Source organism: Populus alba, chromosome 10 (assembly GCF_005239225.2).
Source record: "Populus alba chromosome 10, ASM523922v2, whole genome shotgun sequence".
In the NCBI taxonomy this organism is placed as follows: domain Eukaryota; kingdom Viridiplantae; phylum Streptophyta; class Magnoliopsida; order Malpighiales; family Salicaceae; genus Populus; species Populus alba.
In genome coordinates this window covers 9183269-9320739 of record NC_133293.1, presented here as the reverse complement: position 1 = coordinate 9320739, position 137471 = coordinate 9183269, and the positions used below count along the sequence as shown (strand labels likewise).

General features: G+C 33.0%; 13 protein-coding genes across 16 annotated transcripts; 7 read left to right on the top strand and 6 right to left on the bottom strand.

Moving 5' to 3' along the window:
- The first annotated feature begins 1889 nt into the window (after window positions 1-1889).
- Window positions 1890-3127, top strand: LOC118061558 (uncharacterized). The gene has a single exon (XM_035075030.2). It carries the CDS (start codon window positions 2047-2049, stop codon window positions 2623-2625), a length of 579 nt encoding a protein of 192 aa, XP_034930921.1. The 5' UTR covers window positions 1890-2046; the 3' UTR covers window positions 2626-3127.
- A 26690-nt stretch (window positions 3128-29817) lies between these two features.
- LOC118061559 (ethylene receptor 2) lies at window positions 29818-34151 on the top strand. Of its 3 annotated transcripts, XM_073411955.1 has the most exons (4): window positions 29818-30320; window positions 30811-31101; window positions 31381-32700; window positions 33441-34151. In XM_073411955.1, the coding sequence occupies exons 2-4, from the start codon at window positions 30958-30960 to the stop codon at window positions 33981-33983; spliced, it is 2007 nt and encodes a 668-aa protein (XP_073268056.1). In that variant the 5' UTR covers window positions 29818-30320; window positions 30811-30957; the 3' UTR covers window positions 33984-34151. The 3 variants fall into 3 exon arrangements, with proteins under 3 accessions (XP_073268056.1, XP_034930922.1, XP_073268057.1); XM_035075031.2 differs by having other exon boundaries at window positions 30811-32700; XM_073411956.1 differs by lacking the exon at window positions 29818-30320 and having other exon boundaries at window positions 30961-31101; window positions 31376-32700.
- A 25612-nt stretch (window positions 34152-59763) lies between these two features.
- On the bottom strand, window positions 59764-62356 carry LOC118061561 (AT-hook motif nuclear-localized protein 20-like). The gene is made up of 2 exons (XM_035075034.2): window positions 62353-62356; window positions 59764-60846 (listed from the first exon to the last, which is right to left on the bottom strand). The coding sequence occupies exons 1-2, from the start codon at window positions 62354-62356 to the stop codon at window positions 59981-59983; spliced, it is 870 nt and encodes a 289-aa protein (XP_034930925.2). The 3' UTR covers window positions 59764-59980.
- Window positions 62357-63384: 1028 nt separating this feature from the next.
- LOC118061563 (bet1-like SNARE 1-2) lies at window positions 63385-66304 on the bottom strand. Of its 2 annotated transcripts, XM_035075035.2 has the most exons (6): window positions 66115-66301; window positions 65770-65920; window positions 64471-64527; window positions 64320-64379; window positions 64148-64233; window positions 63385-63859 (listed from the first exon to the last, which is right to left on the bottom strand). In XM_035075035.2, exons 1-6 carry the CDS (start codon window positions 66126-66128, stop codon window positions 63832-63834), a joined length of 396 nt encoding a protein of 131 aa, XP_034930926.1. In that variant the 5' UTR covers window positions 66129-66301; the 3' UTR covers window positions 63385-63831. The 2 variants fall into 2 exon arrangements, with proteins under 2 accessions (XP_034930926.1, XP_034930927.1); XM_035075036.2 differs by lacking the exon at window positions 63385-63859 and having other exon boundaries at window positions 63872-64233; window positions 66115-66304.
- Window positions 66305-69304: 3000 nt separating this feature from the next.
- On the bottom strand, window positions 69305-71654 carry LOC118061560 (uncharacterized). Its single transcript, XM_035075033.2, has one exon. The coding sequence runs from the start codon at window positions 71274-71276 to the stop codon at window positions 69420-69422; it is 1857 nt and encodes a 618-aa protein (XP_034930924.1). The 5' UTR covers window positions 71277-71654; the 3' UTR covers window positions 69305-69419.
- An 8812-nt stretch (window positions 71655-80466) lies between these two features.
- Window positions 80467-80790, bottom strand: LOC118061564 (uncharacterized protein At4g14450, chloroplastic). The gene has a single exon (XM_035075038.2). It carries the CDS (start codon window positions 80788-80790, stop codon window positions 80467-80469), a length of 324 nt encoding a protein of 107 aa, XP_034930929.1.
- Window positions 80791-90633: 9843 nt separating this feature from the next.
- On the top strand, window positions 90634-91725 carry LOC118061565 (enoyl-CoA delta isomerase 2, peroxisomal). Its single transcript, XM_035075040.2, has one exon. The coding sequence runs from the start codon at window positions 90731-90733 to the stop codon at window positions 91445-91447; it is 717 nt and encodes a 238-aa protein (XP_034930931.1). The 5' UTR covers window positions 90634-90730; the 3' UTR covers window positions 91448-91725.
- An 807-nt stretch (window positions 91726-92532) lies between these two features.
- Window positions 92533-105756, bottom strand: LOC118061566 (actin-related protein 9). The gene is made up of 20 exons (XM_035075041.2): window positions 105577-105756; window positions 105428-105500; window positions 105219-105328; window positions 105083-105142; window positions 104921-104986; window positions 104313-104412; window positions 103162-103370; window positions 102790-102910; window positions 101246-101310; window positions 100101-100190; window positions 99256-99306; window positions 97983-98114; window positions 97005-97094; window positions 96838-96908; window positions 96526-96725; window positions 96401-96444; window positions 96255-96304; window positions 95467-95512; window positions 93006-93056; window positions 92533-92852 (listed from the first exon to the last, which is right to left on the bottom strand). Exons 1-20 carry the CDS (start codon window positions 105577-105579, stop codon window positions 92709-92711), a joined length of 1776 nt encoding a protein of 591 aa, XP_034930932.1. The 5' UTR covers window positions 105580-105756; the 3' UTR covers window positions 92533-92708.
- Window positions 105757-107786: 2030 nt separating this feature from the next.
- On the bottom strand, window positions 107787-109751 carry LOC118061626 (uncharacterized). Its single transcript, XM_035075126.2, has 5 exons — window positions 109533-109751; window positions 108643-108757; window positions 108443-108532; window positions 108199-108297; window positions 107787-108084 (listed from the first exon to the last, which is right to left on the bottom strand). The coding sequence occupies exons 1-5, from the start codon at window positions 109598-109600 to the stop codon at window positions 107983-107985; spliced, it is 474 nt and encodes a 157-aa protein (XP_034931017.1). The 5' UTR covers window positions 109601-109751; the 3' UTR covers window positions 107787-107982.
- A 5176-nt stretch (window positions 109752-114927) lies between these two features.
- Window positions 114928-116942, top strand: LOC118061624 (uncharacterized). The gene is made up of 5 exons (XM_035075124.2): window positions 114928-115092; window positions 115993-116107; window positions 116196-116285; window positions 116371-116469; window positions 116633-116942. The coding sequence occupies exons 1-5, from the start codon at window positions 115025-115027 to the stop codon at window positions 116732-116734; spliced, it is 474 nt and encodes a 157-aa protein (XP_034931015.1). The 5' UTR covers window positions 114928-115024; the 3' UTR covers window positions 116735-116942.
- Window positions 116943-117866: 924 nt separating this feature from the next.
- On the top strand, window positions 117867-120805 carry LOC118061615 (1-aminocyclopropane-1-carboxylate oxidase homolog 1-like). The gene is made up of 3 exons (XM_035075114.2): window positions 117867-118529; window positions 118713-119034; window positions 119428-120805. Exons 1-3 carry the CDS (start codon window positions 117985-117987, stop codon window positions 119677-119679), a joined length of 1119 nt encoding a protein of 372 aa, XP_034931005.1. The 5' UTR covers window positions 117867-117984; the 3' UTR covers window positions 119680-120805.
- Window positions 120806-120825: 20 nt separating this feature from the next.
- On the top strand, window positions 120826-122857 carry LOC140956043 (1-aminocyclopropane-1-carboxylate oxidase homolog 1-like). The gene is made up of 3 exons (XM_073412004.1): window positions 120826-121350; window positions 121535-121856; window positions 122422-122857. The coding sequence occupies exons 1-3, from the start codon at window positions 120830-120832 to the stop codon at window positions 122671-122673; spliced, it is 1095 nt and encodes a 364-aa protein (XP_073268105.1). The 5' UTR covers window positions 120826-120829; the 3' UTR covers window positions 122674-122857.
- A 1735-nt stretch (window positions 122858-124592) lies between these two features.
- On the top strand, window positions 124593-126758 carry LOC118061567 (1-aminocyclopropane-1-carboxylate oxidase homolog 1-like). Its single transcript, XM_035075042.2, has 3 exons — window positions 124593-125303; window positions 125559-125880; window positions 126164-126758. Exons 1-3 carry the CDS (start codon window positions 124765-124767, stop codon window positions 126413-126415), a joined length of 1113 nt encoding a protein of 370 aa, XP_034930933.2. The 5' UTR covers window positions 124593-124764; the 3' UTR covers window positions 126416-126758.
- The last annotated feature ends 10713 nt before the right edge of the window (window positions 126759-137471 follow it).

The following is a 137471-nucleotide window of genomic DNA, read 5'->3' as shown; positions in this document are numbered from 1 at the left end:
TTTCAAAATTTATCCTAAGATTATGGTGAAATCCGGCTCAATAATTCACTGGAAAGTCTTTTGATTAATTCTCTTCAGCTTAAAGATATCGTCCAATTTGATTTTCTTTGTCAAATCTAACTTATTACAAGCATCACATTTATAAATTAAACTTTAAAACAATATCGGAAATATAAATTATAGAAAGTAAAGAACTTATTGTGATAACGGTTATTTTACAGGGTGTTTTTTTGCACTAAATATATATGATAACGACATGTTTGAGTTCAAATCAGTCAACTAATAAAGTTGTATGTTTAACCCACTCAGGGCCATTACTTTTTCGAAAAATCTGTGATTAAGCTCTGGAAAATAAGATTTTTCATCCGGCACTAACAATAATATCGGGTTGTACTGGTCCAGAAAGCTTTCAGAACCTTACAGCACTCGTGTTGTTGTCGTTGATGACCTTCTTCCATTTGTCATTTTAATGACTAGTTATTACAGGTATATATAATCAATACAAGCACATAAACATGAAAATTAAATTGTCAGTCATTTCTAGGACATGGTCAAGTTTTCCTAGAAACACAGAAGGACATGGTCAAAGCTTGATTAAGTGCTGTCACCGCGTTGTTCTTGCCGTCTCTCTATCCAAAAAGAACAAAACCAGCTACTTAAAAAGATGAAAAAATAGCTATGGCGTCGATAAGAATTTCGAGTACTGCCATGGATGAAATAACCAGTTAAGTCACCTTGATGTTATTGTACCCGCCCGCTATTGCTATTTACATGCCTTCTCTTTCCCCCCTTCCTTGCAGTCTTCAAGTTATCTACGCATGCATACATTGGGGAGTACTGAAGGGATAAGGGATTATATATATAATTGATTTAATGAAAAGGAGAGAGTCACAAAAAACTAAATTGATTCACGTAGGTAGAATAACAAGACAGTGATTTGTAAGGTATAGACTTGTATTTAGGATTATATCATATATTTAAATAGAAAAACCATAACCACTCTGAGAAACTCACGATTGCAGCCCATAGAACACCTAAGAGGATTTCTTTTCCAAGATTTGCAAGCGGTTTCATAACATTTGTTTTTGATGGCTAGATTTAACTGCAGGTATAAAAAAATTAATTTAATCTAAAAATTTAACTTATTAGATAAGATTCTAGAACTTATATTATTTTATGCTTAATTTTTATCAAATAAATAATAATAATAAAAAAATTTAAACTCGTAATCACTTAATTATTAAAATTTCCATACCTTATTAAATAATCAATTTAATCTCTAAACTTAATTTTTTAAATAATATATATTATTTTTTAACATTTCCTTAATCTTTTTGCATTACCATCTCCTCTTGGTTTCGCGATTAATATTGGCATTCATGTGATGTCAACCTGTGAGTCGACCATGGAAACAATTACCTCAAATATACCGATGATGTCATAAGCTGGAAGGTTCATCTCATACCTTCAAATGCAAAGGGCACACAGTGGGAAACTACGTTGAAGGGTGGGGACAAAAGCACCCAGATTTCAAAATTTACATTCTAGTCCTAAACGTTTGAATTTTCTTAATTATACCCTTAAAGTTTATTTCACATGTTTTGCATCCTTAAAAATCAAGTATTAAGGATGTTGATATAAGAGTAGTAGATAAAAACCGCGTTACTAAAAGAAATTCCCATAGCAGCAGATCAAAGGAGATGCGAAGGTAGTAAAATTTACTAGATATATATAAATGGATCCATCACAAAAGCCGACCAACAAGAAAAGTCCTAAAGCAAACGCCAAAATTGAATCTCCGTTCAATACAAAATACTCAAAAGCCGCAATGGAAATGCCAATGACTTGTGTTGTCACTGTTTCACAACCACTTGCCTTTCCTTCTCTAGCCTTCTCTCTCTTCCTCTCTAACCTAAATCAACTCCACTAAAAGCCCGTTTTCTTCGTTTCTCTAACCTTTATCTCGTATACTGATTCCAAACAAAAAATCTGTGGGCAAATATTTACTATCGCAACAAGATTTTCAATTTCTTGGTGTGTGTGTGTATGGAGTCGGCAAAACAACAAAGCTCGGAGACTTCAAGTACTGAAGAAAATTATGATCGTCAAGAACAAGTCAAAGAGGACTTATCAAGCCGTACACCAATCTCTGCTAAACGCTCATATGAATGTTCTTTTTGCAAGAGAGGCTTCACCAACGCGCAGGCCTTAGGGGGGCACATGAACATACACCGCAAAGATCGAGCTAATCGAACCAAAGACAAGCAACTTGCAAGTTCTTCGTCAGTATCAAGCAAAGCCCGCGAGGAAATCAAGAATCCTAGATATATGGTACCAAATTCAAGTGAACCCACGAAGTACTATCCGGTTTCGGAGGCTCAGAGGAATTATGGAACGTATTTTCAGCAACCAGGATCTAACCCTAGAGAGCCATATAGTTACAAACATGACAGTAATGATTTTCTTGTGCCGAGATCTCAATCCTTGAGCATGAATGACGAGCTTTGGAGTACAAGTATAGGCTTGCAAATTGGGTCTTCCAAAATACAAGATAACGGAGGGAACAGGAGGGTTTCTGACGATGATGAAGTCGATTTGGAGCTTAGACTTGGCCATGACCGCTAATGAGTCACACGGGTAAATCTCTCTTTAAAGAATGAAGAAAATGTATTGTACAAAGGTTACGTACTTATTTGCTGGTACTGTTTGACAGGGGAGGGTATTTGTGGATTCCATGAAGATAGAAACATACATATATTTGCATATTACTGTTCCATTGGTGTAATATATAGATTATGCTGAGAGATCGAAAACGAATGATATTTGGTTCAGAATCGTACATCCTCGATAGATAAACCTATGGATCAAGTTCTTCTCTGCAGGAGGTAAGTGCATTGTATTACTGGTTCGGTGAGGCTACGTTCATACAAAATTACAAGGCTAGCTTTATCATGTTCTACAGTTTCTATATCTCATTCAAACTCAAATAATCGATGTTTGGAGATTATTGAGAATTGACCTTGTTCATAGTGAAAAACTCTCCTGTTTCCTTCGGGTGTTTCAAGCCTAAGTAGCACTCCATCCTCAAAACATGCATGCCTAACAACTCTTGTGTATATAACCCTGTTGCTTAATTTTATGTTTCTTCTTGTACCTGCAATATTAAACTCACACATATAATGTAACCATTTGTAAGAAAATATGAATGCATTTTTTTGTTTTTAATTTTTTTCTAGCTTGATGACAGATTATTTCCATTGTGAACCACTAATAATTAATAAACAAGGGCGAGCCACACACATTTTAGATTGGATATGTCTCTTCCGGTTTGCCATTTTCATGTAGCTTCAAAGTTTCATTCTTGATTTTTCTTATACAAGATTAATCAACATTTTATTTGTTACTGCATTTTCTCCTTCCATTATATGGACAACAGGTTAGACCTCGATCAATCCTCTCTGTCAAATATATACATAATTGCCCAAAATTGTCTGATTGGATGGCACTGAGGCTTATGAGGATTCTTCACAAACATGTGTGTGTGTGTGTGTGTGTGTGTGGAGTACTAGGGAAATATGAGTTCGTGAGTATCTCTGGTTTTTCTTTCTGGAATGTTCTTGACGATCTCATATTTAATCCAATACTGCACTTAATTCATGTACAAATTATTCCATACTATGACACCAAAGCATGCATAATTGTTAATCAGAGAAACTGTAACACCCTAGGAATTATGGTAGATCATTAACATCCATGAAATTAAGTTATAATTGACAGAAGTTGGGCATTAATTTGCTTTCATAATTAGGAAGCATTGATCGATGAAGCCAAACAATAACCTTTGTAAATTATTAATCCCTGGGATTTTCCCATTGATTATTAGCTTGTTTGCCAAAGGTTACATTTATCACATTATTTGGTGTTATAAGACGTAATGTATCTAGCAGTAGAAGGTAATTAATATACATGCGGTGCTGGTGATTTTCCAAAATGTTTAATATTTAAATGAGATATATTTCCTACCTTGAAAGCTATAGTGTTCTGAACTAGGTCAGAAAACCGATTTCTTGTGTGCTTCTTCTCCCCCTGTCTATCACATGGATATTTTGCATCATGATCATTGATAATAACTTCGCAGAAATTGTCCAAATATTATATTAATTTATCAAGCAATAAATCCAAAATCTTTAGCTTCTTCTGGCTGTTTCGTGAATGTAAGAACTATATGCATGTGAATCCTTGCCATTAATGACTATCAGGAAGCATTACTATTACTAAAGAGAAAGGACAAAAGTTGTTGCAAGTTTATAAGTTTCATTTTAATATCTAGTTAATGTAAAACCATTTAAATCCTTTTTTTTTCTTCTCTTCTTCTTCGGTTTCTGCAGACTAAGCTTCGTCTTTGCTCTCTCCAAGTCGGTTGTTCTCCCCTCTTAGTATAATAAATACCTAATGCTATTCATTCTAAGAAAGTTAGACTGCTAATTGCACCTTCTTAACGATGATTTCGAAGATAAGAAAAACTGGCCTCCAAAGTCCAATGGATGATTTTATTATATGTAAGCATGGATTACTGCACTTTATATATATGATTCATGTATATGCAATTCTTGCTTGATCGTTTCACTACAAGATTCAACAGTTTTACCGACGGAATTTTTCCGTCGGCGTAAGACACATATTCCATCGGTAATTAATTTACCGACGAAATCACCTACGGATAATTTCCGTCGGTGAATCTTTTGTCGGTAATTTTTTGCCCATCGGTAATTCCATCGGTAAATTAATTACCGACGGATTTACTGGCGGAACAGACACGTCGGTAAATTTTTTTTATTACCGACGGATTTACCAACGGAAATTTCCGTCGGTAAATCCGTCAGTAATTATTTAAAAACATTTAAATAAAAAATTCATTTTATAAAATTATAAAATAATTAAATTAACATAAATCAACATTGTATAATATATACTCAAAATGCTTGGAAAAAAGAATAAGAAAATCAACTCAAACAAATTTACAACAAATAAATAAAACAAAAAAATTAATTCAACTAAAAAAATTCATATGAAAAAAATGAAGTTGCAATTGCTAAAAATTTAAAAATCCTATAAATAAATCAACTAAAAATTGATCTCATATGAAGAAAAAAAAATCTCACAACAACATTTATATAATTATTAAGAACAAAATCAATTAAAATTAAATAAAAAACAAATATAGTGAAAAATCATGAAAAAATAAGAAAAAAGAAAGATCTTACCTTAATATACTTGCAAGTAAAGCTAAGGAAAAAAAAATTCGTGAAGAATATTAATTAAAAAAAACTAAGAGGATAAAAAAAGAAAGAAGAAGAAGACATACCTGAGCATGGAGGAAAAGAGAAGGAGATGAGGAGAGAAAAGAAGAGAAAGAAATAGATATTGATGTTTTTTACATATAGTGAAGAAGAAGAAGAAGAAGAAGAAGAAGAAGTAGAAGTAGAAGAAGAAGAAGAAGAAGAAGAAGAAGAAGTAGAAGTAGTAGTAGAAGAAAAAGAAATAATGAGTCTGTCTCTTGTGAAATAAGCGGATTGAGGTTTTTTATTGGGGCGCTTTACCGACGGATAATTGAATATTAATATTTTTTAATTATTCCGTCGGTAATTCCGTCAGTAATATTTAATTTAAATTTTCAATTTCGTAAAAACTTTTCAGAAACCGCCAAAAATTACCAATGATTTTTCAATCCGTTGGTGATTCCATCTGTAATATTTAAATGAAATTTTTAAATCAATTGAATTTTTTCAGAAAACCACCAAAAAACGCCGATGTATTTTCAATCCGTCGGTGATTTTGTCCATAAAGTAAAACAATTAACAGTGCAATTAGAAGATGAACAGTTCTGGAGCTCTCTGCAAAATACCGACGGAATTTTTTCGTCGGTAATTCCCTTTGTAATTGACATGATGAACAGTATTCACAGTTTACCAATGGATTTACCGACGGAATTACCGACGGAATTTTTCCGTCGGTAAATCCGTTGGTAAAAAACTGACACGTCATCTTCTTTTTTTTTTAATTTTTTTTCCCACGGTAATTCCCTCGGTATATACCGAGGGAATCTTTCCGTCGGTAAAATCCCTCGGAAATATTTCCGTTGGTAAAATCCCTCGGAAATTTACCGACAGAAATATTCCTTCGGTATTTCCGTTTGTATTTATTGATTTTCTGGTAGTGTTTGGATGTGAATGTGACAACCAACGAAGGAAGCGCATGGTGCATTGCCCCATTTATAGGATGCTTAACCATGCAAGTAATTTTGTAAATAGAAGCCCAAGGATATTAATTTTTCTCCATGAGCTAGCTCTCTCTCTCCCTGTAGTTTCCAATCTTATTGTAGGCATGGGATTCATTGTTTACCTAGCTAGCCACATATAAGGCAATGAAAAGAAACTGTACAATTAAGAGACTTTCCTTTTATAAATAAAATCCCGAAATCTTTTTAGATAAATCCATAGTTATTTTCATTGTATCGATATGATCTCTTGATAGAAACCCGAAATTCAAAACTGTGACAGTAAGATTTCCAGCAATTTGCAGTCCTCTATTCGCATCCTGTTCTGGGCTGTATGTAGGCCTGGGCTAGACCCAAGTGTTTAAGAAATCATCCGAGCACACTCTAACCCTGATCTAGAGAGAAAGAATTCATTTTTTATATACCCTCTTTGACCTTTTCAGGGCATTGAGCCTGGGCTAGTTCAAAACGCCACAAGATTCTCTAAACACAGGCGGCCACAGAGCGTCACAATATAAACACGGCCCACGCGCAGGTGCGGAATTAGGACAAATAATTATTATTTTTTTAGCTCTCTTCTTCGATAAATTATAAATTTTATCTTTCAATAAAAAGATTTTCTAATTTTACCCCCCTAAACTAAAATGATGTGAGGCCATGATTACCGGTCGCTATTAATCCAGTGGCTGAGGATTGACCATCATGAACTGTTCGTACACCACGTGAGCCATGTGCCATGGCGTGTAGACTGTAGCCTTTCCTTTATTTTTTACTCTGTAGTAAATTCGCTCGCAATATTCCATAGCAAGCAAGAAAGCATCTAGGCTACCCCTTAAATGTCCGAGAAAGCCAAGGATATGACTCTTGTGCTTTTGACACGTGGGGTGTATTGCCATGCATGTGACACATTTGGAAAAGGGCATGTGCATTTGTGCAGAGGACCCCTCCACCACCTTCGCCGAGCATGTAACATCTCTGTCCGTGTAGCAGAGCACATGGACCAAGTGTAGTTTTTCTGCCGTTACTTGATTTAGGTTATGTTTGTTGTAGTTTTTATAGATCAATTTAACTTTTTTAATATTTTATTTGAGTACAAATTATGAGTATGATCTGTTAAAAATAATTCTTAACTTTAACATTACATTCTGTAAAATTGAGTTAAGATTTCACTTTTTGGAATTTTGAACTTTTAAATTATAAATTCTAACTTATATAACAATCTCTTTTAAAAAAAAATATTTTTATTTTAAATTATCTATGAAAAAATAATTTTTTAAATTATATTTAAAAATCATAATTCAAAAATTGTGTCAAACATGCTCTTACACAACCTCAATTATGTTTCTTGCTTCGTGTCCCTAGAGTAAGTTATATTATTCACATTCAAAACGAGTATTTGAATAAGAAAGTCTAAAATGTCAAAAATATAATATGTTTTGAATTTTTAAAAGTATTTTAATTTGAAAATAAATTATTATTTTTTTACTTTAAATTATTTTTTTATTAATTTTAGATTGTTTTGACATGTCGATATTAAAATAAATTTTAAAAAATAAAAAAAAAATTTATTTCAATACATTTCCAAACTAAAAGTACTTTGAAAAACAATAGCTACTACGATAACAAAAAAAAAAAAAAAAACTCTATAAAAGCTTTCAACATGACTTTGCTTTTCTTTTACGTTATTTTTTTAAAGTAAAATTTTCAGATGTATTTGAACAAGTTTTATTTTTATTGTGATATTATAAAACCATAAAGAAATAAGTTATAGAATAATATAAATCAAATTTTAGGACCTCACCTAATAGCTTAAACTATTGGGTTGAGATGATTCTTTGACTGGTATCAGAGCCTTGATGACCAAGTGGTCACGAGTTCGAATTTCACCATCCATATTTATTTGATAAAAAATAAACACAATATAATGTGAGCATGTACAAGTTTTAAGCCCAAAAGGCTTTCACTTGAGGAAGTGTGTTAGAGAATAATATAAATTATATCCTGGACCTCACCTAACAGCTTAACCTATTGGATTAAGATGATTCTTTGACAAAATAAAGATATATTTCCTTATTTAATTTTAGAATTTTTGTTATTTTTTTTATATTAAGTTATGTACTACAACAATAATAATAGTGATAATAGATTGACTTGAGGAGATTTTTGTCATAATATTGTAAATAATGAAGATACATTAATCATAATATTAATCAAATTTCAATTTCATAACACTTGAAAAAGGTGACATTTTTGGGATTAAACATGAGAATTATTTTGGAGAAGAATGAAAGATTCATAAAAAAATTTAGATTCTCTAAACAAACCGGACACGTAAATACTTCAAGCTTGATTTGCTTTCCTACCTTAATTATATATGCTACGTTTTTTCGGGTTCTTGCAGCCTATAACCTATTTTTTATCAAAATTAAAAAAAAAAATTACATGGATGCTTCTTTGAACCTCATTCTTCGTCACAAACGAGTGAGTGGCAGAAGAAACCTTGTCAGATATTGTGAAACATTTATATAAAACTAATAATTGAAGCAGGTGTTCTAATCGGAGGAGAGGAAATCAACCAAAGGTATTACGTGTACTTACAAAATAACTCGGTGCTTTAGAAGTGCATATCATTCAGTATTTCTTCTATTTAAATTAAATCACGTATCATAATTGACAATGTTTTAAAATTGATATAATTAAAGTAAATTAATATTGTACAAACAAACATTTCACAAAAATACATGTTACTGTTACTTTCTAGATCATATATTAGTCACTACACTATCAAATTGACACATATACCATTAACAATTTGACACCTAAGCTTGAGTAGAAATTTAATATGAAAAGTTTGTTCGTAATTTTTTTTAAAAGAAACGATGTATCTGAGTGTGTGTATAACTTATTAATCTAAACTTGGTAGAATGTAAAGCCAAAATTATATGGGCATGACTTGCTTTTATATTCAACACCTTTGGGATGAGCTACACGTTAAATCCAAATATATATGAATCTGATGATATGTTAAACCTAACATCTTTAAGTTTAGCTACGTGTTGAGCCCACATACATGTGGGCTTGGTAAGGTGTCAAACCAAGCACCCTTGAATTCAGCTACACGTTAAGTCTTAGTGCATATGGGTATAAAGAGATATTAAACATAACATCATTGGGTTCAGCTACGCGTAGAACTCAAATATATATGGGTCTAGTAAGTTGTCAGACCTATATCATCCTTGGGTTTCCCCGTATTGGTTCACGAAGATTTATTTATTTATTCTTATATCTTTTAACATGAAATGTTAAATATCAATAATAATCATCTTTTTATATCCCTATGTGCCTAAAAGCCTTCTAATGGTCTACCTTATTTCCATTAATATTAATATTATATAAGAGATATTTATTCTATATTGATATTATGTAAGGGATATATATATCCCTTATTAATATTATATACGGGGTATTTATCTCTTGTTAATACTATCAAGAGGAGATGACGTTCCAACCTCTCTATTCAAGAACATGATAGAGTTCAGAAGCTATATTTACCATCTAAACCACTCAAGTAAAGAGTTCATATTTTTTCTACTCTCTAAGTATCCATACTCTTATTCTTAGAGCATTTATCATACACAGTTAAGAACAAACACTCTTGTTCTTAGAATTTAAAATTTATTCTATCTTAATTTGTGTTTTTTTAAAAAAACATTGGTCATTGGTTTCTAATTTGTTCAATTCAACCCCTATCAACCATCAAATTTTCTTTCTTTTTTTCAAATTCATTAGCATGTTCTTGCTAATCAAGCCACTTGTCTTCCTAGATTTGTTTTTATTTTGCAACCTTTTCTTTAATTTTTGTATTAAAAGAAAAGGATAGTTCTAGGGAATTCAAAATTGGGTTATGACAAAAATCACTGACTTTGTCAACAGAGAATCCCTAAATACCACTAAAATGAACTATTTTGTGGTTGTTAGGTCTTTTATCACCTAACATCAACTTTATAAACTTTGAATAAGAGAATATTGACGTGAATGTGATAACCTTGTCCTTTTAAGATTCCTTCATTATCAAGACAATGGTAGGCAGCATCCTTATAAGATATATTGAATAAATAAATTGGAAATATGTAGCCTATTTAGATTCAAATAACACTTTATTTGATCACAGATTTTATGGATTGTAGCGAGGATCGAGCACGGGTACAGGCTGTGTAGATGTTGCTTCTCCGAATCTAGATCTCAAGGCCTATTCAAGTAGACTAAAAGACCTTGTGACATCTTCTTTAAGACTTTCTAACCTACTTTTATAATGTTGGGCTTCCAACTAGGCTCTCTCTTTGTTCTCCATTTGTATTCTTCTTAAGCGAGTGCTAGAGGTGCAACTTAATGGGGGACCTATATGTCAACTTGTTAAATGAAAATCATGCAATTATATAAGGTAAATATAAGATGTAAAAGTGGTGATGTTATCAATAAGAAAAATACATATTAAATATGGACTTGCCCTTCATGGGGTGACAATAGTCGTTATCTATGAATTTTAGGAACCTAATATCATTACCATACCAACTAGAGGGTATTTGTCTAGTCTTGTCTAAGTTCAAGCTTTTAATAGCCCTTTGGCTTGCAATTCAAGACAATTCCTTTTTGTCAACTGTAATAACTTAGATTCTTGTAAAATTCCTATGCGGAGGCCATTTATCACCTGATAGTCTTGGAATTCAAGATGTCATATGTTGGGCTTACCACAGGGTACAACTTAATAGGTAAGTTCTAGTCATTTAGTACATCAAGGGGTAGGTTATTATCTAGTTTAAAAAGGTTTCTCACATGCTCAATGATCGTATTTGAAAGGTTGATATAAGGCATATAAGAAGTGTGAAGATAGAGGCCCCGAATAATATCAAATCAGCAAACCAACCACTTCCAAACAAACAATCAAACGAGAGTTGGATGGTTTCACAAGTCTTGCATATGCTAAAGTCATTGAGGTATCGTTACTTCCTTAATTATCCTAAAGTTTAGAGTGTGTGCTCAAAAGTGATGCATGGTGATAGAAGTATGAATGCATCTAAAATAGTAAAAGCAAGAAAAAAAAAATAGCAAAATGTCTTATTTAAGGAGTCCCCACCTAGTATTATGATGACTAGAAACCCTAACTGATCTTCAGAGATATTATGTCAATGGACTGATTATGCTAAATGAAAGATATTATCACCCCTAAAGTGTCTTACCTTAGGCAAACTACATTGTTAGTTTTGTCTTCAATTGTTATGAGTTGTTGTGTTATGTTATCAATGATTTGTCTATAATATTTCTGATTCTATCATCGGTAATTATTGGAATTAATATTTTTTACTCTGGCATTAATAAAAACCAAAGTTGATATTTCTAACACTAGTGTTAGTAAATATTATGATTGATACTCCTCGTGAATCTACATACCTTAAACACTTTTAGATTGAGTTTTAAAATGGTCCCTAGACTCGCAAGAACGACAAAAGTAGGCTTTGGATCCTTTTAAAGTAATGAGTTTTTGGTATTTTGTATGTAAGCCTATTGAACTATTTTATTTAGGCCAAGTTGTAATGAGTTTTATAAACTTGTTATAAAGTCTATATGCAAACAAATTTTTTTTTTTTATCAAAAAGTAATAAAACAAAAAAATTATAAAAATACTAAAACCTGTAAAAATATTTTTAAGCTATTTTTATGCTAAGAAATCACAAGTTAATGCAAATGCATTTCTCATATATTTTTTAGGACTTAACAATGATGCAAATTGTATTGTAAGTGTGTGAGTAGAAATTTTACTAATATACTCACACACCTACTTTTACAATCCTAAAAAATACTCAACTATAAATCAACCGTCAATGGTGTTGCTAAATAGGATGAGACTGTCAAAATGAAATCAGAAGATGTAGTAATAGTGGGTTTCCCATGGTGTGTGTTTGTCACATGCCACCACATATGACGGTGCGTGGAATGATGCTCTAGAGTCCTAGATCGAAGGTAGTGCAATAGATTAGGTAGCTCCCTTTCCTTTTCGTGTTTGTGCCTACGGTGAGAATCAATATTACTTGAAAAAATCAGAAAAATTCACATAGCAAAATCAATCTAACCCCCTCCTATCTTCACAAATTTGTTGTCGTTCTGAGAGGAAAAGATAGTGGCATACGAGCTAGAGTAAAAAGAGTTATTGGTCGCGTGACTCACGGTGCTTGTTAAGGGTTAGTGTGACTCACGATGCTAGTGTAGGTTGACTATTTTAAAGGCTAGTTTGGCTGAAACAATTAAGTGAAGAAAGGTGTTGATGTGAGAGAAAGGTTACGGGTATAACATGATGATGGGTCCGTCATAAGCGGTGGTGTTTAAGGACTGTTGATGGTTTTATTGGGTTTGTGACGGAGAGAGGAGAGAGAGGGAGAGAGAGAGAGACAGAGAGAGCAATGTGAGTTTATTGTCAATGGAAGCTTCAGTTTTGGAGAAGGAGATGTAAACAATTGTTGTGAGTCTTGCCAATAATTGAAAGGAAGAGTTGGATCTACCATATGTGTGTTGGTGTTGGTGTACTGGAATTAATGGAGCTGTTAGTATGGTGGGTGGTTGGCAGTTGGTGATGATTTTTTCTTTTTTTGTTTTTAAAGAGATAATGATAAAAGAAAGAAAATGAAAGAGAAAAGGGGCGTGTTTTTTGTTGTATCATCTATGGAAGATTTTTCGGTTCTACGTGGGAGTTCTAGCTTTATGCTTTGGGGTTTTTTTTTTTTTTGGTCTTTTAAGTCTATTCTCACAGTAATTTTTTTTTTTTTTTTTATCTCCTCTCAATATAAAGATTTTGATATGCTCCCCTTGTTCATTTTCTATACACTAATATTTATTTATAATATAAAGTTTTAGAGCCTATGAAATTTAAAGTCCAAAACAACTCATCATCTTTTTTGAAATATAAACTTGATTAGAGTTTAAAATCAAATTTAAAAATAAATAATTAAGATATTATAATTATTTTTTCAAATTGGAGATTAGAAGGTAATAACAAAAATATATTATAATTTCTAATTTTTTCACAAGTTGACAAATCACTTTCAATTAAAATTAGTCATTGATCTTTTAATTCCTAATTTAACCCTTTTTAAAAATTAAAATAAAAGCATATGGGTTCAAATTTAGATTACAACATCCCAAAACAAAATTCGTCCAAAAAGTCAAAAGCAACAAACCCGACTGGGCAATCAGTTGACGAAATTGTGGGGGTTAGGAGAGAAGAATGTGTCTCAAAGTCCTTTCAACTGTACGATTCTGTCTTAAGTCTGCCTGTTTATTATTGTTCTCTTTACCGTGGATTAGATTGGATTGGAAAGAAAGCAATGCTCTACCATTAACTGTGACGAGAATATTTTAAGTGTGTGTTTGTCACGTATCTGGACAGAAAAGACACCAATTAAAAGTTTTGTTGGATATTTTGATAGTTTTGACACTTTTATATTGGAGGTATTCAAGAACATTTTAAGAATCATTATATCTTCATGAAATTAATGAAAAAGGACTAAATTATAAATCAATCCCTGTGTTTTTAGTAAAATAATTAGCTATCCATTTGGTTTCAAAATACAATATCGAATCCTTGTATTCTCATAATTGTTTGTAATTTAATTTATTCCTAAGAGTTATTCTTCGTTTATAGTTAGATTCTTTAATCTATAGAAAAAGAGTGAAAAATAAGTTAATTTAGGAGCTTCAAAGGGCATCAACAATCAATTTTGGTAAAAGGATGAATTTATGATTTTCAAAACTATAAGGATTAACTTACAGAATCATTAAAGATGTAAGGACCACATTCAATTTACTCTAATGAAAGAAGGTTCATGGAAGGCCACCAATTTGGAGGCCATGTACAATGGACGTGGAAAATGTTGATCCGCGTTCGTTTTCAAGCATCATTCTCGATCATTGTCCGCTCAAAATTATTCAAGCTAGATTACCTCTAAAAGAAATAATTGTTTTGGTTACTTAATCTTTCTTTTCAAAAGTAAGATGAGGATATGCTCATTTTTATGTTTTAGAAGTATTTAAAAAAAATTATTTTTTTTTATTTTTTATTTTAAATTAATTTTTTAATAATTTTATATTGTTTTGATATGTATTATCAGAATTTTTTTAAAAAAAATTAAAAATAATATATTTTTTAATATATTTATTTTTTAAAAAACAATTCTCAATAAAGTATATAAGCATACTTTACTTTTTCTCGTACATAGTTTTGAAATAAAGAAAGAAGTGGGTACTGACTTTTTTTTAGTGGGGGATCATGAACAACAAATACGTGTCACAATTCATTCCCTGTCAATGAGCTTAATCTACAGTTTGCCCTTGTTGTCTACCACGCAGAATCTTCTACAGTGTTCTTTTTAAATTTTGGATTAAGAAGATTTGTTCATTTACTTGACTTTCTGGGTTTTAATTTTGGAGCTAGTATTAAAGAGAATTTATTAAGAAGTCTGCCACTACATGGAAGAGAGAGTTAGCTCGTGAAATTATAAAAATACTTAAAATATGAATTTAACATTTTTTAAAACAAATATATTTGAAAATAAAAGTTACTGCTGCAGTGCTTTTGAAGGGTGATTTAGAGGGTGTTTGAGAGTGTAGTAGCGGTTGCTTTTTAAATAGCTTTTCGTACCGAAAAGCATGCCAATAATATTTTTTTATTTTTTAAAAATTATTTTTAATATCAGTATATCAAAACAATCTAAAAAATACAAACCACACTTAATTTTAATAAAAACAAAAAAAAATTTAAAATTTTTTAAAAAATAAATTTAAACACAACACCAAACAAGCACTTAAAAATCCTATCCAGGATCCAAAGTCAAAAACAATGGGTGGGAATTCCCGTCCCCAGTTTTGAGAGAGACAGGGAGGGTTTCCTTTGAAGATGATGAAGTTTCAAAAGGTTTCATGAAATCATTTCCCACTAAAATATCTACCTCCATATCCAATCAAATCAGGCAAAGTAATAATTCAGTTTTAAGTGTGGGTCCATCAGTGGTTAGTTCTTCCATTTTCTGCCTACATGGCAATGCGGATGCAGGTTTTTTTTCAAATTAAAATTATATTAAAAATATTATTTTGACATTCATATTTAGCGATGTTGTCTGCCTTATATTGCCTGGTTAAGTAGAGCTGAAACAACTAGCTCTTGAGCAAAAGCTGTGCATTCCTGTGGAAAAGATTACTGAATCTTAGGAGTGATCGTTTGCTATTGTTTTCGTTTTAAATCAGAACCAGAAACTGTTTTAATTTTTTGTTTTTTTATGCGAAAAAATAACATTTAACTGTTGGATTTTTTCTAAAATAATAAAAAATAATATTAATCATATCTTGAGGGGTGTGTTAAAAAAATAATATTAATTATATCTTGAAATTTCATCTAAACACTTAAATTTTTAAATTAAATTGGATAAAATAATTCTAAAAATTATATAAAAGAAACTCAAAACAAACAAGTTTTTCTTATTTTTATTTCCAAATGCTTTAAAAAAAAAAAAAACTAGAGTTGACAACAATCAATCCCTATACCTTATCTTTGTTAAAGAATAATATAAATTATATCCTAAAATCTTATCTAACAGCTTAAATTTTTGGATTGAAATGGTTCTTTGATATGATATCATAGCCTTGATGACCAAGCAGTTATGAGTTTAAATTTCATCACCCTCATTTATTTGATAACAATCAAGCACAAGATAATGTGAGTCTATATAAGTTTTAAATCCAAAAATCTTTAACTTGAGGAGATGTGATAGAGAATAATATAAATTATATTCTAAAATTTCATCTAACAATTTGAATTTTTAGATTGAGATGGTTCTTTCACATAATTAGCTCTATAATATATAGTATATGAACACGACTAATTAGCAGCCGTGTCCCTTCACTCACCCATCCAAGGGAGAAAAAATCATGTGTGATATCAAGAACACTATTTGTATTATTTTCAGTAGGCAAAATGGTTACGCCAACCATAGAGATTTATCGTGATAACCAACCGAAGTTTTACTTTTCTCCCCTTAATTGTTTGTCTCCCTTTTCAATATTTCTTTCTTATGATTCTTGTTTTTGGGTTTCTACCGTTTTGGTATATATATGGTGGCCGATGAGGAGCGTTTCAGGCTTCCTTTTGGAAATAAAAATAATTGTTATGACAGAATAGTAAAATGAGTGGTTATCAAAGGATACTTCATGCATTCAACTTCATCATTTGCTTTTGTTTGGAGGAATCTTCTTTCTACAGTGTGTGTGTGTGTGTGTGTGTGTGTGTGTGTATAGGAACATTACAGTAAATTAGAGCCAACACATGGATAATCCTGATTAACTACATAATTAATTTTAATAGAGGGACTCAGCCATCAAATAATTAAGCAGAGGATCGAGAGACTCGACGAGTAAAACTATATATCATGCGTGTAATTAACCCGTTTACTCATCAATATATCCCAAACTGAAGATTCTCCATGTAAAGTGGCATTTTCAAAACAAGTAAAATGCTTTTCTTAAGTTCTTAGCCGGCTACCACTTTACAGAGAAGTCTGAGTTGAGTGCTAGCTAGCTAGGGTATATACCATTACTAAAATCAGGTGCTAGCATGCAGCTTGCGACGCATCAATGGTGACCTTTTTTTACAGAGAATGTGAAGCACTATTAACACAAAAGGAAAATGAGCAGAATATTATAGAGCAACAATTAATGGTCGTGGGGTTCTTGAGTTTCATCCTTGGCATGCTTTTTTTTTTCCTTCCATGTGATTCGGAGTTGCGAAAATTCTCTGCATATCTGCTCAAAGTTGCTCTAAAACACCTAACATTTTCATCATTGCTTACGTCTTCAACCTGAAAAGGCGTAGCAACAACGGGATCGCCTGCCGGCTATTTTTCCCGGCTGCTGTAATTGTCATCTTTAGAAAGCTTTCAAATCTTGGGATGTGATTGGGACTGCTCACGGTGCACTGCAATCTCAAAGGGGACGACTATATTTGATCGAGAGCTTCATGTTTTTGGTATTTCTATATTTTTTTAAGAAATGCAGGGAGGAATCTTGATCTCAAGCGAGCAGAAAATGAATGGTAATCGAAAATAAATTAGTGTTGCATGTAATTGTATCACTTTCAAAAGATTATTTACCAAGACGACATTTCTTTTCCCGTTTGCGGCAATATCAAGTTCTTTTAATTGCGTAATGTGGTAGTTGTCTGCCCAAAAAATGGTTCGAAGCTTGAAAACTCGAGCTCTTTCTGACGCAAGTAACAGGAGACTTTCGGTCCTCTTTGCTTTCGACCTTTCAGCGTGATCCTCACATTCTTCATAATAAAAGGTGCAGATAATTTCTTTTTTTTTTTAAGTATTCTAGAATATAGTAAAAATACTTGATTGATAAATAAAAATAAGACATTTTTATCTTTAGATATACTTGATTCATCGGTTTTCTTGGTTTGATTATCTGGTATTCTTTGATTTTCAAGAAGATTTTTATGATTTTTTTTAGAATAACACGTTTTATCTCGACTTTTTTTTTATCTTTATTAGATTTATCTATTTTAAAACAATATTTTCTGAAAAGATAATAACTTCAATAAAAAAAAATAGAAGTATAATTACTCAATTACCAAAAACAAAACACTAGTAGAAGCATTAATTTTATAAAGAACTCACCTTCTTCTCAAAGCTATCTTCAAACTTTTGTAATTAATCTCTTGTATTCAGGCTCCTGTTCTTCAATCTGCAGGTGTGCATGTAGATCACCCGTCCAATTATTCATTTTTTTTTAAAAAAAAAACTTTATTCTATAATTAAGATTAAATTAGCATCGGTTTGGTTGATGAGTAGTCTTAATTACGTTGGAGACTTTCTTTCTTTTCACCTTTCCCACCGTTACATCTAAACACATTTCAATTACTTTCCACACGAACACACGTGTACTTTATCTTCCATCCAATCACATGGTAGATGATTATTCAATGAATTTTTTTATTACTCTGCCTATTTGTTATTGTCATACTTTCAAATCAAATTCACATATCAGTTTTGGGAGGTTGTTTGTTAGAATAGTAATTATTATTTTTTAAAGTGTGTTTTTTAAAAAATATATTAAAAATAATATTATTTTTTTAATTTTTATACCAACATTTTAATTCAAAAATATAAAAACTTAATTTAAAAAAAAGAGAGTAAATTTTAACTCATCTTTATTTAGACCGTAATCCTAAATAAACCCTTAATCAATATTTATTTTGTTTTTAAATTAAATTAAATATGGCTTTTAAAATAAAATTATTTTGGTTTTGAAACAAAATAGGGTATTCCAAGCTTTGAAACAAGAGTGTAACTCCTCGTTGTCATATTGTTTTTTTAATTAAAATAATATTTAAAAAAAAATATTACATTTACCAAATATGCTAGTATTCTACGCAATTTTGCTTTGAAAAAATATATATATATATCATTGAATGTAGCGAAATGATGTGTTTATATATATTATCATGACATTTAACATCTCTTTAGTTTGTTGAACTTAAAAAATATGAAGATACGTAATGTACGTCTAAAAGGTTATAAATCATTTAATATAAACATACCATATTTATTACAATATTTTTAGAATGCTGCAATATTTATTGATAATTTTGATATTTCAAATACTTTTTTATTGTTATAAATAGTTCTAAGCACAGTACACTAGCCCGTCACAAAGTGTTATTTTTCTCGTATGACATAATGTAATACAATCAAACACAAACTCAATCCTAGTAGTTTATCAAAACTAATTAAATAATACTTATAATATAAAAAAATAATTAAATAGTTTCATGACCAACTTTTGCCTATCTTCTATTTAGTAGTTTTTTATATTAAAAATGCCATCTTCTCATCAAATACCCTCCTCTTATTTACTTTATTTTTTATTTTTTATTTTTCTAAATTAAAATAAATTTAAAAGGAACATAAAATTAACAAAAATAATTAAAAATAAATTCATAAGCATAGAGATCGAATATTTTTTAAAACAAATCTACAAGGACTAATTAATTAGTTTCGTTAAACTATAAGGAGTAAAATATAATAAACTGTTGCTCGCTAGAGCGCGTGCAGGACTTCACTGTTTAGTAGATTATGCAATTAGACCACACTTGTGTGGCCAATCACTAATTATTTTTCCAATGATAACTTCTCCTCCGTTAGATTTATTTTTACTAAATTCAACCAATCATCAACGACAACAAATAGTCTAACCCGCGCAAATCTTATTCCATATACCGAGTACCTGCACGGAAACATCATAACCAATGTTTGCTGCCATGCAGTGATTGATTTTATATTTGGATTTAAAAAAAATAATTTATTTTAGTTTTAAATTATTTTTTTTATAATGTTTGATCATCTTTATGTGTTGATGTGAAAATAAATTTTAAAAAATAAAAAAAATATTATTTTTATATATTTTTAAAAATAATATTTTAAAAAAATAATTTTTATTATAATCTCAAACACACTCCAATTAAAAATAAAAACATGAAATGGTGCACCCTATAATTTTAGAGCGTGTTTGACAATGTGACAGCGGTTGCTTTTCAAATAACTTTTCGTGTTGAAATGCATGTTAATGATTTTTTTTATTTTTTAAAAATTATTTTTGACATTAGCACATCAAAACGATCCAAAAAAATACAAACCGCACTCAATTTTAGTAAAAAAAAATAAATTAAAATTTTTGAAAACACAGGTTGAACCATGTTCCCAAACATAGTCCTAGTGGGATTTGAAGAGGGTGGATCACTTCGGAGCTCCTGCAACAAAATATTACTTGGCTCCATTCCATGTAAAATTTTAAAATAAAATACAAGATTTATTGAGGGAGATGGACATAGAAATGATTTATCTTTGATTTAAAAAATTAGTAGAACCATAGGTTTTGCAATAATGAAAGAAAAAGGTCCATTCATAGACTTTGTTGACAGAAGAGGACATGGATATAGACTTTCCGTAGAGATAATGTGTTGAGGCAGAAAAGATTGCTTAAAATTTAATTGGTTATATATATATATATATATATATATATTCCTTTTCTTTTTTATTCATTTAAATATAGAATAATGCAACTCATAATTATTTACAAAACTTTTTTTTTCTAATCATAAATAAGTCTTATGATCCTGATGAGGTTCGAGTTTATTTCATGGCTGTATGGGCTTATGGGCTAAGCTAATATCTAGGATATTTGATTAATCTTTTAATTTTGACAATCTAATTTATTTTTTCTTAGCAAGGTGGTTGGTGGATCATGCTTAATACTTTTAAAAGGTATCTTCTTATGTATTTGAGGACTATCTAATAATGAAATGGCTATATTTTAAAAGAAAAGGTGGTCATAATTTAGGAAAAAAAACCCATAAAATAGATATGTCATTTTTTATGGAGAAAAATTGAACCCTTTTTGAAGGATACCTCCTTTCTTTTATAGCCCCCCTCCCCGCACACTTTATTAAAGAGAAATGATTAAAATATCAGTAAAATATTTATAACTTTTAGGGTAAAATATCTCTAACTAATTAGGATAAAATATATATGACATTAAAAAAACATGGGCTCAGTCCGCATATATCAGGGCTTAGCGCTTTGCTAAGTCTAAATATAATGGGTTTATCAGCTTGCTAGGCTCACATATGTCTAGACTAAGTGCTTAGCTAAGCCCATAAATAATGGGATTGACAATCTGTCAGAACCATATAAACCTGGGCTTAGTACTTGGTTGAACTCATAGATGGTAGGTCTGGTAGCTCGTCAAAACCATATATGTAAATGGTGGGTCTGACAACTTACCAAATCCATATATGCTTAGGCTCAGTACTTGGTTGAGCCCAAAGATGATGAATTTTTATCCTTTCTTTAATCATTTTTAAAATGGCAAATCTAATAAAAAAACAATAAATGTTGTTGTAACTCAATTTTGGCCCATTGGTTTTCAATTTAATTTTTACAAGGTTTAAAATGTAAAATTAAAATATCAGAGATTTATTTCGATGAAAAGTGTGATTTATGAACTTGTGTGAAAATTAAAGACTACAATGTGCTTTTGTCATTCTATCTTTATCTTCAAAATAATGATAGTTATCCGCTTTCAAATTTGATTTTTAATCAAATTCAAACTTCAAAAAAGAGAATGAGTTTGATTGAAATTTAGTTTCTCACACGCGAAGGGACTCTGGCACTATCAATACAGATCTCAGGGTATGAAAAAAAGAGAGAGAGAAAACCATAAAAGAAGAGACCCTAGAGGAGGCCATTACCAGAAACCCTAAAACAGAGAAACATAAAAAAGAAGGGGGCGGCGAACCCTATACTAACCGTCTCCCCCTCAACCCTTTTTTTTTTTAGCCCAGTCTCACTCGACTTCGCCTCCAGCAGCCGCATGCCTAGATAAGTTTCCTTCCTTCCTTGCTACAATAATTAACTGGTTACTGTTGCATCCATGTGTGAACCTTTCACGTATGGCTGGGCTAGATCTAACCAAAAAAAAAAAAAAAAGTGGACCGGGTCTCGGCTTTAGGCCTAACCGACTCAAATTGTGTTTGATAAGGTGTGCTTGGTAAAACACACCCTTATGCCTTGGCCATAATTTTTATGCCCATTCTAATTTGATGTTTGACCAAACGAACCCCTTTTCGATAACAGAAAATTCCAAAAATATTTGGGGCCTTCGTTGATTTATTTGTGAGCCTCTCACACTTTGTTTTATTTTTTTTCTTTGTGTTTGTTTTTTTTGTAGATGTGCTCAATCTGTGGACTATTACTGTTAAATGCAAATATGTCATGCAATGTTTTTTTTTTTTTACTTCCATCTAAAAAGGGCAAATAATAATAAAGGATAAACAAAAAAAAAATAACATAGAAAATTTCTTCTTCAAATTCATTTTTTGTGAAAATATTCACTAACGCCAAAGTCAGAAGTATCGTATTTTTTGGATTTGTGCGATATTTACCAACGCCAGAGTTGGAAATATTTGTAGGAATTATTCACTGACGCCAGATTCAAGAACATGAAAAAAAGAATAAAAAAAGGGAAAAAGAAGAACAAATTCTTAGCAATTTTAGACAAAACCAGCAATGCAACTTGTCTTAGGTAAGACGCTTAAGGGGCGATAGCATCTTCCCTTTTGCGTAACCAATCCCATATCATAGAATCTTTGTTGACCAGTTAGGGTTCCTAGTAACCATAATACTAGGTGGCGACTCCTTGAATAAGATCTTTTCCCCTAAAAGAACAAAATGCCAGATATATGTTCCTTTCCAATTGAGTGATAATTTTTTAATTGATCGATGCGATGTCCAGGTGTGACAAATGTTGATCCATTAATATCCCCTCAAATCTTTGGGTTTTATTAGCAAAGATTTTCAAAAGTCTCTGTTAGCAAAAGATGAGACTTTTTTTTACCGTCCCTATAAGATCTTACATGCCTCACACAAGACTATAGGGATTTTCAAGTCCAGGTGGTTTGTCCTTACCAGTAATTGAGTGGATTTTTTAGATTTATGATGATATGAAGGGTTACTCATCCGACGGTAGGAACAAAAAGTTTGTTTCTATATAACACTTGTTATTCTTACTTGTGGATTTTCTTTTACTTTAACTTTTTCTGAATTCTTGTAAATTTGCTCCTATAACAAGATCATCTTTTCTTTAATTTAAGAAAAGACCCCTTCAGACATTTCCTTCTCTATAAACTTTTTACTTATCATTCTTTCAAACAAAACAAATAAACCTCAGGAATGTCAAATCCGTCTTTAAAAAGAGAAGCACTCATAACCCTAACAAGGAGTTCAGGTTCCAACAAGAGCCTAAAAAAAGCAGCAATGGACAAGGGTCTATTAGACTAGGCCCTAAGACAAGAAGATGTGTTATATTGGCATCCTTTTCTAATAGGAAAAGGAGAAAACTTTTCTATATGAGTCATTTTCCTTCCCCTACCAAATATACCCAGTTTAGAAGGTCTCGAATGAGTTCCTTTCCTGACCCTATAAGAGACATCTAAGAAAGATGGAGGTTGCCCCACACTTTTATTGACAACATATTTAGTAGTGTAAGTGTTATGGATGTAGAATTTGTGGCTCGCCACTAATCTTGAGAGTACATGGTTCATATGTTTGACCTTGCTGAGCGTATTAGTGAGCAGACTCTAAGCTCTACCCTAGCCTTTTTTTTGAAATTACCGCCCATAACTGTATGTATATAATGTTGTAATCCTTCATTTTTAAAAGGGTTTGCAAGGGATGTGTTTAGGTAACAGCTGGGTCTAGGCAAGTTACACCTCAATGGATGGATAATCATGTTTTTTTGTGAATAATTTTGTAGGATCATTAAGCTTGAGCCTATTATAAATGTTTTTAGAAACTATTATTAATTGGTTGCTAGCATTGATAGCAGAAATGACATGTAGTGGTTCTTTACCTTTCCAAATAGAAACAATGATGCCATAAAGAACTTGTTGGTTGAGAAGCCAACACATGTCAAGAAGTGGAGGGGGGAGATGGTTAGTTGTAAGATTCATTGGGACAATCAATCATAAAGAAGGACTATAACTCATCTAGGGTTATTCCCACTACTGAAGGGGTCCCTATGAAGTAAACAACAAGCCTCATCTAAGCTTGATGAGGAGAAGAACTATATTGTATTAGAGTTGACTTCAACTAAGAGTGAAGTCAATAAAATGGCCCAAAGATACTACTAAGTTGTTCTGCAAGGGAGGTTGCTACCTTTTTTCAGTTTGGTTTGGTGATTACCACTTTTAACAATTACTCTTGGTAGACTTTCATGATGTGTGCCCACTTTCAGAGGCCTTGAGTGACTAAAAGGGGTCACGTGAGAGAGGTTGTGGTTGCAAACAGGACAAATCAAGCTATATTCGAATGAATATAGAAGGAGAAATATGTTGTGAAAACAGAACTGTTGAGCATTAAAGTGGCTTATTCCATATTGAAGCACGCTAAAGGGCCGAACACAAGGCCTTGCCCTTGAGCTAGGCTTTTGTAAAAAATCACTTAAGGCCACCCATAACTAGGTGGTTCCCCTAAGACAGAAGCTCTTTGAAGCAAGGGTTTTTCAAGCTAGTCTTCAGATTGAGCTTACTATTACGCAGGCTAGTTGTTGTTTCCAGGGAAGAGGCTTAGCCTTCCTAGGCGAAGTTGGAGGCTTTAAGAACTTTTTTTAGGTAGTTCCAAGGATTTTTCACGGGGTCGGTAGCTTTGATCGAGAAGGTGAAAGACAAGATATTCCTTGCAATGTCTAACATGTATTTCTTTAATCTCTTAAAGGGGATACATGTGGATTTTAGTACAACTTTCCATTCAGTCCTAGTCCCTGATTTTACAGACATGTTCCCGGTTAGGGCCGTTGCATCCTAGCAGGAGGAGTACCTAATTGAAAAGCCTGAGCTAGATCTTTAAACCCCTTTGTACACATGTATATACATTTTTTCTTTTTTCTTTTTATAAAATTAATTTATCTCATTGTTGATTTTCATGAGTCTAAAGTCCTCGTGTAGAAATCTTATTTGGGTCTAACATGCATATTTGGTAAAATATTTTTGGGTTCAACACCTACACTTATTAAACTATTTATGGGTATGATACCCATACCTAGTAAAATATTTTTAGGTCTCACGCCCATACTTAATTAAGCATTTCTTGTGTTAGGCAACGAATTATCTAACCTTAATAGGATTTAGACGGGTCCTAACTTCTTGGAATAAAAAAGAAGTGTCATTTCTAGGCATCCTTTTATCAGTTCAGATGTATTGTGTGATCGCATGAAGAAAACTATAGTAATCTCTTCCTAGGTAAAATGTGTCATAATACTAGAAAGACGTTCAATCCTTTCAAAATAAATATGTTATCATACTAGAGAGAGTGAATTCATCCCATCAATGGAAGGGTGAGGGGCTCTTACGTTGGAGAGAACATGGAGAGTAGAAAGCATCATTATTTTGAATAATTTAATTAATATACAAGAGACTTACATTTTTAGTCATTGACTATAATACATTTTTATCTCCCATTAAGGTATAATCAACCAAAATAACATTATATTTTCCACCCTAAAAAGAAAAGGGGATGGAGTTTTCTCCGGTAGAGGTTTTCTAAGTGGTTGTTAAAAGGACTCCTCCTAGATCAACATAATTCATTGGATTGTTGTGAAAGTATAACTAGCAAACGAGAAGACAATTTCTATACTTAGATATAGTCTACCCTGCTAGATTTAGGAACTTGGATGAAGTCGTTGGCCTGCAATAACTCTTGAAGTTGTACAGTTTGAACCAATATTTTGCTAGTACCCCTAAAAGCATTCCAAAACCTCAAGACTCCAACTCTGATGGAAATTGGGGATGATGATAGATTGCCTTTTGAAAGAGTAATCAATGGATTTTTTATCATTTTCTTACAGATAACGCTATTGATGAGGATCGAGTTTATCCCACAGGCTTGTGGGGCAAGTTGGTATCTAGAACATTTGGTTAATCTCTTGATTTTGATAACCTGATCCATCCTTGATAAAATGACTGGTGGATCATATTTAATAGTCGCAAAAGGTCCATTTTTATGTATTTGGGGCTCTTTGATAATTAGATGAGTATAGTTTGAGAGAAAAAGCAGTAATAATTTAAAAGAAAGCCCTAAAATAAATATGCCAATTTTTTATGGAGAAAAATAGAACCCCTTTCTTTTATACCCCCCATTGCATTATTTATTGAAGAGAAAATATTAAAATACCAGAAAAAATATCTTTGACTTCTCGAGATAAAACATATTTGACTCGTCATGATAAAATATCTCTAGCGTTAAAAGAGCATGGGCTCAACGTTTGACTGAGCCCAAAGATAATGGGTATGGTAGTTTGCTAGACCTATATATACATGTGTTTAATGTTTGGATGAGCTCAAAGATGATGGGTCTGGAAGCTCGCCTGCTATTACTCCTATATCTACGCTTCACAACCATGCTCATGGCTATGTGCAAACATATATGTTTGGAAGACTTGACCTAATAAGAGTTGGGGAGAAACTACTTACATTAGATAATGTTAACTTTTGTTTATCACCAGAGCCATTGAGTCCTGATGATACCTTTTATATGTTCAAGCCTAGGCTCTAGTGATACATGAAAAAACTACATAAATTGTTTATACACTATATACACCTTCATAAATATCTCTACAAATATCCTAGATATTTATATTAAATATACTAGATGTTTCTTAAATATTTATCTTAATAAAATCAATACAAGCATAACTTTATCTCTATAGACTAAAGGGTAGCCAATGCTAATAGGCTAGAGCTCATCTCTCTAAGGCTTTAGGTCTGACAACACAAATATAATATAAGATTTAAACAAGGTTTAAAGAATATTTTAGCCAGAATAATACTTATTCTTCTTGTCACATGTACAAATATTATATTGACTTTAGCTTTGTGGTGTTTTTCTTGCAGGTGTCGATGAACCCACCAAATTCTTTAGATTTAGTTTTATTAGCTCATAGAAAAGTGCCACCGATACTTCCAAGGATATTTTTTAGCCTCATCAGTAGGTAAATGCAATCAACTTGGACCTCGATTGTTTTAATGGGATGTTCTTGAACATAAACTTAAAGGTTTATGCCATTTATAGTCTACATATTGAAAAGCAATCCAAGAATCTTGTAATTAAGAAGTTTTACCACCCAACTCTTCTTGATGTTTTATATATATGTTAACTAACAAATATGTGACGAAGCAAGCACAATCCCTGTTTTTTTTTAAGGAGCCTTTGAAAATTATATTTTTCTATGTCTAGCCTCTATAGATTGTTTAGAAATAGAATAACACTTTAATTTTCTGAAAAATTAGATTTGAAAAAAATAAAATAAAACTTGGTGTTCAAATACAATATTTTTCACTTTATATATATATATTTTTTTAGTTTTTCAAATTTATATCGAGTTTGAAAAATATATTTTAGAGGTTCTCCACAGTTTTTCAATACAAGTTTTTCGAATAAAAAAAATGAACAAAATAATTTTTTTTCTTTTATATACAAATACCTTTTAGCCAAGCAATTATTAAATTTATTTTTTACATGCATGTTTTTCATGTTTAGTTAGAGTCATGAATTTAATTTTTTCTGTAAATCTGATATATATATATTTTTAGTTAGCATTATATATTTTTCATGGTAATTTTTAATTTGAATAAAATAAAAATAAAAATAAAAATAATATTCTATAATTATAATATAACAAATACAAAATATTAGGATGACTATTATAGATTATGTTTTTTTTTTTAATAGTTGTGATATTTGATGTATTTCTTATTGTTTTGGTGAAAAAATTCGTTTTTATTTTCAATAAATGAACACACTTTCTAATTTTTTTGTTGGAAAGGGACAAGAAAACTATATATATTATGTTACTGAACACACCCTTGAAACCTCTCACCTATAGCCTGTTTTTTTCTCTTTAGAGGTGGCTCTCACTCCCTAATCCTTATGTCTGGGTTTTTTTTAGATCTACCATTTGGGAGATTTGATTTTAGAGGGCTTTTATTTGTTGTATTTCCTTTGAATGATCTCCTTATTTCGAAACCATGGGTTTGATGGATTTAAAAAGGAGTATTTCTAAAGCTTTCGACAGATAAATTGAAAATAAAATATTAAAATTAATGAAATACAAAAAAATTATTTAAGTCAACCAGAGTTAATTTTCTAGACCCATAACTCGAGTCATAAAATTAAGATAACCCTATAGAAATAAAATATTAAAACTGATTTTCAACCAACCCAATGTTAAAGGATGAAATTTTAAAAAATCAATTAAAAAAAAAAGAGAAAAAAATCCTAGGTCAACTCAGGCTAACCTATTAAACCCGCGATCTAGGCCATGAGAATATGATAATTTTATAAAAAACAAATAAAAATATTTACAAAACTCCATTTCTAACATATTCAATGTTGAAAGTTGAAAAAAAAACCAAAAAACTAAATCCATAAGACTAGAATAACTTCACATAAAACAAATTGAAAAAATTTACGAAACTCGATTCTTAAACAATTGAAGGATAAATATACAAAAAAATTAAATAAAAAAAAGAAGATTGTGGAGGGTAAAATTGAGAAAAAATATCATTCAATTATAAAATAATCTAAGAAAATGAATTGAGTTAACTTGGGCTAACCTGTTAAACCTACATCTTAGGTCATGAGAACAACTCCATAGATAGAAAATTAAAAAAAAAAAAGACTATTAAGCTCAATTAAAATTAAAAAATGACCAGAAAAATATGAGTAGAGGCAACTCGAATCAACTTCTCAAACTTGTAACCCAGGTCATGGTATCGAGATAGCCACATAGAAAGCAAATACAAAAACATTCACAAAGCTAAGTTTTCAAACAACAAAAATTGAAGGATGAAATCTAAAAAAATCAATTAAAATAAGATAAAAAATGATTTGAGTCAACCCGAGTGAACATGTTAAAACCATGACTGAGATCATGAGACCATAATAATTTCATAAAAAGAAAATAAAAAAGATTACAAAGCTCTATTCCTAACATATCTAGTGCGGAAAGTTGAAAAAAAATAAATTCATAAGACCGGGAGATAACTTCACATAAAAAAAATTAAGAAAAATTACAAAACTTAATTACTAAATAGCTTGATACCAAAGACAACATTAAAAAAATTTAAAAAGATAAAATTATTTTTTATTCTTTTTAATTTTTTTTAATATGTTGATATTAAAAATAAATTATAAAAATTAAATAAATTTATTTTAATGAATTTTTAAGTAAAAAATTACTGCTATCACAAAACAAAACCAGCTCTTAATAAATATTTTTGTATTATGAATTGTTTTTAAAATTTTTTATTTAAAAAATATTAAATTAATATATTTTTAAAGGTTCGTGAAAAATTTGATATTATAATATCGAAACTAAAATAAATAAAATATATTATTTTAATATATTTGTAATCATATAAATATAAATATGTTCAAAAAATCATATTATTACACCGCAGTAATAAACACAGCTGTATCGGAGATTTTCTTTGAGCCGCGTGTCATCCGACCGACTCGTTTCGATGATTTGTATCTGCAAATAAAACAACCAGGAAGGAGGGTCCGATGGTGGTTTTGTTTTGGAAGGTAAGATTTCATCAAGGCAAGAAGAAAAATAAAAATAAAAAGGCAAATTAATTAAAGATGAGAGTGAAAGAAGCGTTTTTTTTGGCAGAAACAAAGAAACGTTTTCGACAGATAGAAAGAAAGAAAAATAAAACAAAACTTTTGAGGGATGACTCGGACTTGTTGATTCAAAAGGGCGTCCAAGTTCTCTTCATGTATGTATTCGTCCCCCCCACCGGGTCCCACCTCATATCTAATGTCCCTTTTCAGTTTTCCCTCCCTCCCTCCCTCTCTCTCCTACAAAACAACGGCGGGGACGGTTCATTTTTTACTCTCTCTCTAGAAAGCGTTTTCTTTTCTTTTTTATTTTTTTTCTTCGTTTCAAATTTGCTTAACATCTAGCTACAGAGTTCTGTTTTTTCTCCCTCTCTCTATCTCCCTCTGCACGAAAGAGAAGGGATTTTTATTCTATTTTCTAAGGTCTCCATATACACATAACCTATTACAGTTAGTGCAAAACCAGTTGGTGGTTTTGGGTCTATTGAGTGTCTATCTCTCCCTCTCTCTCTATTTTTTTTTCTTTCATTTTTTCCAAGAGAGAGAAAAAAACACTGTTGGAGTTTGGTAGTACAAGGTTTTGCTTCTACTATAAAAAGAAGTTGTATTGCTTGGATTGGTTTCCCATACATAAAATGTGTAACTGCAGATTTCAGCTCTTCCTGTCTCTTTAAGTAGAAGTGTATGACCATATAACTTTCTGTGTATGCTTCTATGGCACTGCATGTTAGAGATCAGTAAAGAAAGATCTATCTGGGTTTCTTAAGGTACGGGTGCTCTCTCTTGTTAGGCTGCAATGTCTTTTCTTGTTTTTTTATTAGTGGGTTTTTGTTCATTTTTTGTGAGAGAGGAAAAGTTGGTGGGTTTTATCTTTTTTTTTTTTATTGCTGATTTCTTTTATCCAGGTTAAACTGTTTTTCTTTTATAAGTGGGGTTGATCTTTTGGCCTGTTCCTTTGATATCTTTCCTTTTCTTCTCTAGAAAAAAAAGTTTTATTTAATTTTGTATCGGTGAAAATGTCATGTTCTATGTTACTGTTTCATCTTCTATTTAATAGTAATTAATTATATATCTAAAAATCAGAGAGAAGAGAGAAGAGGGAAGAGAGAGGAGAGAAGGGTATGCTTAAGTATAGGATATGAGAGATTAACTAATTTATGTGCATTTGTTGTAGATCCCCAAATTACGCCTAATTAATTCCTTCAAAATCTTAATGGGATTTTAATCTTGTTAGAGTTTTGTTTTTGTTTCTTACAGGAAATGAGAATTAAAGCTGGAGATGTTTGATTTCTATAGTTAAAGGCAGCTCCTTTGCAATATTTTTTTTTGTAAAAAAGAGAAAGATTCAAACTTGTTGAGCTCATAGATGGATTGAGATAGAGGGAGCAGCCCATTTTGGCCGCAATGTTAAAAGCATTAGCTCCTGGGCTGCTGTTGATTTTTTTATTCCTGATATCAGCATCTGCGAACGACAACGAATTTTCTCGATGTAATTGTGAAGATGAGGGCAGTTTATGGAGCATAGACGCTATTCTTGAGAGCCAAAGAGTGAGTGATTTCTTGATTGCTGTGGCCTATTTTTCAATCCCTATTGAGCTGCTGTACTTCGTTAGCTGCTCAAATATCCCATTTAAATGGGTTCTCTTTGAGTTCATTGCTTTCATTGTTCTATGTGGATTGACCCATTTGATCAATGGCATGACCTATGGCCCCCACACATTTCAGCTTATGCTTGCCCTAACTGTCTTCAAGATATTAACTGCTCTGGTTTCTTGTGCCACTGCTATTACTCTCTTCACTCTCATTCCTTTGCTTCTCAAAGTGAAGGTGAGAGAATTCATGTTGAAGAAGAAGGCATGGGATCTTGGTCGTGAAGTTGGGATTATAATGAAACAGAAAGAAGCTGGGTTGCATGTTCGTATGCTTACTCAAGAGATTCGAAAATCGCTTGATAGACATACGATTCTGTATACTACCCTTGTTGAGTTATCAAAGACATTGGGGTTGCAAAATTGTGCTGTTTGGATGCCTAATGAAATTAGAACCCAGATGGACTTGACTCATAAGTTAAATTTGAGTTCAGATAATCTTTCAATTCCAATCACTGATCCCGATGTTGTTAGGATTAAACAAAGTGAAGCAGTAAACATTCTTAGGTCTGACTCTGCACTTGCTGCTGCAAGCCATGGGGAGTCTTGTGAGCCAGGGCCTGTAGCTGCAATTCGAATGCCGACACTTCTTGTCTGCAATTTCAAAGGAGGGACTCCTGAGATAATTGAGACCTGTTATGCAATATTGGTGCTGGTTCTCCCAGGTGGAGAACCCAGATCTTGGACCAACCAGGAAGTAGAGATAATTAAGGTGGTAGCTGATCAGGTGGCTGTGGCTCTCTCCCATGCTGCAGTTCTTGAAGAGTCCCAGCTTATGAGGGAGAAGTTGGAGGAGCAAAACCGAGCTCTACAACAGGCCAGAAAGAATGCAATGATGGCAAGCAAAGCTAGGGGTGCATTTCAGAAGGTAATGAGTGATGGGATGAAGAGGCCAATGCATTCGATCTTGGGTTTGATTTCAATGATACAGGATGGGAATTTGAGTGGTGAGCAACGAATGATTGTTGATGCAATGATGAGGACTAGCAATGTCCTATCAACATTGATAAATGATGTGATTGAAATTTCAACAAAGGATAGTGGAAGATTTCCTTTGGAGATTAGATCTTTTGGGTTACATGCCATGATCAAAGAAGCAGCTTGCCTTGCCAAATGCTTGTGTGTTTATAGGGGCTTCTGTTTTTCAATTGAGGTTGACAAGTCCCTGCCGGATCATGTTATGGGCGATGAAAGGAGGGTTTTTCAGGTGATTTTGCATATGGTTGGGAACCTACTTGATCGCAATAATGGAGGAGGGTCTGCAGTTCTTCGGGTTTTCTCTGAGAATGGAAGTCAGGAGAGGAATGATCAGAAATGGACAGCCTGGAGGCAAAGCATTTCTGATGGAGATGTATATATCAGATTTGAATTTGCAATAAACAGTAGTGTTTCTGAGTCAGAGGGCTCAACTTCAATGTCACAACTTAGTGGTAAGAGGTATGCTAGTGACGGTGTTGAGGAGGGCTTGAGCTTCAGCATTTGCAAAAAGCTGGTTCATGTAAGAATCATAACCTTTGTATGTATAAATGCACTCATACAGCTATCCTTTTTCCAATGCTATGACCTGAAACACTAGAAACTACTGATAATAAACTTGGGCTTGAAAACAATTGCAATCACAATCTCTATGTCTCATGATTAGGATTTTGATTTCTGTGTCCAAGATGCATTGTTAGTGAAGATGATTTAGATATATATCTGCGTGGTTACAGTTATTGCACAGAATCAGTCTCGATATACTAATAGGGTAGTTACTCATACTGAGCAAAATCTTTGTCTGATGAAACACATCATCCTTGTTTAGCAACCTCTGTCGATGGCTTTGGTTGTGACAAGATGATTAACCTAGAGAGTCTTTTGAGTGTGTTAATGTATCATTTGAAGATGCACTACAGGTTCTTTTTTTATTGGAAGGTTTTTATTTTCAATATTTATTATTTTGCCTTAATAAATTTTCTCTTAGATGGTGTCATATATTAAATATATAGTAAAGAACTTAGTTCTTTATGTTATATAGTGAAAAGTATTGGTGCTTTGAGGTTTGGATGAAATGCAAATTGTGAAAAAATTCAGCAGCTTGTCATGCCTGTGGAAACAACTAGTTAGGTGTAATAATCTTTTCCTTTCATGTTGCTATGTTGAGTTTCTCAGTTGAAGCAAGTATGCATCTAAATAGCCGTCACATTTTTTACCGTCAAGTGTTTTCTTTTCTTTTTCTAACCTCCTTGTATTTGGTAGTTGATGCAAGGTAAGATCTGGATGGTGCCCAATTCTCAAGGCCTTGCTGAAAGCATGGGGTTTGTTCTTCGGTTTCAGCTTCGATCATCCATATCAATAGCCATCCCTGAATCTGGAGAATCCTCAGAGCACCCACATTCCAACTCTCTTTTCAGAGGTTTGCAGGTTCTATTAGCTGATGCTGATGATTTGAACAGAGCTGTGACTCGGAAGCTGCTTGAGAAGCTAGGTTGCTGTGTTGCTACTGTTTCATCTGGGTTTGACTGCCTTAGTGCTATTGGTCCACCTGCATCTTCTTTCCAAATAGTTCTTTTGGATCTTCAGATGCCTGAGCTAGATGGATTTGAAATTGCAGTGAGAATCCGGAAGTTTAGAAGTCGAAGTTGGCCTTTGATCATTGCCTTGACAGCAAGTTCTGATGACGATGTGTGGGACAAATGCAAGCAGATTGGGATCAATGGAGTCATTCGGAAACCAGTTGTTCTACAAGGAATTGCAAATGAGCTACGAAGAGTCGTGCTTCTGGCAAACAAGGCTGTTTGATGACACTTGCGCAAGTCACAAAACTGCTGTAGCTTTGATTCTTTCAGAGCAGTTTGGGGTTCGCAATTGAATAGCCAGCCAATCTTCTAGTATAGAGATGGTTACATATACAAACATTTACAGTTACAACGATATACAAATTTAGCTCGCCATTTTCTTGATTGATAAGAGGTTTATCTTCCTCACAGTTGCGTCTTGCATAACCTATCTAATTTGTTCTTTAATAATAATACTCTTATTAAGATAATAGAATGCACGCAGTGGAAGCCATTTTCTTGGCAATAAGAAAGTTGTTTTTTCGTTGAAAATACAGACGCTCAGAGATTTAAAGTATTTTCTCAACGGAAGGTCTCATTTTTTAAAAAACTATCCTTCCTTTGGTCGAAGGTCCCTAGAGGTCCTGGTAAGGATAAGAATGGGTTCCAAGATTAGTCTATGTAAAGACCGTTTCATAGAGCTGAAAGCAACTGCATGCCATGGTCAAATTTATTTGGTAGAATGCCAGCCATGCCATGACCCTCGAGAACTCAAGATTTCGCATGGAGAGAGATGATATCTGGTGGCGACTTCTCTCTTGCTGGCAAAGAAAATCTCGGGGGCCGGCTAAGTATCCCATCCAACATGAATATAATTATAGCCATCCACGTGTTGTTTGTAGGATCACGTGCCTTGCACGTTCTTACGCCCCCAGGAAGTTTCTCTCTGTTCCAGCCTGCTGCCATGGGACTGGGGAGACGGGGAAAGTGGGAAAGAGGGTGGGGGTCAATCAGCCTTGTCCTTAAAACCATGCATGAATCTGATAACGTACATAGACCCTTTCTTTTTTCGTGTCTGAAATATCACAGCATGTGGGCCCCTGTCTTATTCCCACAAAAATCATGCCCGAACCATACATAATTGGGCATCATAGGATATCAAACTCGGGAGAGAAGCTCGATGCAATATTCCATGAATTTGGACAAAGGATTATTTTAATCGATAGGTGTCATTATTTTATTACAAGGACTTGACGTTAGATCCTCTTGCAACAATGACCAGTTTTCCATGTACTTCACTACTCAAACTCCTTTTTACTCGCCGGTTCACGGATTTTGTCCTATCCATCAATTTTCTTGGATAGTGGCATTAGGTGATGGCTCATTCAGAATCGATTATTAGGTATGCGAAGGTTTGGTGAGTTCCTTGTCAACATTGTTTTACGGATATCTTATCACTATGTATTATTCTCACGCACATCACTGGTCCCTACCGATCATGCCCTCGTCTTATCCCTTCCGTCGAGCAGGCGTTTCTTGCTCTTCCTCGGCCACTTTTTATCCCTACTGTGTCTCTTTTCAATATCGGGTTCACTGCATGGTTCAGGGCATGGCGTGAGAATAAGACCCTACTCTACGTAGCAGTGATAGGGTTTTCCTCCACAGAGGAATGCCATTCCTGCGTAGCTTATCTCACAATTTCAACTCTGTGACTTGATGACCCAACGGGCCTGGTTAGTGCAACCACTTTCTAACACGTTAACGCTTTATTCCTCTTACACGTTCCTTGAATTGTTCAAGCCACTGTGAAGGTGAATATATGGTAAATATGTAACATCATCATCTAGATAAATGAATTACTGCCCTATCTCCGTATTGCTGAAACTTCCTTTTTATATATATATATATATTTTTTATTTTTTAAAAAATATCATTTTATTTTTCTAAGTTGAAATATTTAAACCAATTTTTTATTCCATATTAAAAAAATATAGAGTATATATACTAAAGGAATTCAAATCTCACATTGAAAAAATAAAAACATTCTTATAGTATTTATATAGTGAACTTTAAAATGAGTTAGTAACCAGCAGAAAAATATATATAAAAAAGTTTTTGGGTAGAAGAAAAAACACATTTGAAAAAAAAGGATCTTTACCAAGTTTTTGCCTGGTCACCCGAGTTCTGGGTTGACCAGTTTACTCCTGATCAATTGCAGGCCTGAATTTTAAATGACACAAACCCGACCAATGTTATTGGGTCCTGCTGGCAACAGGACCCAACTCTATTTTTCTACTTTGCAGCATGGCTTACCTTTATTGGTTCCATAACAAAAAATGTCCCATCAATCTAAGAGAAAATAAATTCAACCAATCCAATCTTAAATGAAAAAAATATTATCATCACCCAACTTTTGTACAATATAAAAAAAAATTTCATCAATTCATTTCCTTTTTACCGTATGAAAAAAATTAAATAAAAGAAGAAAAAATAAATCTAAAGAGATAAAAAGAATAAAATTGGACATATCTAGGTTTAGCTGAAAGCAGGATCCAATAGTGATGGATCTGGCTGCCAAGGTAAACCCAACTTTTAATGGAAGCGATTTGGACAGGCAGACTCAACAGTTTTTGGCAAAGAAAACAAAAAAAAAAAAAACAACGCTCCCCAACAACACTTTTTGACTAACAAAAAATAAAGATAACGCCCCTCATACGATATAGTGTTGTCCACAATACAAACACTCTATATATAAAAAATAAAATTGGACATATTTGGGTTTAGCTGAAAGTAGAATCCAATAGCAATGGATATGGCTGCCAAGGTAGACCCAACTTTTAATGGAAGCGATTTGGACAGTCAGACTCAACAGTTTTTGGCAAAGAAAACAAAAAAAAAACAACGCTCCCCAACAACACTTTTTGACTAATAAACAACAAAGATAACGCCCCTCATGCGCTATAGTGTTGTCCACGGTACAAACACTCTATATAAAAAATAAAATTGTACATATTTGGGTCTAGCTGAAAGCAGGATCCAATAGCGATGGATCTGGCTGCAAAGGTAGACCCAACTTAATTTTATTGGAAGCGATTTGGACAGTCAAACTCAACAGCTTTTGACAAAGAAAATAAAAAAGACAACGCTCCTCAACAACACTTTTTGACTAACAAACAACAAAGATAACACCCTCATGTGCTATAGTATCATCCACAATGCAAACACTCTATATAAAAAATATAAAATTAGATATATCTAAGTCTTGCTGAAAGTAAGATCCAATAACGGTGGATCTGGCTGCCAAGCTAGACCTAACATCTATTGGAAGTGATTTGAACAGCCAGACACAACAACTTTTGGCAAAGAAAACATAAAAGGCAACACTCCCCAACAATATTTTTTTACTAACAAACAACAAAGTTAACGACCCCATGCGCTATAGTATCGTCCACAGTGCAAACACTTTATGTCTCCAATGTGGTCCACAGTGCAATAAGTTTATATCCACAGTAAATACACAGTGTTTTTCCCATACCTTTTAAAGTATAATATAATATGATTTGTATGTTTAATTTTTATGTATGTCTCTATTCTTACACTTCATATATGTCTAGATTTTTCTTTTGTTTGGTAATAACATTCTTTTAAAAGCAATAATAATAACAAAAAATACTAAGAACTTATAGTATGAAAATGACATATGTACTTTATATAGTATTTTTTAAGCTTATGGTATAATGATTTGAGCTTGGTCAACGTGATCTCATCAAGATCCATTGAGTTGGAAAGACATTCATCGGGTATATTTTACAAAACCAATCAAAATAAATGGGTCAAAGCCCAATTTTATTTTTATCATCCTTATGAATACAATGTCTATTTTAGAAACAACTTAAATGACAAGTTTCTTTTCACGAACCAATGACAGTTTTGTAAGTAACCAAAACAATAAGTCTTCTTTTAAAAAGGAGTAATGTCAAGATTTTCTTAGCGAATAACCAAATAAACGAGTCTTTTATTTTCAGGGATCAAAAAGCCAGCATAATAAATAGTTTACTTGTGATCACATGGATCTAAATCTAATATCTATAACTATGAAAAAATCTAAAGTAATTAATAAGAAAATAGAAGGTTGTTACTGGTATGACTTTGCCTGAGGTCTAACCCGATAAAGGTAACTGGTCACTAGTCAGTAGTTCAATCTTTTTTTTGTTTTCTTGTTTGAGGTTTTGATCTGACTGGGTTTTGCTAAGTCAATCAGGTCACGAATCAACCTGCTAGGTCATTTGAGTTTAGCCAAGTTAATGTCAAAACTATTTCAAATTAGAACTTAATCTTTTTTAAAGTAGTTGTTGAGCTATTATTGATGACTTATATCATGGTTATTAAACCCGGCCTGATCCCGACCCAATTTGAGCCTCCATAAATTAATAGGAAAATGGGTCACACTACATTGTCTCATAGATGGAAGATCCAAAACCACCGATAGATATTAATTTTCTCCATTCAACTAAAAACAACCACCATACATTTATATAAAATGAGAAGACCTCAACCAACGAGGATAACAAATAGTTGATATGCGATCATATATATATCTATAAACAAAAAATTAAATTAAATAATGAATAAAAAAAGAGGTTGTTGCTGGTATTAAATATAGTTTTCAGATATGAATCAAGATTTAGGCTGGTATAATGCTCATGTTATTAGGTTGTTGGGTCAACTTGCGGGTCATTAAAGCAACCAGGGTCAATCCATTTTTTTTTTATATTGAAACATTGTTGTCTTGATTTTTTGTTAAAGAAATTTCTTGGTTTTTATTTTGTTAAATTTTGATCAAGTTTATTCAAATCAATTAGATCATGAATTAACTTGTTATATTACCTAAGTTTAGCTAGATTAGTGTTAAAATTAGTTCAAATTAAAATTTTGAATTACATATGTGTTCAGTTAACTTATCAAACCATTCTGAATTTAATAATTATGGGAAGAACAATCAATGGTAGCTAGAAAACTACGTAAACAAGACCAAGTTAGGGGTTTTAAGAGTGAGAAAAAAAAGGGCAGGGAGGAGTGGATGGGAAAATAATTTTTGCAAATTAAATTGTTGAAGCTAAAACTTGGACTGTGGTATTATATATATAATACCTTTATATAAACATAAATCATACCAAACCAACTTCGAAGTTGTAAATGTCGTTTTCTTTTATTCACGCCAATGCCTTTCTTTAAAGGGGAAAAAAAAAAAAACTAAACCATGTATGGCAAGCAAGGGTGAACGTACGTATATATTTTACATTATGGGGAAAGGATAGTCTTACCCCCAAATTATTATACTAGTCCTGATTGAATCCCTCATCCGTTTGCCTCTATCAAGTACCCCTCGTATTCAGATTTTGATCCATCCATCAATCAATCTTTCATCATGATCTACAATTAAATATTCATTAAATAGGCAGAGGATAGCCATGTAATTCACTAATCCAGCCAAGATTTGGTGAGAGTTTTGGGTGCGTACATTTTTTTTTTTCATTTTTAAGCCATGTGATTTGATGTAAATTCGCAAATGTATCAATTTGTCACCAAAACTTTTTCGAAAAAAAACTAGAGTTTCAGTCGAAATCTGGCTGAAAGAGTAACCTTATGGCCTATGCCTATCACGTGTTTGTTTGACGAATCGTTAACTATAGATCATAGTAAGAGGTTGATTGATCAAAATCAGAATAGATGAGGGACTCAATTAGAACAATTGATAAGTGGGAAACCCAGTTGGGATATGCATGGATAGCTTGGAGGCAAATTTGTTCTATCCCTTCTTTTCTTAAACCTGGAGAGGGTTTTTGCTAAATGTTCAAACTTCAAGTAGTGATGATTCTAATGCTATGACTTGGGCTTCCAAGTTGTTGAGATGAAAAAAAAAAGGTTAGCAATTTCAAGCTAATGTCTCTCTCCAAACAAATACAAAGTCAATTACACTTTTCATTCATATCAAGTTCCGAAAGAAAATAATTTTTCAATCTTTTGGTAACAAGAACTAAATTAGATTCTTGCAACTTGGCAATATATATACTTTGTCAGTGTTGTTTGTGTCTCACGAAGAGCGGCAGACAAGCCCTCAATATATTGCTTCTTGAATACTAAAACACTAGGATTTTAGGATCAAAGAAGCTGGAGTCAGAAAGGATCATGGGCCTCGAATCTTCTTATAAACGCAACTTGGCTTAAAATTTTGGATGCCAGAACATGTTCTTCACTAGCTACTTGGAATGTGTTTTGTTCTGGTAAAAGCGCCTGTGGAAGGGGCTCTGTATCCCAAATAAAATATCAATACAAAGGATTGTCTTTCATGCTTTTAGATTACTTGAAGTTAATCTAATAAGTAGGGGTGAGCATTTTCGGTTCGGTTCGGTTTTGAACTGAAAAAAACAACCAAACCGGTTCTTTTCTTTTTTTTTGAAAAAAAACCGAAACCGAACCGAAACCGAGTCAAACCGACCGGTTTCGGTCCGGTCCGGTTCGGTTTTTTATTTCAAAAAACCGAGAAAACCTATATGCAAACGAATTTCAAGTACTTTATCAAAATTATTTCAATTGCCCTTAGTTTCAACGCTTTGAAGCCATAAAAACAGGTTGTTCAACAGTTATAATTTTTCTCATGCCTTGATCATAACAATGGATATTGAAATGGAAGGATCCAAGGGCTCCCACGCATCTTTCAAAAGAAGAACATCTAGCATATGATGTCCTCTCACTCTCTCAAGGGGTCTTCGTTTAACAAACTAAACCCCTCAAAAATTCTTGCAACTTGTATAATTAGTAAACAAGAAGATAGCCAGGAAATGAAAAGTAGCAGAGAAGAAAAGCAGGAAGCAACGATGACATGGCCATGTATATCAATGGAAAAACAAATTAAAGAGGTGAGAGGGGCTGCTGGGAGGTAGAGGCCCTAGAGGGAGAGAAAGAGGGGGAGGGGGAGGGGGCTGCTGGGAGGGAGATGGAGAGAATAAGTGAGGGGACTGCGGCTAGGGTTGGAGAGAAAAAGTGAGGGGGGATAATTTTTCTATTTATAGTGCTTTTTTTGAACCGGTTTGGTTCGGTCCGGTTTAACCGGTTCCTGCATTGTAAAACCGAAAACCGAACCGAACCGGGATTTTTCCTAACTATTCTAATCGGTTTAATCGGTTTTTTTTTTCGGTTCGGTTTTTTCGGTTAATTTTTTCTCGGTTTTCTCGGTTTTTTCGGTTTTCCGGTTTTTTTGCACACCCCTACTAATAAGAGTCATTGGCAACTTGAAGATAAATAAATATTTCGCTAGAGAAATACAGATGAGTTTATTATACTCAAAGCCAACATGGGGGTATATTTTATTTTCTCCAGAGGGAGAGAAAATGCTGTTCGTCACAGATCTAGCTCTGTACGCAAGACTAAATACACCTAAATTATAAACTAGAAAGTCACAAACCAGCATTATAATAATGTACTCGAGGAAATCATAAATAGAGAGGCAGCTCTAGCCCCAATGCATTGATCCTCTAAACTTTTGGCTATGAAATATTTATAAGAAAGTAAAGTTGCCCAAATGAGTAATTAATTTGGACTTTGCTGTCTATATAGATTCTGGCATAATAAATTAATTACTACCTACTTCAACCAACACGATGATCGCTACTTGACTAGTGGAAATAGGTCATGGCTGCTGGGAAATGGGTTGCAGATGAGGATTGCAACCATGGTGACCATTTGCTTCTAGCTACATCGCTCCTCCCTAAGTGGGTATTGACTGTTTGGTTCTATGGGTAAATGTACATAACAAAAAATTAACGATAGATAATGACTTGCTTTCCAAGAGCTTCGTTAGTAGCCCACATGCAAGCTGCCCAAACCCTACAAATGCATAATTCTATTTATTTATTTATTTATTAATACCTGTATGCACGCATACCCCCCCCCCCACACACACACACACCTATATAAAACTAATGTATGTTTATCTATATTTCTATGTTCGTTATGTATTTCCTCAGCTTTTACTGGCATCAGAGAGCTATAATGAACTCAGTAATACATTTCCAAATGTTTCCTAGATTGATTGGATCTTGAAATCAGACTCGGCCAGTGTTATTCTTTAGGTATTGAATTATGTATGCATGCATGCATGGATGTGTGTGTATACTGCAATGTTTCTTTATTATCAGGAGGAAGAAAGCAAAAATAATTAAAGTGTAGTGAAATATATATAGCGCAACGAGGAAAAAGAAAAAGAAAAAAGAACGCATGGTGGCTGTGTTTTCAATTACCCTACTGTATAACTGTCTCAAGAAAAGTCTTTCTTTCCTTGCTTAAATTCTCGGCCTCTGATTGAGTGCTCATGCTTCAGTTTTAAGATCGTTCACGCTTTCTTATAAGATTTTTTTGGAATTAATTTGATTTCTTACCAAATCCCATATGCAGTTTTCATGAGAATGGTGGCTGTATTTTCAATAAATTTGAGGGAGTGTGCTTCCTTGTGTACCAGTTTTGAAACATAAAACTCATGAATTTTCTATTTTCAACTCAAATAACTTGTATTTGACCACGATATATTTCCATTCCTTACACATGGTTTCGGCCTTTTTGCAAACAGATGAGGAGACGTCCATTAGAGTCTTTCAAAGCTATAGGTCTTACTGTTACAATGGGCGAAGAAAGTATGCTTTGAATGGGTCTGGGGACATCAATTTCTCCGGTTGCCGTTGAAACTTGAGCCTTGGAAGTTAGATTGCTAAGAGAGCCCAGTCAACAAGTTCATAACTCATAAACAGAGCTGGTGGTGTATCTAAGCCCTTAAGGTCCAAGAGTAGCAAGGTCAACCAGGCCTAGCTTCTCATAGCTAAATCATACTAGGCTTGCAACAGTACTGGGCTTCTATAGTTTTCGAGGAATAAAATTTAATGATTCAGTCATTCTTTCTAGACACATGCTTCTTCCATGTAAGAGAGTAATAATAATTTTGTGTTTGATATTACGGTATAGAATATTTTTAAAAAATATTTTTTTAAAATGCATACAACCACAATTGCAAGCGTAAAAACAGTCTCTAAGGCATAAACATGCATTGTAGGATGGAGGGTTATCTTTCTATGTAGGCAGATGATTCTGGTTCAAGAATTTTGGATGATTAGAATCTCGCAAAATCTGTACTTATGCCTCCACATACAAGATTTGACTAAAGAAAAATTGCTCGCAGGCTGCAGCATAAATCCTTGAGCTTTGTGAGAGTTGTAGTCTACCTAATTGTTAAAATACTGTATTTTGATAGGTAGGTTTTGGACTATGCAGTGGAGATAACACTCTTCTTTTTCTAGAAATTGTGTATAAAAATTTTTTATATGTAGAGAATCTTGGGCTAGTTTGTGTATAAAACTTGCAAAAATAAAGATAATGTTCCTCCATCCCTAAGTCCCTATATATATTTCACCTCACCCTTCGTCTTCTAGAAATTGAACATAGTCCTAGTAGTATAATTTTCAAGTCTCAATGGACAAAACACTATACAAACACTTCAATTAAATAAAAATTACAGCCACATCTTGAATTTCTGTATGAAAATTAAAGCGAATGATTTCAAGTTGAGTTGGATCAATCTTGTACACTGCAAGCAACTTCCCCGGAGATTGCAAGCATGGGAGGGTCAGTCCAGAGAAAAAAAATGTTGGTCAAAATGTAGACTTTTTATCCTCTTATTGAAAGCAGTCGGTACGTGTAATTACAAGCAAGTCACCGACAGATTTTAACCAATAAAGTTGTCATCTAGGGATGGTAATACTTGCATTAAATAATTTAGGAAGCACAATCAGATTTCTCCAAGTTCCCAATACGGTGATTATCATAATATAAAACATGGAAATCAATCACATTAATATATTTATAATTGACGGTTCTCTTAGCCAAAGTCCCCAGCCACGCATATATTTTATTGTAAAGCCGGCATTATCAGTCTTAGGTCGACCATTTACACCTTGACCGCGTTTGCTTTGATTTATTGTAATCCTTTCACGATTATTAGTGTTAAAAATGAGATTGAAACGCAGAAATGACAAAAATGTGTTGTATCGTGACAAGACACGCGTAGTTATTAATTATTAATCTTCTTTGTTTATTACAATGTACATTAGAATTATAGCTATGTAATGATAATAACATTTCCTATTTTATAAATTCTCATCCAGACTCATTTCAAATGTGCGATGATCGATGAAGTGTCAATGGAGATTTTCAGAAGATTTCCTTGTTTCTCACGATTAACAATGAGCTGGGTTGTTCTCACGTGTAAACTATTTTTTTTATATATGTGTTTTAAAATACCCTTTTATATTTAAATCAGTTTTAGCAGAGGAATTTAATGATACATGAACTAGAAATTAACTATATGCAAAATTGTATTTATGATTAGTGTAGAGTTGGGTAATTATACTTGTATAATTGAGCAATAAGGGTATTTAACTAATCTTCGAAGATGAAGCGTAGCTCACAAAATAAATTGAATTTAGTAATAAAATAAAATATAAATTTAAAATAGAAGTGGCACCGCTAGTGTAGCTCACATGTAAGGCGAGCTAATAAAATGTCTGCAAGCATGATGAGAGCCTAAAGCTTGTAAAGTTGCGTAACTTGTGAAACTACTTATTGAAAAGAAATTTTAATCCTGATTGGCTATAGAAAACAACGGTCTGGTTAGCCGTGTTATTATCGAATAAAAAAAAGATAGCGTGTTCATACTTGTATTGAAATTAATTTGTATATGTGTGCAGTTAGTTCTTTGATGCAAATTATTGAAGTTCGTGGAAAAATAAAGAAGAGAGAAGAGAAAAAAATAGAGAGAGGAAGAGGTTCTAGTCGGGGTTAAGCCTGGTCATTTAGACAAGGTCCCACACACACACATATAAATTATTAAATTTGATTTTTTTTTTTTGACAAAGTTTGCTCAGGATATCATTGGATTTATCTTCAAATCTCTCTGCATTTTTATCATATATGATTTGTTGTTACTTATTTTTTGGTTTTTGTATAAAAACAAAAGAAAAAAAAAAGAAAATTATCAAAAGAAAAAAAAATAGCAGTAAGAAGAAGACATTGGGGCGCCCAAAAAATGACAAAAGATTGATTGAGAAAAATTAAAATACAAAGATTGAAATTTGACAATATATTTTTTATTGATGAAAGCCTTATTGACAAAGAAAATTCAATTTGATAAAGAAAAATTTAAAATCAGATGTTTAAAGACTCAATTAGATTTTGTTGAAAGATTAATTAAGTTTCTAAAGGGTTTGATTGTAAGAAAAATTGATTTTTGAGTCAATTTAGGTTTTAATTGAAATAAATTAAAGTTTAAGGGTCGAATTACAATTTTTAATAGTTAATATGGTCAAATCATGAGTTTAATTGCATAAATATTGAAGTTAGATAGGCAATTAGAGAGTTAATTGAATAAATCCAAAATCAAGAACCAAATTGAAAAGGGCGTGCGAATATAAGGGTTGAAATTGACAAAATCACGAGCTAAATTAAAGAAATTAGAAGTTTGTTGACAAATTAAAAGTCAAAATGCACAAATTCAAATCTAAGAATCAAAGAGAAAAAGGACAGCCAACATCATGGATGCCATTTGAATTTGACAAGGATGCAATTGAATTGATTCTTAAAATCAATATTTCAATTAAAGACTAGATTGAACAAATAAAAAATTAAAGATTGATTTAGAAATAGACTTTTTGGTGCCATTTTTCTTTTAAATGAAATGGTTCATTTTGTACAAAATAACATTGTTTCATCCACTGTTCATTATATATATATATAAAGAGTTACAAACGATGCTATTTTGATGGTACTATTTGCCATTTTCTTTTCTTGGATGCGTAAAGGCAAGGGAAGAAAAACCTTCTTCCCCTCCTTTACAGCGTCTACCACTCCCTCTCTCCCCCTCATGTCACCACCCACATCCCCTCATAGCCTCCCACCACGATAAAAGAGGCAGGGGGGACAAGCCCTGCGAGCAGCTTTGGGGTAGATGCACAGAGGCTGCCTCATCCACCCTACTACTACGCCATGACTTGACAAGGGTAGGGTAGCTCCCTCTCCGCCTGCCCCTTATAAATACTAGAGGAGAATGGGGGACAAATAGAGAGGACAAAGGAAAACAAAGAGAACAAAAAGGAAGAAAAAAGAAAGGAAAAAAAAACAGAGAGAAGGAACGAAAGAAAAGGGAAGAAAACAAAGAGGAAGAAACATAAAAACAGAAACGATAGAGAGAACAGAAGGAGGAGGAACAAAAATAAAAGAGAAGAAAAAACATAAACAAAAACACAGAAAAAAGAAAAAGAAGAAATATGTGCATCTACACAAAAAAGGAAAAAAACAACAATGCCTAGAACCACCACCGCTAAGTCAACTTCCCCCTCCTTTCTTCTTCTTCTCCTTCTTTGTGTGCCACCTTCATTGTTCTGTAAGTGAATAGTGGAGAGTTCTCCAAGTTCATTGGGTTAGACTAGTGTCGACCCAGACCAAAATGATTGGGTTGGGTTCGATCTAGTCCCATAAAAAAGAAAGAAAGAATATCTATTGGGCCAACATCAACTCAATCCTTGTCTTGGGTCGATGGTGGCCTAATTCATTTAGGCCAATCTCGACCCAATTTATTTAGGGCCGACTTTGGCCCAACTATGATGTGCTCGACCCAAATTTAAAACATTTTTCTTTAAGGTTATAGGCCATGAATTTAACGGATTAACTCGAGTCATTTTTTTTAATTTTATCCTTTAATGTTGGGTTGACTGAGAATTGAAATTTATAATTTGTTTCAATTTACTTTCTGTGGGGTTATCTTGGTTTTATAATTTGAGTTGTAGGTTTGACAGGTTAACTCGAGTTGTTTTTTAAGTAATTTTTTAATTGATTTTTTTTATTCAATTTCATCATTCAACATTAGGTTGGTTGAGAATTAAAATTCATAATTTAATTTGATTTACTTTCTATGAGGTTATCATAATTTCATAGCTCGGATTGTAAACTTGACGTGTTAATCCAGGTTGACTAAAGTAAATTCAACATGTTGTTATCTTAATATTTTTTTAAAAAAAAAAATCTCACCTTGAATTTTTTTAGCAAAACTATATTTTTACGGGTTGTATGAGTTGCTTTTGGACCCGTAAATTCAACCAGATTACATTAAATCAATTCTCACATGATTAAAAAAAAAAAACATTTTCCACAAGAAAAAAACACCAGCAATATCTGAATATTATTTTATATTCAAGAAAAATTTGTAACATATGTTAATGATATAGTAATATTTATATTTTTAGTTGAGAGCAATCCAAAAAATAAAGCAGGAGGTAAATTTGAGAATATTAAAAAAAAAAAAAAAACATAATGAAAGTCTGCTCTCTCTCTATACATGTATTAATGTATGTATTTTCAGCCAACTTTCTACATTATGACTAAAGCTTTATATGATATTGGACTCTTTTAGATTGGTGTGCTTACATATAAAAAAAATATTTTATTTTTTCTTTATATAAAATTCAAATTCTAATTATGTATGATATGCATGGATTGCAACCTCCTTGCAAATTAATCATGTTAAACCTTAAGAAATGTTATAATATTAAAGGATCATTAACTTTGAGACTAGAGAATCATCAGTGCATCTTATTGCAAGTAACGTCACCCATAATCAATTTAGTAATTAGATAATTTCACTAAAGATCCAAATAGCTGTGTAGATAGGCATAAAAACAAGGCTTTTTTAAGAATCTTAACACGTAATTTCTCTTGTTTTCTTCCCCTCCAGCAATGAAGAGGCTCCCTTATCATCATGCGTCTGCTTATAAACATCTAAGGCTTCTTGTCGTCAAACCCCTCCAAGTGAGGCCAAACAAGCTACACGTAGGTCCCACTTCACGATAAAATCTCATTTTCAAATGCAAATAAAACGAAAATTGCAATCACAATAAGGCATTCGATTTTAAAATAGTCAGTGAACGTAATAATTGTCTTACCACCATGTCTATCTGTAAGACATAAGAGGCAAAAATAATAAAATATAAGAGATATTTTTTTTTCATGTTTTAAAATATAAAAATTTATTCTTAAATTATTACAAAAATAAATTTAAATTTTTTTATATAATTTTTACATATATTAATATAAAAAATTAAAAAAAAATTATTTTAGTATATTTTTAATTAAAAAATATTTTTGCAAATTAAAAACACATCGAGTTTAGGCTGCTTTTGTTGTCTGCTAGCTTTTGCGTTTGCAGTGAAATAAATGTAGTAAGATGCAGGATACAATAAAAAAATAAGTTTGAAAAACTGTTTTTATGCAGCATTTTTTACATGTTTATTTAATTGAGTTTCGTGAAAATTCAGAATCATGTTTGTTTTTGTATTTCAAGATCGCTTTTGAAAAAAATTAAAAATTTTATTTTTTTATTTGCATCAAATTAATATTTTTTTAATGTTTTTAGATCATTTTGATACGCTGATATCAAAAATAGTATTTAAAAAATAAAAAAAAATATTATTTTAATGCATTTTTAAGTAAAAAAAACACTTTGAAAAGCAACCGCAACCAAACTCCAAACACAAATCAAATATTTTAGCATATTTTTTACTACACATAAACTTTAACCATAATTTTTTTCAAACATATATTTAAATCCAACTCACTATATTTTTTTAAACTTTGTTTTTTTTAAATCATAATCATAAATACCTAAAAACAATTAAATTTTTAAAGGACAAAATATATGTCTCCCGCGTATGCCGGGCTGGAAGGAAAACCGCTAATTTGTAGGGACTGTCAGAGAGGGATAAAGCTTGCATATGCTACGTGGAGGAATCTGAGGAAGGGTAAGACTGGTCAACAGATCCGTTTTTGGAAAGGTAAAGGTTTGATTTGGGACCCACTACTTTCCAGAAAAGCTAATTCATACACTACCCATCGTCGTTCTTAAGGATCGGCATATTATTTTTGGCAATTTCTTTTTCTTTTCTTTTTTTCCCTTTCTTGTTAAAGCCAAAGGCATAAGAAGTTGCGAGTGTAATGCTATTTATCGGTTGCTCACCGTAGAAAAGCTTACATATTGGCAAGGGATGGCATCTACATAATGTATTTTATCCAACTTAATTTTCTTTTCTTATGTTGAAATCATAACAAAATCTGGTACTTGTTATTTAATAAACAAATTGACAAGTACATTTTATTTTAAATTTGACCTCAAATATATTAATTAACCATGCAGAATTTATAAAATTAATCCCAGCACATCAATCAGGGTGTGAATAATTTATTTAAAGTTAACTTGACTAGAAAAGAACTTAATCTTCGTACACAAAAACTGATTAAAAATATATTTATCATTGAGACAAGAAAAAAAAAAAAAAACTATATATAATTTGAACGGCGGCTCCAAACTAACTAGCTTAAATTATATATTTCTTTTTACAAGAAGATGTTGCATGAAAAAGGATGAACCAAGATTCATCAGGATGGTGAGCACCATTACTTAAATGGATTCTAACTTATTAAAGAAAGGCATTCCTATGGCGTTAATTTGTCATCATTTGCCTAAAAAACATCACTACAACTTGACAAACTATGGTTAAAAAAATAGCGTTTAATTACATTGGAAAACGGGAAATATTGTGATTAGCTTTAATTTTCCTACTCCTTGGTGAATTTGTTAAGATCAAGCATGCATTCTCGTAGATGATCTTGCCAGCTGGATATATGATCAATTCTTGGACTAGCTGGTTCATAGGTAGAGAGCAGCATAACTGGATTTGGAGAATTAGGACTACTTTTTAAGGTTGCACGAGTCACTTTTAATATTCCTCCACCCTTAATCTCAAGTAAATTGCACAATTTTGATGGTTATTACTTTAGAGAATCTTTGTTCATGGCATTACTGTGCATTCTAATGGCAGTGGTGAGGTTGTGTTTCAATCCATGCTTGTTCTTCAACAATTTCAAGGAGAAAATTAAGTAATATGCGTGCAGTTACTAATTAAACATATCAATGAATATAGCTACTTTTTTTTTTTCATTTGTCTTGATATTAACTATTGCCTCTTTCAATCCAGGCTTGTTAGTTCTTCAACAGTTTTAGTGATTTTTTTCTTTATTCATCTTCGTTTTTCAAAAAAAAAAAAAAAAAATAGAGTCATCATCACAACATAATCAAATATTACAACAATTTGATCATGCAATTGAATTACGTACAATCAAAAGCATCGACCAAGCAATTATTTTCAGACTTTCCAAAAAAAAAGATATCATTAAGTATTTATTTATTTTAATAAGATGAGAATCAATAAATAAAAAACGAAATATGGCACTAGGCATGTACAGAGTGAAATAAATAATAGGGATTACTTACTAACTTGAGATAATAATTATGATGTTGATCATACCTTGATCTTCTTTTCGTTTGTCCGTTATTTTGGATTGCGGAAAGCATGCATACCCACTATCCAAACATTGAAAAAAGCAACGAAAAAGCTGACAAAAAATATTTTATCATTGCTTTACCGATGAGAAATGAGATGGACATATTTTACTAGTAATTTATGGTGGAAACAATAATAAAATTAAAAATATATTATTGATATTTTCATTAATGTTCCTAACATTTCAAATTGCAGATAAAAATCCCATCAATAATTTAAAAAAAATAAAAATTGACAATAGTCTCTTCTTCCCCATTTCTTCTTCTTAATTCTTTGATTTGAATTCAAACTCTAAACCTGATCTCTCTCCCATGCACTTCAAATTTCTGACACCCCTAAAAAATCTAGCCACATAACCCTAATTCGGCAGATGCAACCTCCGTCCGTTAGTTCATTTTCATTTTTTATATTGGAATAATCTCAGGATGTAGTTTTTATTTTTTTTTATGGTTTTTTTTTTTTGTAATTTATGTAGGCTTTGTCGAATCTATAAATTGGGTTTGGTTCCTTTTGTGTAAAGAGAAAGTTGAGAAAAAGTAAAAGCCTGAACCTATTAATTAATCAATTTTTTTTTATTTATGTGGGATAATATACAATATTAAAAATAAAGATTATAACACTAGAGTAGTCTTATAGTATTTTCTATTTATATACAATATATAATATGCCTCCTCAAGCAGAGGATGAAGGATCGAATTGAAAAGCAGTAAAAAAAACAATAGAAAGCGGCTTAATAAAGATATCTGCAAGTTGATCTTGAGAAAAGAAAACGAATGTGAATCTACTTCTTCACAACCCTGTCTCGTACAAAATGACAATCTTGTATTATAAAATACATGTGTGTAGAAAATACTATAGGACTACTTTAGTGTTGTAATCTCTATATTTACTATTGTATATTGTTCTACACATATAAATAGAAAATGTTGGCATATGACAACAGTTCTGCCTTGATCGTGAGACTAGTTACCAGATCTTTGAATTCATCACATGGAGGTTAAAGTCTTCAACGAAGATAGGCCGGCCAATTCATTAAAATTTACATTTTTGCAATTTTGGTGAAAGTGATTCTATAATTTAGTTATTGTTGGTTCAATTGAGATTTAAGATTCCTATTCTAATGTTGAAAAGGCGTTTGCTTGCAAAATGGAGTGATGTAGACTCATGATGAAGAGACTTTGGAAGTTTTTCAAGCATTCTCTGGTGAATTGTGTTTTGCAATTTTTGTTTATCATTCTTTTGGACGTTTACCATTAAACAATTTAAAATCTTGTACAAAATATAAAATCTACCCAAATATTAACTTTATTGCAAGTTTTATTTGTCTGATTATTATTTGTTTACGCTGAATCTTAGATGTTAATTTATGAAAAAGACAGAATTTTTTTTTTTTGTGTTAATTGTCATGAGATGCCAACAAAATAATTGAAAATATCGATAGAAAAATTGATAGAATATTCTTTAAGTGGTTGTTTGGTATTGTGGCTGCGGGTGAGGTTCACCCGCAGCCACAAATTTTTCTATTTGGTAACATTTCCACCACCATTAACTGTGGTGCAACCACAGGTATCAAGAAGCAGCTCTCGGCTGCTTCTTGAAATGAAAAAATGGATGAACAGTGGAGCATGACTCCACTGTTCATCCATTTTCTTCTAACAGTGAAGTCATGCTCTACTATTCACCCATTTTTTCTATCAATAGTAAAATTGATTCTGTCAAACCAGTTCGGTTCAAAGTTAAAAATACATTGAATCAGGTTCGATCCAAGAAAATAATTTTTTTATATTTTTAATTGTGTTTTATTAAAAAAACTAGTGTTAAACATTATTTAATAACTATATAAATTAGACAGAGATCGCTTGATGACACTGCATTTATAGAATTTGACTGCAATCTCAATTTCATACATGATGGAATTGTAGATAATTTAATGGAGTAATAAAAAATATTTTATATAAAGTGTGATTTATTTTATGATATAATAACAATAGTTAAATCCATAATATTTAAATTAAAAACCATCAATATTAATATATATTTTTAAAAATTATTTTATAACCTAAATTTCAAAAACATTCTTAACCAAACACATTAAAACTATTTTTTTTTTCAACCTCAATTTTAACCACAGTTTTAACCAAACACCTATTTTTTCAAACCATCCTCAACTAAAAGTACTTTTTATAAAACAATTTTTTTCAAACCACAACCACAACAGCTATCATAATACCAAACACACTTAGAAATTGATTATTCTATCAACGTTTACTATGTCGATACTTTTCATTGTTAATTGATTGTCTGGTGGAAAATAAGTGGTAAAAACTGACTCTAAAAATGAAATATTTTATCATTCATATTAGAAATTGTTGATAGAATAAAATTGTTGAGATCGACTTTCCAATGACAACGATATTTTTTTTATTTTAAATATCAACATAGTTTTTTCTAAACACGTACCAGCGGAATTATCAATCGGCATTCTTCAATTTTCTTATTGTGACCCATCGCTTAAAGAAATTGAGCTATTTACTAGACATATAATAAAAGGTTGCAGAACGTGCTGCATTCTGTTTTAATATGGTTTTATATAGTCTTTGCAACTAGAAAAATATCAATCATAACACACAGCACAATAACATGACATGCTAATCATTCAAGGGAAAAGAAGGGGTGAAAATAAAAGTTTAAGTTTAATAGTTGAATTGTGCAATGAGCTTTTCTAGACAAGAACAAATTGAGCAGTTCTAAAATAGGATATATGTGTGGGTGGGTGCGTTAAGATCGATGAATGACAGGCTAATTAAAGAGAATATATACCAGAGTTCAATAATATTATTTAAAAATTTGTCATCCAATTTTGAAATCTTTTGGTCTCGGAAACTCACCTTTTTAACTTGTATTAAACTTGCTCGCTCGCTCGCTCCTGTGGGATCTTGTGAAAAATGTGGCAGAAACATAAAACAAAGGTTTTTTAGTCATAAGAGGAATATTTCATCGATCTTGAAATTCGATAGAAAAATCATGACATTCAGTTCTTTTAATTTTATAATGAATGATTTTAATATTGCTCAATTAATAAGTTAATTAAAGGCTAAGATAAACAAAAGAAGAGTTACAACCAATTAATTAAGCTATAAATCCATCAGGTCTACTTAAACTTTAATTTGTTTAGCTAAATGGTCAGCTACTTCATTCCTTTCCCTTAACACATGGATGAATCTATTAATTTTGAATTAGTGGTTCACCTTGCAAGATTAAGTCACCACATGATCAGCTAGGCATATCTTGTTAATTAAATGTTTGAAATAGCTTGGTTATTACCGTATCCATGAATTGAGTCTCATATTATAGTTATCAAATTTGATCAAGGCTGCGGGTGACCTGAATCTTTGATCGAGTTTGTTTCATTCAAAAGTCAAACTTGTAATTGGCCGAAAAAAAACTATTTGACCCACTAGGTTAACCTAGAACTCGAGTAACTTGTTTTTTTTTTTTTCAAAAGTGTTTTTATCCTAGTTAGAGACCTTCTTTTTTTTCAAATGTATTTTTCCCCAAACTAGAAATTTTTTTTTTCATCTTTTTCAGTTGATTATTAGCTTATGTCAAATTTTACTATATAAATACTAGAGGAATATTTTATTTTTAAAAAATTTAAAACCAAATACTCTATATTCACAAGAAAAAAAAATTTTAATTTAAATACTTCAACTTAAAAAGATAAGATAATATCTTTTTAATATGGGATAAAAAATCTTTTGAAATAATCTTTTAATTTATATCCACATAAATTATTTTTTAATTTTTTATAAAATATTATAATTTTAAATATTTTTTAATTTTTTAAATTAATTCAAATTAACCGGTATAACCCGGCATATAATCCCTTGATCGAATAATCCTAAACCGGGCTTGATAAGTATGTCACAGATAGCTAAGGCAACAAATTTCAAACTTCGGGCACTATAATAAATCATTAAACAATTTATAGTAAGAATTGTTACAAAAGGAATAATAAAAAAATACAGATATTCTTATTTCCTTAATTACTTTGACTTAGGATTTAAGAATATAGTGGTGGAGGTTATATCTTAAAATACTTTTCTTTTTAAAATATATGAAAATAATATTTTTTTTATTTTTAGAATTTATTTTTAATATCACACATCAAAATAATATAAAAATATTTAAAAATAATAATTTTAAGCTATAAATAAAAATTTATATTTAAAACAAATAACATTTTGGTCGCACTATTAAATGCTCCCTTAATATTATTAGGCCATTTACTAATACAATCTGAATTTATCTTTAAATCATAACTTGTATAAGCGAAACGCTTTTCATTAGCCTGTAATTGAAAAGAAAACTGAAATAAAATTATATAAAATTATTTTTTTATATTGAGTTAAATCGTATTTAACCTAAATTACTTTTAACCAGCCAAGTAAAGTAATACCAAAAGATAAGATTTGTTATGCCTTCTTTTAAAACTTTCAAAAAATCATGTGAGGCTATTCAAATAGTATATTACCTAGTGATTTAGAAACGCACCAAGAGATGTCCACTGTGTCATAAAATTAATGTTTGACACTATGATTAGAAAGTGTTTTTAAAAAAATTAAATTTTTTTTATTTTAAATTAATATACTTTTTATATTTTCAGATTATTTGATAGGACAATATCAAAAATAATTTTAAAAAAACAAACAAATATCATTTAAATATATTTTAAAATAAAAAATACTTTAAAAACAACTATCTCCATATTTTCAATCAACTGATTAGTTCAAAGCTGCCATGCCTATCAAAGACCCTTATTTCAAGCCACTCATCTCTTTGCAGCAAAGTTGGCTTTTCTCTCTCAAGAAAGGAAGCCTAATGAGACTGATTGGTTTTTGAAAGATTAGGTTAAAGTCTGCTTCGTTGGATACAAGATGATGATGTGTACTCCACGACAGGGGAACGGCGCGATTGGATTTCAGCATCAACATGGACATGAAAGGAAAGCCAACATGTTCCTGGATTTCTCTTGGTTGATGTCCGCTGCTACCCCACTGTATAGTTTATTCATAATAATCTCTCGCTCTCTTTAATATATAATTTGGCTTCAATTAATGGGTGGTTTACATTTCATTAATGGGTGGATTCCCTTTCAACTAATGTTAGATTAATGGCTTCTCACTGTCTCGATGATAGCTCAGTCTCGCTAGTTGCAAATGCAAGTTGTGTGGAGTCCCAACACTTGGAAAGGCAATTGAAACAACAAAAGGAGAGCATAATTGTTTTCATTGGTGTAATAAGATGAAGGGTTAGTTTAATTAGTGCGATAGTAATTATTGAACAGATGAGGGTCCATCATCAACATTGCTTCGACTTTAGCTTTGGAATGTTGTATTGATACAATTTGCTAACGATTTTTAAATCAATATTTATCAAGGAGGACACGTGAATCCATGTGAAGAGGGTCCTCCATGTTTCTAAAACTCAACAAGATCCATTGAGTGTGAGGAGAAGAAGATGATCTTAAAGGGGTTGATTAATCTGATGGAATGTTAAAGTTCTCTTCTGCTGAACTTTATGCAGAACTTGAAATATTCTCTGGTGTAGCCCTAGATACAAGGCATTTAATCATAGAAGCACGGATCATTTCAGTTAAAAAAAACCTTCTGGTATGTATGTTTTCACAAGGAAATAGAGATGATTATTTTCTCTGAGAATCATCACAATATGGAAAATAACTCTTTTGAATTTGATCTCATGCATGATTTTATTTATTCTATAATACTAAAGCTAACACATCTGCGCAACGAATATAAGAAACATCAAGGGGAAGAAAACTATAAAATTAACCACATCAATGTCATGATACTTTGCTTTTGGAACCCTGCCATGTCATTCTGGCCATTAATAGTGTTTTCTTATACCAATATTCAGTAGATCAGCACTGAAGTATTCGCGATTATTCTTTAATTACGAGGAATATATATATAGAAATACTCTATTTCAAGCCAGGCACATGTAACCAATACGGCAGTACTTTTGTTGCATTTAAGAAAATGTTGTAAGGTCAATTTTATTGCAAACAATAAGAGGAAATTATCTTTTTTGGTAGGCCAGAATGATTGGAAGGTAGCTCAGGGAAGCACCATAAAGCAACAAAATTATACATGTAGGATCTGGACTACAAAATTATATTGAGACAAAATATAGTTTTCATACTTCTCATATCCCTTTTAAAATGACATTAAGTGGCGAGAAGAAAGTTGAGATCCTTCTTGAATTGCATCTCTTGGGCATGATGAAAGGAAAAAGTAGTGGACGGGGTTAAGTGATTAAAATAGTTAAATGGATTTCTCCCCCTTTCTTTTTTCCTGCCTTTAAAGTTTCTGGCCTGTTTTGATAGTGAAAGAAATATTCTGTTGTTCATTTATTCATCTTGTTTGACCCATGCATGCTACTAATTTCCAAATAATTATTGTTCTTGGTTCTAATTAACCAACCCTACAGGATCTCTGAAAAATAATAATACTGCAACTTTTCATATATCAATAATCATAATTCAAATCCAGAAAATGATTTTTCAACTATATTTTTTTATATACTAACTAATCGATTTATGGTTATTTTTGCAAACTTGCATGAACAGTTTTATTATAATTATTTTTAAAAAATAAATTGTTTATAAGCAAATAATAATACACTACAAGATTTTATAGTTTTATCGACAGACAGATTATGTTTATCTGTGATTTAGAGCTTTTACCGATGAAAAAAAAAACAAAAGATAAATATTCTCATATTCTTGAATAAAAACAGAAGATATATTATTTTCATATTCATGGCATACCTCTTTCAAATTGTTATTTGATATTCTTGTTCTCGATTAAAATATTACCTGTGCATCATTCAAATTGCTAATAAATATTCTATATATGTTCTACCATAAGCCCACGTTGGACTGGGTAATTAAAGTGACGGATCAAAATAATTATAATTTCAAGATGGAATAAGTCAACTTGTTTGAATCAGATAGCAGTTGAGGAATCCAAAATGGGGCCTTGACTCCATGTTTTTCCAGACTGGCCGGACATTACTAAGTTAACAGAGCTTCTGAAAAAATTATTCGCCGTGATTAAAATGGTTTCGGAAGAACATAAATGTCTTCCTTTTTTTTCTTTAATAATTATTTATTCTATCTAGTAAGTCAAAGCCTCCATTACAAGCATGTTGCTGCTATATATCACAGAAATTATATCAGAAGCACCAGATTAATTATCGCAGTTACCATGTCAGTTTGCACTGGATGTTCATACGAGAATTATTGATATAAATGATATTCATAACCAGGAATAATGTTTTGGTTTTTTACTTTATCTTTTTCATCGGCTGGGGTTGCCTAAAGCCTAAAGCCTAAAGCCAAAAGCCAATATATACTTTCAAGTGAGTTTTTCTTGAAGTAATCCCCTTCAATCAAGTGAATTTTAAATTTAGTATCTCTCTCATAAAGATATTCTCAACTTCACCTTTGACATAAATAAATAATTTAGTGAGATTATCTTTTAAAATTTGGTTGATTTTAATTTATCTGATCATATATATCTAAACTAATAAAAAACGCTTTTCCAATCTCTAGACTTTTAAAATTTAATCAATAATTTGATGAGATATTTAAATTATATCATACAGATCATTTATATTAAAGAATATAAACAACAAAATCAAGATATATCTTTCTTTCAATATGGTTTCCATTAAAAAAAAAACTAAAAACATATTAAGAATTAAAAAAATATATTAAATTAAAAAGATCAAGATTAAAAAGCCTAATCCCCAAAGAAAAATAACTTTTAAACTTTGGGTTACAAGGATATAACCATCAACTAACAAAGAAATAATATATTTAATAAAATCAATTAATGTTGACACTTAGACATGATTCATCACTGATTAGACTCATAAAAAAAATATTTTATTTATTTACTTTTTAATGAGCTGATCCATAGTTTAAACTTTATCTTTACATTTATTTTTTAGTTCGATAAATATGATACAATTCTTGTGATTTCTTATTTATATTTTTTAAATATATAAATGATATATGCTATATTATTTGAACCTTTTAAAACTTTTCTTATGAAATTATTTATAAAAAAGTCTTATTAAGTTTAAGAACTAAATATTATTTTCAGTGGCTTTGAAATTGAAACCTCGAAGGAATATTGAAACAATTAAAACCTGTAAAGATACTTCACCATCGACATAGATGATCTGATACAAGTTTAATTAAAAGATACACAAGTAGCACTCTGATACCAACCTTTCCATTCATGCGTTTTTAAATCGGAAAAAAGAAAAACGTTTAATGCCAAGACAACGAAATAATTAAGATTATTCTTCTTGATTATGCAAGAAAATCCCCCATTCTGCCACCAGATTTGTCATCCAGGGAAAACTTCCAGGAAGTGTTCATGGGACAGATCTTGCTCACGGAGATAGAGTATCACCATTACACGTGAGTGGGCAAACATGTGGGGCTATAGAATGCCCTCATAGAGTTACATTCATTGTATTGCGCACCATTAATTAGGGGAAATTGACAAAGAGAAAGTCCTCTAAACTTTAATAATTCATCCATTCATGGTTTTTCTCTCTTTGAATTTGCCCCAATTCAACATCTCTTTGCCATGTTTTTGATTTCCATATCTTTGGATTTGAGCTTCACCAGGGATAAGATCTCCTCCCAAACTTGAAAACTAATTCCTGCTATGCATTTTCACTCTATAATGCAAGAATAAAGAAACGAAATGCGGAGCCGCATACTTTACTAAACCAACAAAAAGCAAAATATATGTAAAATATTGTTACATGGAGCCCTGATATGATCATCATAGAATCCTCTTTTTTCTATTATTTTTAATCCTTTCTGCTCTCTCCGTTTTCCTTCTTTCTTCGGTTATAGTTGTAATACGATATTTATGTTGAAAGGATAAAGGTATTTTTCAAATATTATATATGAATTTTTCATATGCACCAATGTTTCTCTGCACACTAGCCAATGAGGATATCCTTCTGTGTATCAGTTTATTCTGTGAAACAACGCTTTAAAAATGCCAACCTGCGCGCAATTCCAAGTTAGTCACTCCACTAAACCTTGTTCAAGATATTATAACTCAAACGGTCTTTTAACCATAAATCTAAGTGAGGTTATATGATGAAATCCACCATTTCTGTAGTTTTATTTGTATGGTAAAGTGAGATTGCAAGAGCCTGAAACAAAAGGCGAGGATTATACTGCAAAAACCCAAGACTTGGTGATTTTGTCTGTCTACCAACCATATCCAATACTTTTCTACATCTCCAAAGTCCAATCCATCATATCAGATATACTATAATTCAGAAGAGCATCAATCAAAATATATATTTTATAAACTGGGATAAAAGAAGCAGACAATATCCAACCCAAGGTAAATCTCAATAGGGAACAATAATGGATGTAGAAAAAATTATTAAAAACTTGAAGATGGGAAAGAATTAAAAAGCCAGAAATCATCCTTTTATTGCATAACAGAAAGCAAAGCAAAGCAAAGCGAAGTTTAATTAATATACGTTGATAAGCTAGCATGATTTCTTCTCTTCACAACTCTATTCTAGTATTCTTCTTTTCCTCCCAATTTAAACGCCTACCTCTTAGTACAACACAGTATCACACTGATCATGAAAATCTCCTCTCTAGCTAGCTCCTCTATCAGTAAGGCGGTCTAGCAGCATGTGCCCAAGCATAGGCGTCGTGCCCTAATTGTTGAGCTCCACTTTGCATTAGATTTGGCGGCAGATAGACAGGCATAGATGAGGGATCAGGCAATCCAGCTTGTTGTCCACTGCTTCCGATCGCTGGCGGGGAATTATTAGCTCCGCTTTGGATGTGTCCCTGACCACCACTTCCAGCATCTTCATCATCCTCTAATGGTAACCTCTCATAAGTGGCATTAGCAAAAGTTGCAGCAATGACCATGACCGGCCCTGCTGCAATTAGTGATCCAACCACACTTCCTCCAACAACCTGCCCTTGTCCGCCGGCAAGGTACACAGTCAGTCCAGTAGAGCCAGGAGGAGCCGGGCCCGGCAAAAACGCCCCAGTTAGGGACAAAATCTCAAACCTACCGTGGAGCGCGACTACAGCACCCGGTGCTGCCGGTTGTCTTAGGGTTACGTTGGCCACGGAGCCACTGCCACTAAGCACACAAACACCCCGTTGACGCCTCCGAGCAAACTGTGCCACACTCTCAGCTACATCAGCACCACCAGCAATTTCCATGACATGGCTACGGAGGGCATTAGGGCTGTCTCGAGTCACAAAAATTGGTGGTTTGGGTTTGTTTTTCGATCCAGGAGGCCGGCCTCTAGGTCGTCGGTTACCAACCTCAACAGCACCCTCTTTAGCCTCATCTCCGGTATCTCTATCATCATCATCTTCGTCCCTTCCACCGCTTCTGTTGCTGGTTTCATTAATGGAAAGTTCACGATTGATTTTTCCTAACGAAGGTGAATTGGATGAAGAGTCGAGGCCAGGCAGGCCAACCTGACCCGTCCACCAAGGATTAGCCAGGATTGCTAATTAAGGGAACAAGAAAGGAATTAAGAGAACGGAAGGAGAAGACTTAATTGAATTTCAGTTGGTTTTATTTAGGAAAGGTTCGAGACCAGAAAGTCAAAGCAAGGTTTGGCAAGAAACATTTTTTTTTAAGAAAAAAGGTTGAATACCACAATCAATAGGGTTCTTTTACAGACTAGCTAGCTCCTATGCTGGTAATCTTCTTCCTCAGATTTTGATGAGGATGCATGTGAGAGAGGAAGAAAGAAATTAAGATTAGAAAAGGAGGTAGCTAGGGAGAGCTTGTGAAAAGAGAGAATTAGATGCAATTGGTCATCGAATCAAGTAAAGCGTGGCACGATCGATTCAAGATCAGTGATTTTAAGAGAAAGAACAAAGAACTGATGCAAAACCCGTCATAGAATCAATCAACACACAAATCAAGAGAGAAGAAAGAGAAAGAATTATAAACTAAAGCTCACTAGTTAGAGATTGGAAGTTCATCAAAGAAAATGAACTGATCTCTCAAGAGACAAAACAATGGAGCTTGTATAATTTCTTTCTTTGAATGTTGGCTCTGTGTTTTTTCTGTGCCTTTGCGTTGTGTTGTGATTCGGCAAGGTAGCTAGGCAAGGGTTCTTTCTCCTCGTCCATGTACTATATTAATACTACGAGCTAGTACTAGCTAATAGTAACGTGATCAACAATATATTATAAGCTCTTCTTTTAGAGGTCATTGAAATTAGGGTTTCGTGGGGTCTTGTGCGCGTGGGCAGGTGGGAAGCACGTCGTTTTCTCGTGCCCCAACATTTCAATATTCTTAATATGTTATAATTTTTTAATTTTTAAAGTAATATTATTTTTAGAAATATATTGAAATAATATTTTTATTTTATTTTTTAAATTTTATTTTTTATATTATAAAAAAATAAATTTTAAAAAATAAAAAAATATTAGTTTAATATATTTTGATAGAAAAGCATTATGATAATAAAGATGCACGTATTACAGCTATTAGCTAGTTGCTCGCAACCTTTCCATATCCTTTGCTTTGCACTCTCTTCATAATCTTTGAGTCTAATAATCTCTATGTTGAGGGGTCGGCCACAAGTCGTTCTCTAGCTACATAAACAATGTCCCGTCAACTTAATTAATTACAATTAATTCCAAGTGATTTACTAATTATTAAATTTGATAATAATTATACGAGGTAGATGGAGAGCTTTTGGCTTCCTGATAATTAATTAATGTATGGTTATAAAAAGCTCTATAGATTGGGATGCACACTTTCGCTTCTCCCTAACTTCATACATAGCATAAAAAAGAGAGTCGTAGGATGCTGCTAATTAATTATGGAATATCTATTTGCATGGTAATAAGATCTGTGCTGCATGCCAAAGGTCGAGTGCTCAAATTTCTAATCTTAATTAATTTCCAGACAAGAATATAAAAGAAAACAAATTTGAAGATGTTGATGTTTAATCGAACCCCGCCCATAAAACAAAAGAAAAGGACATGATGTTTACGCATCGCGTACGTGTATGTACTGGCCAAATTATACTGGGGCTATTTTTATTTATTTTTCCCTTTTCCCCTATCCTGATCAACGCTGCATTTAATTACTTGTACCAAAAACAAAATTAATGCTGAAATGTCTTTTCACATTACTTTATACGTACCTCGCTAGTCATTAGGGTCTTTTCTTTGAATTTTTACTCCTACGTATGAACGAACACATCCATGTCTGGTGTGTGACATCCGTAGGAGGGCCGGCTATGGAGGTGCGAGCTGCTTATTTATATCATTCTGCCGCTACTGTTACTTTAACGACTAGATTTGCAACCCTTGATCACCAAGGAATATGGATGGCCACCAGTACTGAGCTATTGATCCTCTGACTCTTCCATTGTTGTTCTCGCATCTCGCTTCATTTGTAATTTAGACTCACGGACGTATGGTTCTTGCCATTACATACCGAGAAAAAAAGGTGCATGTAAATCTAGGTTTACAATTACTGTCAGGCAGTAAAATTTTCAGAGTGCAGGTTGCAATAATTTTGTTATTATGCAGAAAACGTAACCACAGAAGCTAATTTTTGTGGTGGTGCTGTAGATGTGTAGAGTTCATGCAAATACTGTGAGATTAGGGCAGAGGCAACGAGACAGAAGTGATGGCTGCATGTGCCTTATTTAATTTATTTCAATGATGCCGGATCAACAACTGGACATCTAGAAGCCTACGACTAGGATAGGTTGAAAGAGTGTTCGTCCAAATTTGGAAGAAATCGTAAAGCAAATAATGTTTGTCCAGCTATGGAACCTGTTCAGCGAGGAGCTTTTGCACGTAGGAATTCTATTGCTGAGTTTTGTACGTTAAATGAATGGACGTAGAAGCCTACTCTGTTTTTTCTTTTGTTTTTTAGAACCAGAGTATCGTTTTGACTTTTATTAGGCTCTATTGAGCGAGAAACTACAACTTTTGACTGGTCGGTGAGTTCCGGAACAACTTGAACTATTTCACCATTTCGGGATTAGACAGAACAGAAACGAAAAGATGTAGGGAGGAATAGTTTGATCGGCAATTTTTATGAACATTAATTACATGTGCTGTAGTTTCAGCGGAGAGAAACGCTCTCGGTAAAAATCCGAGGATCAACGTATTGCATCATGACGAAAAAAATAATGATTTCGACATTTGGTATCGTGCAGTGGAAATCCCCACCGCTTCGTCTGGAGATTTCCTTGTACAAAACTAAAAAACACTGCATGCTAACATGCCTTGACATTTTCTGTAAGTTCTAACCCACTCCATGTTTACTTGAAAACACCAGAATACGGTAAAGCACGTAGTATACGTTCAATCACAGGCCATCTCATACGGATACGGTAAACCATGAGTTATCTTCCAACTTAAGAAAGGACATGGTCATTCCACTTGTAGCAGCACCCTTGCAAAATCCCATTGTCAATCAAGGACTTCAAAGGTGACGTACTCATAATTCTGCTTCAACCTTGCTTCAAGTATACAAGGACCCTGCAAACAAAATGTTAATCAGCATCAATGGAACATATTTGTTCAGGCCATGCATCCCTTGAGTAGAATTTACCGTCCTCTTCAATTTCGGTTTCCTATGCTAAAATGTAGAAAACTTTTAGCTCAATGGAAGCTGACCAAGATTTTGAAACTTTATAAATTTGGCAGGGAGACAACTTAAATTCACTTTGTATGAACAGTTTAACAGTAGTAAAAAAACTGATGGTGAAAAGCCCTTTCAGATATGAAACAGTTATTTTGCAAATGATCCAACATTAATTCATTTACCTAATGAGATAGTACAGAATTAAAAAGGAAAGGATGAAAAACCCTGCAAGGGCACATGTTCTCCGACTTGATTTCTTTTCAAATACCTGCATAGCAAGAACTTTATTATGCTCAGCTACTTCCACGCAGCCAAGTAAATAAAAAATAACTCAAAGTAGTTCTAGCTTGTTACCATCTTGAATCGATCCATGGTTCCTGACATTATACCCCTTGATGTGTCCATGTTGTTGCCCTGATTTTACAACAGATTTCACTCAGAATAAAGAAGTTGAAATTGTTTTCCCTAAATCTGGGACTGTCAATCAAAAATACAAACCACATACCATTCGATCAAGCAAATGGTTTTGACTCTCCACTTCCTCGTGTATATCACCCGTTAACTGTAAACAAGAAGGTGTATACATATCATGAGTTGCTTCAAAAAGAAAATTTGGATTTATTTACCAGAAAATGCATTTAAACATTTATATGCATCATCAGCCAAAAAAAAACTACTTAATTTGCAGGAAAACATCAATCCTGTATAACTTTCATTTCTCTTCCCTGATCAAAATTGTGTCTTATCAAAAAAGAATTCCAATAGGCTGCAGCAACAGAACTTCTAGTATTACACAGATGCCTGTGAGAATGCACGCAAAAGAGTGCATGACATCCATAACATACAAAACTTTTTTTACGGAAAAAAAATGGATTTTATTAGATAAAAAATGGAGAGGATATACAAATAGGAGGATCAGGAAACTCCAAAGACAAACAAAAATCAAAATAGAAGGGCTCTTCAACCCCTCTGACTATCTGCACACACATACAATTACACAGGTATAACTCATCATAAAAGTGTGAAGAGTGTGTGTGTGTGTGTGTGTGACATCAATTGAGTACATACATTACAGGAAGCTATAAGAAAAAGGGTGGCATATTAGGTGATGTAACATTTTGAATCTGCTTTCTTCAGTTAATGTTAAGCAACACTCGCACTATCCTTCCATTCCCTGCTCCATCATATGCCTAGGAGAATTTGATCTGGTATTTGCAATTTGTATGCATGAGCATAGCAAAACTTCACAGGGTGCTATACAATATTAGCACATAAAACAATCACAAATTTCAATACATTTTTTTTATATATAAAAAAAAAAAAACTGGTAAACATGAACTTTCCATAAAAAAAACGAACAGAAAAACCACCTGAACTTAAAAGGCAAGGACAACTAGATAAGTACAGACCAGAAGCCCCTGAATGGTTTCAACTTCGTGCAAGTTTGTTTAACATGCATCTCACCAGTAAGCACCTTATTACTGCCCATCATTGACAAACAACAAACGATGCTGGTGCTGTGTAAAAATAAAAAAGATGACTGTATTGTATTGTAATTGTACCATGTCAACTCAGTTCAGAATACTACTCAACTATACATCAGCTACACCATTCAAAACAAGTCTGAAATGACAGAGCATTGTGCATGTCATCCCAAATTAATCATGACACGGTACAGATTTCATGAACCAAGAAAGTAAAAACAAAGGCAGGTTCAGGCAGCAGTTTATTTAATATGAAAGGAAGTAAATTACATAAGGAGTGATGCAAAGGATTAGTTTTAAAGTTTGGGAGAGAGGCATACTCTCTTGAGGAAAAGAACTCTGTCTTGCAGAGTGTGAACAGCCTTATCATTGTCATGGTCGTCGGTTTCGTGGGAAAAGGAAGAGGATGGCCTAAGACCTCCTTCTTCAAGCCCATCATCAAAGAGAGCTGTTCTCGAATTTCGATGCTCCCTGCCATCATTTTGAAAATACATTCAAGCAAATCAAAATCGAAATGCATTCACAGTCCGTTATAATTTTAATTAGAAAACGAAAATGAAACCCTAGAGCTAGGATAGATAGAAATAACCAAGCTAGATGTGATTTAGATTAACAAAAGTCATATTGGATTGAGATTGAAAGGAGCATCTGGTTCGTAAACTAACCTTCTGTAACTCATTGGCTGCGGCTGCTGCTGCTGCTGAATCAATGATTAAAATGTTGGTTTCTGCTTCTCTATGCGAGTGTTTGGTTGCTGAGAAAATCTTTTTTGAAAAAACAGAGCACAAGCCGGGATCCGGCCTCGAATTTTGTTGGTTTTTTTTTTAATTGAAAAAACTAATTACTGGGCCACAATAAAAATCCGGCGAGAATATTGACTTGCTGAAAGTTTATCCACCGAGAGCGTCTTGAGCCTTCCAAGAAGGCCCATTATTAATGAAGGTTGCCCTATCATTTAATGAAGATGGTGAGGCCTAACGATCTCAAATTCAACTCTGTGTTTTGAGAGAAATTATTGGGAGCATCGGAAATTGTATTTCATCCTTTCACCATTCCTTTTTTTTCAAGTATAGGATTCATTATAAAAATAAGTTATAGTTTTACATTTTTATGAAACAAAACGAATACAGTTATTGGTATACTAAATAATTTTTCTTTATTGTATCAATTTCGTCCCCATTACATCAAAAAAACTAAAACACCCAAGGTGTTAATTGTTAAACTAGCATTATTCACACACTCACTGACATGGATGACACTAAGTATTTTTTTAATAATTCAATTTGATTTTTTTAATTTTATTTGTGTAATTTGATCCTAGTTGAAGGCCAATTGCATCTGAATTCTTAGTCAATGGTAAAATTAAGAGGATGGAACTAAAAACACATTAAAATAGGTGGTATGTCAAAGATTGCATAAGAAATACACTTACATCCTATATCTTTAAAAATAACACAATGTATACAATTTAGGTTTTGTTAAATTTTAAAAAATTAATTTTGATATATTATTTTATTTTTGTTATTTTTTAGTTTTTGGTTAAAAAGAAGAGAGAGAGATAAATTGATGAATTCCAATGACATTAAAAAAAGTCATCATTCACTCCATCTTTGACCACCAAAATAGGTTTTCTTGGTATTCACAGATTTCATTAGATGAGAAGGGCTTTATGGCGGTTGTTTAGAGCCTCGATGTTGTATGAAAAAAATAGACATGAGCCAAAAAAGGTAAAACTAAACTAGTTTGATTTCATGTTTTTAGATTATTTTTTGAGTATTTAGAATTTGATGAAATGATTTTTGGATGTTATGAAGGTGCTGGTGAAGTGTTTTTAGATTGAAATAGCTTGAATATTTTATTATTATTTTTTTTTTGCCAAAAGACTACCTGCCTGGTTTTTTAGCCATAATTGTGGTGATCAAAATCTGTACTTGGAAACGACACATTATCTGTCTTGGCGAGTGGCATGCTTCTTACTTTTAAAATAAAATAAAATAAATAAATGATAGGTCGTTCTCTCCCTTTAAAAAATAAAAATAAATAGTAAATAGTAAAAATAAATAAAAACAAGCCTTAGCCCTCTGGTTTGGGTTTGATAGCCCGCCAACACCCATGGTCTCTTTATTTCAGTTGCCCAAGCCTGCTAGGCTATAGACCAGTGGGTCTAAACGCCTTTTTTCTATCTCAAAAGAAAAGAGAAGGGGAGAAAGGGCTTCAAATGTTCCTTTCTCCCCTGCAAATACTGCTCTGCAAAGAAATCATTCACAGAATAAGAAACTACGGGGACTCTCTAAAGCTGAGCTCCGTCATCTTACCTTCATTACAAGAGTTTTATAATATTTTCAAGTGAAATAATAATTGTTTTTTAAAATATTTTTTATTTAAAAAATATATTAAAATAATAATTTTTATTTTTTTAAAAAAAAAAATTTAACATTAACACATCAAAATAATATGAAATTATTAAAAAAAATTAATTTTTTTTTAAAATATTTTCAAAATATAAAAACAAACAATCTTTTATTTAAATAGAGCATGAGATTAATATAATTTTGTCTCGACTTCGTGCTCTGAACCACACATGGTGCATGTACCCGCGCATGCAAATACGCACCACTCAAGTGCATGTTTAATTATTGGGTGAATAGTAATAGTAATAATAAGTCAACGTTTATTTTTATTTTTAATTTTTGATAAATTCTTGTATTTGTAAGCATCAGACCAGTGACCACACAGGGTTCCTAAATCAAGGGGTCTTTTATTATCACATCAATGCTCTCTTCTACCGACTGTAACGTGTTTAATGCCACGTGATACCACCCGCTTCCAGCCTTGGATTTATCTGGTACGTCCGTTCCTTTGATTGCTTCAAGTCTGGCATCACCCTCGGCAATAAATATTTGTAATTTCTCAGGATCATTAGTAAGCAAAAAATCATGAAACTTGAGAAAACGTTGTTCTGTTTAAAGATGATAACTTGCATTGCAAACTAACTCATTTGCTCACGAAGCATGCAATAGAAGACCAAAGCCACTGGTCTTGTCAGACCAAAGGTTCATAACCATGTGTGCCTGGTCTGCAAATAGTTACAAGCTGGCCCTAAACCTGAAGAACTCACAATGCATAATAATGCTTCGTTTCAGAAGTAAGATTGCACCAGAATCACATAAATAGATCTTGACGGCACCGGAATAAAACAGTTAACTTAGATCGGAGTGTTCACGCATGTACCATTACGGGTTGACCTTATCCTACGCTCTTGCACATGAACGCCACTTCTACACCAGATGCTTGTGGATGCAAGAATACTAAAAAAGAAAGCACAAACCCATGCATTTTAAACAGGCTATGGGTATTCACAAAGAAGAAATGAACTTATGGAGTGCTCAAACTCAATGATCTTGATCCGTAGCTTACTTTCAAGAGAAAGCAATAAATTATCAGACACTTGACATACAGTTGCAGCAAACAGTTACATGCTCTTAAGAAGCGTTACTTGAAATGGATAATTTGAAGCAGAACTAATCATAAATATCAATCATCAATCAGGAGAAGTAAACATTAATCAGAAAATAAAGAAATAGAAACTTGACATCAGCTATTAGGTAGTGTTTGGTATGTTGGATAGTATTAATTGGACTGTACTAGACTCAACAAATCATTGTTTTGTCTTGTGTTTAGTGCATGGGATAGTATTATGACATATTTAGTATGTTGGATACATACACATTCTACAGAACAGAGAGATTTTCTCATAATTAATTGAATTCATGTAATTCAAAAGTGAAAACTTCCCATAGCTGGCAGTGAAAGACATTAATCAATTCAGATCTTCAGTAATGCAAGTCATCAGTGTGAAAAGCTTGAAAATTAACTTTGTTTGAGCTGTGATTTGTGTCTTCATTCAAGTATCAGGAGTCAACAACTACAATTTACAACCTCCTTCAAGTATTCATATTAATTATGATAATTAATCAACAAAGGAAGCTCGGCACTGCAACTGCCATTGCATGCAGTCTTCAAAATCAAAACTACTTGCACAATCCAACAAAGCATTCTGCTGATGTTCATAGCGACATATGTAATTCATCCCAACAAGAAGCTCACAAATAGCTGCCTCTGTCTTTCCCCTGTCAGCAAAATACAATGTCTGAAGCAGAAGAACATTTGTCCGCTTGACAATCTGGTGCTCCTCGAAATTACGCTCACTTTGCCACCTGATCATGTTGTGCGCAAGAGGAGCAAGCCACCTGAGTATTCCATCAAGAGTCTCCTTCCAATCATGGGCAAGCGGAGCATCATATATAGCAAGATGCTTCACGTAGGACTTGAGGTTAGTCCTCAGAGACATTCTTAGGCTTGTTGGTAACATCTGGTACAAGTCATCCCTTGCTTCCTCGCCCACTAAATGGGGGTAGCGAAGCAGTTTCTCTATAACAATTATGACATTTGCATAATGCAAGGCCAAGGCAGATCCTCCAACTGTGGAAGGAGGAGCATAAACCATTAGCCTACTTTTGGGACCAAACCGTGCATTATTCATCCCACCACGCCTGGCTTGTCTTTGATCTCCACTGAAAGAAACTCCCCGATTGGAAAAGCCTGAGGGGATTGGGAGCTCTATCTTCACACTACCATTCCCTACACTATAACAACGAGAAGTCTGGCTCCTCTGGTCCTCATCGACAACAACACAACTGTCATCATCATCAAACTTTGAAGCCGAACTGCTCAAACTAAGGCAATCCAGGAAAAGCCTTCCAGGACTAGTCCCACATGGAAACACAATATCTTCAGTTCGAAATAATAGATCAACTCCACCTTTCCCTGAAGCAATCCGAGGTTTAAGGTCCCTCTTCTCCACCACGGCTCTCTCAATTGGTCCCGATTGACACAAACTGCTGCTTCTCTTGCTAACAGCCCGTCTCAGTGGCCCTGAAACCCTTTGTGAACCATGACAATCACCAATATGTCCTGGGACCTCCCAGCATTCGTCCTTCATGGGAGGGGACGAACAGACCCCTTCAACAGCCCCAAGGCCCTTCATTTGCAACACCGATTCCCCGAAAACAGCAGAAATCCTAGCGTAAATAGTACAAACAGTCCTAGCCAACAATTCAACAACCTTATCACAAGTCTGGTTCCAAAGAGAAATCTCCTTAAGATGCCTCACATCCTGTCTCTGCCAAATAAGTTTCTGCTCAAACGCCCTTTGACTCTCTTCGTGTTGATTCTGCTGAAATTTCTTGGTAGCCTGCTCCAATTCATTCAAAACCTCCAGTTCACAATACAAATTAGAGGTTGCATTCACATACCTCTCCATCTTCTTAACCATACCCTCCATATCCTTAACCAAAAACCCCAACTCCTTCACATCAATAACCCCACCAACAATATCCCCATAAACATGCTCAAAACCCTGCAAAGCAGGCTCGACACACTTCTTTCCTAGCCTAGAAACAACATTAGCTACCCTGTTCAAGTCATCGAGTTTCTCAGCTAATGCAAGCTGAAGAAGGTAACTTTCATCAGTAGACACCAAGTTCTTAACTCCCTCGGATTTCAAGATCTCACTTTTTAGCTTTGAGATCTCAGAATCAGTGAGGGACCTGTGGAGGTGTACAGTTTTAGACAAGACATTAGCAACCTCAAAAGACAAGATGCCGATGATTTGTTTGTCTTTAGAATCTTGTTTATTTCTTGGGTGGTTGTGGTTGTGGTTGTGGCTGTGGTTGCTCTTTTTCTTGGAAGATTCAAGAAGAAGTGCGTGCTTAAGATTGCTACTTACCTGGTTTCCCATCTTCACAATCCAAGCTTCTGCCACCATATCTCTAACCCCAATCACCAAGAAATGAATGCTCCTTCAAAAGAAAATGTGAATCTTTTACCTTGTTAGAAGAGTGCGAGTGTCTTTGTGGAGGGAAACAAGAAATGGCTGGTAGCGGCGTTTAAGAGAAACAGAAGCTCCTCGGGGGATTTTTCATCTTTTTTGTGTTTTTTGGGCGTGTGATGTTAGGACTGGTTTTATTTCAAAAGTAAAAGGGGTTGAGCTGTGTTTTGATTCTTGAAGGTGGTCCAAAGGCAAAGGGCATGCCAAATATTGCTATGCTACGCTGCTCCTTTTTGTTTGTACAGTGACTTAAGACTGGGACTGTTACATATATTTAAGTTTTCTGGGTTCGACTTGCAATTTATCAGGACCTTCATCTCATTTATTGCATTTGGTGTACTGTACAGAGAGTAAAATATCCATCTAATCTTTTGTCAAACAACTGATTTGTTATTTTCAATAAATTAGGTGCCGGTTTAGATGGGCTAAAGTATCCATTTCAAGATTTTTTTGCACTGGATTTGACTTCGGAGAAAGAAAGAAATAAAAAAATATTTTTTATATTAATATATTAAAATGATTTAAAAACATTAAAAAATTAAATTTAAATAAAAAAATTAAATTTTGAACCAATAGTGTTCTGGCGGCAACGAGAAGCACTATTAGTGTTAAAAGAGACCATTTCCCACACTTCGCATAAAGGAAAAGAGAATAAATTCGAAGAGGCACAGTTCCAATCTCAGGAGCAGGTGAGATTTCAATTTTGAAACCTTGTCTTGTTTGGTTTTTTATTTTCTTATTTTTGACCCACAACCAGTGGAGTAGGAACTCGACTTCGGGAGGGCAGCTCACGGGCACCCAGTACTCGACATAAGTGGGTTTGACCTCACAACGTGCTTTAGGTCAACCTAACCAACAGTAGCTGAAAGGTGTTTGACTTCGACCTCACTTATTCCGATTGCTCTCTCAAGGGAAAGAAAAACAAAAAAAAAACGTCTTTACATGTTTCATGTAGGACACAGTTCATGCTGACACAGTAAGACCCATCTGAATCGAAGTACAGGACTCGAAAATCAAAATCCTTTTAACCACAAGAGCCGAAAAGGCAGCAATGTGAAGCCAAAATGTTCATATTTTGCATATATAGATAGGTCAAATTGATTGATACGGTAGTTTGCTAAATTTTGCTTAATCACGTGGTGTGAGGAATTTATTGGGTTTAAAATAGAGGAATGTTGTTACTGCGGTATTTTTTTCATAAATAGTTTGAAGGTGAAATAATAATTATTTTTTTAAGTAATTTTAAGTTAAAAAATATATTAAAATAATATATTTTTATTTTTTTAAAATGATTTTAACTGTATTTTTAAACGCTATATTAATAGTTTACTTGCAAGGCTATCTTAACGTGTAGGAAATTTTTGTAATTATTGGAGGATTTAGGCATTACCTGCTACTCTCTCTCGAGCAAACACTTGAATACTTCATCTTAGGATATAAGAATATATAGCAAAAGATAACCATATCATCAAATGTCTCTTTCTCTTTGATATGGGACTTCGGTATATTTCGTTATGTTGCATAGAAATACCGCTCAAAGGAAGGGAAAGTTTGTCAAAAGCTAACCATAGTGGGAGTTGTTAGCTTGTGTTTATATATATATATAAAGGTGAATGTCCGGATTAATTTATGCACATCTCGACTAATTTTACGAGGTTTTGAAATTAATAATCATCTAAATCTTTAATAATCATTATATAAATAATCATAAATCTCAAACTTAAAATTACATATAAAAAACAATTTTTTTTAGTGCCAAACTCTTACTGTTTAACAGCTCCTGGATGGTTTGTTTTTATATTTCTATTATGAGGACAGTTTGCATGCTTGGTCACGACCATGCGCGTGGATGGATTTGGCGAGGAATTAAGAAACAATCACATAATGACAAGAAGAGAGGATAAAACCATTGTCTAGCTCACTCGTAACGTCATGGGTTTTGGCATCTCTCCTGCAGTCAAGATATGTCCAGTTTATATACCTAAGCAGATGCCCCAATCTGTCATGTTAGCATAATAAATAATAATCATGATAGATATTATGAGTTAATTATTACAACTTTGCTTGGATGAATTTTTCTTTATAAAGAGTCTTCGTTGAGGATCTTTGCCTTTGCTTAATTAAGCCACTTTATTAGTTTTTGGGATATCATTAAATCATCATCATCATTCTTTTTATTTTTATTTTATAATGATGTCCTCTGGTGTTATGTCCTTGGTCCTGATTTTTCATAGATTCACTTATGTATTTTAGCATTTCACTCCTTTTCTTGCAAGATTTTCTTTTTGTTTCTAGCACGGGGGTGTGATTCCAATTAGGTTTATTTAAGCATATAATCAGGCACAAAATAAAACTGTAAGGGATAATTTTTTCATCGTGATAGACAAATGTTATATTTTCTCATTTAATCCATGATTTAACTCGATAATAAATACATTTTCAATAATCAATAATTTATTGTGATTTGTAAAATCATTTTATAATGGTTTGTTGAAATTTTTTTTTTAAAAAAACATAGTCATGTTTGCATTAGGTTCTTCATCTACTATTAAACATTGATTGACATAACTTTGATTCATTCTCATCAGATATATAATTGTATTCATATAAGGTTTATTGTTATTATTTACAACTTTGTACATATTGTCATAACTAAAAGTTGACCCAATCATCCTTTTTATTATGATTTCATAAGGAACATATGGTTCTCCGTATGCAAACCAATACAAGTATCTCTTCATAATATTTTTTGATTTTTTGATTAAATAATTTTTAATTTTTTTTAAACTCGTCTTAGAACTTATTGTTTTTTTTTTAATGATTAAAATAATATTATTTTTACATATTTATAAAGTAAAAAAATTTAGGTGTCCGGATAAACCCGATCAACCTACTTAACTTGTGACTTGCAGGAGTCGGCCTCCATGCTGGATCCAAAACCATGATTCTAAACTTGTTTTCATCAATTCTTACGAACAGCTAACTATATCATATTGATATACAAATGTGAGTCACACCTCAAGTACATGGGGACCCATCCTTCATTCAAGGCTTCCGATTAATTAGTTCAGTCCAAGCGGGGAACCAATTTGTAAGGGGACATGATCATAATAAGGCTTCAACTAGAGAGACCAAGAATCAGCAGCTATGTTCCCTTGAGGTCTTGGTTTAGTGGTGGAAGGGGCTTGTTTCCTTTCTGTGCATCAGGGTTCAAATCTCACTGTGCACGCCTGTCACCCCCATGGTGCCTTACATGCTCGCTGGGTTTGCAGGATGTTCAGTGGGTCGTGGGATTAGCCGTGGTGCACGCAAGCTGGCCCGGACACCCACGTAAATCAAAAAAAAAAAAATAGCAGCTATGTAATCATCTAGGTGGTGACCCAGTGATAAGAATTTGAGATCAAAAGGTTTGCTCTTTCTGTGGTCTCAGGTTCAAGCCTTATGGTTGCTCATATGATGACCACTGGAGGCTTACATGGTTGTTAACTTCAGGGTCCGTGGGATTAGTCGAGGTGCGATAAAACTGACCCGGACACCCACGTTAAACTAAAAAAAAAAAAAAAAGAATCAGCAGCTATGTGTGACAGAGAGCCAGCATTGCCGCATACATCAACACAGATTCGGAGAATCGGAGTTTGATTAGAAAATTTGTGAAAGAAATGAACGTTGGTGTTCATTCCTCTTTGGCAGTGTCTCATGTTTTCTCCAAGTCTCCAGAATGCCTCAGCCCCCGGCCGGATGTCTGTTGCTGGCAACATTCAGCTTCGGCCGACTGAAATGTGAAACACTTTATTGGAAAATGGTGCAGCTTCTAGAGACCTCAAGAGGACCACCTTCACTTTGCCTTTCATTTTGTGTTGTCTTTGCCTCTGCCTAATCATTTGATGCATCAGTTTTCCTTTGGCCCATGAGCCTTTTATTTTCCTCTTTCTGCCATGAAAATGATATTATACTGACATCCTTTTGCCATACTAAACTAATTACAATTAAAAATAAAAAACTGAATTGATGATCTAAATCTCATATTTTCTTTACTTTTTTTTAATTTGCTAATGTCGCCTCAACATTTCTTTTATACTAAGAAAAACTTGGTTTGACTGACAGCTCACTAATCTAGTTATGAATAATTAGTAACCTTTTAACATATCTATATATGTTAAAAAAGACAATCCGTGCCTAAACGTTGATCTGGAAAAAAAAAAAAAAAAAAAAAGATGAATTATGTACAAACTTTTAACAGCATTGTTGTTTAAACAACTCATGTCTGCAAATCACGACAGAACTGTTAATGGTGCATACATTAGAGAGTGTTGGAAGTCAAGCTTTTTACTATAATTTTTTTTTTTTTTAAGTGACGTGATTATCCAGGTTAATTCTTATATATTTTAATTAATTTTGTAGGTCTTAAAATTAATAATTATATAAATTTTTAATAATAAAAAAAACCTCAAACTCAAAATCATTAAAATAAACAAATACAAAATTTATCCAATTAAATTATCCCCTCACTATTGCTTTCTAAGAATAGGTGACAAAGGGTTTCGGGCTCGCTACTAGTTGTTCAACCAAAAAAACAATCCTATAAATGGGCAAGTAGAATGGTATTTTTGGAATATAAATAGTGCTCAAGGCAACCACATGGCCCCCACAACCTATCTAAAAACAAAGAAAACATATATTTTTGAGTGGAGGCCGGAATAAGAAGCCGAGAAGAGATATTGATAAAAAAAAATATATATATAATAAATAAAAAGGAGTGGTTAATGGGCTGCTGCTAACAAATTCCCGCCACATTGCATGGAGGTTTGTGTTTGGGCTAACTTTTGTCCAGAGAATATAGCAAGGCTGTTGAAAGGATTTGCCCCCACAATTCACTTTTGTGATAAACAATACAGCAAAGAGAAGTCATCTTCATGGATTCTTGACTGGTTCACGCAATTCGTGGATTGGTAAATGACGATGAAAGTCATCAATTATTTGTTAGCAGCTTCTGCTAGCAATCAATCAAGATTAGTTTTGTTGTTTATAAGGTCACTTTCTTGATGGGTGTTTTTTTTTTTATCCTCTGCCTCTGTCGAATCAATTATCGACGAGGTCAAACCATTGATGCCCCGAATGCCTCAGCTTGCTTACCGAGTCAGACTCTGGCCCAAGGAAGATCTCTTGGGCCAGTGACCCAGAACTATATAGCCTCTTTCATGTTTTCAAATACTTTCTGAGCATTTTCCAGGAAGAGTTCGGCGGCCGATCTATTTGCCTGGACTTTCGAAACACCAGAAACTTCGGCAATTTACCAGCCTGTGCCAGCTGTTTTCGTGGTTGAGACAAAGAGGGGAAAACAGGTTCATCTGGTTCTCGAGGTAAAATTTGTCGGTGGTCTAGACTTGCCAAACAGTCAGATTGAATTAATTTGGTGTTAGATTTGACATTAGTTCCAGAAATTCAATCTGTTTGATGCAAATATTAAATATTCATAGTTCGAATTTGTTTGGTGTTGCATTAGGTTAGAATTTCTCCTGGTTCTAGAAACGGGAAATTGTCAGAAATTGTGAAACCAGGAAAAAATTGAAAAGAAAATATGTAGGTCCAAAATCCAGATTCCAAATTAGATATGAAGTTAAGAACTTTTGCCTTATAATCTCTTGATTGAATAATATTAAAAAATATAGGGTTTGAATTGTAATAGCAATTATTTTTTAAAATATTTTTTTTTATTTAAAAACACATTAAAATAATATATATATTTTTTTATTTTTAAAATTTATTTTGAATATCTACCTATCAAAACAATCTAAAAATATATATAATAAATACAAAATCAGTCACAGTCCTCGAACCCCCTTCCGCTGTCGCTGTTTCTGGTTAGGTATTAAATTTGACCGGGAAGAGAAGGGATGCATGGTCAAATGTTACGTCACCGAACTGAATAATTGAGAATTCTTCGGCTAGACAAGGCTCCTCAGAATCCAAATCATTTTCCTTTGTTGTTTCATGTCAAGGGTAAAACAAAGATCAGATTTGGATCTCGACGCTGAAAATGTGATTTCCTTGTTTGACATATAGAGAGAAAAGAAGGCTTCTGCTTTTCTTTATTTGCTTAATTTTCAAACATTTATCCTACCGTCCACTGATGGTATGTATATTTAAAGCATCTTTAAAGTTTACAGCAGTAAAGGCAAGAAAATCTGCGCGCACACAGCCATTCAAACGCAGGTCGAATGTCCTTTTCTTTTTTTCTTGCTTCCGAATTTTTATATCCATCGAAGAATAATGACACGAGTAGCATACTCTTCAATATTCGGAACTACTTTATATTATATTTGGATCTCTCATCTCGGACGTTAGAGTATAGCCATTCAAAACAGGATCAGATCAAGCTGTAGATTGAAGCTGTCGGTGAGTCCACTGCTTTTCATTGGCCAACCAATCAATGGACCACGTATTTACCACACCAAAAAAAAAGGACCACGTGTTATAACTGTCATGGTTGTTTTTCTTTAACAATTAATGTTTTTATCATTTAAATAGTGTTTACTTATTATTTCAAGATAAAAATGGTTAGAGACATACATATAAATTTATTATAAAAAAAAATCTTAAAGATAATTTTTTATATGTCTATGTTTATGTCTTTTGTCTACTTGTGTCTTCTATCTTGAGATGCTGACCAAGTATTATTATGCTTTTCTAATTAAAATTACTGTAAAGTTATTTGATATTTTAAAAAAAATAGTTATTTAACTTTCGAGAATAAAATCTTTTTTTTATAAAAACATTTTAAATATATATTAGCTTTCATTTCGAAAGACATTGATGCTTTTTTTTAAAAGGATAAAAGGGTACATGTTTATTTAAAAAAAAAATAAAAAATTCTAAAAACTATCTACTTTGTAATTTACACTAATATATATACGCTATTATTATGTTTCTAAATTAAATTATTTAGTAGTCTATCGTGAGATTCTTGTAATGTATTGATTCTTGTCTCTCTTTTTTTTTTTACTTGTGTTGTTAATGATATTTTTATGTTTTTTTTTTAAGATTTAAATCTTAAAAAATTTAATTTAATTCATTAAGAAATATTTAATTTAAGTTATATTATTGATAATAATCTTTATTAAAACAACAAAATAATAAATTATCAATTTAAGTGATTTTATTTACAACACAACACACAACAATTGATTATCAATAATGATTCAACTTGCCTTATTGTCATTACAGTAGTCATGAACTCATCAAGTAAGCTGCAGATTATGTTTAAAACAAAAGGATTCGAGCTTATTAGGGTTTTGGCATGAAGATATCATTATGATCTAGACAGTGGGTAAAACCGAAATTTAGGTGACAAGTACAAGAAAAAGATATTTAATATCATAGTAATTAAACTCGTTAGAATATTGACCTGCTCAAAAGTTAATTTAGAAAAATTAAAAATAATATTTTGAGGCTGTAATAATTTTCATGAAAAAGTTAAAAAAACAATTCAAGTGTATAATTTAAATAATAAAGTTTAAAATATTTTTTTATAAAAGATATTAGTCTTTTATTTTAAATTAAAATATTTAAACTAAAAAAATTTCTTATCCCTCGTTATAAAAATAAAATTTTTTTAAAACATAAAATATATGTATTAATAAGCTTTCAATTTCATATTGAAAAAATAAAATTTTTTTTCTAATATTTATATAGTTAATTTTCATACAGGCTAGTAACTACCAAAAAAAAATTGTTACGCTCATGCGTTTAATATTGGGCTGAGTAAGGAAAAAAACCTCTGATTGATCCCTGCATGCGAGGCAACACCTATGCTTTTTGTATCTTTGTCTTTGGTATTAATTTGTTTTTGTTTCTTAAACAAAAATTAGATATTATTTTGAAGAGCTAAATTGATAAAATAATATTTTAAATAGTATAAATATGACTTTTTCTTACCATGTATGATTCAATGGGAAATTGTTTTTTGAAAAGCTAATTGTATTGAATTAGAAGAAATAAGTGTTTTATTTTTTCTTAATGAGTTTGATATCATTTGTTTTTTTAAATAATTATATTTAACTGGTTTATTTTTTTATTAGTTCTACTTTATTGATTTTGACTTTTTAAAAAGATATATAGAAATAATATTTGTAAAAGAAAAATACATTTTAATATTTTATTTAGCAAAGCATAAAAATACTAATATAATATATATTTTTTAATTTTTAGCTTTTCATTTAACACAACCCTACACCTCGCTTGAAGTTGCTCTAATAGTCGTCTAATCTTTGTTTTTGAGAACACACAACCCATAAATACTTGTTCTTCTAAGCCAAATCACCAGATTTCTAGGTTCACCAGGCAAGTCATAAGGGGTTTCACCGGTAACTTGCAGACCCAGGTTTTATCTACTTCAAACCCCGCCAAGACCCAAAACCCCTGGTCAACCGGTTCTGTTGAGCCGGATTTGATAAGAATGCTTCGTATCCCTGATTGGTAGCTAGAATTTGTGAGAAATTGTTTTTTTAATTAAACTAGATTCTTCTCGCAGCTTCTTCGATGAATTAATTGACTGTTATGACCATTCTAAAAGTAAACAAAAACAGCTCCTTTTCTCTCGATAACCATTCTGAAATGGAATTGCCCTTCTTCTAGGCTTCAGAATCCATTGAAATACAATCCACTAAGTGTGTGTGTGTGTGTGTTGTGTGTATATATATATAAAGCAATGAAAGCTATTTATAATTATCGTTGCCGGTGATCTGGCCGGGATATCATCTCGATATTCAGGCGACCTTGCAAAATCTCTCCTCTGTCTCTCTCTCTCTCTCTCTCTGTAGATTTGCTAAAAGAAATATAGCTTTTAGCAAATCAATCAAAACGACGTAGCTCTATATAAAAAAAAAAAACGCTGTGACATTTGTTTATTAAATCTTGCAGTTTTTATTTATTTTGTCAAATACAATAGATTTTCAATTTTGAATCTGGACAGAAAAAAAAAAATAGGTAATAAAATTATGCAAAAAGGAGTATATGAAAAATATTAACAAAAAGGTTTGTATAATTAGATTTTTTAAAAATAAAAAAAGGCCTAAGCTAAAACCACTATTCTCTGATAATTAATCAACATCCATTCTCATTTCTAAATCTATACTGGCACAGAAAATGAGGGCTTAAACTTAGCCGGCTCGTAACATAAAGGAGCCGCCGGGTGCTGCCACTTCGTGAACACCACTGGCTTCTCCCCCTCGGATCCCTGACTCCTCGGCGGTGGTTGCGGATCCTCCCGAGACTTCATATCCATCGCGGTAGGCGAAGTAATAAGCGGAGACAAGAGAGGAATCGCAACTTTCCAACAGGAAGAAGAAGGAGGAGCTGGACTGATCTGCAAGGACGCTGGTCTCCGTCGCTGGAGCCGGCTGGGCTGCGACCGAGCTGCGGCGGAGTTGTTATTTCGAAGTGTATTTGCCATGATTAGATTTGTGAACACCACTACAGATTAAGAGGGGAGAAGGGCGGGTGCTTATATAGGATGCTATGCGAGGTGTGGCCCTGGCTGGGGGTTATGGGCACGTGGTGTACACGTTAGGGAATCCCTTCTGCACAAGTAAAAGGTCAAAAGGCCTAACAGCATTGTAATCCTTCTATGGCTCGGCTTTTATTTAGCCTTTGCTTTTTGCTTTTTCGGTTCTTTTGATTTGACCGCAAGGATTTTGATTTTTTTAAAAATTCCTATTTTAGTTTAGGGAATTTTTGCGACTTTTCCCTTTTTCTTTTTCCATTTTATATGGGGTATCCTGTTGACCGAATATGTTTAGGAAAATGCAAGAAAGGTCTCAAAAGGAAAGGATTTTTCTTTTTTTTCTTTAAGAAGACCAAAACGGGTACGTATTACTTGCCATATATTATTTTAAATCAAATTCTTGATAAGAAAACAAGATCAAATCAACTGCTTGGTTTGTTTCTTTTATATATATATATATATATATTATGTGAAGGTCAAATCATAGTACATTAAAAAACAAATTAAAATATATCTTTAAAGTAATTGGAGCCATAGAAAGACCTCATTGTTCTAAGAATGAAATTATATTTTTATCCTTGATAAAAAAATAAAAATTGATGAAGCTTGCAATTAGGGTTGGAACTGATTTTTCCAGGATATATAGTGATCATTGCAAAATTGATTAGGAACAAATTGAAAGGGACACTCTTTTTTTTTTTATTATTATAGTAAAATAACTTTTAAAAGCCAAAAAAAAGAGAGTCAAGTTTTTGATGAGGGGTTTTTTAGCCAATTTTAAATTTTATTTCTGAACATTTTATTATATATTTTTTATTTAACTTAGTCCCTCTTATTTTGATTGTTCTATTTATGTGTTTTATATTTTTCTTGATTATTATATTTTTTGAATTTCCTTCCTTGCCATTTTATTGCATCTATGTTTTAATTTAATTTTAGTTTTTATTTTTTTGCTTGCTATATTCTTATCATTTTTTTATTTATCTTTTATATATATATATATATATATATATATATATATATATATATATATATATATATATATTGCCCCTCAACATTTAATTTCATTTGATTTTTTTAATCCAATTCTAATCCTTATTTTTTCATTTAAAAAAAAAACAATTTCTTAGTTTAATTTGTTTTTCAATTTACACCATAATTATTTTCTTTCATTTTGTTTTATATCATATTTGGTCTTTATTTTTTGGATTTAAAATTGTTTTATGATTGGATATTTTATTTTGTTATTTTTTCGTGATTACCTTTCAATAAAGCAATCCTAATCTCATGACCGGACCCAATTTAAGTTTGTTCTTTTTTTAGGGTCTTTTATTAATTATTTTTATTTTACATTTGGTTATTAGACTCTTAACTTCGTTGTTTGTTTCACTTTTCTTTTTATTAAGTTGTATTAATCTCATATCTTGGATAGCATGTTAGTCAAGTTAATCATGGTTGATTCAAATTATTTTCCTCAATGTTTTTTTTATAAGATTCATTTTTTTTACAATTTTATCTTTTGGTGTTAAATTATTGGCCCTTAAGCTATGTGATTTTTGCTTTTCTTTCTATTGAGTTATCTTAAGTACGAGTTAGTCAAGTTAATTCAAGTTAGCTTGTATTTTTTTTTCTCAATATCTTTTTTTATTGAACCTTGGTCTTTTTTACTAGGTTCTTTTAAAATTTTTAATTTTTATCTCAATCTCATATCGTATGCAGTTGGTTCATTAAATTAGCCCTAGTTGACTCAATTTTTCTTCTTCGATATTATATTTTTTTTCATATTTAATATTAGATTATTAAGTTTTGAGCTTTACAGTTTTTTTTTGCTTTATGTAGGTTGTTTCAGTCTCATATTCCGGATCACGTTTTAAGTCAATTTAACTCATGTTGTCTCAAATGATATCGCTTGGATATTTTTTTTTAGTGTTGAAAAAAAATTAATCCGGTCCGCGCCTATATAGTAGATTCTAAAAAGTTTGTTCTCTTGACTACTTTATAGAATCTTTGAAAATATATTTTTATTCTTTAAATGCACAAGAATAATATGATAATGCGTTTTTTAAATGATTCAAAAGGAGAAATTAGACGTATAAATCAGTTTGAAAATATTCACCATTGTCAATTTAAAAATAAAAATCATACATGGGTGATTTGCATTCTTTAGTCTCATCAAAATGTCTGAAACTCAATTCTCAATATATTTTTATTGTTTGACAGAGAAAAAAAAAAATACTTCAGTTTTCTGCAGCCGAAAAAAAATATATATATATCTATAAAGAGCAGCCAATAGAAAAGCTAATAAATTCCGACAAGTTATAAGCTGAGCCAAGCGAAGCTGAGAGAGAAGCAACAGCTACAGAAGAATCAAGAAACCCAAGCTGATAGGTAAAGGCCACATAAAGCAAAGGCAACACGGTCAAGAGGCCGAGTTTGCGTTTTTTCTGACACTTGACACTTGACACTAAGCTGATAGGTGGGGGGCTTTTTCTAAGCTCCTACACCGTTAGATTTTTTACCCATCAAATTCCATCCTACGGTACAGCACAAAGATGCTCCATGCTAACGTCACATGATGCATCTGACAGCCTACAAAATGTTAATAGTCTCTTGTTTTTATCGAAACAATTATCTGTCAGAGACAGAATCCAGTGGATGGGTTCGGGGTTACGTGGTCAATCCCAAGCCTCTGTTTTTCCAACTTTTGATCACCAAGTGTATGATCTCCATTAATCGTCATCAATCCCTATTGGCCTTTCTTGAATTTTTGGTACTTGATGACAAACCAGTGTCGATCGTGGTGCTCCATTATTCTCTTGTCCAAATCCAGCTGTAACTGGTCAAGGATTGAATTGTCTGTCGTCTCGAGAACCTTGGATTGTAATCTCGGCAAGAAATATTTGCCTGTAGATAGTCAAGCATCATGCACTATTGTTGGATACGATTAAATTCAAAGAAAGAATAATTTGGAGCAATACTTGTTGAAATGCCAGGATTTTTCAAAATGGGGCCTCTCCGCATGTACAAGCAAGACCTTCGGGGGCATGCGTCCCTACTTAACTTCATTAATTGTAACGAAAAGAACTTCAAAGTAAAACAGCATTTCCAGCTCTTCGATCCTCGCTGACCGGACTTCCTTGCTTGAACTTCTTGCAGGCGTTCCTCCACCGTGCCCTGCAAGACCATAAACGATTAGATTAGGTTCCTAGTGCTAACTTTGGCAAAGACAGAACAAAAATGAAAGGACACCGTCAGGAATTTTGTTAATGGATCTGTTGATTATTAAAACTCAAGGGCATGTTCAGTCACAGCTCACAGGCTTGTCAAATAATCTTGTATATGTCAAATTTGTCAGAGCTCAACCCTGACTAATGCAATGCTCAGGCACAATATCGTAATTGAGTAACAGGATTTCATGTTAATATAATTCTAAAACTTCACTCTACACCGATACTGCAGATTGAGATGCCGTATAAGGCAATATGAAGCAAATTCCAGGCTTCCAGGCAAATACAACTGGTAGAGATGATGAAACGGAGAAATTCATCTTATGCGAATATTCCACTGGAAATTAAGGACTTTGAGCGAGCCAACGTTGAAGCTTTTGGAATAGGTAAACAGTTAATTGTCAGCACTCAAGTTGCCACAACAATTACGCAGCCAAAACAATATAAGGCCTGTGATAAGGACCTGGAAGAAAGCCTCTAGTTGCTAAATTATACCGAAATCGTTAAGCTTGGATGACTTCGGTGTTTCACTCTCAAATTTTGACTTTGTCAAATACCTATTTTATTCAACTATAAGAGGCTTAGAGCTGCTTTTCAATTAGCCCCAACAATTAGCCTTAAACTTAATAATTTAAATCATGGACCACTGCTGTATCCACATCAACGTGAAAGCTGAAACGCATATAATCAACTTGCTATAATTAAAAAAAAAACCCACAAGTTTCAGGTCAAATATTTGACAATCTCCAGACAATAGAGCTTCCTTAAATTCAAATTAATTTTCGAAAACTTGAAAAGCTAGGAGAATAATGTGACCTTAACAGAGAATCTTTTAACTGAACTGTGTGTTTTTGTCCAGACCGGTGAATTCACATTATTGCTTGCTCCTCTACTGCAGGATTCCACCAGGGATCCTGCATAATTGATATTGCAAGTTTCGACATAATGGGGGGAGATTCTTTTTTCGGAGAAAGGAGATAGCAGGAGATTTGAAAATTACCACAAAAAAAGGCACTTGTGGCTGTAGTTAGATTCCGACCAATACAATCGGCTTTCAACTACATTAAAAATAGACTAGATTTTTTTATTTTTTTTAAAAAATAAAGGAACCATCGAGGAGTTAAATTAGTAGAATTATTTTTCTTCTTCAAAATAAATTTTTTTTTAATTTAATTCTTTATTTATTTAGAATTTTAGACTTGTAAATAAATTTATAATTAGAACTATAAATATAAGTATAAAAATGAAAAAGTTTAGTGTATTGAAAAAAAACACTACATATTTTTCTCTTGAATTTCTTCTTGTCTTCTAGCTTTGCAATTTAGCATTGTTATCCATATTAAACTACTGTACTAATTTTCTTCCCACACAAGTAATTCGTGAAATTTACAGAGCAACAAGCAGTTAAGAAACTTCAATATCGACCATTAAGAACTACTAAGCCGTCATGATTGTTTAAGGAGCAAAGTTTAAGAAGCTCGACACGCGTGTTCTTGGAAACTGCATACCGTTCTCTCTTTGGTTTCACTGAACTTCTTCAAAACCCTCTCCCTCTGCTTCTGTTGTAGTTTTCCATCAAACCTTAAGAGCTCAGTTCCTCTCCTTCTCAATGTGATCTCCAAGAGATAAAAAAAAATAAGTCCACTGACTAAAAACAATGTTGTTTTCACCAGAACCTGACCTACGAATATGTTCCAAGCATTCCAGGAGCTTTGAAACCTTTGAAGACTCCTCCCAGTTCTTCTCAAAGTCAACCCGGAGCTTTGAAACCTTCTAGCAAGCTTGTCCAAGTCAGCGTACTGCTGTGAATCAGCTTGACTGCGTATGTTCAGACAAATCAGAAACAAGGAAATAGAAAGAACAGCAGAAGATTAGTCTTCTTTTTGTCAACAAGTTATTGATGTTATTTGAAACTATATCCTTCCTTCCACATAACAAGAAATGGGTTATTGCAACGCTGCCTCGCTCGTGGTAGCTCAAGGATCGAATCATAGTTATGAAGGACCTTCCCTTGTACCACAAACTGATCAAATTGGACCTCTTTGCATTATATAAGCAGAAGCTAGTTTCAATTAAGTGCCTGTTTGGAGATCCTTTCAAAAATATATTTGACTTAAAAAAATATGAAACTAATATTTATTTTTAATGTTTTTCAATTATTTTGATGAGATGATATCAAAAATAAAATAATATTTTAATGAATTTTCAAGTTAAAATACTTGTAAAAAAAATTATGTATAGTAATAACAAACAAGCATAAAGCAATTAAAATACTTTGACAGAGAATACAATTTAATGGAGAATGTTTTCATCATCCTATGCAATTGCAATCTTATTCTTGATTTTGTGTGGGAGGTAATAGTAAACATATGAATAAATACACTTCAGTTCATCAGGGGAGGAAATAGGTTTCAAATGAGATTCTACTTTCATCGTCATATGAAATCTCATTTTTGGTCTTGAATATATGGAAGATGAAAATAAGTGAAACTTCGTAAGAAAAACGGTACTTTTGATCTTCTGAAAAGGGCATCGTAAAGTTCACGCTCAGCTTCTGACTGTTTGCACTCGGTGATTTGACTGTCAGTTGGAGGAAGAACAAGAATGGGCCTGAAATCACACAAACGAGCCACCAAATATGAAATTTAAGATTGGTTAAGACGCCATCGTAATTTGATTCTGTTGTTATGCAAATGAAACTGATTGGTTAATGAAAGATAGCAGATTCTTACACTTTTATAAGATTCTGTTAGGACACCATACGTGGTTAAGACGTCATCATATCCAGATATAATCTAAGGGTCATTTGTCCTGTCCCCGACACAGTGGACGAAAGTGGAAATATTCTCAGGCTCTGAATGGGTTTCAAACTCATCCTGAGGTTCTTAGAACAGCCAGTAAGATATCTTACAGCATATATCAGCATTCCACGATATAATATCCATTGCACCAGTTAACTAAATGAAGCACCGAAGGCATTTATATTTCCTTCCTATTTGTTGCAGAGTGGTTTGATGCATCATCATTTGCATACGAAGCAGTGAGAATGGGCAAAATTAGGGATGATATATACAATTCGTCTTCTTTATCCCGAATGTATGAGAGGAGAATTCACCTTCCAATGACCAAGCAAGGCCACGGGACAAACAATAAGACCGCCACCTTTTGCTTTAGACAGGGTGTTTGGGCAGGCATCTTTGTTCTCCTTGGTGTTTTCTTGATAGCCAGTGCTTCCCCTACCTCCTCTTGTGAGTATCAGAGAAAATGTCACCACTGTCTTTCCAAGACCCATAGAATCTGCTAGAATCTACGCAAGAACTTACCGAATCAGATGATAACATATAACATTGCACCACCTCACCTAAGAGGAAACAAAATATACAGCTCTAATCTCGGAGCAACATATTGAATCGAATCCACACTGAACTCTGATATGAAGTAGACAATTATAGGAACTCACTCTTGTTGCCATCTGTGTAGCAGTTGGAATTGTGTTGTTGCTTCCCTGGAGAATATATTTAAGAATATTGAGGAAGCCTTCCTGCTTCAAAGCACTCTAGATCAAGTTTCTCATTGTTTGATTTCCTATGCTACAATCTATGTTGTGAAAGGACAACGCAGATTGTGCGTTTTCTTCACTAGAAACTACGTACTTGTCACATATCCGATTTGCTTCTTTCTCAACGTCAATTCCTTTCTCTGACTCTGACATCCACTAGAGATTAGTGTGCTTGGAGGTTCCATCTCCTGCGTAATTAAGATAGAAATGAGAAGAGTTCAAAAGGAGTTATTTTTTTGGATTCTGAAAACACAAGACAACTTTCAAAGCAGTTCACCTCCAAGTTACAAGTATCTCCTGCACCAACAAGCTTGCTTAGAGATGAGTCTGATATAGTTTGTTCGTCTCTGTTTTGTTCTGGAGGCTGCTGGGCACCTTTTCTCCTCATAGGTATGATCAAAGCCGCTTCATCTGGATCACTCTATCTTGACCAACAGCAATTAAGATCTCATACTAGCAAAAAAATCAGTAATGGGATTTGGTGCTTTTACTGGTATAATTATTTATTGTCAATGGATGCCATGTTCATAGTGATCCAATTCAAGATAATGATTTCACCTGTCAACATGTAAATTAGTAAGGGAAATCTCCATATTCCACTGAAAGACCACTGACCTCTGTCTCTTCTCAACAATCTTTTTCTTCACATTGACACCCTTTCTCTCAGGCTGTTCATTATGAATGATCTCTCTAGCCTGTTGTGTTGATTACTCTCTCATTTCACTCGGAGGATTCAGATTGTTGACAATAAATACTGAAATTATGCTGACATCCTTGGAAGAAAAAAAAAACTTGCGCAAAGAGGTTTATTTATCTTTTTATTTTTTTATATAGTAAAATGACAGAATTGCTCATAAAATAAAATAAAAAATCTAAATTTTGTTTCGATGTTTTAAACTTTTTATTATGTTTTTTTTGTTGTTGTAATTTTAAGATCACTCAAGATTGTTTAATAATTTTAAAAATTTTAATATTATTAAAAAAATACCGATATGCAACAATCCATTCTTTTTAAACGACATGTACAATATTATTTAATCACCCAAGCCCAACATCATCATTAATGATGTTGGGAGGTGTGCATTGTTCTCTTCTCTTTAGTTTGGTGCATGCTTACAATAGAAGTGAAGGTTGGCTTTGGTTAACCTTTTTAATTTTTATTTTTTTTTTCTCTCTTTTAGTATAGAAAATTTTATGTCATTCCTTTCAAAAATCTATTGTGCCATCTAGTTTTTATTTTTATCGATTTTGACATTATTTTTTTGATCATTATTTGTTTTGATTTTAATGTTTTTTAAAATTTAAATTATTTTTCAATTTCATCCTTAGAAATTTTATCTCATTTAATTTTTTTTATCCAATTTAATCCTCTTTTTTTTATCGTTCTTTTATGGGTTCTATCCTTTTCTTGATTTATATTTTTTTCAATTTCATCCTTCATCATTTTATATTATTTATTTATTTTTATCCAATTTTGATCCTCATTCTTTTCATCACTATTTCTTATTATTTTCTTGGTTTTTTTTTTTAAAATTTTGTCCCTCAAATTTTATTTCATTTATTTTTTATTCAATTTCAGTCCTAATTCTTTTGGTCATTATTTTTTTATTCTTTTATTATTTTGTTTTCAATTTAGTCCCTAATTATTTTATTTCAATTTAGTTTTTATACCAAACTTGGTCCTCATTTTTTTTATTTCTATTTATTTTGTTTTAAAAGTTTTTATAATTAGAAATTTTACTTCGTGATTTTTTATGTCTGCCTTTCTATTGGGTAATTTTGGTCTAATGACTCGAGCCTGGTTTAAATTATGTTTTTTATCTGGTCCTTTATTAAAAATTGATTTTTTTTCCTTTCAAAATCATCATTCGACATTGAGTTATTGAACCTTAAACTTTGTTATTTGTTCCACTTTTCTTTTTGTGGGTTATCTCGAGTAGCGGGTCAATCGAGTTAACCAGGATTGAATCAGTTTTTTTTTTCTAAATATTTTTTAAAAAATTAATTTTTTTTTCAAGTTTATCATTTAATATTAAATTATTAGCCCTTGAATTTTGTGATTTTTCCACTTTTTTTTATTATTTTTTTATGTGGGGTTGCCCTAAGTATTGGTTAATCAAGTTAACACACGTTTTTTTCTTCCAATATTCTTATATTTAACTTTGGTATTTTTTGCTAGTTTTTCAAAAAAAATAAAATTATTCTAATTTCATATTACATGTGACAAGTTAGTCAAGTAAGCTTTAGATTAACTTGGGTTTTTTCCTTTCATATTATTTAAAAATAAATATATTTTTTTGTTTTATTCTTTGATGTTAGGGTATCGGGTTTTGATTTTTGCAATTTTTTTTATTTTTTAATTATAGATTATCTTGATTTTTTTTATCTAAAATTATATATTAATTAAGTTAACTCTAGTTAATTCTGGTCATCATTACTTGAACATTTTTAATCATATTAGAAAAAAATTATTGCAACTGATTCCATTATAATAACCTTAGTTATCAAACCCAACCTGGCCCGACATGTCAACTTGAGACTCATGTGACACGGCATCACTAGATAGACTCTTTATTGTGTTTTTTTCCTAGTCAGAAACCTTTTTTTTTTCATATTTTTTATATGATTATTAACTCATTTGAAAGTTCATTATATAAATATTAAAACAATATTTTATTTTTTTAATGTGAGATTCAAAGCTTTTTAACATATATATTCTATGCTCGCAAGAAAAAAAAAAATTTTCAATATGAAATTAAAAAATCTTTTTGATTTAAATATTTTAATTTTTTTTTTTAAATTGATTCAAATTACCTATATATCCAAGTATCCAATATCTTAATATCTTGACTGGATCAACCCTGGAATGTTTCGATAACTATAATAATTACAGCAAAAATGGAATCCTAAAATAGAAAATTTTCCATGAGCTTTCCTTCACTCACGCCCTTTATTAAAAAAGAAAAAAACATCAACATCAACATCCCCAACTACTCCATTGTTTTTCGTTTTTGTTTTTTTTTTTTTTTTTTCCCGATTTCTATAATAACCGAATTTCCTCCCCAAAAAGTCTACGATATCAATTTCTTAACCATCACTCACCATGTGCACATTAGAGAAAACCGGCACCAACATCTTCATTTTAACATTAACCGGCGCCGATGAGCACCGTTTAAACCCCACTCTTATCGACTCCATCCTCTCCGCTCTCCGCCAAGCCAAATCGCAAGCCACTAAAGGCTCGGTTCTAATCACAAGATCGCGGGGCAAGTTCTTCTCCAACGGCTTCGATCTAGCCTGGGCTCAAGCCGCCAGCTCCAAGCCCAAAGCAACTGAGCGTCTACATCACATGGTGGAACTTCTCAAGCCGGTGGTAGCCGAGCTAATCTCTCTCCCTATGCCAACCATCGCGGCAGTCAACGGCCACGCAGCCGCCGCGGGGCTGATCCTGGCTCTGAGTCATGACTACATCCACATGAAGAGAGATAGAGGTGTACTGTACATGAGCGAGGTTGATATTGGGCTTCCGTTTCCTGATTACTTCACGGCCCTTTTCAGGGCCAAGGTGGGATCGCCTTCGGTTCTACGCGATGTGTTGTTGAGAGGAGCCAAGGTTAAGGGAGACGAGGCGGTGAGGAGGGGGATTGTGGAGGCGGCACACGATAACGAGGAGAGGTTGAGTGAGGCTACGATGCGCCTAGGCGAACAGTTGGCGTCGAGAAAATGGCTTGGCGAGATTTACAAGGAGATAAGGAAGAGTTTGTATCCAGAGTTATGTGGCGTGCTTGGATTGGACCATCTAATAATTGCTAAACTCTGACAAAGAAAATCCCTAAAAGATTGAAAGGGTAGTAGTAATAATGTTTTAATTGTTAATCAGGTCTTAAATTAAAGTTTGCAATGAGTTGTGAACCCATTCAGGGACCCCACATAAATCAGAATTTTCCGCGTGTTGTATTGTTACTAAAAAGATAATTCAATAGATAATGATCGTGTTTCTGCTAATTAATTGCTGTTGCTAGAGTTGAGAAAGTGGTTCAAAATGTTTTTTTTATATAGAATTATATTAAAATAAATTTTTTATTTTAAAAAAATTATTTTTAATATTAAAATGATTTAAAATTATAAAAAAAATTAAAATTAAAATTTTAAAAATTAATAAAACACGGTGTAAACCATTCCCAAACACTCTTATCGCTGATAAGCTATGAGTTCAGTTCGTACAATGAAGTAGACTGCTTTGCATTTGGAACAGAGCTCTCAAGCTGCCCGCTTGTACATCTATGTAACAACTTTTATGATGGTGAAACCTACAACTACCAACAGCTTCGGGATTTACTTCTAAATTAGTTATTTGGATCTCGAGTTCTAAATACATGGCTCACAGCAAGTATTTTACTTCTAAATTACATAGAATTTATTATTTCAATCTAAAACAGAATTGTTGATTTTTTACTCCTAAATCTTACAAAATATACAGATAGCTAAAAAACAAGTGCTCGGTGAGTAGTTTTTATTCAACAGTAAAGGAGTTTATTCTGAGGTAGCTTGTTCATTAACCGAGATCACATCTTTTATACAAACAATTTTAGAAGCGCATCGTCTACACATCGAGCCCTCAACAGTGTCAAAGTTCCAATATCGTCGACCCGAAAACTGCGTCGGGAGCTCGATAGGATCAAGGACTGGAAAGGGGCTCATTCTAAGTTTCTAACTCCCCTAGCACACCCATCAGTTTTAACGTCATTTGCTACAAAACCCCACACTCTCCCAGTCTAACTGCCATGCCCTTTGGAAAACAGATTAAGTTAGCTAACCTCAATTAAGTTTCAGAATTTTCATGCTGCACCCCAAGCATATGCTAATGAAAAGCGCAACTGGCACTAACATCTGTACACATACATGTGTCCAACCTCCTTAAAATAAAAGGCCTTCTCAATTATCATTTATGCGCCCCCCACCAAAAAAAAAAAAAAAAACTCAACAGTGGGAGCTCGGAAACTTAAAATGCTCTCATCAAATTATAATTTGTTTAAGGAGAAGTTGCTAGCTCTAAATCAGAGCACACTTCCTGTCACCTTCTAAGAATTTATATAGCATGTTGCTTGAGCTTGAAGATAGTACGAGTCCTTGTATTTTCTGCCACTTTGAACGTGGATCCCATTGCGAATCCAGTCCTCCCTATAAATCCATGCATCACGACCAAAATCAAGAACTCCAAGGATCTGCGAATAACAATTTGTGCAAATCACACGAGGAATAAATCAAGTTATCAATATTCTAACTAAAATTGATATAATTCAAATTTGACCAAACATAAAACCAACCACAAGCATGAAGGAGAAAGAAAAAAATACAATAGTTAATAGTTGACTTACTGCTCCGCCTTTCCAAGAGACAAAAGTTGGATTTGTTCTCGACTGTAGAACCTATTTAATAACCATGAAAGTTGGATAATATCAAGATCTGAAACAGCAATCTATCTATATATAATAGTAAGACATAACAATTCACTATGCTGAAATTTCATTGTCATGCATGCAAGGGATTCAGTTATTAACTAATCATATAATACCCCATATGAAAATTATAAAATAAGATGAGTCCCTTATGCCTTACGTAACATGTCTATATAACACATTAATGAAGCTTCGAGGAGAGAGAATAAGAGATTTTTTAAATAAAAAACTTTAGATCAAGATTCCTTACAATATAGTTGTTGTTTTTTTATTATTTGCATTTAAACCAATTAAAAATTCATGTTATAAGCTTTAATTTAAGTGGTATATTGAATATTCTTTATGAAGTAAAACTAGAAAAAAAAGGCAAGGAAATTGTCTCCATTCTATAACAATCCTTATCAAAACCCCTTAAATTATTTAAAAGTTTATAACAATATAATATTTGATTTACATCCTTACTGTTTTTCAATTAAACCACTTGCTAACAAAATTATGAAATCATGTAATATAATTTTGCAATATTTCTTTAAATTGAATATGGATTGGAAATATTGAATATATTAGATGCACATATCCTAAAATATTTTTTTTTCTTACAATTACAATAATTTTCCTGTTTCTTAATTCATCTAAACCAATATCAATTGATGAGTACAAATTTTTGGATTGAATAAATATAATATAAAATGTATTTTGAGCGTAAGACAATTAGTTATAGAATAATTAAGACATGTAGTTTGATTACGTGTTAGTAGACTCAAATGCTAACCAATAATATTTCACCATCCATTTAAAAAAAGTTAAAACATAAACGGTCACTCTTACCACATGTGAACATAAGAAAGAAAAGAATTAAAAAAAAAAATAGGTACCAAGTTTGAACAAAGAAAAGATAAATTATAAATATACTAAAAGGAAATGATGGTTTCATGTACAAATGACATAATTGTAAATTTTATCAATTGTTTTTACTATAATGATGTTGTAGCGGTGGCAAAAATTATAATTTTTAGGGTTGTTTTTTTAAAAAAACAAGTTTTTTTTTATATATATTTTTTCTTTTTATATTAAGCATTTTTATCATTTTACACTTGACCTATTTATCACCATTTTTTTCTTCATTTTTTGCAATAATATTTTTAGTTTTCCTCTTTTTTATTCACTTTCTTTTTTGAAAAAAAATAATTATTTGCTTTGAATATTTATCACTCTACACTTAACTTGTTTATACCATTCTTTTTATTTTTATCTTTATTCTTTTGTAATTTTTTTTATTTGTTTTGAAAAAAAATTATTATACAAAGACTAAATAAATGATGTTTCACTGTAGCAATTGCAACATTGTTCCTTTCTGCTATTTAAAAAATTAGCTTGAAATCTTTATATGTTTTTACTAATGCATATAATCTTTACTATATTTTATTATATGTAAGCATTGATTTTTTGATTCATGATTATAATTTTTATTCTATATCAAAAACACACTAATAACACCCACACATTAATTTTTTTGCATTAGAAAAAAATAATTATTCAACCTGCAACGAGGCGAGTTGAATAGACGCATCAACACTTTGTTTTTGTATTTATCGGCACAAATAGAGGTGAGTTGAATGCATGTATAGTCATTTTGATTTATAATTAGAATTTCATTTTAAAAAAAGACACATTTGAAAAGAATGTATTTTTTTTTTGCCAAAAAAAATTATCCGGCACGCAACGAAACACGGGTCAAATAACTAGTTGTAATCTAAAAACTTTGAATCATTAATTAAATTGATTTTATTTAAGGTTTAAGAGCAAACAAAAAGAAGTAATTGTCTCTAAGTTATTTAAAATTTTACAATGGTATAAGATTTGAATTATATATCATTTACACCCTTATTAATTTTTAATTTTTAATCGAGTCCTTTCTTAAAAAGAAAAAAGAAATCAAATCATACAATTTATATTTTGCTTTTAAAAGAAGTAATTAAAAATTCAAATCAAGAATTTTAATTTTATTGTAAGATATGATTTTTAATATTCAATAATTCTACAAATATTTTTAATTATGTTGAATAAATATGTTTAGGGGGTAGATGTGTGAACAAGTTTGTGAATTAATTTCTATTCAAGATTTAGATTCATCAATTGATGCAATATATAATCATTTTATATTATAGTTTTCAAAACTTGAAAATAATTAAGAATTTAAATCAAATAAGCATCAAGAGACAACTAAATAAATAATTCACTATTGTTATCTGATGAATTCTGCATCTAGTAAAGGCTATGATATTTTAAGTATATAATTACATAATATAGATATGAACAAGGAAATCAAAGACAGAAAAGACTAGTCATAAACATGAAGAATATAGATCTGTAAGCTAACCTCAACAGTATCAATTGCTTCATTTGAGGGAATTGCATGTAAGACTCTGCAACAAGAAAGATGAACATGAATTGAGTAGATAAAATTATCAAGAAGATAACATCATTTTATAGGAACTGAAACAATGCTGTAATTAAGCAGAATTTAATTGACTCATTGAAACTTTTTCGAAACAAGCACATTCTAAAGCTTCAGCACTTGACTTGGTACATATTTTTTGTATTCTACTAAATTTCTGTAATTAAATGGAGAAGACAGATCCATGCAGCTGACACCAACTAGTTTGAGATTGAAGTCTTACTTAAGTTGGGTTGAGATGGTCAGAAGACTCGTAACAGACAAGGACTAAAAAGGTTGGAGGTGAGGCAATCCTCTTGAACAATGAAGCGAGAGCTTCATCCACCTGGTTGAGTTAGTATATTCTCTGAACTGAAATAATGAAAGTCTTCCTCTCTTGAGAAGAACATTGACAGGTATAAGTGGGATGGTAAATAATCTATCCCCTTGAAAAGAAGAGTCGAGTTGGTTCAGTACTATTTCTTTTTATCTGACAAGTGCTTTAACTTTGCCTGAGAAAGATTGTAAAAAATACAGGTTTGCACTGGTCTCTTCCCGCACCAGATCACGATCCATTGATGGCTGTTTTATGGTTTTGCAATTGCTCACTAAATATATTGCACATACTTGAAAGCATCTTAAACAGGGTTCATCATAACAGACAAGGATTGTACTCATGGTAGCAACGGCAAAATTATGTGCTTTACTATTAAAATAAAAAAGGAACCAACCTTTCCTCCACAGCAGAAATAAAACCAGCTGTCAAAGCCTCTCCACCAATCTAGAGGACAACAGAGGGAAAAACTATGTCAATCATCCAGGCAACAAGAAATAAAGAGTACGATCTCATACAGTAAATCTTGCTGCCAAAACTCACCAATTGTATACTGCAAAACAACTTTCTTTGGAGGTCTATACGACCTGTCCATAGAGCACCAAGTTATGTTAATATCAAATTACAGTTCAATTAAGGCAAGTATAATAATTGTACATGAATCTTACCAGTGGAAAGAATGCTACTAGTGATAGCTTCAGCAAGGCCAACCTTCTCTTCTTTCTTAGGCTTAGAAGGAAAAATCGGATAGCTCTCCCACATAGGATATCCAACATTAATGCCAGGAAATAAACCATCTGACATGTCAGGCCTTCTAGGATATTCTAAATGCAATGTATCTTCGAGCATATTCTCATAGTCATGGAACCTGATGATGCTCAGCGTCATGGTCAGAAAAAACCAGTAATTCAGTGCAATTGTTTAAATCAGGCAAGGTAGGACAGCTAGTGCAAAACAAGAAAACTCAAAATATATCCTACCAAGAACGAGGTGGTGGAGGATATATATCTGGAACCAAAAGTGTGGGGTAGAACAGACCCATGGGAGGCACCTGTTCATGAGAATCATCAAGATTATAACTTTGTTCAGCTAGACATCCTTAAGGAAGAGGATGAATCTCAGAAAATTTGGACAATAGAAGACATACATTAAGAGCAGTCAGTCGAGTTTTGTGAGATCCAGCAGGCATGCCATCCTCATAAGAATGAACTACAGTAACAGCATCAAGCTCCCCCTCCTGTACACAGGGAAGTAAATTGCAGAGGCAACAAAATGATAAAAAAAGAAAGTCTTACAGTAGCAATGCCTTATTGACGGGGTATCTGGACCACTTTTGAAGTCTTAAGAGTGGCTGATTCGGTTTATAATAAACTAAGGTTAGGGGATCAGTCCTCCCAGGACTGTGTTTGGCAGCTCATGCATGCGGAATAAAACAGAAGTAATAGCAAACTACCAAAGGAAATTAAATACCAGATGATATTGTACACAAAATTTTCAAAGAAGTACATGGTTGAGGATGCTGTTATAAGAAGCATCAGTAAAACTATTTTAGCAGAAAAAAGGCACAACCAACAAAATTATTTCACAGTTGGACTTCTGTCCATCAAGAAATATAACATCATGTGATTGTCAACAGCATATAATTCAAGTAAAATCAAGCATGTTAAATAGGAACATGAGCTCTACATAAAAACCTGAAAAGAAAGGCATAATATAGAGGTATGTAATCATCATTCATGTCTGAAATCTTTAGTTCTCATGGCATTTTAAGATGATCAACAAAATAATGCAATAGACTTGAGTGAAAAATATCAACTTTGAAGATCCAGATGGTTACAGGTTTCTTGGAACTAGAAAACAGATCATTATCAGGATTTTGATTTTCCTTTTTCTGTAATTAAAGTGTAAAAAAGGCCGAAAAAATTCCTTGGTGTAACAAATGACATATAAAACATGGTTTATTCAAGAATGAAATCAATCACCACCAGAGACTGACTTTATAAATCAGCTCGAATCTGATTCTGTAATAAGCAGAAGCACACTTGTGTGCTAAAAGAATGGAAGAAACTGGCAGCGTAGCTAATGCATGACAATAAACTGAAAAATTACAGAAAAATAAACTGACCTTTATTTTACAATAGGACTCTTTAAGTCGGTTAAGCATCAACAAATCTATAGGCTTTGTCAACATGTCAGTCCGAACTTGGGGCCATGTCTGATGATGCCTCTGAGTCCACAGAAGGCATCTTGATATATCCTGACGAAAAGTTGATTCACAATGAAATAAACTTTGACTAGAATATGAGGCAGATATATTCTACATTTAGTATTTACAGAAGCTAAACAGGAAGTGACATTTAAAACACCATCAGTTCAAAGGATAATCATTCAAGCATCACGTTGATGCAGTTTGTCCCAGAGTGCATTTGAATTTTGTTATATGAAATTTCCCTAAAACCAAGAAACTAGAAATACTTAGTCAGAAAGCATAAGACATGAAGCATGACCAACACAATCTAAACATGTGCCCTGCTTTTTAATTGGCTCTCAACATTGAAGGTATGAGAGAGGATAATTACTAAATCACCCATTTGTGTTCCATAAGGATATCATCATCCTTGTCTCTTCTTCTTTTTTCCCCTAGAGCTAACGTTTATATCACCATGGGATGGTAATATCATTTTTTGGAAAGACTCTGAAGCAAGTAACCATCACCCTGCTGGCAGGAACAATGGCGTGGAAAATGAAGAGAGCATAAGGAAACCTAAGATCATCAGAATTGGTAGATTTCAACTAAAAATTAAAGTGGAACAAGTTATGATGATCATTGAAGTTGCAGCAGATTGCGGAACAGTATGCATCATTAAGGTGGTGGCCTCCTAGTTACCACTCTCCCAATCTAAAATCCCCCTTACTAGGTATGTCTTTTGGGATTGTGGTAGAGTTGACAAAAAGCACGCCCGGAATCCCATCCAGATGTTGGTAACTTAATATGTGGCAAGCTAGAAAGAAAATTTGGAATCCCAAGTGGATGTTTGGTAACCATGGTTTTTAGACATCAATCCCTGAACACACCCTAATGCAGCTTTTAACCCTGGCATGGGTAGCTTAAAATCTGGTCAGGCTGATTATCCCACAAGTTATTTCATCACAAGGGTTCTCAATCAAAAGGTCGGTTTTATCTTCTGTAAAAAAAAAAAATTACAAAAAAGTTCAGCCAACAACAAATGTGCATTGTATAATATATGAAGCCGAAAGCAAGACTTGTCAGGACAGCTTAAGGGACATTAAGTATGCAAGTACATCACACAAACTCAAGTAAGAGATTTTCACTGACTAAAGCTTTTAACAAGTTCAGTGTTCAGTAGTGAGCTGAAGGATGAAACCAAAATCCACACCTCTCCACCAAAAGGCAAAGTCTTTTCTGTACTAGGTAGAGCCACACCATCCTGAAAACCCAAGTTGAAAGTAGTTAGTTATCACAGAGACATGGCCTTGATATAACATTGTAAGCATTGACCAAATGACACTGTTAGGTAAAACTAAAAAGAATGAAAAAGAATCTCAGTTTAGGGGAGGAGGGGCAAAGCCACATGACAAGCAGTTATTTGCTTCCTTGCAACTACACACCAAAAAAGACAAGTACTTCTAGTGGGATGAGAGCAACATGGAGGTGCAATGACAATGCTTGAAGCAGCAGCAAAGATACTGGTGTGGTCAAGGTGGCATCAGAAGTTTTTAAGATAAAGACGGAATAATTGGTGATTCTAAAACCAATACAATACTGAATGAGGCAAATCAATAGTAGTGCAACCAGGGAGCCAATGTTGATTCGAAGAAGGTGAGAAAGGTATAGAGAGCAGCAACACCTCATAATAGTTGGGGTAGCATGATGACTCCGATAGGGTGGTGGCAACAGAGTTCAAAATGTTCTTTATAGTGGTAAAAATAGTAACAAAGAAAATATTTGAGTTCAAAACATTTTTTGTTTATATTTACACAGGAAATTTTTCATCACCCAAACTCACTACTGTGTTGACAATAAAGCATTTTTTTTCCCTTGATCATTGAGAAAGTATTCCCTTCATTGCGCCCACCCTAATGGGAGTTCAAAACTGCAGTCTCTGTTCTAACAGAGGGCAGCAGTGTAACTGACTAGTGAACCATTGAGCAAACGGGGTATATTTGGACAGCATAGCCTGGATGTTTATGAAGCTAAATTTAAGAATAAAATTGCAGTTACCTCAACACAAACAACAGATGTCACCTGAGCACCCATATTAACAATGCATGCTGTCGATAACCCATTCCCAAAAACTGCAGCAAGACCTTCCTGCAACAATCATTTCAGAATAAATCATCATATAGGAGTGTATACCATAACAGTGTCAATGTGGGAAAGCAAATCAATAAAGAAGACTACCGATAGCAACCAACAAATTTAACAAAATTGTAAGTGCTCTTTATTGCACCATCTCAAACGGAATGCACAGTTTAATTTGCTGCTTTCAAAATAATGAGGAACTGATTGAAACTGGAAAAAAAAACAATAGATATGTAAACCAAGCTAAAAGAATGGTAGGTAAAGGCACTGGCATGGTGGATCTGAAGTCAGAAGTTGGATGCTGAAATATGACCTAGATCTTAAATTGATATCATTGATTTTCTTTTCAAATATAAATTATAGTAATTTATCCAAATTTTAGTTGACAATCAACTAAGTATGAAAGCAGTCAAGTAAATTCACATGTTTGAGATTTTGAGTATATTTGTTGATGAGAATGTTTGGCAATGCCTTATATTGAAGTAATCAAGTTGGTAATTAACAAATATTTTCAAATCAAAACCTGAAGTAAACAAAATTTTAATTGGACAGACAGAATGTCCTTCAATGATAACCGAATTAAAATGACCCCCTTCCAGTTTTAATTTGTTCTTTACATCCCTTCATCTTTACCAAATTATCATTAACCTTGCAAACAAGAGAATATAAAATGTTAAAAATATAAATTAATGGAATACTTTATGAAGAGTGTCGCAATTTAAAGTTGGCAATTACAATTTTCAGTTGCACAAAAAATAAGGGGGGAAATATTTTTCTGAAACCAAAATCTTTCTCACTCATCTGTGACCTCCAAACCTTCCTCATGCCACACTACTTCATTGTTACAGATCAATCCACACCAATAGAATCCCCTTCGAAAACAATTTCTACTGTGCCTAGCATAACCGTCTCCAACTCCAACATTCAAACAACATATGAACAATAAATTGATTGATGTATATCAAGCTTCGCCACCACAAACTACAATCTGATGCTGAAATCATATATTAAAATATCACCAGGTAAAATTATTTAAAAAAAAAAAAAAAAAAAAAGTCGCTGACCTGGTGTACTACTGCAGAGCTAAAGCGCAAGTCTCGTAATGCTATAGACAGCATTTCCTTTATTTCTGTTCATGACATGTAACAACAGGACATTACTAGAGCTATCCAAGTTCTATTCCCTGCTAAACCAAATGTGAAGATGTGACCTTATAGGAGAACTGGAGAAGCATAAGCATCCATGAAGCAGTTAATGCACCAATAGGACAAACAGAAAAGGAAAAGGAAAAGGAAAATGAAAAAAAAAAAAAAAAAAGAAATCAAGACCAGTTTGTCATAGAAGGAAAGGAGCTGAGAAAAACCAGGTATGTAAGGTAGAGCTCCTGTTTTCTTTTTTGCGTTGACCCAGTTGCACTAATTGGTCATTCTATGGCCAGTGAAAAAAAGAGAATAGGGAAAAGCAGAGCCAGGCCAAGAAAACATGACAATTTTTAAGTGCATGAAAATAAAGGAAACTCGCATTTTGGCTACACTAGTACAACAAAATGACAGAACATCTGAAATAGACTTCAAGCCAGTGATATTAACAGCCCAGGCAAACACGAATGCAAAGGGGCTCACTAGCTCAAGGCATATAGCAGAAATATGCAAGCACGTGCCTAATAAAAGTAGAGTGCACACTTTTAAATGTGAATCAACTATTCCCAAAAGAAATAAATACAATTCAGTAAAATCACCTATTACCTTAAGGGTATGTTTGCTAAAACGATAATGGGAGTTAAGAATTACCCCTGTGCCATTTAAGCATGCTTGATTCAATTTTTGGAAGGGATTTAATTATTGAGGGGATACTAAGTACCCCTAAATTGGTGCTTTTGGAAGGTATATTTTGCCCTCCAAACAATATTATTTGGTTTTTACTCTCTCTTGTGCCTTTTGTCTCAAAATACACACCTAATAATTTTTTATGTCTCTCTCACTAGTCATTACTAATAATTTAATTTCTTTCTTTTTCCACTAGCAATTCACCTTCAATTCATAAACATACCATAACTCCTTAAAACTAAATTTTACACCATTAAAAATTACTCTTGTAATAACTCACCCTCATTTTTTAACCTCGTACCAAACTCCACCCAAAATTTAGCACGTGGTGCAACTTCACAAAGAACCCCAAAGCAGAGAATGAGTGATTGACTAACTGATACTTTGAAAAGCATGGTGACAAGGTCATAGATTGTGTACTGATAAAATTTTTGAGGAAAATGAAAAAAAGAAAATTAATGCCTACAGCTTTATGCACTTTGACAGAACTTTATGAAATGAGCTTACTTTAGAGTCTAAACTATTCTTTTACCATGGAGTTCGGGGTGATTTAAAAACATTATTCAACTAGCCATGCTACCTGGACTCTTGATAGAGTAGGGCTACATCAACACTAATATGATTAACAAACATGATAGGGTCTTGCTTCAACCATGGTTGATCATTCATAGTAAGTGCACATTGTTAACATGTTTCATTTCATCCATGGGACCAACATGAGAATAACAACTAGATTTTTTTATCATAAGCTACATAAAAAAAAACTACCAAAATACCATTACCGCGATTATCAAATGTTTCTGGCAAAACAAGGATCACAGAATACATGTTTCTTTCCGAGTGAGGGATATGCAGCTTCTCTATCAATATCCAATCCCAAATAGCATGTATGTCCTCAAGCACCTAAGGCAATAGAAAATAAGAAAATACCAGTAAATCACTAGAGCATGGTATCTTATATTATGGATATGCTAAACTGTTGGAAAATAATGCAACAATGTTAAGCTTGGTCCACATCAACAACAGACACACAAGGTTGCAGTACATAATAGCACTTTCCAAAGAGGAAAAGTGGTATTGTTTTTCTCCTTCAGCTGAAAAGGGCACATACAAATGAGATCATGTTTGTAAGATAGTTAATGCAAGGAAGAAACCTGCTGCAAAGGATAATGTTGTGAGATGTTGAAATGACCTCTGCGAATAGGACGGCTTAAGCAGTATGGCTCTGTTGGAGAGATTCTAAGCGCTTCTTCACCAAAAATGTGTCCTCTGAATTTGTGTTCCCCTGAACTAATCCCCTCAGCATCAGTGCCTTCATGTTTCTTCACATACTCACCACTTGTACCTTCATTTTTTGATGATCCTGCACAAACAATTTGCATGTATTAGGATCTAGACACAAATTCACTTGAAACTAATTGATAGGAAAGCTAAAAGCCTTAATGCCTGCGAACTTATTTTTTATCAGATGTGGCACAAAAATCAAGAGTAGTCAGAAACTCAAATACAACAGGTAAATAAGAACCATCACTTGAATGAGAAAGTAATTGATCCTTCAAGCTTTATATTTAAAAAACAGTGTAACCATAAAGATCACACAGCCAACATATATTATTTAATGCCAAACAATAAGCACAGACAACACCATAAAAATGCAGTCTATCAATCAAGAGCAACCTATGCAAAGGAATCACTATGAAATGTGCCAAGGATCTCTTATCTGAAGTCAAAACCACAAGCAAAATAAAATAATCCATCAATAAAATCTACTATCTATCCAAAAAAATTTGATGTAGTCTGACCCTGCATAGAGATGGTAAACCATTGGCACGTATGAATTGGGGGGGGGGGGGGGGGCTACCAAATAAGTTCCCATGTGATGGACACCCCAAAATGAAAATGTTACATCTGACATCTGGCCCTTTGAAACATCAGATTCTGGATTTTTCATTGCCTTGGTACCATTTTTTTCATAGCATATATTTAAAGATAACAGACTCCATCTTCATGTAATCTGGCCCCACCAGTGCTAAATTAATCCAAGTCAAATGTAATTAATAATATACAAACCTTCAAACATGACGCAATAATATTAAATGAGCAATAATGGTAAACCGTACCAAGATTCCATCATGACTTCTGAAGTAATTAGAGATGGTATGTCATACACTTTCCAGGTCAAACAAGATGCCCGCCAAAAGGTTTTGAAAGTTTCAAAGATGGAAACATCATAACTAGTACAAAAAGTAATTCAGTTTATCTTAACTACCATGTATATTAGAGAGAACAACATTCATTCAATTACCTAAAGCCAAAGAGGAATTAGTGTCCTGCTCATATACATTAGCCCATTGGAAAGCCACACCCCTGCCACTCTGTGGATTGTATCCATCAGCACGTCCTATCTGCAGTATGAGTTGATTAGTATAATTCCATAAGCAATTTCTAACCATTAACTGAGCTGCATGTCTATAGCCCCTTGTCCCTCTAAACTATATATTTTATAGTCACTTTAATAGGGTGTTTGGGACAGTGATAATGGTTGTTTTTCAAAATATTTTTCTCAAAATAATATTTTTTCTCATTTTTAAAATTTTATTTTTTACATCAACACATCAAAACGATCAAAAAACACCAAAAAAATTTAATTTGAAGCAAAAAAAAAATCATTTTTTTTGAAAACTCCGGTTGAAACCCTAAGAATCACATATATAACCACAAAAAAGCAGGATTGCGAAAAGGGAACTCCAGAGACAGTGCCACAGTTGTCAAAGCCTTCTAAACCAGTTAACAGAGTAGCAGCAATTCTTCCAAAGTGGAGATTGTAAGAATAATAACACCAGAAAACCGATATTGATCTACAGACCACGATGACAGAGACTAAATTAGGCTGAATGGATTAGTAGTAGGTACCTTGCGTGGGAAAGAATTGTTGGCAACCTCTTCATCCAGAAAAGGTATTTTCAATAACGATGCTATCTTCAAGAAAAAAGGATGGAAAAAAAAAATCAAGTCTTACACTGTTCCTCGGCAAACGTAGAGACAAAAAATGCGAAAAGCACGGAGTTAACTCACTATATCATATGCCTTCTCGCGTTCCATGTGCTGTACTGTTGTAATCTGCGAATTCAGCATCTAAAAGCGAAAAAAATTTAACAATAAAACAAAGTAAAGCTGTAAAAAGGTAGAAATGTGGTAAGTAAGAACTGACCTGATCTTGGACTTTGAATTTGGGAATTTGATTAGTATAACGAGCAATGCAGTGAGGAATATTTAACGGTGCATCTTGTGTAGCTAATCCTATTCGGATATTTGCAGAGCCTAAACCAATTACAATTAACAAAATTAAAAATCGGTTATATTTACTTGCTATAATGGATGATGATTTGATTTTCTAGGGTTCTAAAGTGAAGTGAGTACCTGGATTGATGACTACTAAATTGGATCCTCGGTCGGAGACGAGCTGTGAAGGGATTACCGTCTTCAAGTAATCCTGCCATTAAACAAAAAAAATGCTTAACAGTTGACTTGATTTAAAAAAACGAAAAGAGAATTGTTGGCGCTTTTACCATTTCTATGAAGAAGAAGAGAGCCGCAGGAGAGACTTGTTTAAAACTGGCTGTGTTCACTCCACTTCGTCTGCGTTTCTTCCTTCTATTTACAGTCGTCTTCGGCGTTATGTCCAAAAACGTTTCTTTATTACTGGAGCGAGCGATTTTTCTACGAGGGAGAACTGAAAAGTGCCTTTAGCTATCTATCATTTTTTAACGACACGTCAATTGCTAACTCTTGCAAAGTTATTGCAATATTCTGAATTTTATTTTTTTTCATTGTTAGAAAAAAAAAACATTTTTTACATAAATGGCATTGATTTCTTTTGTTTGACAATATAAAAATATTTTTCAGCCAATATAAACGAAAACTAAATCCATCTCAAAAATACACCCTTTATACTATATTTAAAAGAACTTAATAAATTTTCCAAAGTATCAAGAACAGTAAAAAAAAAAAAAAAATTAGTATTGTAAATAGCAATTATTTAAAAAAATTTATTTTTAACATTAAATCTGAAAATATTAAAAAAAAATAATAATTTAAAATAAAAAAATATTTTTTCAAAAAAACATTTCTAAAATACAAAAATAAACAAACTCTAAATTTAACCCCAACTAAATTTTAATCCATGTTTAGTACTAGAAGTTAATTAATTGTTAACTTGGGACATTGCTTGAAATGGTTTTGAACGAACAGAGGAGTGAGAACACAATGGAACGTGCCGGGTCAGTAACCAAGAGATAATTTTTGGAGGTGAACGTATTGATAATCGTCTGGCCCCAAATATTAAATAAACAGAATGCTTTTCTGGTTTAAGCCATGTTTGTTTCTCGAAAAGTAGTTTCTGGAAAAACTATTTTCCAAACTTTTATGTGTTTGTTTGTCATTAGAAAAGTTGGTCAACGGAAAACACTTTCCAGTCAATTTCAGTCAAAGAAAAATTTGACTTGGTTTTTAGGAAAGTGTTTTCCCTTTAGCTGTGTTTGTTTTCCGGAAAGTGGTTTCCGAGAAATCACTTTCCAACTTTCATTTGCCAAAACTAATTAAGTAAAAAAAATTGGCTTGATTTTCAGGAAAGCGTTTTCCTGAAAAATTTGAGGGGAAAACACTTTCCGGAAGTTGTGAAAAATTTAGGACCATGTTTGTTTCCCGGAAAGTAGTTTCCGGGAAACCATTTTCCAAACTTTCCTGTGTTTGTTTGTCATTAGGAAAGTTGGTCAACGGAAAATACTTTCCGGTCAATTTCAGTCAAAGAAAAATTTGACTTGGTTTTCAGGAAAGTGTTTTCCCTTTAACTGTGTTTGTTTTCCGAAAAGTGGTTTCCGGGAAATCACTTTCCAAACTTTCTTGTGTTTGTTTGCCAGTAGGAAAGTTGGTCAATGGAAAACACTTTCCAGTAAAAGAAAAATTTGGCTTCGTTTTCAGGAAAGTGTTTTCCTGAAAAAAGGGAAGGAAAACACTTTCTAGAAGTTGTGAAAAAAAAGAAATGTCATTATTTGCTGATTATATTAAATTTAATCCTCAAACTTTTGATTGGTATATATATTTTGTTTTGAATATTTATTTTTCAAAAAATTTTATTTTTATATTAACTTTGGTCCTTATTTTTATAATTGCTATTTGCTTTTTCCTTATCATATTTTTATTAAAAAAATTTATCTATCAAATTTGATCCTCATTCTTTTGATTGTTACTTATTTTATTTGAAATAATTTATGAAATGCTTTTTAAAAAAAAACCGATTTGATCTTTATTTTTTGATTATTATTTATTTTATTTGAGATAATTTATGAAATTATATTTTTTTTTTTTCATTCTCATTCAACTTTAAAATTTGTTCCACATTATTAATAAGCTATGTATGAATATATGATATAATAAAAAATTCATCATTATAAATACTTTTTAGATTTCATTTTTTTTTTTTAAGTGATTAAATATTTTATATTAAATATTATATATATATTAGATAAATTTGAAAAAAAAATTAATTCATTAATAAATTATTTTCCAGTTCATTTTCCATAACACAACCAAACACTGGAAAGTATTTTTCAGTTCATTTTCCATAACACTATCAAACATCAGAAAATACTTTCCCGGAATTCACTTTCCTCTAAATTCACTTTCCAAAAGAAAACCACTTTCCTGCAAACAAACGGAGCCTATTCACGACCAACCATTTACAAATTCACGAAAATCATAGCCATATTCTAGCTTAACGGATGATAAATAAATTTCATTAGATAAAATGGAAAGTACATAGAGCCAAACAACAAAAGAACTAACAAATCTGGTTATCATATAGATAGCTTCGGAAACATCCATAAATATATGATATGTGCAGCCACTCGACACCCTGAAAATTTTCAGCACCTCCAACAACAATCCAATCTTTAAAGTTTGCTTCTTCGTTATGCCTAGCCCACTTTTGCCTTGGGAGTCTTCTTCTTGAGCTGTCTATTTGGAATCAAGTTCTTCATCCCTATGAAGAAAAGCAATGCACCGAAAAGTGCAACGCTCTGCAAAAACATCACAAACCCAAATATAAAGGTGGTTTCCCAGCATAAATGCAAAATAGAAGAACTAGAGAAAAGGGGAGCTAAACAACATCAAAAAGTCATGTTAAGACAAACCTGCAAAAATTCATTTAAGAGAACGAAGTACTTGGACTCATCCCGATCGTAGTCATAGAAGTTGTACAGAATTGGGGAGGAAAGCGCCAAGTAGGTAAGCTGAAGCAAAATAGAAATACTGAAATATTTACTTTGATGATGACTGTATGAATCAGAAGCAGCTTCTGGGCAGAGCCAAGTAATGATTCATCGCATTCTAAAGACGATCAATCAAATAAAGACCCAAAGGAAAGGAAAATCTAACCAGGAGATAAGCACCAACAGGGCTGCCAAATACAAATAAAAAGCCCCCAAGACCCTTTAGAACAATCACACCCGCTACCAAATGTCTAGGCTGCATAAAATACCTCTGAATCAGAAAGTGAGCAGCATACAAAGTGAAATGACACCAAAAAAAATATGCAAGAATTACAGAAGCAACAGGTTAAGGGGAAAAATTCTTACATCAATGTCCGGGACCGCTACCCCCAATTGAGAGGAAATATGCTTCTTGACAATAGCAAGCTTGGAAATCAATTCTGGCACAGCAGGGCCACCATCTTCGCCAAATTCGTTGAACCTAAGCATATACAAACAACATCAATACAGAAGCATGCAACATTTTGCTGGAGGGATCAACAACCCCAGTCAACCGTACGAGAGCATTGCAAATTGATGACTATATAGATTTAGTCAAGCACTAGTTTACCGATAGCATAGAGAACATCAAAGTTCACAGAAGCTAGTATCACCTAGCTTTTTAGTTCAAAAAAATACCATAAACCCCCCAAGCTAAATAACGAAGCTCGACAGAAAATGATAGTTTAGAAGCTGCCAATCATTAGGCATGCTTTTTGAAACATTAAAAATCAGAACACGGTATTACAAGATAAATCATTGTTACACATCACATTGCTCGTTTTAGGAGACACCATTAAGATCAATTTCAGCAGTAAAATCAGACTTCAAGAATGCACAAGGGCTTCTTTGTGCATTTGTCCATAAATATACTAAAAATGTGACTAAATAATTGATCAAATAATCATCAGCAGAAGCAATTTTCCACTGAAGCGAGGGGATTCACGGCATTAGGCATTTTCTCTTTTTACTAATGGGACGATAAAATTAAAAAATTAAAACGTTTGGAACCCAGTTTCATAATGGGCTGAACATCTAACAAAAACAAAAAATCATAAGCGAAAACAGCAATACAAAGACATCAAAAACTAGCATCGGATCTGGGAGAAAGGGGCCCAGATAAAAAGCACATGAATCCTTCTTAACAAGCGACAATGAAACGAAGAAATAGATAAAATTAAAGAGATCTAAAAGAGAGAAAGGAAGTGATGGTGTACATTTGCCAAGCTGAGAGGATGAAGAGGGAAGCGAAGAGAACTCTGCCGAGAAAAGAGAAAAACCCCATGCCTGTCTCTCAGTTGTTTTTTTCCTTCTCGAATCTATGTGGGTCTCTCTCCCTGTATGTGTGTTTTTGAAATTAATTTCTATTAGTTTTCAGCTGTGGCATATGCCAAAGACAGGGTTGGTCAAGAAAGATTAGACACACACACTCACATTCACACTCACACATAAAGATTAGAGGGGCACGCCCTTTACTTTTATTATCTAAGTGTAATAATTAGGTTCTGACCTTTCAGTTAATTACCAACTATGCCACCAGGATTTCCAACAGAATTAGAGATTGATCTTTCTTTCACCCCCATAATTTCTTCTCATCCAATGAAAACAAAACTTAATCTCCGGTGATGGATAAGGTATCGTATGTTAATGGTTTTTTTTAATATATTAAAATAATATTTTTTATTTTTAAAATTTTATTTTTAATACTAACATATCAAAAAAAATTTTAAAATATATATATAAAAAAATTTCACCACGAAAACAAATCCACTTTAAATATATTGCCAAATTGCATGCAATAAAAGGTAAAAAGGCCGGGTCCAAAGAGGTATGTGATTTTCTGTCGTGTCATTGGGCATGATTTGTTATGGTTTGAGTTGGGAGATAAATAAAATGGATTACTTTTTTTATAAACCACATCCCTCTTTCCCTTTTTTCTTTTAAAAGGTATTATAAAATAAAAATTTCATATATTGAAATTAAATGCTTTTTTAATAAAAAAAAAATTAAACAACTTGTCAACATTCATAAAAAAATAATTTTTTTATGTTTTTTCCTGGTATTAAAATCATGGATGATAATGTAGGAAACATATTCTTTTACCTATTAGGTTAGACCTTTAAAAGTTAAAAGTTTTAGGTGATAAAAATATGATTTCGTATTCTTATATGAATTCCCATGTCTAGTAGAAATCAAAATCTTGCCTCGGCTGCTTATGGCCCCATAGCTAATGTGTGTGTGTATCTACTAAAGAAAGCTTGTATGATTGAAAGCTATGTGATGTAGACAAAGTGAAAGATAACAGTAAAAACAAAACACAAATATTTGTTGAGTAAGGGGTCTTGAACCTAAATTTATAGTTTTATTCTTTTTAAAAATAATATCAATAAATCTTTTTTTTTTCTATAAGGTTTTAGAACCTTAAATAGGTTAGAAAACCTACCTAAACTAAAAAAACAAAATAAAAATCTGAAATGCCAAGGAAATAACCATAAAATTCAAAACAAAACAGGAATTTCAAATTAAACAAGGAAAAATAACAAAACTCAAGCCATGATCCTTGAGAAAGAATTTTGATATATCAAGATCTGATGGTTTACAAAGCGTCATAGTAGAGAAAATCTCTCCAAAAACTTTTGTAAAAATCCGAACTCGATTCAATAATTAAATCAAAAATTATGTTTTTTTTTAAATTATTATTTTGATTTAGCTCCATCAAAACTTCTCCTAAATTTAAATTTCTCTTATTGATCTATAAATACATTTATAAAGTCATTCATATAATTTATTTGAAACAAATCATTATCTAATTGTAGCAAATTAATTCCTTACTACTTAAAATTAATTCCTTACTATCTCGAGCTTGGCTGCATCACTACCTCATCCTCCATGGCGCAAGAGGTGTAGTGTGCATAAATCGAATGCCTTCAAACATATCCCCTTGTGTTAATAGTGGAGAAAACATAAACCCTCGGAAATAAAATTTCACTGGTTTGCAGCTCTACTAGCTCTCAGAATCAAAGCTCAGATAAGTTTATACAGAAAAATCCAAGTTTGAAGTAAAGAAGCCAACGCCATTGGAGAGTTACAAGCTAGTCAAACGCTTTTACATATATCAAGAGTGTTGATATATGCCAACATCAGAGGAGCTAGCACATGTTTATACAGAAAAATCCAAGTTTGAAATAAATAAGCTTACATCATTGGAGAATTACAAGCTAGTCAGATTCTATTACGTATATCAAAGAGTGTTGATTCTATCAAAATTATTTCTTTATTTTAGGCTTGATTGTTTGATGAATCTTTCCCTTTTTTATTATCAGCGAATTCTACAATACCGATCTCTCTTTTAAATATTAAAAGAAAAGCGAAAAGATTTGGGAGTTTAACTTTATTTCTGTATGTATAATTAATTGTGGGTAGCTAAATTAAATTATTTTATTGTTATTAAGTTGAAAAATCTTAAGCCTTGAAGCTAGGGTTTATTAGTCTTTTCCGTTAATTCATTAGTCATTAAAATTTTTTTTAGAGTGTATGTATCTTTTTATTTTTTATATATAATAAAAATATTCTTTTACCCCTAAAACAACTAAATTCATAATTATTGACCAAAAGTTTTATTGATTTTTTATAAGTTTCTTAACAGTAAAAGTATATATTACAAATCAAGATTGAATGATTAAATTAAAATAAAATAAAATTTTAACAAAAAAAAAGGACAAGAATCAGAAATCAAAACCAGAGAATTGAATTTGAAAGATCAGTAACAATAAGGACCATAATTCATTTTTTAAGGTAAAAAAGAGAAAAAGAAGAAAAAAAAAGATCAACCAACGATAAACTAATGATTATAAGCCTATAGGTATCATCCAGGAAGGAAAAGAAGACGACAAAGAATAAAATGAGATGTCAAAAGCACATTTTTAATCATTAGGGGATGTCGCTCGTGCTCATAATATGTGATGTCTCCCATGTGCTAACAATATTTTTTTAGAAATATATTATTTAAATGATGAATTATTATATTAACCTTAATCAAACTAACAATCAACAAAATACCCAAGGAAAAAAAAACCCTATTATCCTTGATTCCATTTGTTATATTTTTTTTGTCCCACGGGTACAAGCATAATTCAACTGTACAAAAAGTAAAAGGCAAAAACACCCCTACCCGACAATGTAAGTTTTTTTTGGTTTAGAGGGCATTATAGTACTAATTTACCATGCAAAAAGACAAAATAACTCTAATTCAAAGATAAGTATTTTTTTTAGGAAAAACTAAAGAATTCATTACACTATAATGATAAATAAAAAAATATAAACGTGGCTAGAATGAATTTGCATTTCAATTGTTTTTGTTATGTGTTGAGAATCTGAACATGTTACCCATCATTGAACTTTTACAATAAACGGTTCATATTTGTTGATATAATTTGATGATATATATATATTTTTGTTACATGTAAAACGACATTTAAAATTGCATCGGCTCTGTAATGCAACCGCGCTGTTGTTTTCGTTTGGGAGGCCTGCATTGAATTTGATGCACAAGGAGCAGGCAATTCTAGGTATCACTTTTATTCAAAAATCTAATCACGGATCTATTATATATATAAATGTCTCTATTTTTTTTTTTAAATATGGTGCGATTATCATTTTTAGATAAATCAAATAATTTTGGAATTCTTTAATCTTCTGTCATGTAGATGCAGGTGAGTTGTTATATCCATGTGCGCCATTACTTTTCTTTAAGAGGTTTGGCACCTTACCTGCCATTTTCCTCATTTTTTTTAATGAAGTTCAGCTTCGTAGACGAGGCAGCCTTAATTGAATAATAATGGGATCCGATCGATGGGATTGGGAACATGGCAATGGCTGCCTGACTCATTCACAGCTTTATGTTTTTTCCCCTTTTATGAATTCTATAAAACTTTCTTTGCAAGTGCTTTGATTTAGAATTGTCTTTTTTTTTCGTGCTATTTAAACTCTGTTTATTTTTATATTTTAAAATATTTAATTTTAACTTAATATATTTTTAATATTTTTAGATGATTTATTAATATTAAAAATAATTTTTTAAAAATAAAAAAAATATTATTTTAATATATTTTTAAATAAAAATTATTTTAAAAAAACGCTTTTTTTAAATTATTTTAATTAATTTTTAAAATAAAAATTATTTTTAAAAAACGCTTTTTAGACGATTGAAATTGCATTTCCAAATATTTTTTAATAATTTTTTTCGAGTAAACAGTGTTTTATTTTTTCATTGATCGTGGCGTGGCAACAATTCCTGACACGTTCCTGGTGTGAACTCAGGTTCTGAAGTTCACGATGCCAAAAGCCAATGGTAATTTAGCACACCACTAGTCTAGTTTTCTGCCGCTTATCATGATAATAATAATAATAATAAAAAATAACAAACACTAGCTATAATAAAACTTAATTAAAAAATTATCAATTTAAATTTTATAAATTTTACAATAAATATATACGATTATTAATTTTAAAATGAAATAAACAGATGGGACATTTATATTAATTACAAAAATAATTAAAAAAAGCTGGAAACAAAGAGCATATTTGACAGTGTGGTAACGGTTGCTTTTCAAATAGCCTTTTATGTCAAAATACATGTCAATAATGTTTTTTTATTTTTTAAAAATTATTTTTGACATCAACACATCAAAACGATCCAAAAAGTACAAACTGCACTCAATTTTAACAAAAAAAATAAAAATTTAAAATTTTACAAAACACAGTCCCAAACACTACCAAACACTTCGATGGGAAAATTGTCTCTCTCTCTCTCCCATAAAATTACCGTAGTTTCTTAATTCGAGATTAGAAATTGACAATGATTTTAACGGTTGGATTGAATTCAGAGCTGGTTATTAGAAATTGACATCAGTTAATCAGCAATATGAATGCACAATAAAATCTATACGAAAAAATCATTTGAATTTTGACCTAAAAGAAGAGAAATCCCAGTTTTTATACACCTTCTAAGAGATTTGATAAAATAGAAGCATCATAGAAAAATCATATAATGTTTTAATGGAATTGTCAAATTATTCAACGTCTCTTAAAAAAAAAAAGAGAGATAGATAAATAATAATATATAAATTCATTTCTCAATACTAGGCTAATATTCTGCAAAAACAAGAGAAAATGTGGTATAAAATTTATTTTAAAGTGTATTTTTTATTTAAGAATATATTAAAATATTATTTTTTATGTTTAAAATTTATTTTAAATATTAGTATATCTAATTATTAAAAAATAAAAAAATAAATTTACAAAAACAATTATTTAAATTTTGATGAAAATCAGCATTAATGCCAAGCAGGCATTAATTATAAACTCGCGATCATGAAGAAACACGTCGTTTCTTAAACAAACCTGATTGGTCACTATACGTGTAAAGTTTGAAATAAAAAGCCAGCACAGCAAATATAGCGAGTAGTCTACCTTTCCATACTCTCACAAGTGAGCATACAAGTAGCATAGCTTTTAGGCGCCGAAGTTAAAAAATCTCAGTCCTTTAACAAAGGCTGTCTCTGTTTAAAGTGCCGTCCCTTGTTTCGCTCCTTTTAAATCTCCCCCCTCCCTCTCTTTGTCGACCCCCACAAACCCCACACCCCCCCTTAAAGATTAGTTTTGGTTTAGGACATCAGTTGAGAAGCAGCCTGTCTCCGTCCGTACAGTAATGGCTTTCGTTTCTTTCGTCGGGAGAGTTCTCTTTGCCTCTGTTTTCATTCTCTCTGCTTGGCAAGAGTAAGCTTCTTCCTCTCCCCTCCACCAGATCCGCTCTTCCTTTTCTCCTTAAAAGTACTGCCTTGTGTAGTGATGTTAAAGTTAGGGTTTTTCTTATCCACATACCTTACTGTAGGTTCTGATGCTCTGTTTTTAAAGCAAAGCCTTAGATAGATCTGATAGTATATTTTATTTCTCTTTATTTTTTATCATCAGTTTTGAATTTCGGTTTATAAATGTTGAGGTTGAACCTGAATTAATTAGTTTATTCTTTTACTATTAACTGTTTTGTTTTATTTGGCATGACAATTAATTAATAAAAGTAGATCTTGGTTAGATTGTTTAATTTGTTGTATTTAATGAATACTTTGTGCATCTTTAGAGTATGTTGTGATTGTCATGATTTTGTTAATTGTTGATTAGTGGTGTGTTATAAATATTATGGAATTCTGTTGATTTTGATGCGTTCTAGATGTGGCCACGCCACTACAGTAAAGTCAAGTGTCTCCATGCAACACCCATTTTTAACTGCGTTAAAATGAGATTTTCTGACCATATTGCCAACATTAAAGTTTAATGTTCTCTTTTGGGAGTATCGGTGCTGGGCTACATGTTTGTTCCATGGTGACTTGTTTTGCACATTCGTCTACTTTGCATTTTGCTGATGTACTTCTACTGAGATGGATATCTATTCCAATCCTGCAATAACTTTGTGATTATGTTGACGTCATGTATCAATTGTGCTGGTTTTGTGTTGTTTGAATTTCCGACAACATGGTTTTTGATTATTTCAATGAATTTTTTTGGTTGTTCTGCTGTTTGTGATTCCTTTCATAATTTTCGCCACTGCTTAAATGATTTTTTATCAACTAAACTGTAAGTTCTTCATAAGGAATCGTTATCTCTTATTCATGATTGTAGGTTCAATGAATTTGGTACCAATGGTGGGCCGGCAGCTCATCTTTTGGAGCCTAAATTCCATGTTTTCTCAAAACATGTGTCATCTCAAACTGGGTTTCAAGTGCCGCATTTTGAAGTGTGTATTACTTTACATTGATTCTGCTTGTTTTGTTTCCTTAGTAGGTTTGCTTCAATGCCATAACTCTTGGAGTTGTTTTCTACAGATGAAGCATGCAGTTGCTGCAGCTATATCTGTGAAAGCTTTCGGAAGCCTTCTTTTCATCTTTGGCAGTTCTGTTGGAGCTTATCTTCTGGTTCGTCATCTGGTCTATTTCATCTTGCATTAAACTGGCGATTTGACCAAAGAATTACATAAAATGTTATGTTTTTCTTGCGCAGCTTTTGCACCAGATCATCATTACCCCAATATTGTATGATTTTTACAACTACGATGCTGACACTAAGGAATTTAATCTGCTCTTTGCGAAGTTCGCACAGGTTAGCAGTTCTGAATTATATCATGACTTTGGAGTTCTCTCTTTCTTTTCTTTACTTACTAGAATTTTCCTTCTCCTCTTCTGTTTTCTGGTGTTCTATTTAACCTTTGCTCCATGTCTCCGATAAGCCATTAATGCGATTCTATGCTCTGTTACTTTTTCAGAACTTGGCACTCTTTGGGGCATTGCTCTTTTTTATTGGCATGAAGAACTCAATCCCAAGGAGGCAACTGAAGAAAAAGTCTCCCAAATCAAAAACAACATAAAACTAACCTTTTGATGATCTGAAGGTTTCTTTTTTCTCGGTGGCTTGATTTCTGTTTTTGTCGAAGATCTAGTTTTGTATGCTTGTATGAAGCTTTCCTCACTTAGAGACCAGGGACTTGAAAGAAGAAGAAAAGGAAAACATTTTTCAGTTGTGATTACGTGACCCGCTATGTCATTAATGGTCAAAATTTAAATTTATTTTTGATACATTGCTCTTTTCCTTCGTGGTTGATGATGTTAACCACTTTGAAGGTGAAGCTGGTTTCACTTGGTATTTTTTTTTGCGCATCCACTTAAGCTTGAATGGTAAGCAAAAGCTAGGGTAAAATCTGGCCTCAGCCAACTAACCATTCATGTTGTTTTGTAAATGACCAGGACATTTGTGATGGCAGCTAAAATGTTTTTGTTCAATGTTTTCATTTAAAATGAAACTTGCAGATCATTATGTCATTTTTGCCGCTGAGGCCAGTTTTAGTAAGCTAAAATATTTTATTATTGTGATTTAATAAAAAATTCTTTTATTTTAAAATCTGATTGTTATTGTCACATAACTGTCCTTTTAAAATTTTTTATCGTTTAGTTTTAAATTATTTTTAGATATTTTTGACATGGTAATATATAAAAAATAATAAAAAAAATATTATTTTAATTTTTTTTTTAAATAATTGTTTTGATATGTTCATATAAAAAATAAAAAAATATTATTTTAAAATAAAATATTTTAAAAAATGAACTTTATAATATTTTCAAACAATTCTATAATGTCCTGAATTGGCATTGACTTGTTAAATCCAGTTTAAAAAATCGGTGACTAGGAACTTAAAAGTCAGTTGACCCGATTTTATTGATATCATATTAATTTAGTCAAATCCAGTTTAAAATTAATATGGTTATTCCTACGATTTTTTTTTTAAATAAAAAACAATTTGGTTTTATTAAAAATAATTGTCCAATAATTACCGTGATTTATGAGTTATCATGGTTGATGTTAAAAAAAAAAGAAGCAGCTACCGGAGCTTTGTCCGAATTAAATTTTCATTGGAGGTTGGCCAAGATATTCAACGCTGGTGTGGTGGGCCCAGCGCCTCCCATCTTGTAATAATTCTAGTTCAAGCATGTTGGCTGTCTTAAAATTTTAAAAGATAAGCCACTGGCAGAGCAGGCAAGCATGTCCTTTATCTACTATAATTTGTAAAATCTCAGCATATAATTTAAAAATCCATAAGAGATCCAGTGCTCAAATTAAGAAATGGTGGGCAGTGGCAGGGCTGCTGAAATTTCTGTTCAAGAAACTAGCTATGACAGAGGGAGTGAATTAAAAGCTTTCGACGAGACAAAAGCTGGTGTTAAAGGACTTGTTGATTCTGGGGTTTCAAAAGTCCCTCAAATCTTCATCCATCCATCTGAAAGGTTGGAGCACAGGACTCCAAGCACCAGCAAGAACCCAGTTAATGTCCCTTTCATAGACCTTGAAGCTATCGATAAAGATCCAATCAAGCGTAAGGGGATTGTTGACAAAGTTCGTGATGCGTCGGAGACATGGGGTTTCTTTCAGGTGGTCAATCATGGAATCCCTGTCGGTGTTCTGGAGGAGATGGATGCCGGTGCACGCAGATTTTTTGACCAAGATATTGAAGTGAAGAAAACGTTTTACACGCGAGATGTCACAAAAAGGTTTGTGTATAACAGCAACTTCGATTTGCACACAGCACCAGTGGCTAATTGGAGGGATACGTTTTTCTCCTACATGGCCCCTTATCCTCCCAAGCCTGAAGAATTGCCTGGAGCTTGCAGGTATGTAGCTAATAGAACCAGAATCATACTTTGATAGACTCGATTAATAATCATAGGACAGTTACCAAGTCTAACTAGGGAAACAAAAAAACAAAAAATAAAAAACAAAAAACAAAATAGAAATGCTGCGTCTAGAGTTTATTTTGGTCGTAACATCTTTGTAATGTATCTTATAAATTTCAGAGATATAATGATGGAATTCTCGAAGCAAGTTACAAGTCTAGGAATTTCTTTGTTGGGGCTGTTATCAGAGGCTCTTGGGCTAAGAACAGATCACCTGGAAAAGATGGACTGTGCTGAGGGGCTTGCTCTTATAAGTCATTACTATCCAGCATGTCCCGAGCCAGAATTAACCCTAGGTACAAGCAAGCATTCGGATAATGACTTCCTCACGGTACTTCTGCAAGATCAGATTGGAGGCCTCCAAATGCTTCATCAGGATCGTTGGGTTGATATTCCTCCTGTTCCAGGAGCCCTAGTGATCAATATTGGAGATCTTATGCAGGCAAGTTTCTCCTTTATTAGTGTACTTATGGCAGAATAATCAGTTTCGTATAATCCATAACAAAACTATGATATAGACCTCACTTTATTAGTAATCCAATACTGATAATTGGCTACATGCCAGCAAGTAAGTCTTCTTTCCTTACAATATAATTGTAATGCTACAAACTTGAGAATTTTTTTGCAAAAACAGGGGGAGCTTAGTTTCCATTTTATAGGATTGCTAAACTTTGTGTTTGTTCAGTCCATCAATTGGTATGTGATTAGAGAATAGTGATATCACTTTTTACTGATTCTGCTTCTCGACAGTATAAAAAGCATGAAAACTCAAGTCTCGCGAGCTTGTAAATAGAAATGATTTTGATTTATTTTTTCATTCTTCTTGAATTTTCAGCTGATATCGAACGACAAATTTAAAAGTGTGGAACACAGAGTACTGGCAAACCGTGTAGGTCCAAGAATATCAGTTGCTTGTTTTTTCAGCACAAGTTTTCAGCCATCCTCAAAGCTATATGGACCGATCAAGGAGCTGTTATCAGAAGATAACCCTCCAATCTATAGAGAAACCACAGTGAACGAGTATCTTTCCTACTTCTATGATCATGGCCTTGACGGAACATCTCCATTGATACACTTCAAGCTGTAAAGATAATCCTTGAATTCGGCTATGTTTCGATGTAGATGAAGGCGCTACATGAGTTGCCTGATGTTCAGAGTTAAAATAATCGAAGAATGGTTCTTGGATCTTGATTGCCAGTTTTATTGAGCGATGACAATATATAATATCTTGGTACACACGTAATCCCTAGTTTGGGATTAAAGATTAATCCAGATGTATACACGGTGAAAAACTTGCCAATCTTGTGAAACGGCTTCCAATAACGGTGGATTCAATGGAACACCTCTCCTTTCACTTGTTTTACTAGTAGGATAATATAATGAAAATTTCTACTCGAAATATGGTCAAGAGTTGCTTGTATTTTTTTGTCTGGCGGATATCAAAATGCTTCTTTTGCAATGCAACGATTATTTTTCGTTGGCTTCGCCGTGCGCGACTTAGCTCTCAGCTCAAAAGGGGAAGTCCAGGGAGCAGCCGGAGGGCAGGTGGCCACAGAGCTATTAAAATTCAATGGTCAAAGTCAAAATTAAAATCTTCCCTCTCCTTACCCTTCTCTATATTTGTTGATCGTTTTATTTTGTTGATTTTTCAAAATACAAATTTAAATTAATTAATCATATGCATGCTAATAATTAATCAGATAATACTCTGTGTTTTTTTAAATAAAACCCAAACATATTTACATAGAAATATATGAAAGTCTTTGCCATGGCAATCAGATTAATCTCCTGTTGTGATTATTGCCAAGCCCACCTTCTTTTCCTTTTCAGAAGTTACCGATTTATGTTCACTTATTAAAAAAATAACATGTTTTAAAAAATAAAATTTTTTCATCCAATTTACACAGTCACTCAGGTTTTAGATTAATCCAGCAAATTACCCAAATTTAACCATACCAATTTACACAGTCCCGTGTCAGGTTTCATAACTGCGCTAGATAGGCGCAAGAAGTTTTGGATAGAGAAGTAGATTTTTAGGGCGAGCAGACAGTGATGGATGACCAAATACGGACCAGTTGCCATATGCTGGCTATTAAATTGCTCCCACTTCTATCCATTAGTATAGATAGATTGAATGATTGATAGGGTTTATTTTTTTTCTCATTTGAATCGAGCATCTCAAGGTTATCTCTCTGATTAAAAAAAAAGTAAAATTTTTTTTTTAAAAAAGAAGCAAAATGGCGACGACATGCGATTCCAGTTATGATCGAATAAGTGAATTAAAAGCTTTCGACGACACAAAGGCCGGTGTCAAAGGACTTGTTGATGCTGGAATCACCAAGGTACCGCGAATTTTCCATCACCTTCGTGATGATAGAGACAATACTTCGCTTGTCGCTGCTGAAGGAAAGTTCAGAATTCCGATGATAGACCTGGAAGATGTCCATAAAGGTCCCCCTCAACGCAAGGAGATTGTTGACAGAGTCCGAAATGCATCAGAGACTTGGGGCTTTTTTGAAGTGGTCAATCATGGGATTCCTGTAGATGTTCTGGAGGAGATGAAGGATGGGGTACGTAGGTTTCATGAACAAGATGTTGAGCTGAAAAAAGAATACTTCTCTCGAGACTATACGAGGAAGGTTGGGTATAATAGCAACTTTGATTTGTTTAGTTCACCATCAGCTAATTGGAGAGACACCTTTTCCTGTGTCATGGCTCCCATTTCTCCCAGACCAGAAGAGTTGCCAGCCGCATTCAGGTGAGCAGCATCTTACCACTCGATCGATAGCACAGCTATGCGTCTGTTGCCTGCTAAATTCTATAATAATTTTTTTCAGGTTTTATTAACTTTTTCAGCTCGGATGTGATGTCAATTGTAAACTTATCTTCGTAATTCCATACTCAATTTTTTTAGCACAATTTTAACAGTGAATATTTTGTAGAGATATACTCATAGAATACACCAAGGAAGTAATGAAATTGGGAAATTTATTGTTCGAGTTACTATCAGAGGCTCTTGGTTTGAACCCCAACCACTTGAAAGACATTGATTGCAGCAAGGGGCTTACAATTCTGGGCCATTATTATCCGGCGTGTCCCCAGCCAGAATTGACGTTGGGTACAACTAAGCACTCTGATAATGACTTCCTCACAGTGCTTCTACAAGATCATATTGGCGGCCTCCAGGTTATGCATCAGAATCATTGGGTTGATGTACCTCCTACGCCTGGGGCTCTGCTGATTAACATTGGAGATCTTCTACAGGCAAGTCATAAAACTCTATAGTTTTTGTTTTGGGGGGCCATTTCATACAAATACTCTCAGAAATTTCTAACTTCAAGGGTGATGGTCGTGAAAAAAATTCAAACTTTTGGGTCCTTGCTAGGTCACCCGGCCATGGCTACAACTTATATTCGTCTACTTCCGTGCATGCTTAGATGTTATTCTAGTAAAACTATGTTCTTCGTCAGTTTCTGTTATTTTATGGCTAGCTAACTGTTAGCAAAACACAGTCTAACAATAGCAGTAGCATAACTAAATCTACCACAAGCATTGTGAGAGTTCATGGAGAGATAAGATTGCTCAAAGCTATTGGAGTAATAAGACAGAATCCTCACAATGCTTGTGATAGATTTAGTTACTAGCTGTTAGCCTATAATTTGTATATATGTGTCTTCCAGTACCTTAAATAGAATGCTTGCTGTAACAAAAAAAAAGAAGTATTGTATGCTCATGTTTCTTTTTAGACATAATAAAGAACAGAATTCAAACCTCACTCATGTTTTCCAGATTTCCTTGTCTAACCTTATATTTGATACTGATTTTTCAGCTTATATCAAATGACAAGTTCATAAGCGTTGAGCATAGGGTGCTGGCAAACCGTACAGGACCAAGAGTATCTGTAGCGAGCTTTTTCAGCACAAATCTCAATCCAAACTCAAGACCCTATGGACCTATCAAGGAGTTGTTATCAGAAGAGAGTCCTCCAAAGTACAGGGAAACCACAGTAAGAGATTATGTTGCCTTCTTCATCCACAAAGGCCTTGACGGGACTTCTGCTCTGCTGCATTTCAAGCTGTGAAATTAAGAAATGTGATAAGCCTAAAAAAGGATCTGTATACGGACATGTATTTCTATGGAATAACTTATATTGCTTGGCTTTGGTTGTGTATTTAGTGACTTAAATAAGTAAAACAGATTAAACTCTCAGCGTATCTACTTTTCTCAATTGTTTTGTGATGAAAAAGGAAAGGTTACCCATTGTATATCTTAAGATCCCATGCACCTCTCGAAAAAAAAAAGCCCAACAGTGCGGTATTTAGAGAATGTCCCCCAAGATACCGTAGAAAACAAGAAAACTTTGTTAAAAAGAATAAACTAAATAAATTGGAAACAATGACAAATTGATGAATGAACTAAATTATAAAAAGGTTTAAAATATAGAAATCAAATATATAATTTTTGAATTCGTGGATGATTCAGTGTTATTCAGTCACGTTACCGGATAAACATTCGATCTCTCGCCGGAAATTAATTTTCCGGCCAAATATTTTCCCTCCATGAAATCTCAGTATCCAACAAGGGAAAAAAAATAATGATCGGAGGTTCCTATAAGGTTTACATGCATGTTAGCTATAGATTAAAGATATAGTTTTTTACAACGTCAGTATCTCTGATATATCCTTCTATCTCTTCCTCTCTGATAACAAGCGTTGAAGCAGGTTTTTTCACACGAATTGTTTCGGAAAGATTTTCTTAAGATCGAGAAAATGGTGGTGTCAAAGACTAGTGGAAGTCAGGTAGATGTTTTGTATCCATGATTTTCAAGGAAACATGCATGCCTATCGTTTGTTGTTGGCCTAAACAACATCTCCTAGGTTCTCTTATAAAATGTTTGGTTATGACAAAAATTAAGGCTGATACTGCATCTTCTTCTAATATTGTTATTTGTTGATCATTTTCTAGTTTTACTATTCTTCTTATATGTTTATAATTGTCATTTAAATAATTATTCCACCATCTTTTTAATTATTTGATGATCACTTTTACCTCCAATCTTATAGGTTGGTGCTGCTATTCTCATATTCTAAAAATATTTTTGAAAAAATTTATTTTTTTATTTTTTTATTTTAAATTAATATTTTCTTAGTATTTTCAAATTATTTTAATGTGTTGATGTAAAAAATAATTTTTAAAAAATAAAAAAAAAATCTTATTTTGATGCATTTCCGAGTAAAAAACATTTTAAAAAACAACCACACTCCCAAACATGTTCATTTGTTCCATTTGGTTCCTATCTTTATATCATATGTCAGGAAAACTTGGTCTTGGGTAATAATTACAGGTTTTTGGTAGAGTTGGTCTAGGTCTATATCCTCTTATCTTGTTAAGGGTTAAATTTCAAAACTCTTCCTGCAGCTTGTTTATACCACTTTCATCATTGTTATTGATCATGCTTTTTGATTGTTAGGTAGAAGGTGTTAGTGCTTCTATTCTTCTAGCGATTAATTCTAACATGTCATCATGATTGCTTAGTTTAATTAATTCATTTTTGGAATATCAAAGGTTTTAAATAAAGGTTTTGTTTGATCTAGCTCAACATAACCCTATGATGTCGCCAAATAGTTGAGGAATGGCTTTCCAAAAATCTGCAAATTTATAAACCCGAAGAACACTCAATAATCTCTTGGCACAAAAGATTAAATTATTATCACAACTAGCTAGCATTATGCTCATCTCTAGCAGAAATAACTCAAATAGTAAACAAAATCACATCATTTATTTTTTGAAAACTGCAATGGAAAATATATTTTTTAAAACTTTAATAATAAAAACTACCGTAATGCAAAATGCAAAATGAAGGACCTATTGTTGTTTTATATCACAAGATGTAGGATTTAATTGACAATGATCCTTTGAGACCACTCAAGATAGCTAATAGAGAGGGCCTGGGGACCTATTGGAAAGGCCCTAATAAGCTGGAGACCATAGGTTTGCTTTCCATTTTCTTTTTTTCGAAGAGCCGTTATCTTTTTCCCGAAACAAAACTAAACTCGTGGAGGTGGCATCCTCAACAATTGCACCGACCTTACAAAAATCTTATCAAAATGGCTACTGGCTTGTTTTAAGAAAGTCTAAATTGGCAATTTTCTTTATAATTACATAATATAAAATGGCGGTCACCGCAGATTCAACCTCCGGAATTCCTCAAACCTACGACCGGTACCAAGAAATCAGATCCTTTGATGAATCAAAATGCGGTGTCAAAGGCCTCGTCGATGCTGGCATCACCAAGGTGCCGCGATTTTTCATCCGGCCTCCGGAGGATATTGCCGCGGATGACATAAATACCGGCGAATGGATCAATACCCAGTTCACCATTCCTGTCATAGACCTTAAAAACATGGACAGTCGAAGAGCTGAGTCGGTGGCCGGAGTCAAGCGGGCAGCAGAGGAGGTGGGTTTCTTCCAGGTGGTGAACCATGGTATGGAAAATAGGGTGTTGGAGGAGATGTTGGAGGCTGTGCGCGGGTTCCACGAGCAGCCAAGGGAGGTAAAGGAGGAGTACTATAGCAGAGAGATGACGAGGAAGGTGAAGTATGTTAGTAATTTTGATTTGTACAAGTCAAAGTATGCTAATTGGAGGGATACTCTGTTTTGTGTTATGGGACCCGACCCACTTGATCCACAAGAGTTGCCTCTGGTTTCCAGGTTATGTGATTTAAATCAGCATGTATTTAGTGGGCTATTATTGTATGTCTTTTGATTATCTCTTTACCTTTTTATGTTGATAATTTGGACCCAATATTTCCGAATTCTGCAATTGAAAACATAGAGCATTTCCTTTGGCATGTTATTCAAATCTTGAATCAACGTTTCCACTTGATTCAATGCAATACAAAATCGTTTAATCACATAAATGGACCACATCAAAGTAAGCAATGTGTTTTTATTTTGAATTTGCAGAGATATAATGATGGAGTACTCGAACAAAGTTTGCAAGTTAGCAACAGTTTTGTTTGAGTTACTATCTGAGGCACTTGGACTCAAGTCTGACCACCTCAAAGAGATGGATTGTGTGAAAGGACAAGCTCTCCTGAGTCACTATTATCCAGCATGTCCGGAGCCAGAGTTGGCTATGGGCACCACGAAGCACTCTGACCCTGATTTCCTCACCATCCTACTTCAAGACGATATCGGTGGACTCCAAATTTTTCATCAGAATCATTGGATAGATGTTCCTCCTGTTCATGGAGCTCTAGTAGTGAACATCGGAGATCTTTTACAGGCAAGCACTGGTTAAATTGAATTGCCACCCCTTCAATCCCCCTCTTATCTCAATTATGTATCAATCTGCAATCTAAGCTCTATAGATATGGTGAGATGGTTGTCATTTACAAGTTTCAACATATTTCAAATGGGACATGAGTGAAGCATCTATGCTAACATTTATTAAACCGAGCACTGTGCATTTGACTGAGTTGAATCACCATGAGAGTTATGCATAGTAGCCATCAAGTTAGTGGTGTGTCATACTAAACTTATTTCAAAGGATTCTTGTGAAATTGCAGCTTATATCTAATGACAAATTCAAGAGTGTAGAGCACAGGGTGTTGGCCAATCATGTTGGCCCTAGAGTATCCGTGGCTTCCTTTTTCACTCCGCATCTTTATCCATCAACAAGACTGTATGGCCCAATCAAGGAATTGCTGTCAGAAGAAAATCCCCCCATTTACTGTGAAATCACTGTGAAAGACTTTATCGCCTATTATGATTCAAAAGGATTGGATGGGAAGTCTGCACTTCCACACTTCAAGCTGTGATGGTAGCCACAGAAATACAAGAAGATTGGCAGCTCCTTTTATGGTTCTCATTGAATGTTAATTTACAGTGTCTTTAATATGAATGGAAAAGCTCTAAGAATACAAGTATGCTGTGAGCTTTTGTGTACTGTTTTAGCATCCTTTTCTGCATAGAGATCAATTCTGCGTTCTGGCAGAAGCCATATTTTTGGTTTGTCTCTTGTGGGAATTGGGATATGAGTAGGGGATGTAGTGTATTTTTCTAGAATCTGGACTTCCCTTGTTGCATGCACTTGAACAGGGGATAAGTCATTTGTTTGAGGATAATAACCTTGGTGTTTATAAAATTAACTATTTTAAAACTGATCATATACAAAAGCAAATGGAGGGATAATTAGATGTCAGGACGATGATAAATTATAGAACAACTTGATTAAGATATGTTAATTTAATCATCATTAAAAACACTCTGATAAGGCATTTCTCCCAAGTGAACATACCTTAACAGAGCAAGAAATTAATTCCATTCAATTTTTCAAAAGGTTGTGAAGCTTATCCCTTTCCATATTTCATCAAAGTCTACTTTCCATGAGTCGAAGCCTTCCATGCAATAGTTCCACTAGCCAAAACCATTTGCATATGTCAAATAGCAAAGAAAACCACTATATTGTATAACAGAAGAAAGCTCCTAAAATTTTAAGGGTTATAATTCAATTCATCAAGTTCTGAATTTATTTATTAGAGATTTTTAGTTTGAGTTCCATAAATTTTATGATCACTAAAGATTTATATGGTCATTAATTTCAAGGTTTATAAAATTAGTCGAGGTACATACAAACTAGTTCAGACACCTACATTAATTTTAAAAAAAAAAGCTTATAATTCCGGAAAAAAAAGAGGAAATTTCCAAGAGCCCTTAGGGGAAAAAGCTTTTAATTTCTCTTTTCTAAAGCATACCCACAATGATGGTAGACAGTTCTTTGTTTTTTTGCTGCAAATGATGTAAATGAAGCGTTTTCTATATCTTTTTTTATATAACCTTCTAAATCTAATGATTAACTTTTTATTTATGTTTGTTTAATGTGATTGTTTCACTAGTTTTTATATATTTTCACTAATTTTATGGGTTCTAAATTAATAATTATATAAATTTTTAGTGATCCTGAAAGGATTCAAACTTATAATTATTAAAAAATAAATCCAAGATCTGATCAGTTGATTTACCTCTTATGATTAATTTTGTACACTATGTTCCTATCACTTGAAATTATGGCACAGTAACCCTTCCTTCACCTGATTTGAAAAATAAAAAAATACAAACTAATTTGCTTCAAAGCCATAAAAGATTAAATGAACAAACATTAAGAAATACAGAAGCAGAGCCATCCATCCAACCAAAAAGCACCCGACAAAAATGAATTATTGATGGAGAAAATTAAAAACATAAAAGCAAACAAACACTCAGCACAAACCAAGCCTGGAAGCCATCTAACATGTAATAAAAAAAACATATCTCCATCATATTATCTGTTGAACATTTAACCTGCAACAGTGAAATCCCCCCAAAAAAGTCTTAACCCGTCCAAATCATTAGTTAACCTAACAACTTATTACAACAAATTTGTTGTAAGAAATAGGAGAGAACAATCAAATTAAAGAAGGGGGAAAGAAAAATATCGAAAGTAATTGAGAAAACAAGAAAGCATTCTCCATCATTCAGCAAAAACTCTCGAGCTTGTTCACTGAAAACACAAAAGAAAACTAAAATAACTATCGTAAATTTCTCTGCCCGTGAAGAGCAATTGATTAATTAATTAATTAATTAACCTCCCATCGAAGTTCATATATATAAAAAAATTCCAATTCAATTATTTCAGATTTTGAAAAATCCATTAAAACGATGCTGTTGTTGCTTTTACAAACAGCATTTCCTTTTAGTTTGTTGTATAAGTTATCATTTCATGCTATTGCTCGATCGGCTCTGTAACAACTTTGTCATGCTCTGAATAAATAAATGTAATGTTTAATTTGTTGGAAACCATCTTACAGTTTTTATTTATTTATTTATGGAATACAAGAATCTTATTAATCAAACTGATTTAGCCAATAAGAGGCTAAACAGGAGAGAAATAATAACAAAACGAAAATTATAACTAAAATTTACAGAACGAAACATGAAAAGGTAAACTTAACTGGCTTTTCTGTGAACTTTTTGACAAATCAACCAAAAATATAAACTTCCGAAAGAAAATTATAACCACGTCACCCAACCATCTTACAATTAAAATTTTTAAATTCAACCTAAAATTCAAATCACGTGTTTAGACTAAGTCAGTCCAATAAATCTTATTTTTTTAAATAAAAAAAATATTATTTTTATTAAAATAATATAAATAATAAATAGATTACAACCGAGTTTTTGAACGAGTCTTATTAAGTCAATCAGGTCATTGATTAAATCCAAAATTTTGACCAGGTTACTTAGATTTTTTCCTCCTTTTATTTTCTTTTTTTTAAAATTCAGCCCGATTTTAATTTTAAATTAGCAGATTATAAATCAATTTGCCAAACCAGTTTTAAAACTATGCTTAAGAGTTATTTTAATCTCTCTCCCTCTGTTTTTTTTTTTTTTTTTAAATCAATCCTACCAACCACCGAGGAGGGGTTGCTTGAAACTAACATTTGTGGGGGCGGCGGCGGAAAAGGAGGGTGCTATCTTGAATCAGTTGAAAATTGACGTCCCATCCAACCAACTAAATTGGATGCTTAAGGACTAATTAATTAAGGAACTAAGAGATTAGCTGCTAGCTACAAGACAAAACAGCTTTTACCACTTCCAGTAAATGAACAGAAATTTAACTAATCGCATGTATTTGTGATAATCATCAACATCAATTAAAAAGGGAAATAACCAGTCGAAGAGTAAAAAAATTAGTACGGATAAAATAAAATGAGAGAAAAAAGAAAGAATCACAAAGTATATATACTCTTGATTCTTTATGTATTTAATACTTTATAGATTCGATTAAAATATTCTTGATTTTTTTACTAATTTAATAACTATAATCGAGATTTTAATACTTTTTCATTCCTCTTTTAGGAGTCTTAATACTTTTTAATATTTATTTTTTTTAAAAGCTAATTATTACTATTTGTGTTAATTATTTATTAATTAACGACTAAACCATGAATTTTAATACTTGTTTCTAGTTGTTGTATTATCTTTTCTTTTTCCACGTAAATCTAATTATTATTAGTTGTATTTCCTTTTCTATGATTAGCCAACATCACTTTTCCACATACCTTTACTGTAATTTCCTGAATTTTTCCTTATTCTCTCACAATATGTAAAATTCTTTCCTTTTCTTTTTAATATATTTTGAATTTCTTTTCCATATATGAATAATTATTACTAGTTGTTGTATTACTTATTTTAATTAGAAATGATCAAACTTTATAAAATTATTCAACTTTGGAGAATAAAAAAATTAATTTAATTCATTATATATTTGAACTTGTTTATTTTATTAAAATTAAAATAATCTTATAAATTATTAACTTAAAATAGTTAATATATAATTAAATAGTACACTTGTGAGAACTAGTAATTGCTATTATTTGCCTACTCATCATTATTATTTTATTAGTTGATTATTATTTGTATAAAACAATTTTATTATGTTTTGAAACTAAATTATTATTTGGAAATTTTTGATGAACACATAAAAATTGGATGTAATTCTTTAATTTTTTTTTTTATTAACATGAGTGTTCGGACTAACTTGCGCGTATCTTAACTAATCTCATGAGTCTTGAAGTTAATGACCATGTAATTAGGGTCGGAGCCAGGAATTTTTCCTATCCTAGGCTATGATATAAATACACATAAATTATTTTTTAAGATCAATCATTCACTTGGATATATAAATTTGTCAAGTTAACAATAAAGTTTTAATTCAAATACATAACATAAAAATATATAAAAAATAAAATTTAAAGTACATAAAATTCAAAATAAAAATAAAAATAAATTATACTATCAAAGTTGCACCCTTTAATGTTTTGTAGAATATAATTCATCCATAATCGAATCTGAATCAATATCTTCAACAAGCTCTCGTTCAATATAAATCGTCATAGAATTTGCTAAAAACTCCTCTTCCATTTTATTATGAAGCACAGTTTTAACATGTTTCATAGCTGAAAATGCTCGCTTTGTAGTGGCGGTGAAAACATGCAAAGTCAAAACAAGACAAATTAACCTGTTAATCAAATGATAGTGTTGTGACTTATTTGTTTAAGCTAATTCTTGACATAATTCAGAAATGGTAGACATATTCTAAAAGCTCTCATAATGAATCACATTAATTTGATAATGTTCTAGTTGAAATTTTAAATAATACATCTCTTGTTCATTGAAATCTTTAGGATAAAATTTTTCAGCAAGCTTCTAAATAGCATTAGCTTTAAATGATTTAAAGTTGTCCTTAGGTTCTAAAGTAGAGCTAAGTACAAGGAGTTCCATTGTCCCATCACTTAATCTAGAATTTAATTCTTCCAACTAAAAATCTATTATTGAGTTAAAATATATCATAATGATAATGTTGGTAAACTGTAACTGAATCTTGTTATTGACATGAACGACCTGTAGTCTTTTTATACGAAGCATTCATATGTGGTATGTGAATCTCATATTTTGTGCAAACAGATTGCACATTTGCAAGGAGAAGATCAAATCCGGCATCTCTCAAAGTTTGAAGCAATGCTTTAGTAGTTGATACAAGATCCATTGCATTTAAGATGTCAAGAGATTTTTGTTGCAAGGCTCGACAAAGTAAATCAGTAATCCCTATTATTTTATGCATCAAATATAAGATGAATATAAATTCAAAAGATTTCATCACAATCAAACAACCACCAGCTTCTCCACATATAGAATTAGAAGATCCTTCTTGAACCATACTTTCAAGCACATTAATAGTTGCACCATACATATATATTAAGCTGCAAATAGAATCAAAATGAGAGCTCCAACGAGTAGTTCCACTTCGATGTAAATTACCAATTTGATTAGCCCATCTACTAGTTTCATGTTCTCCAGTAGCTACCATATGTGAAATTTATATAGCCTAAGCATAATGTAACTCGGTATGACGTTTGGGAGAAGAACAAATAAAATTGATAATGGTTGTCAATTTTGAGAAAAATAACCAAATAGAAATCTCATTTCTAGCTGCTGCAACTAATGTCAGTTATAGTCGGTGAGCAAAGCAATGTACATAATATGCATAAGGACTGTTGTAACCCATTTTTGGGTCCCCACAAAAAAATAAAATAAATAAATAGCCAAAGAAGGTTAGAAAAATAACAGGAGGCAGAAGCGCTCAGAAAATGGTCGGAAGATTGGTCAAGGAGGTTAAAAAATACAAAGATTGGATTTTTGACAGTATATTCTTGAAGGATGAGAGCCCTATTGAGAAGGAAAATGTGAATTTTGAGGAGAAAAGCCCAAATTTGGATGTTTATGGACTTAATTGGATTTTATTTGAATTTATAGAGGAGTTGAGTGCAAGAAAAATTGATTTTTAAGTCAATTTGGGCTTTAATTGGAAGAAATTTAAGTTCTGGGGCCAAAATATAATTTTTTGGAATTTATTAGGTCAAATCAGGGGCTTAATTGCATAAATATTGAAGTTTAATGGCCAATTAGGGGCTCAATTGTGAAAATCCGAAACCAGGGACCAATTTGGAAAACGCGGGTAAATAGAGGGGGCTGTCTTGAATTGATCCAGGGGCGTAATTGAAGAAATTGGAAGTTTATTGATCAATTGAGGGCTTAATTGTATAAATCAGAGGCCAAGGACCAAGGTGAAAAACGCGGCCAACTATGGGGGCGAGGACCGAAATTGGCAAGAACGCAATTGAAAGAGACAAAAGATAATTGAGGGCTGAGTTGAAATTTGGGCGCATTCTGGCGCCATTTTTAAATGAAACGGCGCGTTTTCCCCAAAACGACGCCGTTTCATATATATAAAAAAAAGAACCCTTTCTTCTTCCTCCCCGAACGTGCAGCGAGCATGGACAAAAAGCTTGTTTAATCAAGCATGGGAAGAAATCTTCGTGCAGCAAGCGTGCACTGACAACACCCGGAGCCCATACACCTCGAACGACGCGAAGCCAGGAGGGCCACGCCTTGATCAACCACGCTCGCCGACCAGCCGACCGGCGCTGTCCCCCCACGATGCCCTGCTCAACCCGCTGTCATGCTCCCCACGCTGCCCTGCTCAGCCCATGCAGCCCCGCTCCCTTTTCCCGCCTATAAAAGAAGGGGAGAGACTTGAAGCACGGGAGGGAAAAAGAAGAAGAAAAGACCCGAGACCAAGAGAGGGAAAGAAACTGAAGGAGAGAGAAACCGTTGAACTAAAGGAATAAATACTTAAAACTTAAAGAAACAGAACCAGGGGGGAAGATTACAGAAACCGTGGGAGAGCTTAGAGAAAACCAAGACCGAGCACGACCCGAGAAGTCACCGGACCGTTGAGAACCGTCGTTTGGAGCCACCAACCTCCGCTGCAGCACCAGCAACACGGACGTTCGACCACCACCCAAGCCATCACCACCAGCTGCCACTGTCTTCGTAGTTGACAACAGCACAGTTGGGAGTAGAAGGAGAAAGGGAAACAGAGAAAAAGCAGCGCCAAAACAGCAAGGAAGAGGAAGAGGAGCCGCAGCAACGCCACCGCCAAACCAGCCACTGCCAGAACCACCGTGAGCCCTCATTGGTTTCCTCTCCACCGCCACCAGCGTCACTGTGAGTGTTCGGCATCGTCTTCGCTCCTTTCGGTTCCACGTCCAGGTAAGCGTTTTGCGTCTCTGTGAAGGTGATTTCCTTTAGCATTTTCACTGTGCAAGTGAATTATAATTCACTTGAACAGTGAAATGCAAATGTTACTATGTGTGTCTTCTTTTGCATGTTACTGTGCGTGATTTTCGTTTTGCATTTTTTACTGTTCAAAGTGAATTATAATTCACTTGAACAGTACCATTTGTATATGATATTAAGGATGCACGCGTGAGCTTCCACCCAGGACACTGGCTCGGGCCAGTGACCTGGTTAGGCCTGCTGGGTCAAGCCCAGCCATATGGGCCAAATGGGGCCCAACTTAAAAACTTTTTTTATTAAAAATAAAAATTCTTCAAAAAAAAAATTATTTTGAAAAATATGTGATTTCCACAATTTTGTTACTGTATTTTGATCAATACTGGTTTGTATTTTTTATACTGTAAAGATACAAATCCGGTATTAAAATACCTGGTTTTCGTCAAAACATCAAAGATTTTCGAAATAAAAAATGTTTTTGCTTTCAAAAAATTTCCAAAAGTCCTTAAAAATATTGTTGATTTTTCCTGCATTTTGTTATTAGGGGGGAATAATATTGGTTTGTATTTTTATACCGTAAGAATACAAATCCAGTATTAAAATACCCGATTTTTGTTAAAACATATAAAAAATAATATTTTCCAAAAAATATTTTTTTGTTTTAAAATACGGCCTAGTCTCTCCAATATATATATATAAATATTATAACCTCATATTTTCACACAACAAAGGAAATTTTCAAAACAATATATGTATTAGCATGCATTTTGGCTTTGATAACCAGTTTATTTAAGCCATGAGAACTAGGCCAATATTTCAAAAATTCTAAAAAAATCCTTTTGTTTTCCTTTTAATTGGGATTATGAATTTATACGTAAAACGTATTCCTAAATATTTTTTTTGGTATAGACGTTTGAACGGTTAGGATTTTACCCGATAAGATAAAAGACCTTCTTACTGAGGAGGATTTTTCTTGAACTATAGACAGACCAATGACTAGAAGTACAATAACACCTTAGTTTTTATCAGACAATCAAACAATGCAGCTTACCTTAGGTAAGGCGTATTTGGGGTGCTGATACCTTCCCTTTACACAACCAGTCCCCGTACCCGATATCTGAGACCAGTTAGGGTTCCTAGTGACCAAAATACTAGGTGGCGACTCCCATTCCATTTTTCACCGATCAAAGACAATATTTTCTTGTCTCCCCATATTTACCAAATAGATATAGATAGATTTACATTGTAGATAACAAAATGGAAAAACTAATTTTTTTTTCGCCGCGACGCCGCACACGTGCGACAGAATGGCGACTCCACTGGGGATCTTGTAGACTAAGCTTTGTTTTTGTCTGATTTGTTTGTGTTTTCGTGTGTTTATTGTTAATATGCCTTTCCGTTTAGTTGCATATTTGTTTTTTATTTTACGCATATTATTTATGCATTGTATAAAATTGTCTCATGCATCATTTGCTTTTATTTTGAGAAGCACACACAAGCTTTAAGTTAAGTGGGGAATTAGCGATTTACCCTAAGACTATTGGTCAGGGTTTAAATGCGTGAAACACCCAACTCATATCTGAGTGCCTGCTTGGTAATGGTGGGCATACGTGTCTTAACTGTTCCTTGCAACGCCCCCATACTGTCTTTACGAAGAACGTCACTGGGCAGATATGAGACCCTTCAAGACCAGATAGAAAAACTACCCACTCTCACTTATTAAATAGAGCTTGTCCTTAGGTTATGTATCTTTGTTTGCAATGTTATACTCATCGCACATCAGTTGTGCATCACATTTTCATTCACGCATTTTATTATGCATGCCAGATCGTGAAACATAGGTCCCACATCCAGAGTCCACCAAACCCCGTCCAGATCAAGAATGGAAAACGAAGAAAGAGCTCACTTAGAGTCACACTACCAGACCGATTTGGAATCCGTGAAAAATGAAGTTTCTCGGCTGACCGATCTACTCGAGCAACTTCTAAGAGCTAAGAATGGGGAGGGAACATCAGCACAACCACCTGACGGAGCGCCAACAGCTCATGTCCCTCAAGCATCTCAAAACCCGGGGGCAAACTCGGCCAATGAACAACATTTCGTGCCTATCACCCCTATCCAGCCAACTCATCCTCCAATCACTGTTGACTTAACCCCGGATAATAGGTCTCCCAGTTTGATGGACCAGGACAAGCTATTTGCTTTGGAAGAAAGATTAAGGGCAGTTGAGGGTAATGACTGGTTTGACCCTATACGAGCAGCCGAAGTATGTCTGGTACCGAACATTGTGGTGCCCAAGGATTTTAGGATACCCGATTTCATTAAGTACACCGGCTTGGAGTGCCCAAACACTCATCTTCGATCTTACTGCAACAAAATGGCAGAGGCAATCCGTGATGATAAATTGCTTATCTATTTCTTTCAACATAGCCTCACGGGATCTGCTTTGAGCTGGTACATGAGGTTAGATAATGTCAGGATCAGGAGCTGGAGAGACTTGGTGGAAGCTTTCCTTAAGCAGTACAAGTTCAACATGGAAATCGCTCCGGATCGAACAAGTCTAATGTCAATGGAGAAAAGAAGCCAAGAGTCAGTAAGGGCATACGCGCAAAGGTGGAGGGATGAGGCAATGCATGTCCAACCCCCTTTAATAGAAACGGAGATGGTGACTTTGTTCGCCAATACATTCAAGGCACCCTACTATGAGCATTTAATGGGTAGCTCAGCTCAGCATTTCTATGATGCTGTACGCATAGCGGAAAAAATAGAGCAAGGGATTAAAGCTGGACGCATAGTTGAGCCATTGCAGACGAAGGGTTTTATTGGAAGAAAAATGGAAGGTCCCGTTAACAACTTTGAAGGGGGGTCCAATAGCAAAATAACGGATTCATATAACCCACAAATACCTACCTCTCATGTGGCCCACATAAACTTTAACAAACCTTTTTCCCCTAATCGAGAAAATAACCAGTCAAACAACCACAACAACCATCAAAGACCAAACACAAGATACATTTTAGAACAACTACCACCATTACCCATGCCTTTGAAGGACATATATGCCAAGCTACTAAGCATTGGACAAATAGCTCATATCCCCACATTACCACTACAGCCACCATTCCCTATCTGGTACAAGCCCGAATTGGCTTGCGAGTACCATGCTGGTATCCCCGGGCATGGTCTTGAAACGTGCTATGCTTTCAAGAAAAGGTTGTTGGAGCTCATCAAGATAGGATGGGTGTCATTTGAAGAACCACCCAACATCAATTCAAAACCATCGCCTAGTCATGACGCAAGTAGTAGTGGATAAAGGGCTGGAAAACCTTGGTCAAGAATTGTCAATAATGAAGAAGGTAAGATCGAAAGAGATGACAAGGAAACACACGTGGGGGAGAAGATGAAGCGCTGCTACGGTTGATTGTCCACACACTAGAAGAAGTCTCTACCAAGACCTTTTTACGCGAGTAGAGAAGTTTCAGAATGGGGTGACCCAAGAAGTTCCTGAAGTTAACCGACTTTATTTGCCCTAGCATGCTTTTGTCATTGTTTTTATTTGCTTTTATTTTCTCTAGTTGACAATCAGGGCTCATGATGTCAGCCAGATTTTGTATTTGTCTTTGAGCCCACCTTTTCTTTAAATAAATGATGAGATTATGCACCTTTTTAAACAAAGATGAGTGGTTACAAAGAAAGTATCATAAATCGGTCAAAGATGAAATTTAAGAAAAGCTACCCCTGAAGTACAACTATACCTCTGGATAACATAATGAATTGATAAATCACCTGTAAACTTCTTTCAAGATAAAAATAGAGTTTATCAATTCTAACAATGTGCATTTTTGAAATGAGAAAAATTCATTTTCCTTTCACTTTCTAAAGAGTTTATCGTTGGTGATCCCATTTGAGCCAGAATGAATTTCTCCTTTATAAAAACCCGGACTAGGATCACACTCCACACTGGGGCAATAAAAGATATTTCATGAAAAGTTTTACTTTTTTTCAAAGCAAGATGAGAGCCCGTAGATTTGAAAAAGATAAAGCATTTGACAAAAGCATGACAAAAAGGCAATAACAAGTCTTATATTTTGAGAAAAGGACTACTTGAAGAAAGTCAAAGACTTCTTATCCAAGAATATGATCAGTAAAAAGAGGCAACACGAGAGATGAATCCAGCATACGACTTCAAAAGCAAGC

Coding starts and splice junctions, on each gene's coding strand:
- LOC118061564 (XM_035075038.2), bottom strand. CDS start 80,790: ATGGCAAATACACTTCGAAATAACAACTCCGCCGCAGCTCGGTCGCAG.
- LOC118061567 (XM_035075042.2), top strand. CDS start 124,765: ATGGCGGTCACCGCAGATTCAACCTCCGGAATTCCTCAAACCTACGAC. Junction 125,304..125,558: donor GAGTTGCCTCTGGTTTCCAG/GTTATGTGATTT, acceptor TTGAATTTGCAG/AGATATAATGATGGAGTACT. Junction 125,881..126,163: donor ACATCGGAGATCTTTTACAG/GCAAGCACTGGT, acceptor GTGAAATTGCAG/CTTATATCTAATGACAAATT.
- LOC140956043 (XM_073412004.1), top strand. CDS start 120,830: ATGGCGACGACATGCGATTCCAGTTATGATCGAATAAGTGAATTAAAA. Junction 121,351..121,534: donor GAGTTGCCAGCCGCATTCAG/GTGAGCAGCATC, acceptor AATATTTTGTAG/AGATATACTCATAGAATACA. Junction 121,857..122,421: donor ACATTGGAGATCTTCTACAG/GCAAGTCATAAA, acceptor CTGATTTTTCAG/CTTATATCAAATGACAAGTT.
- LOC118061558 (XM_035075030.2), top strand. CDS start 2,047: ATGGAGTCGGCAAAACAACAAAGCTCGGAGACTTCAAGTACTGAAGAA.
- LOC118061624 (XM_035075124.2), top strand. CDS start 115,025: ATGGCTTTCGTTTCTTTCGTCGGGAGAGTTCTCTTTGCCTCTGTTTTC. Junction 116,108..116,195: donor TTCAAGTGCCGCATTTTGAA/GTGTGTATTACT, acceptor TGTTTTCTACAG/ATGAAGCATGCAGTTGCTGC. Junction 116,286..116,370: donor CTGTTGGAGCTTATCTTCTG/GTTCGTCATCTG, acceptor TTTCTTGCGCAG/CTTTTGCACCAGATCATCAT.
- LOC118061563 (XM_035075035.2), bottom strand. Junction 64,234..64,319: donor CCATGGATCGATTCAAGATG/GTAACAAGCTAG, acceptor CTTGCTATGCAG/GTATTTGAAAAGAAATCAAG. Junction 63,860..64,147: donor ATTCTGTACTATCTCATTAG/GTAAATGAATTA, acceptor TTTTGTTTGCAG/GGTCCTTGTATACTTGAAGC.
- LOC118061565 (XM_035075040.2), top strand. CDS start 90,731: ATGTGCACATTAGAGAAAACCGGCACCAACATCTTCATTTTAACATTA.
- LOC118061559 (XM_035075031.2), top strand. CDS start 30,958: ATGTTAAAAGCATTAGCTCCTGGGCTGCTGTTGATTTTTTTATTCCTG. Junction 32,701..33,440: donor TTTGCAAAAAGCTGGTTCAT/GTAAGAATCATA, acceptor TGTATTTGGTAG/TTGATGCAAGGTAAGATCTG.
- LOC118061566 (XM_035075041.2), bottom strand. Junction 105,329..105,427: donor TTTAGTAGTCATCAATCCAG/GTACTCACTTCA, acceptor TAATTGGTTTAG/GCTCTGCAAATATCCGAATA. Junction 104,987..105,082: donor GCGAGAAGGCATATGATATA/GTGAGTTAACTC, acceptor TTTTTCTTGAAG/ATAGCATCGTTATTGAAAAT.
- LOC118061626 (XM_035075126.2), bottom strand. CDS start 109,600: ATGGGGTTTTTCTCTTTTCTCGGCAGAGTTCTCTTCGCTTCCCTCTTC. Junction 108,298..108,442: donor CTGTTGGTGCTTATCTCCTG/GTTAGATTTTCC, acceptor ATTTTGCTTCAG/CTTACCTACTTGGCGCTTTC. Junction 108,085..108,198: donor TCTTAAATGAATTTTTGCAG/GTTTGTCTTAAC, acceptor ATGTTTTTGCAG/AGCGTTGCACTTTTCGGTGC.
- LOC118061615 (XM_035075114.2), top strand. CDS start 117,985: ATGGTGGGCAGTGGCAGGGCTGCTGAAATTTCTGTTCAAGAAACTAGC. Junction 118,530..118,712: donor GAATTGCCTGGAGCTTGCAG/GTATGTAGCTAA, acceptor TATAAATTTCAG/AGATATAATGATGGAATTCT. Junction 119,035..119,427: donor ATATTGGAGATCTTATGCAG/GCAAGTTTCTCC, acceptor TTGAATTTTCAG/CTGATATCGAACGACAAATT.
- LOC118061560 (XM_035075033.2), bottom strand. CDS start 71,276: ATGGTGGCAGAAGCTTGGATTGTGAAGATGGGAAACCAGGTAAGTAGC.